Raw genomic sequence first — 144,179 nt, forward strand, 5'->3', positions numbered from 1 at the left:
ACATGAGTTCAGCGATAAGACATGGCACCATGTAACGCCATCTTTCATAGTCATGATGAGTTAAGTGCACGTGTTTGCACATGCGCAAGATCTGTTTTTATCTGGCCTCCAGGCTGTCAAAACTGTCTATGGTAAGTGCGAATTATGCAGTTGTGAGAGTTTCCACTTGCTGCTGCCTAAGGGTTATGTAGAGTCTTGCACACTAAATCAGAATCACTCGCTCCCACAACCTGTTACGCTTTATGGCAGATTGAGACACGTGACAGCTGTAATTAGATGCTTCTGTGAAAAATATTTATGGTTTTGAAACGTTCATCCATCCTTAATTATAACTGACCACATGTTTTACAAATATATGTTGTCGTTTTTAACACGATGACGTGTGCTAAATGTGTGCATCGATATCTGCCAGAAAGAAAACATTTTGTGTGGAATTGGGGCTGCATTCGGGAAAAGAGCTGTTTAATATTTAAATGTGTTTTTTTTTTCACTACAGAAATGAGGCTAGGAACGTGTATTGGTTGTTGATTATTATTCTTTTAATAATAAAACATTGCTATAGAAGACTGTAGGGACATATATTTTGTGTAACATGTTGTATGTTGGTGGAAGTGATGACAGAAACCTATTATTATTGCCACCTATTTTCTTTAAATGTTTATTGTTTAACGCTTTACTCTAGAGAAGGTAATCCAGTGGTCAACATCATGAACATCGATTTAGGCAAATAGTATACGATGACACCTGATCATCCGACCTGTAAACCGCATAATACGACAAAATTGTATTGCTAAAGACCAACTCTAACCCGGACCTTCACTTGTTACAAATTTGTGTACGGAACACATTGTAACTGGCATCAACTGGATCTCGCTGAAACCGTAAACAATAACAGTCATTGAGAAGAAATGTATGAGGATCCTTTTATCCCTGAGCTACGCATCCGTGAATGCGAGAAACATCACCCCTATGTAAACAGCTCTGTCAAAAAGATATGAACTTCTTATCGTCAAACCACTCTCTGGTTCTGTTATGTTAACAGATAGATATTCCATTTATAAACCGATTTGATAAAATCACATTTTGACGGTTTCAGTTAAGTTTTAAACACACACAAGTGTGTTTTCTTATCATTTATTCGAAACGATTTCATTAGGTTCGTATCACACTGCTGCATTCAGACCAACGGAATCTGATGTGTAAATAGTTTCAATTTCCGAGTTAACACCAAAATTGGACTTAGTTCAGGCATAAGCTTTTGTTTGAACAGTTTCAGTGTACAGACACGATGTGCAGATAGTTTTCCAGAAATATCGTATGCTTGTTGGAGGGAGAGGAACCATTTCGATGAGGACATCTTTATTCGATGATTCATCGGAAGAGACTTCGGGTTCTTGTAGCACATTTCTTCGTTTCTACTGTTGGTGCATCAGCCAACGAGGGCATGTCCTAGAAACAACTGCAATGTTTCAGTAGGGCACGGATCATGTAACTGTTCTCTAAATTGTTTAAATGGTAACCCCAAACGAATGCCCATTCGTTATTGACACAGATTCTGCATGATTTAGGAGTGTCTGCGCTTTTCAAACACGATGCACAATTGTCTTGTCAACACCGATTAGGCCACAATAGCAGGACAACCGAAACGGTTACAGCCATGTCAGCCACGTGACATCCATACTGGTCCCTTATCGTACAGTCTCCTCATTGTTACTACAGTTAGAATTTGAGTACATCTCGGGGACTGGGTTCTTATTATATTAGTTTCCTTATTGACCGTTTTAACGACAGTTGAAATTTGAGTGCATCTTGAGTACTGGGCCTTTATCATTTGTTTTCCTTATTGAGCGTGTTAACAACATTTTAAATGTAAGTGCTTCTGGAGTATATAGCCTGTATTGTTTCTGTTTGTTCCCTACTAAATGAAAGTTACGTATGTTGGTACATGAGTGACTGACTTTAGGTTTACGCCGCACTCAGCAATATTACAGCTATACTGAATATTAAATATCAAGGCTGCACCAGACAATCCAGTGATCAACAGCATGAGCATCGATATAGCATGGGATGTGTCAGTGGGCCTGATTCCGTTAGTCGTCTCTTACGACAAGCCTGGGTTACTGGAGATAATTTCTAGCATGGATCTTCACGGGTCGTTACGTATGTTGAAACAACATAAAGTCTACACTTTGTGCGGGTATAGCAAACTACAAACTTTCATGGCATGTTATAGTTTTCCCTAAACATTGCATAGCGTGTGATATCTGCTTTTACAACAATACCTGCCCTCTTATCAATGTTAATTCTGTTCCAGCTCTTCTCCCATGCGAAATCAGCACTGGGTATTATAATGTGACATCACGTCGCATGCCAGATGCATGATAGCTGTATGTTAAATGCATTATCTCCTTTTCCTGCGGACAGTCGATATGAGTAATGTGCAAATACACACGCTCAGAATCAATGCGTATGTGTCAAATTAACGCTAAATAAATCGGACGGCAAAACCTGTCAAACTAGGGTATTGAACAAGCGGCAAGGTCGTTCTATCATTAAGCACAACCGAATATGTTGGGATGAAGGCTATTTCTCGAATTTGGCAACGAACAGATTTGTTGACTTGACGGTGTTTAGCACCATACATTTGGGGTAGCAATTCATTTCCACAAAAAGAGAGAGAAATAATTGCACATGTATGCAAGTGGAATTGCAACAGCTCGAAACGGATTGTAGGGGCCCTTAACATATTTCGAAAAGTTCCGTTTTTGTTTGTTTGTTTGTTTGTTTGTTTGTTTAACTCCACACTCAGCAATGTTATGGTGGCGGTCTGTGAATAATCGAGCCTGGACCAGACAATTCAATGATCCACAGCATGAGATGACATCATGTGGCAAGCATGTCAGCGAGCCTGAACCCTCAAACCCGTTAGTCTCCTCTTACGACAAAAATGGGTGGGACAGGATACGCTCACCTTTCCGCGAATACCTGGTGTCGTCACTATTCCGTGGCTATTCATAAACCCATGCTCTGTCATTATATTGCATCGTGACAATCACTTGATTATTTGGTCCAGATTAGGCTTTTTTCCATCGTTCCACTGTACCACTGCTGAAACAAATATATGCTCACAATTGTAAACGCGACGCTACTTTTAGCAGAGATTTGTTATGGATGTGAAAAAGGTTTTGTGGCTTCTATTTGCTTAAGGAAACCAATTCTAAACCGAATCTTTGTTATTTCACTTATTTTCAACTTTGCTTATAAGTATTTTTGTATAGTTTTCTTCTCAAATTCTGGTACTTGTTTTAGGTGGAGTTCACAAAGGAAACGAACGTTAATTCCCTATGTCGTTTATAACCTTCGATTGTGTTAAAACAAACAATGATGCTAGCGACTGACAGAAAATGTTCACCATTGCTCGCGAACACCTGGTGCTGCCACAGATTGCGGGATCCCATGTAGTAAATTTTCACCGCCTTTACGCACAAAGGAATCTCTAACGGCAAATAATCGATATTCAATGTCTGGCGTTAACGCCTTATTTAATGAATCCGAAACTAACTGTAATAATTGCAAAATAACTTTAACTAGATGTTGTACATCTGCGTTTGATATTGATACTGTCTTTGCAATTTGAACCAATTACAAGCTTAGATCTCGTTAAGCTTCAAAGGTAGACCAGGGAATATAATCTACGACGCAACGTATGTAATGAGATTTCCTTGAAGATTTACTCTATTTTGAGTGGGCTTTCCTTCGAGGGATATGCTAAGAAAATTATGTATACTATTGATTTGTAAGTAATGTTAACACAACGCTGTAAATCAGTCGTGTCAGTGATATTCCTCACCGGATATCCATTATATATCATGTTTGTTGACGATTATCACATTCGGATAACATACCAGACAGTCAGAATGGCAATTAGTTCAAAATCACGATGTGAATATGTGTCAAAACCCGAAACAAATATCAGAACACACATTCATGTGATTACTTTTCAAGTATTTCTGATTGAATTTGCTTTGAAATTTGACATTCACAAAAGCACGACGAAACACGATTTCAAACTTATCACCTTCATGCTTTGGAATACAACACGCTCAGCATAGCATTATGTTTTCTGAACTATCTTACGAATAAGATCTTTGTCTTCTTTGGATGTGGATGGATTAAATTTTCTTCGGTATTCACGTTTTTCCACTTGAAAAGCGAATTTCGATTAAGGAATTCGTCAGTAAAGGAAATAGATCAAGATATTCCATAAAACCATTCTGAAATTGCAATTATCGTCTCTCACAAACCAGTCGCTCAAACCGTGTCGCGACTTATAGAGATTGATGCCATGTCTTGCATGCTGAACTTGGCCAATTCTGCTGTCACGCACTCAACCTATCATTTTCACATTTGGTTAACCTTCTTATTTTCAGTGTCTGAATAGATACTAATGGTGCTCATTATAGCGATGTCAGTATCCTATACTGCAAGATAGAAACTGAGCAATCGAACTCCATGTCAAATTATGTTTGATATGTACTTTTTTATACCTTAGGGTGAACTTTCGCGTCATGATACCATGTACAACACAAAAAACCACAAATATGTTCAGCAACGTTGACTACAGCCCAGAGTAGCGGATCGGACTGTTTTCGGATATAAAATCACCTCTGGAATCTGTACAGTATACTTTTTAACCTTCGAGTACTGTTTATGGCCTGATCCAATGAACACATCCGCACCCTAGGCACATGACGTAGTTAGAAACATGCGTCTGTGAATGGGTACCCTGAAATATGAGATAATTATGTGACTGATAACCTTCAAAGCGCCTCTCAGGCAGTTTGTATTGTATATTCCCAGGGCAAGTGAGAGTGAAAATTCAGTTCACACTTGGGGGAGGTAGGAGTGGTCTATGTTGTAATATTAATACCGTGTTATGACCGTTTATGTATTGTAAAATTAATATATTTATCATTATCAATAATATCTCAATGATTATTACTATTTATATATTAACTCGTTTCTTGTATAGGGAACAAAATGGAAGAAGTATTTTTTTCTGAATTGAAAATTATACAGGTCACTTGGAATGTCAAGTGCGACCAAATAACGTAAGTACTTCTGTTTTTGATCGATCCCTGTTCCCTGTAGACTTGCCCTGGGTCAGTGTTTTATATGATTGTTTTATTGATATTTGACTTCAATAGACTGACTCGGTGCCTTGCGTGTACTAAAGTTTATGTCCATGTCCCTGCTTACGTCATAATGCTTTGGGATGTGTTGAGTTCCACTAACGCCGGTAACCACAGTCTTCATTCACCAATCCTTCTGTGTAACTTTCTAATCTGCACGTTCACCTTGCGAAACACTGCCCCAGTAGTCTTCCTTTCTTACTGGAGGCTAGGGATATGTCTGTCAGAGAAACGCAGCTGTCTGTTAGCATAAACAATTGATATTGCAGCGCCCAAGGTGCTTTCACATGAGATTTATAACGAATCTCACTTCAAATATGTACTTGTTGATGCTTTCAATATAAAAAATATGAGTGATTTGAAAACAATTTTGTGAATAAGCTGCACGAAGATTCGATCCAATCTGGAGTCACATTAAGGTGAAAAATCGAACTATCGCCCTACAACGAAAGAGTGCATTATGTCCTATTTTGAACAGTGTCACAGTCTGTGTTGATAGACAGTACTAAACTCATACTAAGTATCTCTCCTATAGACGGACAGGAAAATTCATAGAAAAACACAAGGATTTACAAGACTGATAAAGTACAAATGATGAAACCAAGGAATAAACAGGTGATGAAGAGAAGTTAAATGTGACAATACATTCCCTCCGTTGGAAATGTTTCATGTATATATTAGCTTCTGTAATATGCATTAGCTTTGGCTAGTGGTATGCTCGAAAATGAAATATCACCTACCTTTTTTGTAATGGTATAGGTTACTAACAAAACGAGCTTCACTTGAGATCCTCAAGTCTCATATATTTCAGGTAATATTAAGAACTTGAAAAAAAAACGCTCACGCTCAAAACCCCCAGAGCTCATCAATGAAACTATCGGTATTATTATCTCTTCCTTGACTTAGAAATGTGTGCTACCTCAACATTCGACGAACAAAATACAAAATGTCGAGCAATTACCATGCGCAAATACTTATGACATATTTATCAGTACGATAAAAGAAGCCCTTGCGGATGGCGCTTGGTGTCAGGGTATTAAACCGTGCCGGACTGGAGTCAGTATTTGTCCGATTTCATGTGTAATCAATTACAGTCTATAAAACTCAAAAGTATTCTACAGGACACACACACCAATCCCATCCGCAGTACACACACACACACACACACACACACACACACACACACACACACACACACACACACACACACACACACACACACACACACACACACATACACTCTCGCTCACGCATACACCTACGCACGAACGCATGCACATATTCCTTTTAATCCATATGGCATATATATCTACTCATGTATTTCAATCAACACTTTGGCTCAAATTTCAAACAATAATCACAAATATATAGAATAATGAACGTAAAATCCAACTATTGTGTGCATCAAATACCATGGGAGTATTCATGCTGACCACAACGAAAGGACACTTACAGCTGGAAGTGACAAGTCCTAGAAAACAGACATTAATGTTATATTGTTATGGTACCGTGACAAAAAGATCAGCACACACTTGAGGACATTACGTCCAGACAAATCTTAGTCGTTAAATGTCAGCATTTCATCTCCACAGTGATGACGTTCTTGAGAGCTATTTGTTGCTGCTGGCGCATGCGCTGTCGTGACAGTGTCTCATAGCAAGCTAATTTGCCCGTGGGAATACTATTTTAAGGTTTAATTTCCTTTATAAACAGATTAAAATCTTGGGCAGACAGTCCCACCTTCTGAGGCGCTCTATTGTGATTTAATATGACAGGGGGTTGCATGTTGTTGACACGTTATGTCACAGTCGCAGTTTTATTACGATTAAAGTAAAGTACAGATATAATACCCCACATACGGGGCAGCATTAGGATGAACAATGAACAATAACAGTTTCTGCATGCTTCGTCCGAACCTGCAATAATTGTTCATTTTTAATGATATATAATTTCAATAGATACAACGGCATAGGGTTCAGCCTCTAAAACATGGGCGATAGACTCTCTCTCTCTCTCTCTCTCTCTCTCTCTCTCTCTCTCTATATATATATATATATATATATATATATATATATATAATATCATATATATATGCACACACAGACATACATGTGTGTGCGTGTGTGTATGTAAAAATGTGTGTGCGCACACACACACACACATATATATATAATATATGTATATATATAATGAAATGGCAACGTAACTAGTCATCTCTATAGTTCCCTGATTGACCAATAGCGCCAGAAGGCTGTTTTGGGATTTGAGGCGTTTTTTTAACAGTGCATAGACATATTCAACGGCACGTCAAATGTTCGTCTGTACAAACATAGAATCCTAAATGATCATTTTATCCTAGATGATCAACATCTGATAAAAGATAAATCTGATGACATGTGAATAATCTTTCACTGCCAAAAAGTAAACAAGTAGGAGAATGGACTTGAAAACAAATTAAAATTAAGGTTTTTTTCTCGTTTTACACTGTGGAATTTGGATCGTCAGTAAATCGATTACCATGAAACGTTTGAGACTCCGCCTGTGTCAAACACAATATATTTGTCTCCCTGTATAATGAAACATTCTGAAACGTATTGCAAACGAAGACATGTCCGTTTGTTTAAACCATATACATGTCTGGTAGGTATCAATATCTCGTATAATGCATGCAGCTATAGTCCTATATGTCTTTGAACTATTTCGAACTCTCTAATTCTGTATGCTCAGGCTATCACCTGCAATGCTATAATATGTAAACACACATTTAAACTCGAATATGTGCGTGAATCTGCATGAACTAATTGACAGAAATGAACTGATAACAATGTGCAACCATGAGAAGGTTGTCTTCACAAAATACAAGACAAACACTTGTACAATAGGAAGTAAAGTAATATCGCTGACGCTTTTATCTGCATTGTGTTGAATTGAATTTTTCATGATATCAGATTATGAGTAGTAACAGTCATTTGGCAAATTAGTGAAAGTTAAGTGATATATTTACAAGTTAATAACCGTCATTTTTCTGATTAACTACACTATATAGGTATGCATAGTCTATCTCACTGTCGATGCACTGTATTATTTTCTCTTCTACCCAGCCATTTCTGTAATACTAAAGCCTAAATGAGGCAAGTCAAGATTTCAATAGGTACAGGAATCTCCGATCACCTTTTCAATTTAGTTGGATGTCTTTGTTTCTATCAAAAGTATAGATATTCAGAGCATCAGCGTTAGTCTGAGGCATGCACTGCCGTATTTCATGCCGTGTAGGAAGACCAATCATCTCGATGACGTTCATTCTGTGAAACAAGAGTAGTTATGGAATAGCAGCGGTTTCTCCAGCATTCGTACCTTTCTTAAGCAGTGCATGAGGGTAAATGGTACTTTCAATAATACAGTTTCCTTTAAACAGACAACTTTAAGGATGTTCACTATAATCTAACTGCCACTGATGATTGCGACCATGGTTGTGTAATGCTCGACAACCGAGGAAGTGTTACAGATTTACAAGGAATGATTTCTGAATGATCCAGAAGACCAACATCCCTGAAGGTTCGCTTGGATGAAGTCGACTGGCCTGAAACGTGAAAAAAAAGGTTTTCGTTAGATGCCCAGGAGCAATCACTTCCATTTAAGACAGAGGAACACAAACTTTTGCCATTTATGTGAAGGTATTTTTGGTAAAAATATTATTATAATCATCATTATATTACTCAAGTGTTCCTCCCTCATCGCCTTTTAAGACTTACTTGATATTTGTTCAGTCATTCAAATAGTTTGGAGTGATTTCTCTCACTAAAGTTCCATTGAAACGTCACTGCCAAAGAACACCCAGTTTAGACTATCATCAGAAACTGAACCCAACCGATGAAAGGGCTAAACGGTTTTGAAAACAATATTAAGAGACTACGTTTGCGAAAGGTGCATACATGGTCTGCCCCAACCAGCAGTGGACACCGTCATTCGCACAATTTACCTTACAAAGTACATAGTGGGACAGTTATGGATGGTCAAAATTTGAGTAACAACCAGTAGTTGTATTTGTTGCAAATACACTTGGCCTGTGGTTTCGTGGCTCAAAATCACCATGAAGGTTTAATCTTGACGACTGTTCGATACACTGTTCTGTTGTGATAATCCAGAATCCACTGAAATGAACAGAGATTTTTGTACCAAATGGAAATACGTATCCATTTAAGATTCCAGAATGGAATCATTTATTGTGCGTTTAATGTGATTTTAGTACATTTAGTTCATACCAATTGAGTACACTTTGTGCAAACAGTTTAAGTACATGATAGTGTTTATTGTCAAAATATAGCATGTAGCGGCCATTCATTGCCATTCTTAACTGAGGTTTGCAATTTACATATTAAGTTGTAAGGATCTTAAAATGATGACATTCATTCCCATATCTGCAGAGGTATGCATTTTATGTGAAGATGAGTCATGCGTCAGTCAAGCATTTTACCTCTGCCTTACCCTCTGCTCTGACAACCTGTCTTAATAGCAGGGTATTCATGGCAAATGTTAAATTCCTTTTTGACATCCAGTGCTTATCTTTATTAGACAATGCAGCCATTGTCACATCCAAAGAAAGTAATTAGACCTCACTTATCTGCTTCATGAAATTAGGGAGTGTTTTGGCGTTAGCTTTATGCAAAAAATGGATTCCAGTCTTCATTCTAAGAGGGGTGACGTAACATCATCTTCTCTCGTATTTGTTTTGCTGTTTTTTTATTAAGATCATTTACAAGTGAGAATGAGACTGTGGTTGTAAGTTCTTGCAGACAGTGCCTTATTTGTTTCATATCTTTGACCTGGGAGATACACTTGTCGAGTATGTCTTTGAAAGCGTATACTGTAATCTGAAGCAGGGTATGCACTAAATTGGCACTTGAGATAGTTCCCTGTTTTTAGGTTAGGGTATACACTAAGATGGTGCTTGCATGTGTATTACCTTTCAGATCAAGGATGGACCAGACATCTATGGCTTCATTTGGGTACGCCAAATCCCAATGTCTAGATTAACGCTTAGTCTCTGAATATACATAACTTTGATAAGAGCAAACAAACCCATTTAAATTGAAATTGGGAAGTAGGGACAATAAAGTGGTTCATTGACTGTGAGGCAAACTGTTGTGATTGAGTGCTTCTATGTACGTGGCAGCACGTGTCGGTTTTACCAATGTGCTATACGTCTGAAACCTGCACAGCGTTGAGTTTTCCTGACATACTATGCTGACATGTGGTTATAAAACTGCAGTGCTGTTGAATCAGGATTAAACATAAAATGCACTCGCTTGTCAGAGGGGTAACACAATGTTTGCCCTTGCACGTCTTTCGTAGTCCTTGTATGTCTGCGTTGGTATGTGCATGTGTGTGAGTGAATGAGTTTAGTTTAAAGCCGCTTTAGCAATATTCAAGCAATATCTCGGAAAATGGGCTTCACACAGTGTATTTCTTGGACATGTTGATTCAGTGGTGTATGTAATTCTCCAATCATTTGTCTTTGCTCGCGACGCCACTGAACGCGCGTCGCGTTAAAGGGTATGCGCACGCTTGTAGTTTCAATCCTCACGATGCACACCACCTCGTGAGTGAGTGAATTGGTATTGTGTATCTAAGCACTGCAGTTACGGTTTGTTAGTCTGAACGTGTAAGCAAAACACACGGTGTGAGCCCCACTTTAGATATATATGGTCAGTGGGTGAGTGAGTGAGAGTTTGAAGAATTGTTGTTGTTTAACGCCGCGCTCAGCCTGTAAACATTCGAGTGAGTGAGTGAAAGCCGATTATACTAGTGGCATGAGGGCGCTATTTCCACGGAGAGTTGGAAGGCACAAGGTGACGAAATTATACAACGTCGGATGCGATCTTATTTGACTCATCTCACTGACACTCGGACCTATGGTGAACTTATATGACATTCCACAATACTGCTTATCGCAATGTTCACAGATATACCACGCAAACACAACTTTGTGAAAGAATGAAAGAATGCAAAAATAGATCAATATAAATATACTATAATTTCTGTGCAATCACAATTCTGTTCTCACAAACAGTAATAAAAGACGTTAATTATTGCATGAAAATTTATGTTGCCATCGAAAATTCTAGATCTGATGGCTATAATTTTTCATCATAGCCATTAATGATCCTTCATGCAAAAAAAAATATTTAACAAAACACATTTTGTGGGGTTTGTTTTAACATCCCCTGACGAACGTACATCGGCCATTACCTTTTGTGAACTCCTTTTGAGTGATAGGATTTTTTTGCTGAAACATTGATCGAATTTAAAATGGATTCTCAAACTATACAGATCGCAGGCAAAAGGATAATGTTTCATACCATCAAAGTAGACACTTTTATCTATAGGATGGTATTAAGAAGCATATATTTTCTGAATAGGATAATGTTTCTAAAGTTTTCACTTATATCGGTCCATTGTAGTCAAGGCATTTTGTACGTTATGATTTCCCTACACCATGGCTATTGTGATTTCTTTCATTTTACTGGAGTAACGGCTTTGTATTACTTGTACATATAGTTAAGTCTTTGTTATTACTGGAGTAATGATTTTATCATGCATATAATGATGCCTTTGTCATTACTGGAGGAATGACTCTATTCTACATGTAATGATGCCTATGTCTTTACTGGAGGAATGACTCTATCTTACATGTAATGATGTCTTTGTCATTACTGGAGGAATGACTCTATTCTACATGTAATGATGCCTATGTCTTTACTGGAGGAATGACTCTATCTTACATATAATGATGTCTTTGTCATTACTGGAGGAATGACTCTATCTTACATATAATGATGTCTTTGCCATTACTGGAGGAATGACTCTATTCTACATGTAATGATGCCTATGTCTTTACTGGAGGAATGACTCTATCTTACATATAATGATGTCTTTGTCATTACTGGAGGAGTGACTCTATTCTACATGTAATGATGCCTATGTCTTTACTGGAGGAATGACTCTATCTTACATATAATGATGTCTTTGTCATTACTGGAGGAGTGACTCTATTCTACATGTAATGATGCCTATGTCTTTACTGGAGGAATGACTCTATCTTACATATAATGATGTCTTTGTCATTACTGGAGAAATGACTCTATTCTACATGTAATGATGCCTATGTCTTTACTGGAGGAATGACTCTATCTTACATATAATGATGTCTTTGTCATTACTGGAGGAATGACTCTATTCTACATGTAATGATGCCTATGTCTTTACTGGAGGAATGACTCTATCTTACATATAATGATGTCTTTGTCATTACTGGAGGAATGACTCTATTCTACATGTAATGATGCCTATGTCTTTACTGGAGGAATGACTCTATCTTACATATAATGATGTCTTTGTCATTACTGGAGGAATGACTCTATCTTACATATAATGATGTCTTTGTCATTACTGGAGGAATGACGTCATCTCACATATGCATGTAATGATGCCTATGCCTTTACTGGAGTAATGACTTCATCTAAAATGTAATGATGTCTTTGTCACTGAACATTGAACAGTAATAGTAAATTCATCGGCTCATATATACGCCTCCGTATTAAGTTGATTCAAGCTGTAATATCTCTGTTTTATTCAGATGCGCATTTTAGGCCTAACGGGTGTACATTCTGACATGATTTGTACTCAATCGCGACACAACGTCTCCGATTACAACGCACTACATGCAATAGCGAATATCAATCACAAAACTACACACTTTCCTTGCAATACGATATACATTATAGTTGCAACATAGCGGGTTTACTTTTTAAACATTTCAACTTTTGTTTATTACAAACGAAAGGAATTACAAAGTACGTCAAACACAAGCTGTAATGCAGAACCTTTGAACGCCTACAGAAACACATTGTTCTGCCTGCACCATGATGACGAACAGGGGGCTTTGTGCAAATATAGAAGAATTTACCTGTTTCTTGACAGGCGTATTCGCGTTTCTGACGTGAGCTACTATCCCGCTTGATGTATATATAAATGGACAGTGGCGTGTGACACAGGGACTCCAGTAGGCGTATGATTGATATACTTGTCTGCGGAAGTATTGAGAGTGAAATTTACAAGCTGACATTTGTTAGAGTAGTTCTCTAAGATCGTGAACAAAATAGGAATGATCTGAAGTCATTTCTTTCGTGGACATTTTCTTTGAATTATTATCATGCTATTAATTATTAATTGTATTTCTGAAGCAAATGTTTAACATTTCAGAGTCTAAACAGTCTCCATCCTCACTGTAATGTCACCCACATCATTCGGAAGCTACTTATTCAATATTGCAAAGTGTATGGTCTCGGTAGAAATCCGATTCATTTCGTTTGTAAGGTGAAAGATACATGTTTGTGACAGCAGCTATGGAACAGGATCTGCTCACCTTCACACGAACACCCGGTGTTATCACTATTTGATAGTGTTTCATCACCATATGCTTATGATTTACCCATAATCAAATAATGGGCGTTTCTGGAGATTTCAAATCATTATGGAATTCCAACGTACTTTGTACAAATTTGCCTTTGTGATCAGAACGACACGTGCATCTTCAAAAATTAAAGTGAAAACACTAATTCAATTCAATCAATTCAATTCAATTCACTATTCAATGTGAAATAGTTAGTCATTTTGCACTGACAACATTTAGTTTATGTGAAGACGTATTCGCGAGCTTGCATGTGGGCTGCCATATCAATTCCAATATACGCAAGACGACATCTCAAGGGCAGTTCCACTTTCGCCACTCATTCCATTACGATACACTCTATCTGGCGATTGTCAATCTGGAAACCGTGCAATCTGATCCCCCTGTTCACTTGCCCCTATCACCCCCAGGCAGTACCATTCACCACTGACATCGATCCTGCAACGGAAAACTGACTAAGTGTTCTAGTGAAGACATCATTAATTGATATCCGAATTAGTAGTGAAACCATTTCCACTGATTTGAATGCTACGATAGGCGTTAGTTATAATTCTGAAGCAACTGCTTGACAATTGTATAGAGAAAGCCATTTGCTTGACAGCATGGAGTGTTAAAGTGCTTGTCCACTAACAACAGGATCGCGACTAGACGAAGCGTTGGCGAGGATTGACCGTTACCTGGTGGCTCGCAAGGGTAAGAGGGTTCAAAAGATACATGAGCTGGCCACGTAGACTATTGAATGAAGAACAGAAATATGTTAGATTGAAAGCAATGTTTACATGGAACACACAAGTCTTAGATATCTTGTCATTTGGTCATAAAATGAAGCTCAATTCTTAACCCCGTTGTTATAGATACTCATTTTTGAACGTATATGCAGACAGACCTGATTCATCAAAATTGTCTCTGAAAATTCATTTTAAGCGCTGCGTATTCACAAATCCAGATTTACATAATAATCACAGCATATGTCTTATATGGTATGCAATAGATCCTTGTAATATGAAAGTAATTATTCCTGACTATTACAAACAACGATATCGATTCCTACCGTCTGGGTTTGTTCAAGTTGCTTTCACGGTGTCAAAGCAACGTTTATATAATAAGGATTTTAAAATGTCTTCTCAAGACCTTGGAAGGACCATGCACATTTTTTTCTGAACTGATATTTTGTGTTATCCATTTGAATCATCCAAAACATATGTTTTCAAACATTCATTTCAATAATTCAAGATTGTTTTAAGAAATGCGTGTCATTGTCATATTATCACTGCTCATGTTTATGCAAAAAGGAGATTCAAAAAGACACATTTATTCATCATAATTGGAAATTAGATGAAAAATGTATGACATACATGTCTCCGCATCAGACACTATGCTATGCAATATTAATCCAATAAAAAGGAAACAAGAAGCGAGGCCACAGTGAGACGTGATACCAATCAAAATTCGAACAGCTGATGGCCAGATATGTGTCATTTTTATCATCTATATTAACAAATTTTACTTATACTACAACGGGTAAAGCAAGAAGTGTATATCGTGCGTTAACGTCTATGAATATATCCATACCTGTATCATAGGTATGATGAAAACGTACAATATAGATTTGTAGTGAAAAGTATTCATAGTAATGTTTTATACATGAAGGAAACGAAGTCCGCTTTTATTCAGATGTGCCATCAATCTCGACCAGGTCTTATATATTCACTTCACAGGCAATAGGATGTTTGTAACTCTTCTTGGACAGCATCTGGTCGCTTTCGGGGAACTTTAGTTTTGAGCTGTAGTCTACAGCATGTACACCATGTGTCAGGCGCTGCAGGCATATTGCACACGGGACTGCAATCAACGTGCCAGAGTAACGCTTACACTCTACATGTGTGCGTGACCTATCTGCGTACGCATGAACGATGACGTCACTTATAATATGAATAATCTTCTCCAGCTTCGAAGCATCATGTATCATGCTAAACAAATACAATCAGATAAGGACCAGTGCATGTTCGTTTTGAAAGTGTGAAGCAAGATGTGATAACGACATATTCATTAAAGCTTTCAAGTCAATCATACAATAATGACGTATCAATTCACGACCTCACATGCAGTTTCCATGTTGCAAATTATCACCAAATCAGCTATAACAGCTTGTTTATGTCTCCATGCAAAGTGTGGAAAATAATTAAGGAAGCGTGTTGCAGAATGTAGAATCTGTCTATAATCAGATGAAACCAGGCTTAGAAATGGGGCGCATAAAAATATGGGCATAAAATCAGGAAAACAAATCAGCTGACTTCATAGGGTTTTTATCATAAGGTTGAACATTCCACTTACAGCTGACACACGGGATTGTACTTAACCTGTAAGGAGCAAGGAGGCGTATGATTGTACAGATTCATTCCTCTGAGCGTACAACATGCTGTTGTAACTCATTCCTGATTGTGTAACACGTGTAACATAATATTGTAACTATCTTTGGTCCAATTGCCAGTTTCTACTGGAATATAATCATGTTTAATGCAAACGAAGTATGTGTCCTTTACAATCTGGTCATAAATCCTTATAATAAATCTCGTGTATGTGTGCGATCTTAAAAAGGATAGTAGAAATGAATCAAAGAGATACTGAACGTGCATACAAACCAGTTGAAGTCGTAATTAACATTTTTAAAAAGTTCTTTAATTTACTCTATACAAATAAATAAAAAAGTCTAATATACTTTCCGTATTTTTCAGAAAATGCAGTAATCTAGACATTACAGATGTGCATGAAATATATTGAAAAAACATTCATGTATGACCACACAAATACGTGCCAGCGTGTTTCAAGAACCCCATGAAGACGTAGGCCTTCCCCCCCCCCTCCCATGTCCTGAAATAACTACATTTAAAGCCACGTTAACGCGTACAAAAATGCGTAAAGTGCGTTTCTAGATGATCGCGTATTATCTCTCAAAACTCCATGTTGCATCCAACCTCGTTACACATCTGCACATTTGGTTAACCCAGTGGAATGCAGCAGCCAGATTTATTACCATAGCATGTTCCGAACAGCTAATGTTCACGTGTAACCTTCCTCACCATCGCTGTGACTCGCGGAATATATTGATTAGAGTGAGCACGTTTCCGTGGCATATTGCAGATAGATTTGAGGGTATCCAAATGAATTAATTTGTTTAATCATTGATTAGAAACCTAATGAGGCCTTTCAGATTGGCAGTTAGTTTAATTATGCTGGAGTATGATGAAACACGAATATCAGCAAGTATTTCGAGATAAGATGTTGTCACTGACACCTATTGGCCTTGAATACAGTTTTTTCGGCTTACGAAATCATAATTGAATGTTCATCAAATGAGATAATAAATATGAGGTTATCCATACTTAAATTGAATGTAGCATTCATATCTTAAAAAGTTGAAAAGTACTATGTCTTCGTGCGTCACAACGTAGATTCTCCACACGAAAATGTAAAACGTAAAGACATTTGTTATCGGTAAATAAGAATTAGAAATATTTGCTGCAACATTTGTATATTTAAGATGTGTAACTACGCTAAATGTATGGATAATCTATTCTACTGCCAAAAGGTCAATCAAATCTTTATACAACCCGTTTTTTGCAAATGGGCAATGATCATATTTTTTCCTTAAGAGTATATCAATCACCTTGAGTGCCAGGTCTTGTCTGGAGTTGCTCTTCTTCTTGAGTAACACTCATGAACATTTTTCCCTTTTCCCTTTCTGATATCATGAGTGTCATTACAACACGTTGCAAAAGTAGTTGCCAACTGTAATTGGTCATTATCATATCAAAATACAGTAATATTGGACCACTACGAGATATTTTTGTCTCACCTTTATGGTAAAATATACACTCCTTACTACACCGATGTCTCTCCTTTTCGTTAAGTCTTTAAACCAATACCATGTGTAAGCATCGCATGCATGATTACTGCACTTATACTGATGTGTATGCTCGAGCTCGTGTCTATGTGTGTGCACATTGTTGCATGTTTTTTGTCTTGACTAATGGTTTCCTTATGCTAGCGCTGATTCTGTTGACACAAGTCATCGTATTCAAATTGCGTGGATCGATGCTCATGCTGTTGGTTATTGGTCTAGACTCGATTAGTGACAGACCGCCGCCATATAGTTGGAATACTGCTGAGTGCAGCGTGAAAACTCACTCACTCTCTCACTCACTCACTCACTCACTCACTCACTCACAGTGTTAGTCCATCGTCACTGGTCAACCCATGTACCTTAGTTGTACGTTTCATGCACGTCGAGCCTCAGGCAGGACAGCAACAAATAACACTTTTTAACGCCAGGGGTTGACCTTTCGCTTCAGACGTAAGCTCTACACGTTAGATCACTTAGGCGGTCGATATCGCTATTAGGAACAACGCATTGTCCATGAACAAATGAAAGCAATATTACATTTCAATTTGCAGCAATGGCTTATCACGTTTTGTCGACTATATGTGGCAGTTTAATATCTTATAACATAATTAATGTAATTGGATATAAAGAAGGAAAATAATAAACTGTATATATATGACCAAAGAGATGCTATTTCTGCTTCACAAAACGCACTTATTTTGAAAATATGTCCATCCAGTGCAAATGGGACATGCTTAAGTACTCAGCAAGGACATAGCGTTGTAGAAATGAAATCTCAAAGCCCATAACGTATTCCTTAACGTTGACTAGTTCGTTGTAAATTCGCAAAGCGTAGCCGCAGATATGAAGTTTAAATTGTTGTAACATTCCACGTCCTTTGCACTTAGTGGTCAGACTGAACGATCAAATAAAATAAACTTTGCACAGTGTCAGATAATTGGGTTATTTGTCACGTTAGATTGTGATGTATCCTCTAATTGTTTCTTGTGGATATTGGTAATCCAAACTGGTTCCAATGCGATCAATGACGCATTATGGCCTATAACGGCAGGGATAAGTGTCTTGCTTGCCACTCCGCTTCTAAAGTCTTTACTTATAAATGTAGGTATACTACCACGGACAGGTCAAACGCAACCTGGTTTATTTCATGTCAGCAAACGGTGCCACAAAGCATCCAGATCATCTGCAGAGAAAATGAGCCGTGATGTCGAAGATAGGCCATATATAAGTATTCCATAGAGCTATTGTCAGTCACATCCGCCTGAACACAAGACCTTTGTGTTATTGTGTTATTTGTGTGGTGAGGTGCTTTCAGTCACCTCTTAGGTCCACTTTGGCCGAAGATGACGGAATGTCTGCAAAAGGTATGAAAAGCCCTCAATAACCGAAAGGCCGTCATCGTCTTCAAGAGGAAATGTACGTGACTGTGCAGCATAATGAAAGGGGTCATGTTCATTGGGTTCAAATACATTGTCACCTCTTCCAGTCATGACGGGAACGGACAGGTGCACACGTGCATTGTCCAGGTGGAAACACACGCCTTTAGCGAGTTCAACGGGACGTTTAGTCTCGATAATGTCAAGAGATCGAAGTGGCATGTGGTTTGAACGGACTTTGCACCTTTTGTTATAGATCATGTTAGAGTAAGTCAGTGAGTGTGGTTGTACGGCGCTTTTAGCAACATACCAATAATATTACAACGGGGCCACCAGAAATGGTCTTCACACATTAAGCCCATGTGGGGAGTCGAACTCAGGCGTGACGAGCCAGCGCTTTAGCCACTGCGCTACCCGATCGCCCTTAGACCACGTTAGATATCTCCACAAACTGGTATTGGTGAACCCACACCACCTCCGTGCTACAGTTCGAACAGAAAAAATCTGTTTTCTTCAATACGATGTAAGTTGGTGATAACTTAGATTGATTCAGGTTAGGCTTGAGAACTCCTATAACCTTTAAAAAAAGACAATTCGACCTGTTCATTGCTCTGAATGCCATCCCTGGGCAACTTCACCCAGGATAAGGCTTCCATTTAACTCCACAAGAGAGGGTCAGAGTTATTTATAAACAAAGTCCTACAAATAGACCTGAAATCCAAATTTTAGTTCAGAATAGGGCTTAATCTCAGGATCTTCCAAATCATCCCCGACTTTCACTTATTATCTAATTATTCTCAAGGGTCTGGTCCATTTTGATTGAGCGAACATATCTAGTCAGCTTGCTGCTTTGAGAAGTTGTCTGGTTGTGTTTTGGTTTCGAGTGCAGCTTGTCTTCATGGAAAGTGTACGTATTGGACTGCACATACTTCGCAGTTACTTGGAACATTCAGCCAGGCCTTACGAACTCATGGAATGGAGCAATAAACATGTTATCGTACTTAACATATGCTTGTAATTAAAAATGTTAAGAAAATCAGACCCAAAACTTATGGTTCTAAATGTGCATATTCAATGTGCTTCTATGTTTTGGAATTATTGCTTTCGCAATGGACTTCGTTTTGGTGTGGGCGGAGGGGTAGCTTAGAGCTTAGCGCGTTCGCTTGTGAAATCGATTCTGGTTCGATTCCTGACATGAGTATCTAATTTGGTCACGCTCCTGCAATGGTGCTAAACGCTATGAAAAAAGTAAAGTCCCACAACCCTTTTGGTTAATGTAAAGACCGCATCGACGTCGGATGAGAGGTTGTACCTAGACTGGAGTGGTGGAATAGGGAGAGGACCTTGTTTTATGCCGCAATGTTTCCACATATACAAAATTTGGTGACCCTTTCAAGAGACATACTGTGCTCTTTCTCTCCCTCCCCCTTCTTTCTCTCTCCTACTATTTACAAACTATTTCAATGTCTCAAGTACTGGGATTAAGGGAAGGAAAATTTAGACGTCAATTACTCCTTGTGGAAGCTGCAGTGGCGAGTCAGTCTTTCCTTGAGAAGGATTTCCCTCTAACCTTTCAACTTCATGATTTATGTGCTGCATTGCCATAAGCATTCACTTTGACCATAACATAGGTATTACATAAAACATAACATAAAAGTTACATAAACGTTTAAAGTACACGTATGAATACAATGACTCAAGCAGAGTCTCATCTTTCAAAGGTGTCAGGACCCATTAATCTCAAAGGACAGAAATATTCAGACCAATATTCACGTTCGCCCCCTACGACCTATAACATTACAAAACACCTACATTTCCCTTTGCGTGTCAGCAGTCGCCACGAACAAATGTGAAGTGACAAATCCCCCAAAGACCAAGTAAGCAGAAGTTGTGATATTGGGCCATTGATCGTGTAATCCTTCATAAGGGATTGAAACCATTGTTCTCAACAAATGAAGCGAAAACACATGTGCAGGTTATTCCACTTTATCAGGAATATTGACTTGACATTTGTAGATATAGTTATATATGTCTTGGTTACGTAAAGGCGGTAAGACATCCGTATAGACTTCTGAAAGCGGCTGACAAGTTCATTTATACACTGTTTCTTTGTCTGTCTTACTATCCTTTCCCCGGCGAGGTTTAATGTATCTTGTGTCAGTCGATGAAAATAGTAACACACATTCGAGTGATCTGTGACGTCTTGTTTCTAGACTGCCAAGTTTCGATGACGTCTCGAGTATGACTTTAGAGAACATATGGCATCCAAAGTCTTTTATCTGCTGGTTCATTCGTTGATATGTGAAGAGTGTGCCGAAAGCTGTTTCCGACTGATTGCTGATAGAACTAATGATTCAGATCCATAGGTCACTTTAACCTTTATGCATACATGTATGCTACGTGACTGTTTGTAGGGATCCCGACGTATGTCACAATAATACAAAGGCACTTGTCCGGGGTTAATGAGGTGGGTTTGCGATTATATGAACGACATTTCACTGGTTGTCTGCGTGATGTGGGATGAAGACTCGAAATGATTCGTGAACTGAAGATCTCAGTGTTATAGATGCGCCAATAACTGTGCTCAGCGAATTGCGGCGCCTTAGAAGCCGAGACCGACCGCGTCATTGATCTGCTTTGAATGATATTATACGTGAGACATCTCGAAGGGACACTTATTACCATCCCTGTTACAAAGAGTGCGACTATCAACTGACCTATCAACACGACGATGATGATGATGATTATGAAGATACCATCGCTGCCGCCTACGACAACGATGACGTCAATGATGATGATGATTATTATGACGGCGACGGCGTTGCCATCTCAGCTGCATACAAAGACGTTGATACAAATGATCACAATGGTGATGATGACAATTATGATGATGGTTTATATCACCAGGTATCAATATATCCGCAGCAACAACATATGCATGGTAGTTTTTCTAATGGTTCCCTGTCGGTAATTAGAAGTTAGGACTCCACTTGTCCCTTAACAAAAGATGAAGCAAAGATCAAAACCGGTCCGAAACTACTCATTACATTTGAAAATGCACGTTTGTCTAGTTGCTGTAATATGTATGCAGTGGTCGATGGTACAGAAAGACAGGCGGTAATGGGTTTGCACATTATCCGTGTTTGTCCGAGCCATGGAGAGTGTCTAGCGCTGGTGCAACATGCACTCTAAATAGTCACAGCCACCTACATCAGAGGTTCCAACGTCTAGAGTTTCCCTGCTACATCCTGCAGAGACAGGCTTTAATCAGGATCAACTCTTAAACTGGTAACAGATAGCCTCCAAATGCGGTAAAACTATGCAAATCTACTAAAGTACGGAAACTAACATAAACATTGCTGCTATATGGAATCTACGAGAATGTTTGTTATGACTGAGGTTTGGTGTACGCCAGCAAGAAGAGTAAGGCTGGGAGTTGGAGTACCGAATTTCTTATAACCATGTCATAACTAAGTGAATATCAAATTCGCTGTGAATAAAAAGACATGTTGTGTCTGGAATTCCTCGCTGACAACTTTTATTTAACATTCGGGGGTAAAACGCTCAGAGAGGAAGTAGGCATCGTATTGGGCACAGTTTGTGTTCCCGTCCTTGCGGATCTGTTTGTTTCATGTCTGTGAATTAGAATGTTTGCTCTGGTTGGCAACATCGAGCAAAGCTTGAGGTATATCGATGATTAATATTGTTGCATTGATTTTTTCCGTTGAATTTGAAATAAAGGTCACAGATTAAATTGACAGTGCTGCTGTAATAGTTTCAGTCAAGGTATAGGAACTTTATTGGACCTTCTTGTATTATTGGACCCGGTTATTGGACTTAATTGTATTATTGGACCTGTTGGTATTATTATTTTCTGCACATGTGATGTCCTGCACTGTTACAGTCAGGTTTTAATGAAATGATGTTCGCGAGAGCTCATTCTCTGATCTCTAACCAATATGTCTGTTAACATTACACAAAGGGACACAATTCTGTATCAGTGCCTCATCTCTCCGGGTTTCGCACAAGACCATATGTCATTTCTCCATGTCCCTTAGTGAAGACATGCTAACGACCCTGTCCTCATATACAAACTACATACATCAACACCATTCGAGTGTTATAGCAGCTTCACATGCACACCCCATCACTGAGTGCACATATTTCCGGTTGGAGTGAAAGTTATGTCTTATCAAATTGAAGTAAACAACACCTTGGAACTGCACTGAGGCAACTTAAACAAGCCACGATGTTCTTGCCTCCCAAGATGGTATCCGCTTCCGAACACGAAGCTGCCATAGTTACTTCAGCGCTCTGCGATTCTGTCCATCATCTCCGTTTAAAGAAACGGATTTAAGAAGACCACAGATTGATCATCTCATAAGTGTGATACATCAGTGGCATTGGAACGTTATGAACAGCTAAGGAGTCATTTTCATGAAATAATCTCAGTGTTTCACGTGTTATCAGTGGAAAGTAGAAAAACTGTACATAGCTTTTTGGGGTGTTTCCTGTTTGTTTGTTTGCTACGATCATTTATTACCTACCCTTCAAGCGATCACCTGTTTGATACTTATTAGCAACTTCCGTTATTAAATAATGTTAAATGATAACACGTGATTACGAGACTGTCTTAGGTATCAGCCGCAGCTGTTGATTTGAATCGTCACATCATTGTGATCGTGTATTCTTCAGCGTCTACTCTACTCCTGACGGAGAATTTACACTTGATAGACATATCTGTTTTTGAGAACGCACCATGACATAATCATGTGACTTCAGCATGTCAAATCCGTGACTTTGTGTAGTTCAAATGATTCATCGCAGGCCTCGCTAAGAAACACGGTGGAAATAACATTTATAGAAAAGAAATTTCCACTTTTGGAGTTATATTGTTGTTGTACATACTGACACAATGAAAGCTAACACCAATCCCACTAAACAAACATTATTCCAAAGGCCATAGCAAGATTCACCACCGCGTGGTTTTACAACCTTGAACTTAGTATCGTAAATCAGAGTAGCGCCCCTTGACCAAGTTTACAAGAAGCGTCAGCTTGTGCCAACCTGTGCAAGTGGTGTCGTGAATCGTAACTTGCTCCGTAACTGAACATACAGTGTATTAGCTTCACGGTAGTTTCGACAAATTTTATAACATAAACTTTAACTGGTTCGTATGAAATACCACAGAGACAATATAACGCTGTGCAGTGAGTCAAAACTAACTACATGACGGGTCCTAGGCAACTATTCTAAACTAAATTTTGTAAGTATTCCTTACTGTTTATATAGGTGTTGTTTACACATGAACTGATGTATTGTAAAACATATTCGTAACGTTAAAAAGGCCATGGCAATGAGTTCAACACATTTAAATTTTTCGAATTGTTAACAAAACGTTTCACAAAAACGCAGCTGTTCACGTGTAAGGAAGGTAGTAAATATAAACTACTTATGTTTTGGTTGGCTATCACATTCAAACTTTTCTTTCGATGAAACGTGTTGAGCATAGAACCATGTGCGCTGATAAGGCCCAGTGCTCAACAGTGCTGCCATTCATTGTACTCTTGCGTTCCTTATCCGTTAATCGAATTCAGGGTTCGTTCAGGTTTTCGTCCATGTTTTGTTAGCAATGAAGAAGTCTTCAATTGATTTACTGCAATTAATGACGTTTACTGCACATGTTTCCATGGACTTTCTTTACTGCTACCAACAATACCTTCTTTCATGGGAACGCCCACCCTTTTCGGAAACACCTGGTGTTATCAATGACATTCACTGATCCTCTGATACTAATGCTTTTTTCACCGATCTTGACGTTTTGCTCCAAATACATTCTGTATGACTGTAGCTGTAAGCCGGTTGTTTGTTAGTGATTCACATTCCTTCTCCATATAGTCAGCTAACATGCCCTTTACATGTCAATGCATAAACACACGCGCACACACAGTGGCATATATATATATGCCACTGTGTGTGCGCGTGTGTTTATGCATATATATATTCGTACATTATGCTATGGGAGACGTCTTCAGTCAAAACCAGGAAGGCGTCTTCTTATTAGATCACAATCTCTTGCCTCGAGGGTCGAAGGTAAAAGAACTACCGACCTAAATGTGAAATACCTATATAGGATATGTTTCTACACATCCCTTCATATCATGATGATAAATCTGTCATCATAAATTAATTAGACGGTAGATAATGAAATAAGCAACTTGAAGCTCCCGACGTAAATGAGTTATGCCATCAGTTACATGGTTCGGATACAAAGGAATCAAGCAAGCCTCTGTTTATAATCCGTTTATATTCTCATTTAGCTCTACTTGATATGAACAGTTTACAGCGTGTTATCCAAACCGACACGGACATGTTGATTAAACGCGCACGTGTAATAACATATATACGCGTGGGTTCCCCTCATCATTCACACAATTTGTTTGAGATAAAACACCAGTATCGGCGTTTCATTCCAGATGTGTCACTCTTAATACCGGCGTCCATTACTTTAACGAGCGGTTAAATTCTTGTTATATCTGAAGTAAACACAATCATAAGCATTATTCCGGAGGGCATATAGGCGTGGAAATCTATCCAAGATAAGCATGCCGTTTGCAAGTATAAGTAACGAGGGCAATGGGGTTTTCACACATTTTGACTTCATCTCTTGTATCATCGTTTAAGCCTTACAGATTAGAACAGCGTTTTGCTTTTCCCTGACACATCCTCATGCTGTTTATATCACGAGGGACGAATGTCCCCAGCACGCCTTCCCGTGTAAACGAGGGAGTTAGATTACATCAGAGTTTCAATGACAGGCATTGACCTACAGTTCCTGCGCGAGTTTTTAGGTTCCTCTAACATGGCTGGTAGGCATTAAGCTGGATATTAGTGTCCAACTTGAACGATTATCTCGCTTACACATTCAAAACGTGACTAGTCTTCTTCTGTGGTTCAATGTTTCTGATGTAAATTGAATTTCTATGAATATGCATTTCAACAGCTGTAACGACTGTAACAGAATGATGTTATTATTCTCTGTGATAATTGTATATGTGAAGGATGAACACTTTAAATAATTTACTTGGTGTTTTTGTGTGTTTGTAGCAGCAATAGCCCAGTCACATGATCAAACGCCTTGTATCATCACTGTTTGCAAGACATTCATTTGCACAATGTAAAACGGTATGGTTTGAATCGCACTTGGTCTCTTCTATTATGAGACGTGGAATTTGAAATGGCTTTTACACCCGTAACTTTGATTTTACGCAATGTCTGACAGTTATGTTACATCACAGCGTATCTGCATAACTTGGATACAATGTTAGTCTCATACGATTAACAATTTATTAAACCCCAAGAGCACAGTTATCGTACAGAAGCTGGCACTATAATCCAGTTGAACATGGATTCGAACACACGGGCAAAAAATTGTTACGTGCCGAGGGAACACAAGTCAGCAGATCGAATTGCTTTACGATTGGATATGTACACGTTTACAATCATGTATTTTTGTTACATATTCATTGGACCTGTGACCTTTCAAATTCGTGAATAAAACACACTTCGCAAGGATTGGCTAAAGGTGCCCTGAAATATGTTTTATACGGAGGTCTCTTGCTGTGCGAACACTATTATAATTAATATTGTGTTGTTGTTGTTTATTTGTTTATGTTTTATTTGTAAAATTGTTTCACTGAGCATTTTGTGGCCATTCCGTTATGTTTTCTTTTTGTTTTTTGTTTTTCATTCTGTTTCCACTAGCATTAAAGCAACATAACGAGAGTAACATTCCAACACGCAGACACTGTTTGCTATGTCAGTATGCATGAAGATATATTTTTCAACAGATGTTTATGCTGTGTACACACTGTCAATAATTGAACCGGGAAGCAGAAAGTCCACTACAGCGACACTCCTTGTATTTCAATATACCGGTGACACTATAAGCGAGGGTGTGTATACAAATCCTTACAGATATATTAGCGATATAATACAGGTTCAAAACTCCTCAGCACAAAAGGTCTCTCTTTGTGATGAAATAACAAGATTGAGTTAGTAGAAGCTGTACGTCACGACACGATCGCCGAGCTGTTGTCAGGATTACTGAAAAGCATTGCTTAGATATCGGAAAGTCTGCCTGCGTGCAGTGGTTGGGTCTCCTAAGCGACTGTCATGATTGTAAAGACTTTGTCCTGTATTTAGTGATTATGTTTGTAGCAGTTGTATTTCGTTTGGTCTGGTGTAGCCTGTCATTTTGACCCTGAAACAGATGTCTCCAAGAAAGCCCATGCAAGTCAAGAATATTTGTGACAAGTCTAGATTTCCCCAGTTTCAGGAAATGAAGGAATTCTCTGGGTTTCTTTTCATTGTATTTTATTATTATTTTTAAGATATTTTATTCTGGAAATTATGCTGATTTAAGGTACTAGATATAAGTGTAAGTCTGGCTGTGTAATGCTTAAAATGGCCTTGTCCTGCTTGTATCTGCCATTTCATTCTTTAAGAGGCTTTGAGTTCCTGGTATCCATTGTCAGATATGTTGCTATGCCCCCTTAGTAGCGGCTATGTCCCCTTAGTAGCGGCTATGCCCCCTTAGTAGCGGCTATGCCCCCTTAGTAGCGGCTATGTCCTCTTGTAGCTGTTATGTTCGGCTTGCAGGTAATGTAGCATCTGTCGTACTTGTACTTGTAGGAGATATGTTCTGCTTGTATAACAATAATTTGCTTATAGAGCCCACGGTCCTCTAGTTATATACTAGTACATTGCCTGCTTATAATGGCAACATTTTGTTTCCAGTACCCATTGTCCTCTAGCTGTATATATGACATGCTTGTAGTACCATCACCCTCTAGCTGTGTATATGACATGCTTGTCTTGCTTGTAGTTTATATATCCTGCTCGTAGTCATATTATCCTTACCGCAGTGACTATGATGCTCTCCTGTGGATATGTATTACAGAAGACACTCATTACAAACAGGACGTATCTGCTACAAGTAAGACATGGTCAAGATGACCATATTCTCTGTAAACAGAACATATTGTCACTACAAGCAGGTCACGGTACTTACTAGCTTGTCACTACAAGCTTACGATATTCGCCACTCCATAATTGTTGCGACAAGCAAGGCAATACAATGGCAGTGTTCTGTGAAGTGCCGGTTGGGAGTGACTATATGTTCCTCTTGGTGTTGGTACACATGTCTTACCTGAAGCGACTATACTCTGCTTCAAGTTACTGTGTCGTTTTTGCAGTTATTATGTCCTGTTTGTAGGGACTATGATGTCTTTGTAGTGACCATGTCCTGTCTGTAAGTGACCATGTCCTGTTTGTAGGGACTATGACGTCTTTGTAGTGACCATGTCCTGTTTGTAAGTGACCATGTCCTGTTTGTAGGGACTATGACATCTTTGTAGTGACCATGTCCTGTTTGTAGTGACCATGTCCTGTTTTTAGTGACCATGTCCTGTTTGTAGGGACTATGACGACTTTGTAGTGACCATGTCCTGTTTGTAGTGACCATGTCCTGTTTGTAAGTGACCATGTCCTGAATGTATTCCGACTTTATCATCTTTGTAGTGATTATATCATCTTTGTAGGGAATATGTCATCTTTGTATGGATCATGTCATCTTTGTAGTGACCATGTACTGATTGTAGTGACTATGTCATCTGTGTTATGTCTTTGTACTCTTTGTAGTGGCCATGTCCTGTTTGTAGTGACTGTCGTCTTTGCAGTGGCCATGTCCTGTTTGTAGTGACTATGTCCTGATTGTAGTGAGTATATAATCTTTGTAGTGACTATGTCATCTTTGCAGTGACAATATACTGATTGTAGTGACTATGTCATCTTTGTACTAACTATGACATGTCTGTAGTGACCATGTCCTGTTTGTAGTGACTATGTCACCTTTGTACTAACTATGTCATGTCTGTAGTGACAATGTTCTGATTGTAGTGACTATGTCACATTTGTAGTGGTCATGTCCTGTTTGTGGTGACTGTCGTCTTTGTAGTGATCATGTCCTGTTTGTAGCGACTGTCGTCTTTGCAGTGGCCATGTCCTGTTTGTAGTGACTATGTCCTGATTGTAGTGAGTATATAATCTTTGTAGTGACTATGTCATCTTTGCAGTGACAATTTACTGATTGTAGTGACTATGTCATCTTTGTAGTAACAATGTACTGATTGAAGTGGCTATGTCATGCTTGTATTGACCACATCCTGTTTGGAGTAACTGTGTGGATATCATGTCTTTCTTGAAGGCAATACAGTTTGCTTGTAGCTGTTTAGGCTAACAGCTAGTCGCTGAAATGATCACATTTTGCAGAAAACAAAATTTTTACATTACAATGAAATACAACCAAAAAAGGAAAGGAGCCTAGGGGCCTTCTTCCTTTCAAACTGTGGTAATCTGGAATTGCCTCACATGCTAGACTTGCTGGAGCTACAAAAGTGATCTATTTGTTTTAGGGTCTGTATCACGAGCCTTGTCTGTTGTGTTAAAGTCGTAAATGAAGCAAGTCATTCCCTCCGGTTCTGAATCTCTGGTCTCCCTAGATCTTCTTTTCAATTAAAATGGGTTTGTTTGTTACTATCAAAATTATATATATTCAGACACTAAGCCTTAGTCTAGACAGACTAATAGTTGCCATGTCCTTCTTGTCATGATCATGACTTGAATATGATGACTATTCCCTATTTGTATTGAGTTTGTTCTACTTGTAATTACTATGTCATACATGTTGTCTGTCCTGCTTGGTGTCCTATTTGTGTTGAGTGTGTTCCACTCGCAATCATTGTGTCTTACATGTTGCCTGTCATGCTTGGTGTCCTATTTGTGTTGAGTGTATTCCACTCGCAATCACTATGTCTTACATGTTGCCTGTCCTGCTTGGTGTGACCATATGGCATAGCTGTTATGAACATCTGACCATGACCGAATGCTATGTCATGCTTAACAACGTGACCTTGTCTTGCATCACCATTACAGCTGTGCCCAGTCTGGTGCAGCTGAATTTGTGTCTGTATCAGGAAACAACTAATAAATTCTACACAGATCATATAAGCACATCAAGCGGTCCGGTTACAACAGTTCTTACATAAATGGAACACGAAAACATTTGCAAAATATTACAGCGTCATAGCTCGCGGTTGTCGTATAAATTGTGAGAGTAGAAGAGTCCGATATTAAATTCCAAATTCAATTTTCAAATGTGAACGTGATCTGTGTACGTGGTGTAAATTGCTGTAGGTGATGGAGGGGAATGGATGTTTTGAAATGTGTCTTTATCACTGAAACACATGGCATATTAGCAATAAATATCTGTTAAACACGTCAGTCACACTTTTGCAAAGTGCTCATTAGTGCTCAATGTCAGTCGCTCATAGCTAGTCACACAGCTAGTGGATAGTCCCCCTGATGTTAGGAGACATGTGTCACTTGCTAGTTTTCATTGAAACCTCTTGAGGAGGAAGATGGGGAGACGTCGGATTAGCTTCATTTTGAAATGCCCCCTTGACACAAATATCATTAAAAGTGGGGTGGTCTCATGATGTTGCAGTTGCTTTCCCTGCTTACTACACCCATGGCTGATTCATGCAGCTGAAATATGTATACGTTAGGCTTTAGAAAGGTCTCCATTTCGTCACAGAACGACTGCACTGGGTAATACTGATAGGGTTTCAGTTTAGAGAAGACTAGTATAATTCCATGAAACTGTTCTTGACATAATCCCCAAACACATTGCGAGGACGGTTGGTGATGTAATGTGCAAGAGGCGCTGTCAAGGGCTTTTGACCACAGCTGGCGACTCGATGGACATCCTGTTGACCCACATCACTTTGGACACTGGGTGAAGTAATAGCCGTATCGTCGAGTAGGACCTTTAGCTTGGAGGAGGAAAGGATGCGATCTGTCAAAACATTCCGCAATTTCCACCGGTGTTAGTACACTAATTAGTAAATTGGGAGTTTGACGCCTGTGTTGATTTATCATGAGACTGTGATTAAAGTATATTGTTCCTCCTCGTAACTATCGAAGTATGTTTACAAACGCGCGTTAGTTTCACGGCGGTCATTTCACGTGCAGATTCCGAGACTTCCGACATGACTAGTCTTTCAGCAAGAAATGTCACCAAGCATACTGACATGTGACATAACATTACATCATATCCTGTTGACAAATTAACACACCTTGAAATGTAGACAATTCAACTTTATAGTCTTATATTCATTACTTTGTTGTCATACCATTCAGCTTTAAGATGGTCCCATGTTGCAGTTTTATCCATGTCATCATCTCATCATCACCATCATCATCATCATCGTCGTCGTCTCGTCGTCAACATATTTTTCCAATTTGAAATGGTGACAGTTTAACTTCACAGTCTTTTATTGTTGTCATCATTATCATTCTACTTTGAAACGGTGACGGTTCAAATTTATAGTCGTATCTTTGTCTGTGGGATCATCATCATCGTCAACGTCATTAGTGGTCATCACATTGTTAATAACGAGGTAACGCTTTCCCCTCCTTCGGGTTTCTACTGACGTTTTTCTTGCATGTTAATGAAGTGTTGATGTTGAGAGGCTGAAAGATATGGGTAGTTGTGTTGAGAAGCGATTGGAGAAGGTGTACACGTGAAAATGATAAAAGGCGTTGTTAGTGTTTATATTTACAAGAGATCAGGAAGATGCCAAGCACCTAGTGGTAATGTTCACTCTATACAATCATACATTGAGTTGTCAGCCACGCCAGGACCGCACATTCCAGAGTTAACGCGTTAAATGTTTTCGTAACATGTTGAAAAATAAATCTTGCAATCAAATTCACTCCACCCCAAGAATAGAACTGTTTGGGTAAATGTGCAACCGTTTTTGACAGAAGAGTTTCAGCATCTGTTGAAAGATAAACCTGCAATTCTGCAAGTGTAAGGTTTCGATTTCTTCTGTTCAGGAATGTGCTTGCCTTGGGATGTTTTGAGGACGATGTAAGGTATATGGCATGCGTGCCGAAGTGTTTATATGGCATTTGTATGTCTGTAGTACCGCATTTCAACAATTTTGAAACACCCCTCGGCTAGGAGCTTTCTAAATCCCAACAAAAGAAAAGTGCTGTTTTCTTAGTGTTATATAATCTTCCTGAACAGCGGGTAATCGTTTCAAGGACAAAAACTGTTAGGATCTCGATTAAACATATGGTGGTTTTAGGCGTTTCGTTTGTAAAGAAACTGACTTCAAACCTTGCCTGAACAAAATAATATCATAATCTAATTTTCCTTTGTCTTTATGAACTTTCATCTTGCTTTGACTTAAATGGCAGAAAGATTTTAAGCTGTGTAAATCCTATCGCCAAATCGCCAAGAACAATTTGGTTTGACCCACATGGACGGAGGAACTATGTAACCCAGTTGTTGGTGGCACTTCAACCACGTCTTGAAATGTCAGAATGCGTTGATGATTTCTTTGTTTGAAAACAGTCACTAAATTATTAAGAAATCTGCTTACGCTTCGATAAAACCGGTGACCAGTGTGTTCAAAGTGAAACATTTTTCTTGCAAGAGTGTTCAAGACAAGCGTACAGTGAAAGAGAGATAGAGAGAGATAGAGAGAGAGAGACAGTCTGACCAAGTATTGCTCTGTCACTGACACAAGGAGGCATGCAAAGTGTAAGAATTCCTTAATTTGCCATTCTCGTGTTAGCGAACAATGATAAATTTCTAGAGAGAGAAAGTGAGAGAGAGAGAGAGAGAGAGAGAGAGAGAGAGAGAGAGAGAGGAGAGTGAGTGAGTGAGTTTGGTTTTACGCCGCTAGTAGCAATATTCCAGCGATTTCACGGCAGGGGACACCAGAAAATGGGCCTCACACATTGTACCTATGCTACCTCAACGCCCAGAGAGAGAGAGAGAGGGGGGGTGAGGTGGGGGGGTGGGGGGGATGGGGGAGGGATGGAGAGAGAGTCTATCGCCTATGTTTTAGAGGCTAAACCCTATGCCCTTGTATCTATTGAAATTATATAGTATTAAAAATGAACAATTATTGCAGGTTCCGACGAAGCATGCAGAAACTGTTATTGTTCATTGTTCATTCTAATGCTGCCCGGTATGTGGGGTATTATATCTGTACTTTACTTTAATCGAAATAAAACTGCGACTGTGACATAACGTGTCAACAACATGCAACTCCCTGTCATATTAAATCACAATAGAGCGCCTCAAAAGGTGGGACTGTCTGCCCAAGATTTTAATCTGTTTATAAAGGAAATTAAACCTTTAAAATAGTATTCCCACGGGCAAATTAGCTCGCTATGAGACACTGTCACGACAGCGCATGCGCCAGTAGCAACAAATAGCTCTCAAGAACGTCATCACTGTGGAGATGAAATGCTGACATTTAACGACTAAGGTTTGTCTGGACGTAATGTCCTCAAGTGTGTGCTGATCTTTCTCTCACGGTACCATAACAATATAACATTAATGTCTGTTTTCTAGGACTTGGTGTGTGTGTGTGCGTGAGTGTTTTTTTTCAAGTTCTTAATATTACCTGAAATACATGAGGTTTGAGGTACTCAAGTGAAGCTCGTTTTGTTAGTAACATATACCATTACAAAAATGGTATTGCTCCGTCACTGACACAAGGAGACATGCAATGTGTAAGAAATCCTTAATTTGCCATTCTCGTGTTAGCGAACAACGATAGATTTCTAGAGAGAGAAAGTGAGAGAGAGAGAGAGAGGGGGGGGGGGGGGGAGAGAAAGAGTGAGAGAGATACAAAGATAGAGGGAGGATTATTTTATTCGAAATGGTAATCTCTTCGAATCTGGGTAAGATAGGCGAACGAAGATGATCGATACGTGAGTCAACGAGAAATTGACAATGACCGTACATTATCTTTATGTGATTGTGTAACAGTTTAAACTTTCCCACTTTCCTAATAGTTCTTTGAGTGCATCCTGCACATGTCCCAAAAATGAATATGCATATGTGGGTGATCTACAACCCGTCTCGTGCATATTGCAATGATGCATATTCCTCTCCGGCATGTGTAGCTGTCAGCGCTACTGTTTCTGTGCAGGTGTCTCTCTTACACGTGTTCTTTTGCTTCTAATACTGTCGTCCTTTGAAAGTGTTCTTCTCGTCCTGTGCATGTGTTGATCTTCAGATTCTCGTCTCGTGAGTGTGAAGCAATTCTACACTACATCTAGCACATGGACTTCCACTACACTTATATGGGTGGATGTTCCTCCTCTGGTGTCACCACACGACCTGAGTGAAAGCTATGGATAAGTATTACCGGGTACTTCCAAATGAAGTCAAAGTCAAGGAAACAAACTATTGTCTGATCTATAGATGAGTGAGAAACACACTTATTTTGATAGGTAGGTATGTAGGTAGGTAGGTATGTAGGTAGGTATGTATGTATGTATGTATGTAGGTAGGTAGGTATGTATGTATGTATGTATGTATGTATGTATGTAGGTAGGTAGGTAGGTAGGTAGGTAGGTAGGTAGGTAGGTAGGTAGGTAGGTAGGTAGGATAGATCGATACGGATGTGGGTGGATTGGGGGAGGGGTAATGTAATGCCATAAAGACGTTTAATCAAGCAGTGATAGTGCAAACATGTATTCGTTAATGGTGGAATATTAAAGCAAAATGGTTCCAGTTAAAGAATACACCAATCTTTCCCAATCCGTTAGTACAACCTGGTCATAGTAATGCGCAAAGGCTCTCAAGATCTATGCTTTGGTCTGTAATATAACCGCTTTACAGTCGTTTCAAGTTGCGTAAATCACCGTGTATATTTACATCCATTCTTTATTGGTTCGAATCCCAGCTTCGTCTTGATAATGTTCTGTGGTATACCAGCATCATCTCATGAGATAACTTCGGCAGGTTCGCCCACATTTCGCAGATACGGTTGAAACACTCTCTCACTCACGGAGCTGAACTTAACACACGTATAAATCATTGTTGAGATTCGTGTTTGTTTTGGTGCCCAGTAAACTATTTTGGGCATAAGAGGCGACTGACGAGATCCGATCGCTGACTTGAGTGATGCATCCATCTGTTTTGACGGAGTGGATTGTTGTTCACATTATCAATCACTAGTTGTCTGGCTCAAACTCCATATTACCGCTGGGATGTTACTTAGTGCAGCGTTAGAAAATAAACATGCATACAATCCATCATGACAAATATTTCAAGCCAGTCAAACTTTGTCATTATGCTAACGAATGATTCATCTCCATTAGTGTTATGTTTTATTTTCAGAATCAGTAAATTTTACTGGGTGAGAATGAGTACAGCTTTCGGGTTTGCCTCACCAGGAAAGGACTTCACACATTTCACCTATCTAAGAACCGTTCCCACGGTGAACCAACGCACTGACCACGAGCAAACCCGATTCCTAGTAATATCCTTACGCGTGAATTGTCTTTTACGCCGCTTTAATGTGCATTCGTACCACATGCGGGACCACATTCACTCTTCACAACATTATGGAATTTTAAAAGCCATTTGTACATTTTCTAAGACAGGTGCTATTGCTGTTCTGTTTGTATTCCATGTGTATCATGTTCTAAGAAACTTGGAGAACATGAAAAACTAGATAATATAATTGTACTGTATACTTGAAGACAAGTCGTACTGTGTAGCTCCATTGCATTGGATGTACTTATTGTATATACGGAAACTAATGAACACTTACGTTAAAAGGGTATAGGAGGATTTTGCAACATCTAGTTTTGGATATATGTGTACTAGTTATAGTGCGGTGGGATAGCCTAGTGGTTAAAGCGTTCGCTCGCCAAACCGATGACACGGGTTCGATTCCCCACGTGGGTGCATGCATTATTGCTAAAAGCGGCGTAAAAACATCCTCACTCTCTCACAAATTTACATAACACAACGTTACAAAACGGCTACATCATAGTTTAAAAAGATGACATGACACCTGTGGAAAATGAGAAAATTATAAAAGACGGTTAGGTGTTTATATATTTACAAGAGAACTTTGGTATGTCAGCCACCAAGTGGTAATGTCCACCGTATACAACCATATAATGAGTTGTCAGCCACACCTGGACACTGTTTCACAACTTTCGTAAGCCTAAGAATGTTATACCTCGTAGCATTCACACCTGTAACGTAGGAGGTACGAATGGTACAAGAAAAGTTACGAGATCTTGGTCTCACGAGAGGTTTGTGAAACGGGGCCCAGAACGGCACATTCCAGAGTAAACGTGTTAAATGTTTTCAAAATGTTGAAAAATAAATCTTGCACTCATATTCACTCCACCCCAATTAATTCACTTTTGATGGATAGCGCTGCATACTCGGCGTGATTTTAAGTTCTGTTGATCCCCTTAAAGGTGACAGTCGCAGTGGGTCAGTGAACGCGAAACATGCCAACATCCCCCAAAGCCTTTCATGTATTCGTCCTCTTAAATCCGAACGAAACGGCAGGGGGACATTCATGGAAATCTCCACGTACTAACCTATTGTTAACGTGCGGTGGTGTCAACAGGTGTTCGCATTAAGGAAGCATCTCCCGTCTTATTGGTTATACCTGCCGTGAATGGAGGTCAAGGTCAGTATACAGTTGGCAATTTGAACAGTATGGTAGATTATTCTATGTTTTCACATGTCATTCTGTGATGGTTCTGTGACGTACAATAGAAAAACATCTCGGGGTCGTGGGTTCGAACCCTACGATTGGGCGGTAACTATTTTGCTTTTTTTATACTTTGCGTGAGCCTCAGTGAAATGTCGACAAGCTGCTACATTTGCATTTTGCACACCATTTGTTAATCAGTGATATTTGCTTATTTATATAAAGGATGGAGAACGTCCTCAGTGGAATTGTCACAATCTTAAAGACAATTGGTTGGCTCAAATGAACGCTGTAATCTCAGACTATATTATAATAAAACGTACATAAGCTGTGTGTGGTGTTGTCAGGGATTGCCCTAGTTGGTAAAGTTAAAACGCCTGGGGATTATGTGGTCTCTCAGACTCTCTGTCACTCAGACAAATGTCACTTACGCATTAACTCACTCACTCTCTCATTCACCCCCTCACAACAATGTAACTCACCTCCTCATTTCAATGACGTATAGGAATGTCACTAATTCATTCACTCAAAAGAATGTCACTCACAGCATGAAACCCCAAAACGAGTTACACAACACATTTCATCAGACACGAAGTCACAGTAAAATGAATGAGTGTTAGGCCGCACGCAGCCCAATTCCAGCTATTTGGCGGGGGTCTGTAAAACAGGTCGAATCTGAACCAGACAGCCCAGTGATCAACAGCATGAGCATCGATTTGCGCAGTTTGGAAACGATGACGTGTCAATCGAGTCAGGGAGCCTCAACACCCAATCCCGTCAATCGTCTCTTACGACAGGCATAGTCGCCTTTCATGGTGAGCATGGGTTGCACCCTCACGGGCCATATTAAATGAGACGATCCACACCACCATGGTAAATATTATTTTATACAGGGCTAATAGACATAAATTGTTATTCTTTGTCGACAGCAATGTCACAATATCGCCATTACTTGTGTCACTGGTTCCAACATCAGGCTTAAAGTCTGTCAAGGAAAACTGTCCACGGCAAGTTAGATATATGAGTCTCCAGCTCTAGCAATGACATGCACAGACAATAAGTATCACAACTTTCTTAATAATCTTAAGTGTTGCCATTTCTGATGAGACATAAAAGCACGACGATTGCGAAATTGCAATGGAAGTGTTATTAACATTGTCTGGAACTGCCAAATGAAATCAGCGCCAAATATAAAAAAATATACATATGAAAGACCCCAATGTATTCTAACCAAGATTATGGACATGTTCAAACATCGTCGGTAATATCTTATGTGATCGGCACTTAAGCATCAGCTTCATCATTTTTCACAGCAGTATTTCAAATACTAGTGTTAGATGCAATGTACAAATATAATCTTCATAATTCTCCATAAACAACATGAACCGGTGTCGGCATATCAACATATTGAAACTTAGACAAGGAAGGAGACGAAAAGGTCATTCAGTTATACAGAACTCTTAACACCCCTATGTGTCAGACCAATACAGTAAAATAGTGAGTGCGTTAAAATTTACAGTCACATTGGCAACTTTTCAGCCATATCGTGATCCACTTAGTAAAATAGTATCATGAATATTTTAAAATGTATTTTACCCTCTAATAACCCTTTGTGTAATTTAACAGAACAGTTTGGACTTTTGTTAGTGATAACTTTGCATTGGCAACAATATGTATACTTCAGACCAATGTATTATTCTACCACTGGCGTCACTGACGTCACTGACGTTAGAAGGAATTAAATGCTTTACATGCCAAGTACAAGAATTCCTTACTTTGCCATTCTCATGTTAGCGAACATTAATAGATTTCTTCAAGACAGATTCATCAGAACAACGACTTACTCGATTAAAGGCATGGAATCAGGTCTAAGATTATTACGCATTTAAACCTCTACACAATCACCCACGCAAATTCGTAGTGAGATATACCATTAAGTGTTTATCATTTGTGCGAATGTCACGCAGTTTTGCTGACACGATCTTTATAACACACGATGTGATTGTTTACCGACATATGTAATGTCCTGTGGAAATAACTTGAAATATGCAACCATTCTCTTGGAGACATAAATCCTGAAGAACATGTCTGAAGACAAGGAATTGGTTTCCAGTATGACAATCTTAAGATTGGGGGAAATACAATACTGACAAACTGAGGTGATAACAGCTTCTCTCATAATAATTTAATGAAGGAACTTGTCATCCTTATAATTTGTCAATATTTCGGGAACTAAAGTTCACTGTTGCTGTACCGGTTGTTGTCACTGTGGGTGAGTGAGCTTAGTTTTATGCCGCTTTTAGCAATATTCCAGTAATACCGCGGTGGGTGACACCAGAAACAATTTTAACACTCTGTGTCCATATGGGGAATCGAACCCGGGTCTTCGGCGGGACGAGATCACGCTTTATTCACAACGCTAGACGATCGCCCTAACACCACGTTAGATGTTTCCACAAACTGGTATTGGTGAACCATCCGTGGTTACACATCGCTCAGAAAAAAAATTTGTCCCCTTCAATATGACGATAGCAGGGTATAACTTAGATTGTTTCTAACCCGAGCCTTCGAATTGACGATGGATTCCCGTTACTCAAATATTGCTGTCAAACATGCCGTATTCAACACTGATGTATCGATCATGAGAAGATTTACAATATCCATTTTGCTTCTTCACGCACGGAAGAGTGAGTGAGTTGTGGTTTATTTTGCTTTTAGCAATATTCCAGCAATATAACCCCAGGAGACATTAGAAATGGGCTTCACATATTGTTCTCTTGTGGGGAATCAAACCCGGGTCTTCAAGCTGACGAGTAAACACTTTAACCACTAGACTTTCTCGCCGCCACCCTGAGTGTAGATTATTATGTATCAGATTTACGATTCCTCCAATATAGGTCTTGTATGTTAAGCTCGGTATCCCTCCGCTGTGGTCTTTCTGGAATAGAACTAGAAGTGGCGTGGAGCGACTCACTCACTCCAACAAATATCTATCCTGTGTGGTAGTCTCTCTGCAATGCTATAGTCTTAAATGTCCAGATTTTCTTAGGTTTAGGTTCAGCCCCAATGCAGATGTTATTAGTCTCTGAATCCCTGGTCTCCTTGGGCGCCCTTTCGATATATATGGGTTAGCTTGTTAGTACCAAAATTATATAAATTATATTCAGAGGCTAAGCATTATAGTCAGTCTCTGTTGATGTTCATGGAAAATGCATCAAATGTACGTAAAATGTAGGTGGTCTGGGTCGTTTTTCAGTCTGTGTTTCAGATATTCACATTTGGCTGTATACAGGTGTTGAAAGACAACACTCACTCACTCACCCACCCACCCACCCAACCAACCAGCCACTCACTCACTCACTCACTCAGTCACTTACTCTTAGCCAGCCCTGCACATGATGATTCTGGGTACAGCATGACAGCAACCGACAAGTGTAAGAGGCAGCAAAACGAGTCGGTTTTCACTCGGCGACTTGCTTACCTAGAAATTACCCAATGACTCATGTTTTCCGATTCTGGATTGCCCTGGGCAAAACTCTATTATTTAGAACTGCCGTCATGTAAAGTTGCTATTCGAATTGTGTGTCTTACTCCTAATAGTTACCTGTACTCAAAGCTAACATTTTGGCATTGTTCTGGGTTACATTTGTAGTTTGTTTTATATTTGTACGTACAGATCCAAAATACAAGATATGTATTACGTTCCTGGTAGAATGAAATTAGTGTTGATGTTCCTTAAACTACAAGGTATAGACCTTTAAGTAAGAATATCAGGCGCCTGAAACTTGGATTTTAGATAAATAAGGATTGCTGCAAAGTTTATTTCAAACTGACTTTGCTTGACCCACCCAAAACTCCTCTCAACCCGTACCCCCCACCCCCACCCCACCTCCCCCCATCCCATCTGCAAGTGGAAATACTTCCTTAACAAAACTGATATCCACGTTGAGAATATGTACACACTCAGCGCGATCGCAAATAGACAGCTCGCGTATGTTTAATGTTAATGTAGGTTATGTCCCGTGAAATAATAGTGGGTGAGTAAATTCGCCTTCCGCAGGCTAAACAATGTTTCCGTGGCGATAAAACAAGCCGACAGCATTGTTCACTTTACAATTTGTTGGTTGTCGACAATGAGAAATATTGTTGCCGGAAGGATGCATTATTTTAGAAAACAGGTTGTTGGGAATATTATCACAATTATTTCGCGAAAAGCTGAAGGCAGTACAAAACGTCCCACCCAATGCTGCAACATACCAGCTGCAGCTGGCGACGTCGGAGTTAACGACATCTGTTGCGCGTCAGCTGTTTTCATTTCCCAGTTTCAATCACTTTATATAACATGAATGGGATGCTCAGATTCTTCACTCGAGGTATATTTGTGATACATAACCAAATTTATACAGATTACGTTTATTAAACGCATAGAGAATAAAACTAATATTTTCTCCTAGGCTCCCGGCCTTCACAATGAATAGAAACTGAGTGAACAACCCCGACCAGCTCGACTGTCATTCAAACTCCTGCCACAGAGTATACAACGAGCGCTTCAGGAATACAGCGTTCACAAGTCCTGACAGCCCAATTTGAGAATTTCAGTTTTTCTGAACGGTGTCGTTCACTGGAGCTTTCGGAGGCCGGAGGAGTGAACATATGCCCGCTTGTCTACTGCCTACCAAGAACGGGCGCATGCGCTGCCAGGAGCTTGTACAGTGAGTATGAGCGTTAGAGAGCCGAGTGTCTCGGTGTGGCCGACCTGTCGATATCTAAAGTAGTAGCTAACGCTCACGCTTCTTGGCTGTCTATACAAGCAAGGAGTACTACCTATGTGGATACTATTGAGTGGACGCTGAAGCTGGAGAGATGCCTCAAGTATAACGGTGAGTAGTCGTGTTTGTCAAGTGTTTTAAACATCGCTGACTCTCAGTACCCAGTTGGGGGTCGAGTGAAGGGACAATTATCTCACTTTCTATAACTTGTAAATTACTTCGATAATTGTTATGCGGTGATATGAGACGCGAGTCTCCAAAGGAGATTTGTTATAACACTCATGCTGTCATCAGACTATGCGAAGAATAAATGTTTCGCTTCAAGTGAATTATTACTGTCAGTTTCAAATAATTACTAACTGGCCATTCATTCACAGAGCCTGTTGTAATACTAATGACAGTATACACAGATCGTGTGGTGAAGTGTTTTACGACATTCCTCTGTGATAAAGACGTAAACATGTCGTAAGCGATTCTTTCCAAGTCGAAGTCTATACACCGTTTAATGTTGACACGGTTGAAAGGTCAATGATTTGTTTCCGCAATAAACTATCTGTGTCCAGATAACCCGTCCCAACATTTCTCAAGCTGGCATTACCTTGGACGAGAAAAGCAAAAGTCCCAATTTGATTATTTATTTTCTTGGTATTGATAATAGCTATGTATTGCTCACGACATTCAGACAAGCAGACTTAGAAAAAAAGGTTTCGCTCCCTAAATCAAAGCGTGGTATGATACATAACCATTGACCATATCGGTGTATGGTATTTATATATGGGCTCTGTATATGGTTTACAGCAATAGCAGATGTCGTTTCCTTTTGACATAATGTTGTAGAAAGTGATCAGAGGGTGTAGTTTATGAGTTGGTGACAGGGGACGACTGCAGCATAGCAGCCTGAGGGTAATTGGGCGACGTTTATAGCCTTCAACTCTATATTGGCAAGACATGGCGGGTATTTTTAGAAATTTGTACATTTTGTGCCTTTGGTGTCAGTGACACCCTTAGGCGTCGATTGATTGTCTCGGCATTGTTGCGGAACCCACTGTAGCACAGAGGCAGTGTAGGATGAAATCTCCGATCACTATACACCTCGCGTCGCTGGGATGCTTATCTTGGATGAAATTCATCTTCTATTCATGCGGCGCTCCGACGAAAAGAATCGTTTGTCTTTGATACTGTCAGTTGAACCGCCCTAACCCCCGCATGGTCACGGGTCATGGTACCTCTGGCCTGTACCGCATACGGTGAAATCATCATCCGATGATTTACTGTTAGAACATCTTGTATGTTCACACAGAGACCGCATAACGTCTCGTGTATACAACCATTCATTGAATACCCTGTCTTATACAACCTGTCACTAATGTCATATAAATATATATCAGATAAAGTTTGCGGCATTGTGTACATTGCCCTTTTGAAGCTAACTAGATTAAAGGTATTCCAGAGGAAAATGTTTGAACAAGATGGGGTTGTGCTGTGAGCGCTGTAAAGAGTGTGTGATGTAGAAATAGCGTCATTTCCATGATGTGTAGGTTTTTAGAAGTTAACCTTTTAATTAGAACATTTCATCAACGCGTTTGACAGTGTCTTGTAGTTACCAAGCACAATGGACCTTTACACTGGCCTTTTACAACAAAGCTTGAATGAAGAGAAACCCAGGTGAGAAGGTCGGCAAACATGAGTCAACATTGACATAGACCGATATCTGTCGAGCATCGCTTGGATGATGTAGCGAGCCATCAATTAGCCATGCCGGTTGCTTCTAACAGTCAGTTAGCTGACACATGTAGGCAATTAGTATTGCTGAATACTTCGAGGCGAGACTTGACCAGTATATTTCATTAGTTAAACCTGTGGTTGGGTTGTACCAGACACCAATGTTCCGTGGAAGCTAGACACCAATGTTCCAGCGAAATTAGGGACCAATGTTCCAGGGAAGGTAGGCACGACCGATGTTCCAGGAAACTTAGATACCAGTTATTCAGAGAATGTATGCTTCAATGTTCCAGGGAACGTTGGATCCAATTATCCAGGGAAGGTATTCACCAATATCTTAGGGACGTTAGGCACTTCCAGTGGTCCAGGGAAGTTAAAGCACCAATGTTCCAGGGAAGCTAGGCACTTATTATCAAGGGAAAGTGTACATCAATATTCCAGGAAAGCTAGGCATCAATGTTCAAGGAAAGTTAAAACACCAGTGTTCCAGGAAAAAACAATTCACCAATGTTCCATTGAAGTTATAGCACCAATGTTCCATGGAAGTTAGGAATCCGATGAAAGTGTCTAATTATATTTAATTATCCGAATTAATGCACTAATTACCAAATATTTCAGGGAACCTAGGCACCACTGTTCCATGGAAGTTAAAGCACCAATGTTGTAGGGAAGCCGAAGCAACTAGTTTTGACAAACTGCAGTACATGAACTACTTTATTCGCCATTAATCCCATGTTCACAAGAATAGGATTCAATCCGCAAAATACTCTGTGGTGCTGAATGCCTGTGGACTGCAACTGGCATTCAAACTTTCTGGGAAAACTGGAATACAAATTGCAAATATTTCACCGATCATGGGTGCATGATACAGTCCAATCAAGTCTGATTCAGGTGACCGATTGCCGTTATGTTTACTTTAACTTTACTGCATCTTTTGATCTATACCTAAGACGTAGACCATAGAGGGAAAGCACAATGTTACACGTGGTGCAGATTGTAAGATCTAGACCTTGATTTGGAATGTGCATCAGACCGTAGAGGACAGCTCTCTCCTTCTCAGGGGAGAGATGTTATAAGGAACGCCGAAATCTTGCTGTGATGAGGTCGTATAACAGCGTTGGATGATTGCATTGCCAAATGTATCGAGCTATCCATGCGTGTTTGGCTTACGCCATGGAACCTCGCGAGCCCTTGCACCTTGAATTCTGCTGGGTAACATTTTCACTTGTCGACTCGAGCTCGAAATCCGTCGACTTCCATTCAACCTCTAAGCTGCTATTTTCTTAACATTCTTCTGACTATATAACATATACAGTCCATATTGTATCTTGAGTTTCATTGGAAAATACTGAAATCTAGACTTACAAAACTGTTTTAGACGTGCATGTGAAATGCAAATAAGGGTCAGGATTTTTGCCATGTGATGTACCTATGTGACGTCCAGACGCCGCCCAATTGTCTCATATTGTAAAAGCAGTGTTAGGGTTGTATGCATGCATTTATTGACCATATATGTCAAGATAACTGTCCTGTGTAAATGCCATCAATTCTTTCAGACTGTTATTGTTTTCTTTACATTCGATACTGGAGACAGAACTGAAGCATAATAGCTATCAAGACACTGAAGATCTGGAATTTATTTGTTTAAATTCTTCTGTGGATAGAAGAATACGGATTTACTGATAATTTATATGGAGTAGACGGTTGAATTGAATCTTGTGCAAATATTCATCAGTTATCATTAAGAACAAAGGATCCAGACCAGGATCGGCCTTGGATCGTCCATGCACTATCAATTATCCTTAACTGGTATAGATGGGCCTGAAGATAGGAATTTGCTAACACAAACATATTTCAGAGAGATTTCGGTACCTTAGATCACGGGGTGAGACAGAGGGCGGGGGATCGGAGAGGGCAGGGAGGGGATGAGGTGTAGACGGACACTGGAAGAGAAAGGGGAACGCAGAAAGATAATGAGCAAGATAACTTCTCTCATTTCTCTACATTCCCCGACAGGAAGGTTGGGAGGAATGTGGCGAAGACAAGCACCTGCTTTAGCTTTCACACTCACATTAAGTGTACATTAATCTGGCACTTATATTACCAAAATAATTTATTTCAACGTTATTAATGTTCATTTCACCGTTATTTTAGGAAAGGACTCTACTTCGTGTGAATTTATAACCTTATAACGTGCTACAGGGAAATTGACAAGGCATGTGTTGATGTTCCGTGAGAAATACTCTACCGGACAAAAAAAATGTACCAATGAAACCTAGATGTGACCAAAAGATTACGGACACCGAAACGGCAAAACGTCAAGACCAAATTACAAGTTCAGTGTACAATGCCTTTGCTTGTGCATGCATCAAATACACCATCTTTGATTCACCATTTCTTGTTTGTGATATTACATACATGCATACTCTCTTTTGCTCGTCACTTTAGTAATTCAACCTAAAAAATGACCTCAACGAGAACTGCATTATGAACTCAGTGTCCGTAGTAAGTATGAAATATGCTGTTGAAGTATTAAAATTAAACTATGTTTTGTTTGAAAAGGACCTTCAACTTGTTATACCGGGATACGAGATAGCCAATTCATAATCTTCTGATAACAAGCGCGAGTCTTTAACAAATACAAGAGCATTGTAACCAGACAACCCAGGGTCGTGCAGAGTGCAACAAAACAAAGTAGAGTAACTGGGTTAGAGCTGGAAAGGGAGGGAGGGGCGAGTCTCCACTGGCCTTGTGGGATGGGAAGGTTTGCAAGAGAAGTGGGGGCGCGTAATGGCCCCGAATGTGGAACTGAGGCACAAGCTGCCTCCAGATGGCTCTGGATGAGATCAAAGCCTCGGAATGGGAACAGTCTGGTAGCTCTCCTGCGTCTTCAGATTTGGGAGGTGGGTCAGTTACCACGGACTCAGGAACACATCACACGGGGGAGCATGTTAATTATCCGACCCACTGGGACTATAATGGCTACTCCAACCGATCGCTTCTCATCTGACATTCTTTAGATTGTACACTCACATAAATGTAGATAGTAACAAAATGAACTCCGTAGATATTGCCGTTAGACCACATCGGTGTAATAAGGCGTAAGGATGTCACAGGCGTCTGTTTTGTTTCGTTCAAGGATATTTTAGTTATCTTTCTGCAGTTAACCGCGGATGTGTATAATGGGTAATATAAACACACGATGAATGTATAACGGTGTTGATAAAGCTTATCATTTGGGCCATTACACGTTTGATCACACCAACGCAAGCATGAGACACTGTGGTTCGTAAGGGGCGGCGGGACAGCTCAGTGGTTAAAGCGTTCATCCGTCACGCCGAAGTCCCATGTTCGATTCCCCACATGGGTACTTCGTGTGAAGCCCATTTCTTGAGTCCCTCGCCGTGATATTGCTGGATTATTGCTAAAAGCGGCATAAAGCCCAACTCACTAACATCATAGCACTAAAAGTATGAGATCTGAATTGGCTGTCAGTATTTATATTCCCCCTGAAACTTATATTGACACTTGCGTATTTCTAAACAGAGTAAAATACCGTTGTGTCGATGTTACAGGGACTAACGCGGGGATGACGCTTTTACTTCGAGACAAGCATTCGACACATCAGATTTCGATACAACGGTCTAAACGTTAGTTCATTTTTATGACGTTTTTTTTTAATTGTTTTAGAGAAACTAATCAATGATAATTGTGTGGCTTTTGATACATATGTGATCAGTTACACTACTGATCTATCAGTAAAACTAACACATGGTCAAATTTATATTATCTGTCATCATCAATAAAATATCAGTACATTTACATAATGACAATACGTTACGTTTGTATTTAGTATGTATATACACTGGCCCAAAAAGAAACGCATAACCAAACTATCAGTTTACCATGACGTGTTTTATATAATCGGATTACACAATGGATAAAAAAACAAGAACCAAATTGTACACAGGGTTAGGCACATGTTTCCTCCAGTACACACAGACTGCTCATGGGGACATCTGTGTCTGTGACGCATTGTGACAAAGTCTGTACCTGGTGTGACCACCACGAGCATCGATCACTGCTTTGCACCACCTGGGTGTAGACTGATTGAGTCGTCGAATCTGGCGTTTTGGAATCCTTCTCCACTCATCCTGTAAACCATGGCTCAGCTGTTGTAGCGTATGTGGTTGAGGCTGTCGGCGTCGCACACGTAGAGCAGTTAAATTTCCCCGTACGTGCACCGGATATGTCCTACCATTCAAGGATATGTATGTCCACATCATGACACTTCCAACTTCTCGAAGACAGTGTCGAGTGTAGCGTGTATGTCTCCGTGGACACGTATCCTACTATCATGGCAAGGCAACAAGAGCCAAAATCAGATCCCCCTCCAGTGCACTAGGGTCCATGGTCCAACATGTTTGCACCATTGCAGACATGCACGACGATGATGATAACGCAGAAGAGGTGCTGTATATGGTCGCATTGGTCATATCCAATGCTGTCGCAGGCAATGTCTGATGCTTTGCGCTGATACGACGTCCAGGAACATTGTTTGCTGTTCATGTTTGATTGTCTGGTTGCGCAGATGCAATGCCCGGATGAAGCGGTCCTGCGCCGGAGTTGTGACCCTTGGCCTACCAGTTCTCAGTCGATCTCTTGTAAAGTTGTGGAGTCTGTAGCGCTGCCACAGACGGGAGATAGTACTCTGCCGCACCTTGAAGTGCGTGGTTACTGATGACTGACTTTCCCAAGCTTTCAGACGTCCAATGGCTTTCTTTCTACACTCTTCATTCAGTCTTGGCATTTTGAGGGTCGCAAATATAGTACCAGCTTAGAGTGATTCGCAACGGGACTGTCACATTTTTATGCCCATCGATATGGAGCTTTAGTACCCGTATTTGCTCGTGCAACATACTCACAACTTTTTCTCCATGCAATTTCTCCAAATTTTAATTCAAGGTGCTGTATTCTGGCGACAGTTCCCCTAATGTTGCATGTGCAATGAATTAGTGTACGAGTTGTATTCACAGTTAGCAATGACATTTATATTGATTTCAAGGATTTTAAAAAAAAAAAAATTCTACTTTGAAAAACAGATTTTAGTTATGCGTTTCTTTTCTTGCCCAGCATATGTATGTATTTGGCCACGCCTTTTGAGCTTCACTCATTCCTTACGATACGTTCCTTTGTAATATAAGGATATTTGCGTGATGCCAACATATATAGGAATTCAGACAGTGAGTAGTAGAGATACCGTCACACGATGCTAAGATTAAGCTGCATCAAGCCTTGTAGTAGTACAGATTAACATGATATGATAATGGCAGAATCCTGATGGGCGGTATCGGAAACGCGGCGTTTAGTTGCAGTCATCAACAGATTCCAGACGGTGTCGCGTTGCGTTAAAACTAGTTATTCAGGACCATTTTGGAAACTAATCCGCGATATTGTCAACAGCTCTCACATATTCTACATTTACAGCTTTATAAAAATCCTAGTTTCATGCAAACACTTCAATATTGTTCGTTCGTCCAGCTTAGGAATATGGAATTGTTAGCGAGGGGCATTATCATGGTGGTCTAATGTATCCGGGTTGTAGGACAGACTAACGTCACACTGGCTTGGCGAGCTTGATGTTAAGCCTCCTTTACGAGGAGCATCATCTAAAGATCATGATGTATTGAATCAACGATCGTGATGGGAGAGCCCCCACGTTATGTGACGACACTGAATGGGCAGAATAGCATGTCGAACTGACGTGTATTGCCAGAGAAAGTGATATTTCATAAATTGATAACAAATACTGTTTTCAATATAACATATTACGACATGTGATATAATTGCATTCTTTTCTGTTTGGTACATCGATCATCATCGATTTGGTTTTAATAATGATAAAAGGATTTTAACGCGTATACTCTTGGCGATTTCGGGGTAGAAGTGTTAAAGTTATTTGATGAAATGCTATCGTATGAACTGACTTTAGGATGTCTGGGTGTCATCGTGACCTAATAGCTTGGATCGTTGTACAGACTTTCAGTCCTTTGTTTTCCTACTTGACTATGTACAGGTTGTCATGATTTAGAATCATTTTGCAATTTAATAAAATATACCACATGAAGATCCGGGTTAGAACTGAATCTCAGTAACCATGGTTCTCTTAGAAGGCGACTAACACTATCGGGTGGCCAGGCTCGCTGACCTGGTTGGCACATATCATCTTATCCCAGCTCCGTACATTAATGCTTATGTTGTTGGTCACTGGATTATCTGGTCTAGACTCGATTATTCACAGACCGCTGCCGTATAGCTGGAATATTGCTATGTGCGGTGTACAACTAAATTCACTCACTCACCCCTTAACAACATTTGTATTCACTCGCAGTATGCATTGATAACTGATATTCGATACATATGGATGTCATCCAAGCTTTGTATCATCCTTAATGGTTTATGGGCTATGACATATTCCCCTTGGATTGTATAGAATTTAATAGACTTGCTGCAAGGAAAAGCGAATAAATACATTTTATGATCTTATTTGTGTTGTGGCAATGCTCATTTGTAATTCAATAATTGCATTTTGATGAATCTCTATCGCGATAATATGTTATTGCAGGTGTATAAGAATATCATTACTGCGCCTGAACTACCTGTTAAGTGACACATGCATTCATATTATCTTGTTATTCATTTCACGGTTTGCACAAAATCATTTTCATCAAAATATGTGTCTTGAGTTCACAAGAAAACGTGTCATTCACAGCACTCTTCTTGCTCCTGATGCTCGGAGTCGTAGAATCGACTCTGCTTCCCACTTAGATTTCGTATCATTTCGTATCATTCGTATGGTTATAGGAAAGAGTTATGTCGCGTTTATTTACATGAGATCTCTATTCATGACAAGGGCTTGGTGAAATTCCTTGAACTGTTCCTGGCGCTGTGATGCCAATCATGTTCTATGTATTGGTGTGTTTAAACAGAGGGCCTTGCTGTTCGCTCGAAAGGTCCCGAGACAGATTATCAGCAAAGCTAAATATTGGTATCGATGAGCTTCCGAATGCCTTGTCACACCTTCTATGATATATTAATTGACCGATGCTGCTGAACTGCCCTGATCTTTAGTTAACTCCCGCTGTCTGTGGATAATCTGTCCAAATATAGTCTTAGAATTTGAGCGCAGTGAGAAATGACTAGGGAGATATTAATAGAGGTATTAAACCAGTAGAGGCGTCACCTTAACGGCCTCATTATTTAGGATAGTGCTCAGAGCGCTGGTAGAAATCCCAGTCGCAACTACCATCTTCATATCGCTGTTCTCTCTGGCTGAACATTGACGGCCATTCGGTAAATAAACACTTCATAATTTTGGTTAATGTTAGTTGTAGGGGTATATTCTTAGAATGAACTCGCTTGCTCATTTTCTGTTATGGCAGACGTTTTTACTGGGTAATTTTCTAAGAATTATTGATAACTGGAAAATGTCGGTTTAATGCGTATGCACGTGTATAAGTATTCTTGGTCATTGAGTGATAAAGGTACTTGGAAGATAATGTGCTCAACGTTTGTTGTTCTTTAAATATCGTTCTCGGAGGTAACGGGACAAGGGGGTCCAGTCATATAGACTTTACATTTTGAGAAGTATTGGACGCTGATCTGAACATTATTTCAAAGATGGCATGTCGACTTGATGTATAAGGAACGCCAAATATGAAGTTACCACACGTGGGAAACAAGACATTCGAACAGCAGATCTTGTCATGGCTAAGGGGCGCAACTTTTCAAAGAACATTAAGGCACGTAGTACTCTTACCCTAAACAGACATGGGTACTTTTAAGGGAGCAAGATACATACGTATATCAGTATGTTTCAGTCAGTATATTAATCTATTATTTTTATTGCCACTCTAAATCAGAATGCCCATAGTGACTCAATGTTTCCATCATTCCATGCAGTAATGGCCTCTCGTAGTCTACAGGTCAATACAGTGCATGAACTATGTTTTGTCTGAAGCGATGTTTCAGAAACGAATTGTTAGTATAGTCTTATTGTAAATCAATAAATAGCCCGATAAAACATATTACTGTAAGTCCTCGTGTTTTTGTGATACCTTCTGACCGATATAAAGGGAACACATTAGCTGATAATGTTCCTCACAACATGAAGGACTGTGAAAAAAAATAGATTAAAGAAGAGCGAGCAGGATTGTTTAAGCAAGGATAATTTTCTTTCAATATGGATACAGCACAGAGAAGGGATATGAATCATACTTTAGACCGAATGTAAGTGATTGCATCTCTTTGATATCATTCAGCTGTTGACAGCGGTCCTATATCTCATCGCGACTAAGTTTTTGGGTTTATTCAAAGTAGAAAACTATTTGTTTTAATGTATTAATCAGGCCCGAAATGCGAGAGGGCAAACCTTATTGTGTAATAGGAGATTTGTACATTACACTGTATGTTTTCCCAATGTATGAATTACAGTTTCAAAATACATTGTAGGACGTTTTGTACAACATATATCTAGCATGTTGTGCAATATATTTGTCACTTATAAAACTGTATACATGTATGTTCTTCTGCCAGGAAGTCCTGCATATTGATGAAGCTGGTCCATGTTTATATGTTTACATGTTTTTACTTTGCATAGAACATCGCTGTTAGGAAACCGACCGAAAATTTTAGAGGGTCATTTTAGGGTTCTTTTCTGTCTCGGCACATGCGCGTGCGTGCATGTGTGTGTATATGTCTGTCCGTCTGTCTGCCTACCATATATGGATATTCCTTCTGTCTCTCTGTCTTTCTGTCTGTCTCTTTCTCTCTCTCACACACACACACACTCACAGACACACACACATTTTGATTAATTTAGTTTAAAACATGAAAGAAATACCTTTGTCGTTGTTAAAGACAATGTTTCGTTAGAGACAGGGCGTATTTTACAATATTGAATCCATAAATCAGGTTTTCCACTGGAAAGCAAGATTAAACGGTATCAAAATACAATAATAACGGTTCCAAACAGCTGCGGGGAAGGAATAAATATGGCGCTCATAAGATTTACGACCTATGGAGCTGGTTGTGTGACGACTTTTATAGGCGTTAGACACAGCTTAGGCATCCAGGATACTCCTATCTGTTCCTTCATTGTCAGAGAACAAACACTTACCCATTGAAAAGTAAACAATGCATAGCCATAACATGACACTGATTGATTTGTTTGTATTTGTAATATATGTGATTGGTTTCTAGTGGATGTTGTCTCTAAAGTAAACTTTTATGAGCCGGGGTTCGAGTCCTGTTAGACTCTAAGTAGAATGGCAAACACGTGTAAGAAGGTTATCTGTGGGACAGATTAGTGGTTGAACGGGTCCGTTCGTAGCTCAAACAAAACGGGTTCGACTCCATGTACGTGTAATACATCTGTTATTAGTGTTTGAATAATGTTTTAACGTTCTCGATATCAGGTTGTGACCGATTAGGCGACTAGCCCATTCTTTACCCCTATGAAGTGAGTGAATTTAGTTTTACGCCGCTTTTAACAGTATTCCTGAGAACACCAGGAATGGGTTCAAACATTGTACTCATAAGGGGAATCGAACCATGGTCTAGGCCACTCAGCTGCCCCTAAATAGCTAAAACAATAAATAAAAATATACGAATGAGTGAGTGAATTTTGTTTTAAGCCATATGTAGCAATATCAAAGCAATACCACAGCGGGGAGACCAGAAATTGGCTTCACCCATTGTACCCATGTGGGGAGTCAAACCCGGGTCTTCATCGTGACGAGCGAAAGCTTTGAGCAATAAGCTACCATACCTTCCCGCCCAACGAACCCACGGTAGTGCTGCCAGCTAGTCTTGTGGTGAAATAGTTCACCAGTACCGTCGGAAATACTGGATCGATTCAGATGTGCGTCCGTTCCCAGCGTGAACTTATTGTATCACGCACATAAATCTACCTGTGGTGATTGTATCATGTTCTTGGTTTTAGACGATTCTCATTGTTCCATGTTCATTAAATACTTCTAGTATTTATTAATGGTTAAAGACTTCTTCACCCACCTTGATTCTTTCAAATCAGGGTTAGAATCAATCTTTAGGAACCCATGCATATTGTAAAAGACGGAAGACCTGATTGACACTTGTCATTGCATCCCACTTGCTTAGATCTATGCTCATGCTGTTGATCACCGGGTTGTCAGGTTCAGACTTACTTTCAGACCTCTGTCATGTACGGACCGGAGTATTACTGAGTGCGGCGGTAAACATCAAACGAACAAACAACCAAACGATAATCCAAAACAACATGGGGAAACCATTTTTGCCGTCATTTTGCACGATCCTAAGGTAAAATGACCAAAAGGGTTATTGTTTGAATGCAGTAAGATCAAAGGATGGCTGAAAGACTTGTCCAATTTAAGTCCATTCAATCACTTCCTTGTTGTTTTGTCGAAGTATTTTGTATGGTCTTCAGCTTATGTTTGACAAGGGGCGATTGGGTAGCCCAGTGGTTAAAGCGTTCGCTCGTCACGCCGAAGACCCGCGTTCGATTCCTCACATGGGTACAATGTGTGAAGCCCATTTTCTGGTGTCCTCCGCCGTGATATTGCTGGAATATTGCTAAAAGTGGCGTAAAACTAAACTCACTCACTCACTCACTCACTATGTTTGACAAATCAAATATTGATAAAAAACACCGTAATTCATCAAACATATTCCGCGTGTATCGACACCACTTGTGCCAAGTTTGTAATCCCTTTCCCGGTCAATCTGATTGTGTTTTTAGAGATTGCTATAAATTATCCACTTCTTCGATAATTGACAACGTCGGCGTTGTTCTGGTGGAAACTCATGCAGCTTATGCGCGCTTGTAAAGTGGTATCGAATATGTCTCCATGATATTATATTTAGCAAGTATTCCCAATATAAGATTTTGACGGGATTAATCCTTTATGGTTGCCATGGTGACCGTCTCGGAAAGATGTGTTGAAATGTGTGGAGTCACGATATTCACATCGGGCGCATGACAGCAACGTAATATGTCTTACTCTCTTCCCTTGCTTTCCCCCCAAAAGCTGTATAAAAATCCCCCATAAACAACTTCAAAGTATTGTTTTTGTGTTTGTCAGACGTCAAATGTAATTTTAAAAATATGTTTTACGGTTTATCTGCATACTGTTTTACAATAAAATGTCTTTCGTTGTGTATACAGTTCCCACGGAAAATCTGAATGCACCTTGGCAGGTGTACCCAGCAACTACATGCGGCGTGCACCACAGAAAAAGATCAAAGGAGAAATGATTGTATACGAGACTGGCTATATGTTGATTATCTAAATTCGTGTGTGTTGATTTACTTGTATCACCTATCATGATACGAACATTTATATGTTCTGTAAGAAACCAACATGTTGGGAGGTCCTAATGCTCAGAATAACAAACCCTCTCATGGAATCGATATGGTTGAAGTGGGTTTTAATATCCTCTTTCTTAAGGCGTGATCTCTGGTCCTCTTACTTATACATGAGTCTTAGAATGCCTTACTTGTGGACGTAACGGCTTTTCAGTTTTCACTAAACTGACGCTGTTTCATCTGTAGACTTTTACTTTTGCATTGTTACTGTGATGTGAAGGTAATTCGCCTTTTGGGCTGGTGCATGCATATAACTGCATGTTGAAATGATTCTAACCATATTCACGCTTTAGCTCATGCAGTTGTTGGTGTACATTGATGTTAAGATAATTCACCGTTTGGCTCACGTGGTTGTGTGTGTACGGTGATTTTAAAATCATTCACCTTTTAGCTCACGCAGTTTTTTGTGTGCAATGATGTTAAGATCATTCACCTTTTAACTCACGCAGTTGTTTGTGAGCAGTGATGTTAAGATAATTCACCGTTTGGCTCACGTGGTTGTGTGTGTACAGTGATGTTAAGACCATTCACCTTTTAGCTCACGCAGTTGTTTGTGTGCAATGATGTTAAGATCATTCACCTTTTAGCTCACGCAGTTGTTTGTGTGCAGTGATGTTAAGATCATTCACCTTTTAGCTCACGCAGTTGTTTGTGTGCAGTGATGTTAAGATCACTCACCTTTTAGCTCACGCAGTTGTTTGTGTGCAATGATGTTAAGATCATTCACCTTTTAGCTCACGCAGTTGTTTGTGTGCAGTGATGTTAAGATCATTCATCCCCCTGTTCATGCAGTTGCAGATGTTCAGAGATGTTAATTTCACTGTCTCTCGACGGATGTAGATGTAGGTGTACAAAATCGAGATAATTCGCGTCATGGCAGCTATGTACTTACAGATGTGCGGAGATTTAAAGGTATGGAACAGATGTCACAACCAAGTCTGCACAGACCGGTCTATTTCATGCCCTTTTGCAAATGATATAAATGAGGAACCGCCAGATCAAGTAGTTCAGTTACATCACAGCGTGTCTCTTTTAAGTTGGAGTGAAACCCGAGGTGATGCACATCTAATATTCACTGTCTAGATAATTAAAACGTTTACATTTATGTTTTGGATCTTCCTGCAGCTTCAAAGCTAATGCTGGCACCATGATCAAATCGACTGTTTTGGACGGCTAATCTAAATCTTAACCTTATCTTAGTAGTTAAGGCGCATCTTGTCATTATGGAATAAGGTCACCACTTCTTTACAAATACATTTCATATATTTCACAGCACCGACATTTCACACGATTGTTGCCAAACTATCACAATGTTTGGCTAAACCGTTTCGAGTTCTGGTATACTAGTTGGGTTTCAATGGCAACCACACTGAAATAGTTATTCATGCCCACTGGTCTGGCACTAAGAAGGTAATTGGGTGGCATTTGCCGTTTTGCTTATGAGCAGAAGACTCCTCTGTTCAGTTCTTTTATGTTAGTGCCAGTTCTACAGCATTCTGACTTCTGACAAGATGTTGTATTTTCAAAATCTCCTTAAAACTCAGAAAATAATTGCAACACATTTGTTTTATTGGTGGTTCCCCTCTTGTTCAAGATCATGTCTCTTCTCAATCGGATTGTTTTATTTCATGGCAACCATATAAGATGGGAGTCTTAAACTGATTGTGATCTTTCGTTTTCGGAGTATATACCTGAGAAGGGGGAAGACTTTCCAAGTCATTTTCGTATCCGGTGTCTGGCCCACCTAACTAAATCTCTAACTTCAATATCGCGAAGTAGAATTTAATATATTACGTAAAGCTATTTTTAAACATTATTTTCAACTACAGTCATTGGTTTAAGGGAACATGCTGCCGTACTCACCATCTGTAAACAATGAGCGATATAAATGGAAATGCAGGTCAAATGTAAACACTTATCCAGAATTGTACAGCGAACATACACAATATGTCCCTTTCAGAGCCAAGGCCTAACATTCGCATAAACAATCCCTGCACCACTGTCAACAAGTCTTGTAGGATAATGACTGGCAGATGAGACAATGCATTTCCCTGTTAGTCAAAATTCATACAGGACTATATGAACGGATGACAGTGTAAGGCATCCCAGTCTTAAACTATCAGCCGAGATCAGTAGAGATCATGTGTTCTATTGCCCATTTGTATAGCATTCTCTATAGTCTAATGTCCATGGTGGGATGTGAAGAAGGGCTAGGGTCAAAGTTATCAGTGGTCAGGGATAACAGGATGCATATATATGTAGAGGGGGTTAGGATCAGAGTTGTGGATGGTCTGGAATAAGGGGATGTTTCAGGGGTTAGGGTCACTGCTGTGGGGTCACTGGTATATGGGGCTGTCATAAAGAGTTTGAATCAGTGTTGTGGGGGTTGGGATAAAGGGTGTCAGAGAGGGTTTGGGTCAGGGTGATCTGGGATAAGAGGATGTCACAGACATTTAGGGTTAGGGTTGTGGGGGATCCGGGATATGGGGATGTGGCAGAGCGGTTGAGTCCGGGAGAGGGTGGAAACGGATAACAGGATGTCAAAGGGGGTTTTGCGTCAGGATGAGGGTGGTACTGGATAAATTCATGTCAAGGAGGGGTTGAGTCGCAGTTGTGACGGTATGTGATAACGGAATGGGATAACGGAATGTCAAGGAGGGTTTGGATCAGGGGTGGAGTGGTGTATGGTCAAGTACTTACGGATGACCTATTGACCAGGGATTTACTGACTGCAATGGGAATGGCTCCTTCTATTGACCAGGAAAGGCTACATGTTTGAACGTCCCCATTATGTTGTCTAATAGGTTGGTATACCATTCACACTTGTATTGGTGCTGTTGATCATTAAGTGTGTATGTTGAGACAGGGTTCAAGGAGGCTGTCCGTTATCAACAGATAGGAAATGTGGAGGGGTTCGTGGAACAGCAAAACTTGGAGGTCAGCCAAGTTCGTTTTTTCTTATTTAAAATTGCTAAAATGATCTTAAGTTAATTTATATTGCATGTGGATGTGCATGTATATTCTTTACAACAACACGTAATAGAATTTCAGTTTAAGGTGCAATCGATGCAGCATGTACAATCGACATGCATAGTCAATGCATGTAAACATGTTTGTACATAATAGTATAGACAATAGTGGTTTGGGGTTCTCGTCCTACCCTACTACGTATATGTTAATGTGATACTATTGTTTCTTGTGTGTGGTATTGTGTTTCACTTAGGGAATTTTTCTTTATGTTTTATTTCCCCATAAGAGAGTTGTACAGTTTGGAATACATCACATGGCATAGTAATGTATATTAGGAGATTAACGTGGCAAACAGCTAAAATTTCACCAAGAATAATGTTTTTATACCTTCCTAGGTTAGTTCCAAGTTGTGTTATGATCCACATTTGCACTCTCTCACAGTGTTATATTTTAACACTTATGAAACGTTATATGTGTACGATACGTCATATGGTTTGCGAGTGAAATATAATTTTAATCAGGATTAAATAATGAAGCCCCACGGGAATATGAGCCCACTCTACCATCCACTGCAATACTGTGTTCAAATAGCCCACTATATATATGACAGCATGTCAGTTTCAATTACAACGGCTGTTTCATATAACTTACATATCTGGCTTTCCTTAGTCCTTATGGTGCCAAATGTCTGTGCCAAGCATCAGTCAAATCTTTCAGGTGTAATCATAGTCCAGACTTCGTCTGTGGAATTTGAATATATAAGGACCGCTTGTCATCTTGAAATATCAACCTTCGTCTAAGCTGATGGAACCGCTGAAACCAGGGCAGATGGTATATGTAACAGTTTACAAGCATTTGTTTGGTTCTTTGGCGAAGTAGTCAGCAAATTACGTGCAAGATGACGGCGGATTGTTTGTGTCTGAACGAGACAAACCCTTATTGATAGAATGAGCAAGAATATACACATTCGGAGTTCATTAATAAGCAGTTACCAAACCCACCAAGCCTTGTTACTCAATCAAATTAGTCGCCACGTTCGAGAAGTGTATATTCCTTGGGAACTCTCTTAGCTCTGAATCCTTTCCGTTTTCAAGACGTATCATAGTTCTTATTTTTGAATGAAATGGTTGAAAATGATTACATTTTGCATAAGCAAGCTATGTTGCTCAGTATGTCATGACCCTGTGTTTGTGTTTATGAATAAATGTACGCAATTTCTTTCTCAATATCTTCTGTTTCAATGTCATTGCGCATATATGTTCAATAATCGAAACATGATTCTGCTTGTCAATGTGAGATAAGAAATATTGAGTTGTGTCAAACTTTTTCCCGGAAAAGGGATTCAAATCCTACGCTCTCAAGAGCACTTTTTGCAGGCATTTCCTGTGTAAAGTGACATTGTGTAAAAACAAAAACATCGTTAACATGATTTACGCAATACGGTTGCCCTGTCTACTGGCAACATAGTAAAGAAAACTCCATCGATTGACACTCCAAATAATACGGAGTTGAAGTAAGGTTCTAACCTGTACATCGGGTGCAAAGTATCAGGTGATACACAAAGAGATTTCACTGTCACCTGTCAAACACAATATCCGATAGTCATATGGGTTTGTTTAATGTGAACCTGCTGAAAGTTTTGTGGTATATTACGTTATTTATTACCAAATATATAGGAATGGCAAGATGTCTGTCAACGGCATTTCTACCATAGTCTTGGAACCGTGAAGATCCATGTTAGAATTGATCTTCATCATCCCATGTGTGTCGTATGAGGCGAGTAATGAGATCGGGTGGTCAGACTGGCTGACTTAGTTGCGTATCCCAGGTGCGTAGGTCGATGCTCATGCTGTTGATCACTGGATTGTCTGGTCCAGACTCGACTATTTTCTAACCGCCGTCATATAGCTGGAAATTTTGATGAGTGCGGCGTTAGACAAGAAACTAACTAACCAACCAACCAACCTTACAGTTTTGTAATTTGCTTTCATTTTATTCAATGTTGTCTTGTAGCTGAGTGCGGTGTAAAACTAAACTCTATCAATATCGACTACGGTATGAGGTCCTCATACACCAGATCATGGCATTTCATGCACGCATTACAATTAAAAAAGAGTCCTAAAGTGCTTAACTAAAATAGTAAATTGAACTGCGCATGAAATACCAGATGCTATAAATTTACCCTTCTACGCAGTTCGATTTCGTTATTTTCAAAACGCCCATGCACGTTTCAGTTACAGTATCGGAGTGATACAAATATTAGCACATCAACCCGAAGGTCCAGGTTCGATTCTCAGTCTCAGGCCAGATGTGTGAGGCCATTTCTGGTGTCCCTCAGCCGTGATATGGCTGGAGGGAATAGTTACGAACACTCCGTCAGCGTTATTCCCGTTAGAAGTTTTTGAAGTCAGGGTATCAGAGTACCATAAACATCATTAGCCACTTGTAAGTTCTTTCAAGGTGTGTTATACCTTCAAATGAGTTAATACATCACACGTGTCTCCCTGTGGTAGTTAAGCACATAGTTCAAGCCATGGCACGTGCCAGCAATTCAGGAATCCACGTGTCCCCCATTTGTTATGGAGAAAAACGACAAACGAGGAACCAAATCAAGATTGACAGATAATATCTACGTTTTACTTATCGATAGAAATCTTCCTCTGCACATAAATACATTTCACCCTCTTCATCTTCTTCGCGGGCACTGCAGATATAAGCCACGCGGAAGATATAAGGTTTTGGAGAAAAGGTCATCATAGATATTCTTTTTCCGTGTGATCTGGGATGAATGGCATTTTGTCAGAAACACCAGTTCTTCGTTGAAACACTAAGGTCTTCGTAATTCAGTTCTTGATTGAGGATGTTTATGTGTGAGTTCCCGGCTTCAAGCACCTACAATGTAATACTATCACACGCTTTCTTGAAGTACGTTACTGACGTGTAGAATGGATATCTTCAGTCCATTACTGCAATGGAAAGAAAACATATTTGCTTGTACTGGGGTCTGGTAATTCAGTTAGTTATTTGCAAACGTGAATGTGTGCTAGTACAACTGTAAAAGCTCAGTCAATACTCACGGCTCTTCGCAGCGCAGAGACAACTGGTAAGGACATTATCTGGTTGTTCACATGCTTTTAAGCGGAGTTGCAGCAGTCTCGAAAGTAATATACCATTAAGAAAAAGTAGGGTATACTGGATTTACAAGATTGGTAAAATACAAATGATTAAACCAAGGAGGAAACAGCTGAAGAGAAAATAAGGGAAAGGGTAACAATTTATTCCATTCCTTTGGAAATTTAAAAAAAAGAAATAAATATCGCTTTAACAGACAAATGCCCTTAGACTCTAGATTCAGGCTGTCTTCTTATCTAGAATGCCTCTTTATAGGGTAGAAGTACTATACATCTAGAGGGTATTATTCAGTACAGTATCTGTGCAAGTCTAGCTTTTAAGGTGCAGCGGATCATTTAAGGTACAGTCAAGAAATTCAGTGATCGTTCTTTGGACATGTTGACAGCTATCACACGAATCTTGTTCTACAGGTGATGTTATATAACATTCAAGGCTAAGTAAAGCCCTCACAAAGCATTATTCCCAATGTTTTTATACTATATTTCCCGAGGTTTTCACTGTACAGTTGTCATGCATTGGAATGTATTAGCAACACTCATTTTAGTGTTAAAATCATACACTAGACGTTTAAGTAATTTCTCATAGATATTGAAAGGTTTTCCCTTCTGTTTACATTTGTTTTTGAAAGTCTTTATTTACTTCAAGAGAAGCTGTTAGCCCAGTCCTGTCTTGGTTAGTCTTCTGTAAATATTGATAGAAGAAAAGCGGGTCAACTGCAGGAATATCTTGATAACATTTTGCACCCGCAGTGCATATTTACTTTTTTCATGTTTTCAAAATAACTAGTCAGGTATGTGAATTAAATTATGTTGGGTATTTGCCTGACATGTCTCATGTTTTAACAGGTCCGTTCACAAAACTACGAAAGGGCTCTCTTAACTGAATGACAAAGTAATTGCGATATATACATGTACCTGCCGCCCTCACTTTTTTGGTACATCATGAGTTACCGTTGATTTAGACAAACTGCATGGGTAATGGTGTCGTATGGGTGTCTTTGAGCCTACTTACCTAATACTAGAATTCCAAATAGGAAATGGTTAAGGAAGCTGACGGTTACAGCAATTGTGTGTTATTTCCGGACAGTAATGAAAACGCTGAAGCATTAGAAGAGCCTAGCAGTTGAAGCATTCTCTTGCCATACCGTATTTTCAGGTTCGATTCCCAGTATAGCTGCATGACCATTTCTGGCGTCCGCCGCCGTGAAACTGGAATAGAGCTGGAATGTTTCTGACACATTCTGAAACTTCTTGAGATCCACAATATTACAATGACAGATGCAGTTTTCATGGGGTACGAATTGGCTTGGGTGTATAATATCTTTTGTCTTAGCTTATATGTGTTACGTTTAGGAAAAGTGGGAAGTCCTACAAACTACCGCAGCATGATTAAAAAGGTCAGGGGCCCGTTTCACAAAACTCTCGTAAGCCTAAGATCTCGTAACTTTTCTCGTAGCATTTGCACCTCCTATGTTACAGTATGCCAGGTACATGAGCTACGAGAAAAGTTAACAGATCTTAGGCTTGCGAGAGTTTTGTGAAACTGGTCCCAGGCCGATAAAACAAAAGCGATACAGAAAACGTGCCATTGCTTGGGCGTCATATTGTCAACTTCAGCCAGAACTCCACGTTCGTAAGCAGTGCATTTGTATAACGTACTCAGTAATATACTGTTGTGAATACAAGTCTCATACAGTCCCTGATTGGATAACCACTTGGCTAATGACAACTGACAACAGATTACAAATTATTGTCAGAAAAAAATATTGGTCTTACATTAAGTTCGAGTTAACATCGTATGTTAAATGGATTATACTGAATACAGTAAACAATAGCAATTGGGTGTGCTACCTTATAATACTGACCGCCCGGTCGCAAAAGAGACTGTCCTGCACTTTTGGAAATTCACAACACTGGATATTCAGTTTGGAACCAGCGTCACTGCGCATCTACCAAAAAACACTTCATTAAATTTTCGAAACAAGTAGAATCTTCTTTTATGCAGTTGAAGCTTAAGATAGTAACCCTGTGAGGTCTATTCAGTTGCTGCAGCAGAAAGTGTTATCTTTAGTGGAAAACATCTGTTTTGGCAATATCATGTTATTGAATTTTCGTTTTGTTCTTCATACCCTTCAGAACAAAACGAAAACTGAAATTGAAATGACAGAGCCTCAAAGTAGATTGTGAACAGTCCTGAAGTACTCGGTAAGCGCTTTCAATGAATATCCTCGGGGGGTAATAAGTCAGATTAAAGTCAGAAAAGTTCCTATGACAAGAATAGACTGTAGGACCATGGCAGCAAAATGGGATATGATGCATTTCCAGGCTCACAATTCGTTAGGAGTTTAACTGAGACAATATCTTCCGTTGAAGTCAAATGGGTTCCTTTATCAATAGTGGAACGGCATTTTCATTTCAGTTTCACAAAACATTGATTTCTCTTGTTTGGTGTCATGTGCCGATGCTTAATGGAAATAACTTGGGAAGTGTATGACGGCGTATTTTAGAGCTTCGTGAAATGTAATCGAAATATTCAAAAGACCATTTTTTCAGCTCGATGATAACGAATGTCCAAATATTCCAGATTATTTTATGGTTCCAGAACGTGCTCTTTCAGCCTTGACGTTCAATCTAATTTCCCCTGTCTGTGTAAGCTCATTCAGCGACGTGTCTTCGGCAATAAACTACAAAATGTATGAAAAGACATTCATAGCACAACGAAAGTGTAAACGAGGTAAATAAAGAAGGGCCTTTTGTTGTGAAGATTCTAGTGACATGAATCAAGGGATTTAATGGAATGTGCATCATGTTGTACAAAACCATGAAACCAGTCTGTAGAGTGTCTGACATATTAGATGTGGGCAATAAAAGTGTGAAATATGCGGTATGGCTTAAGCTAGAATGTGTTCAAATAACTTTCATTACATTCTGGGCCAACGCTTGACAGTTTTCTAAGAGACTGGCAATTTATGTAAATCCTTCGCTTTTACAAACTAAAGCCGTGTGAATTATGCTTCTATAGCTATAAAAGTAATTCAAGTCTACTTCAAAATGTTATAACCCGGATCCCGTAATTCTCATCAGCTTTATGGACCTGGATAGATACTGTCTTGAACATAAATACCCGCTTCTCAAAGCTGACATCAATCAGGTGAGGAACGCTAATAGCCGTTTGCGACGTAGTGGGTTTAGTTTTAAGTTGGTTTAGCAATATTCCAGCAATATCACGGCAGGGGACACACGAAATGGGCTTCACATATTGTATCTATGTGGGGAATCGAACCTGGGTCTTCGGCGTGATGATCGAACGATATAGCCACTAGGCTATTCCACTGCAAAATTGCTACTATTGCTGGAGATTACAAATTACAATGTTTGTTTCCAAACGTATCTACCAAAATTAATGTTACGTTTGAGTATCGATCTACCGCTAAGAGTGAGTCTCTCCCGAATTTGAATATTTGATTACATATTTTAGATATTAGTCTCAGTAGCTGGTATGCAAAACAAAGTGGGCACGGTGGGGTTGCTCAATAGGTCTGAAATGAAAACGGAAAGCAGTGTCCATCGTTACCACCGACTATATATTGTGTGTATTATAAGTTTCACCCTATTATGTAGAGTGCACAGCATGAACTCTCGTGGTTTGGTAAACTTACAGGAAAGGTGTATCCCAATGCGGTAAACGTTAAACGATTGGATCCAAGTCCGTCACACATGGGCAACGCGGGAATATTGAAAGCTGACCATATATCCAGAACACTGTCGTGGTGAATAAACAGCCGTAAGAAGTAAATTTGAAGATCTACTTGCCTAGTAAAACATGTGATGAAACTAAAATGTGTGTCATTATTATAGCTCACTCACCCTTGGAAATAACAACAGAAATCTGTTACAGTCTGGAATGTGTGTCAGTGCTATAGCTTGTATTCACATTAAGAGCGTTGATTGCAACACAACTCTCTTACAAGACTGAAATGTATGTCATTGCTGCAGTTTGTTTTGAGAAATCTTTGGCTTCTGGGTGATTTGGTTGTGATGAAACCAAGTCTTCGCGAAAGTGCCAAGCATTCCTACCCTCCCGCTAGCACTACCTTCGTCTGTCTCTAGCAGTAACCCACCTTCTCTGACACCCCTAAAATGCTACATATGACTCGTCTCTAAGGATTCACACTCGCAAATACGCACTGTCATACGTGCGGTACGTTAAATGAAGCTACAAGAAAAGGCTTGTCACGAGATTTCTCGCCAACATATATTGTAGATCGTGTATTTGCTCAGAAGCGCATTAAGTAAATACAATGGATATGGTTGTTATTGATTATCAAAAGTACATACCGCCGCATCCAGGTGATCCAACAAGGAACACACCGCATTCCCCCTCACGTTATTTTGTTGATGGAACACATACTCTCTTTTCTTGTGAAAAAGAGGAACATAATCCTCGGAGTGTTCATTCAGGTCATTCGATAAGGCAGACTAGCATCTAGTCTCTAAAATGAACATATTTTACAGAAAACAAAACGGTTCCTAAATTATGATTATGAAATATATGTATATAATAAATGACTTTCTTCATTTTCCTGAAACTGTTGTAATCTAGACTTGCCACATATTCTAGACTTTCTTTCTAGGTTTTTGTGGATCTATTTGTATCAGTGTCTGTATAACAAATTACTAGATTATGAATAATGCTGAATTGGGGTAGAATACTCATTAAAGTTGTAAATATGCATTTGAACACTAACAGTTGTTGGAACACCTGTCCAAAACATAACTTTGATACTGAATATAGCTTTGATATCGATATAATACATTAAGTAATAATCGTTTGGGTTTTTTCATTTTTAATCGCCACTATGTGCATGTTTCCACGTTGTTACCGGTGTTTGTAAAATGAATCATCAAGACTGTTCTGGTTTCTGAATCGATTCTAATCGTGTAATATACATAACTGCAATTGCTTCATTGCATCTAGATACTATCTATTAAGTATATCACACAGTAATGACACATCCCCTTGCATACAGTGCTTTTTGTTATGCCTGTATCTGCAACATGTTGCACAGTAGTTGCACTGTTAAACGATTGAAGTCCAATTTGATTAGAAGAATGAAAGCAGTATATAGTATAAATTCTGATGACGTTTTATATGTATTAAAGCAGATTCTGAAGACTCACCGTGGGCCTAAGACGGTCAACACATTTGTGATATCATATGAGATTACAGATGTCTAATATCATCTTGCATATATGTGTTCATAACACCCAGCTGTTAGTTCATCAAATTAGAGATTATTCACATATTGAAACCAGCTTGCCTCTGAAGAAAATTGAGAAAGCAATTTAAGATTTTGTTACGTTTATATAATAACGAGGCGTTGAAAACACTCCGTTGTTATCTTTATTGCTATAAACATATTAATGGAAAATTTCCAAAAACCTGTAATAATCGTATCCGAAATAACTTATACATGATGCTGTAAGATTGTTCTGCTCGGCTCAGGTTTTTAGCAATTTTGTTTACATGCATTGGTAACTGCTTATGCTAAGGGGCGATGAAGTTATTTATTCTCTTTCGAAAAGGGAAATTGTGCTGCAGCGAAGTCGGTCGATTCTGTTTTATTCATAGTGAAAGCTTTGAATCCGGACCTGAAGAATCCACACGCTTCTTATGTCGGCGTTTTAAGTAAACAAAACTACGGTTTGTAACGAACACACTCCTGTAACGAACTGTCAGATGGAACAAGCTGTTTCCTGTCAAACCCGCTGCTTGTGGAAGTGACCACAACGAACTATAGTTCAACCGAACTACAATTTATGCCCCCCCCCCCCCTCGGAATCTTCAAAACCCTAGTTCTCATTATTGGGATTTCACACACCTGTTTGAAGCACCATTATATTCATAATAGAATGGGGAGGTTGGGTAGCCTAGTGGTTAGAGCGATCGGTCGTCACGTTCAAATCCCCAGATGCGTACCATATGTGAAGTCCACACCTGGCGTCCACCGTTCTGATATTGCTGGTATATTACTGAAGGCGGAGAAATACTAAACTCACTCACTCACTCACTCACTCACTCACTCACTCACTCATAAGGGCGTGGTGCATCTGCTGTCTTAATGCACAAGTTTAATGCACAAGTCATGTCGAATTATGTAAATAGGAGATAAAGTACTTCGTGTTTCAAGTGTTAAGGGAGTGGTGTGTCCTGGTCGTTGGCTACAGTGAACGGCTGGCACACACATACCAGATGAAAGTATTAACGTATGTTTGCTGTCACGCTGAAATCAATTTCACTTTTGAATTAGTATGAATCATTCAAAACATATGTCGCAAACGGTGAGGCTACATATATCGGACAACAATTCAGTCCGCGAGATCCGGTCATGCTTGATTTCCTTGAACAGTTTTGTTTTTCTGTTGTGCAACAGGAACTAACAGGATGCGAGAGGTGACGACATAATGGAATAGCGTGATGGGCGGTTCAGAGACTTGTGACCACACGCTGACTATGGATGCTTAAACTCGTTGAGTGCCAGACAGGAGGAAGCAGAGACTGAAGGTAGATGGCAATTTCATTTTCCTCTCAGGTAGTTTTTTTCATTTTATTCATTATCATATCCTATCATAACCATTTCCAGGAAAACATATTAACAATAATGTTTTTTTTTGGGGGGGGGGGGTTTCTTTTAACTTTTGACATGTTGTCTTTGTCAGGATCTAGCTGGAGTTAATTCCTTGATTTTACTGATTGCGTTGCCTTTAGCTCTGTTCTTTATTCTCTGCGTTTTACAATGTCCTGTCTTAACTATTCTTCAATAACCCATAACTAACGGAATCGGGTGGTCAGACTCGGTGGCTTGGTTAACACGCGCCATCATATGGCAGTTGCGTTGACCGATTCTCATGCTGTTGATAACTGGATTGTCTGGTCCAGACTCGATTACTTACAGATCGCCGCTATAAAGCTTGACTAACGCTGAGTGTGGCGTAAACCTGAACTCACTCTGTGTGTTAAGTATTTTCTGAATATCAGCTTCGAAGTATCGAGATAAGGTAGCCGAATGGTTAAGGTGTTGGCCATCACACATGATCCCGCTTTGATCATGGATTATAATTCCGGTTCCAAGGTTGTTTTTTCTAGTTAGCAGGCATCATGTACCCTTGTCAGATTCTTCAAAGTGTAAATGCTAAAACCTGCGTCAGTTCGGGCTTTCCCAGCAGCACATATCCGACACCCCTTGATAGGAATGTTCAAACACTCATTCCTTCTATACGTTTACGTCCAGATTTGTTTGTGTTTCAAGTTATATCTTCTCTTGCCATACTGAATTTCACATCAAAGCATGTAATACCAGGTCCATCCATCATGTTCACAGTGCTATTGGGTATGCCTATGCGATTTGTTTAGCGTATCAATGGTATTTGAGTTTTATCTCCCAAAGCTGGCTTCCAAAGGAGATATCGCTAAGCTCATACTACTTTCTCGCGATGTATTATGGTTGTTTCAATTCAGTTGCATCACAATACTTTAATGATCATGGTGACGTCATCGGTTACTCATTGTGACGTCATCAGTTACTCTGACAGCCAATAAAAGCACATCCCGATCTTTCTGGCACTGGAACTGGTCACCAGAACTATTGTACTCTTAAGACATTGAATATTATTGTTTGTTAAATGGGGGAAATGTCATAAAATCAACACTCGTTCTCAAAAGTTAAAATTTACGGCAAACCTCGGAGTTGATATATTGATTCAGTTAGGACTACATTTGATGTCAAGTAGCACATTCTGAGAATATTCATATTCCATAGTTCGTTGTCAGAGGGTGATGGAGGTAGCCTGTTAAGCAAAGCATTCGCTCTATTCCACACAAGGATGCAATGTTACATCACATCCGGACTTGGTTTATCCGGATTTTATCCACCAATACTAATGTTCCTGATACATAAAGTTTCCATATACATAATCCATCATCTCTTTAAAGCTCCGTTATATAGGGGTAGATTAGTGGTCGAGAGCCCTTATTCGATTCCCCACACGGATGCAGTGTGTGAAGTCCAGTTTTGGTATTCCCCACCGTGGTAGTGCTGGAATAGTGCTAAACGCGGCGTAAAACACAACTCACTGATTCGTTGTAGGAGGAATGACCGAAGTGTGATACAGGTCTTAGATATTGCCACTGTGGTGAAACCCACTGGTACTAGCATCATGTCGATGCACCCTGAGACCACATCAGAGCAGTCTTACGGCTGGACCTGCTGCGTCCTAGGTGCTCCAGATATTAGACATCACATTCATTAACCACCTTCCCTAAAATATTAGGGACATTTTGTGAAAATATAGCGGTTTGATACCTCAGCTTAGATTTTATCTCACATGTTATGTTATATACCTCAGCTTATGCTCCCTATCGTTCAGTTGGCACAGCTACAGTTGAACACCTTTCGCCCTATTCACTATGAGGTTAATCCGTTACATTTTCCGCTTCCATGCAGGATCACAATATAATGGCAGAAACGTCAAACATTACCACGAAATATCCATAATTGTTCGTCAAACCGTGTTGAAACTGACATTATAGTCGATAGTTATGTAGTATGTAGATCATCACGATTCATCGTCAAGTTGGTGGAAAGAGACATTTGTCAAATTTATGAATGTGGGTTTATTCATATAAATTGAAAAGAGAATTCATACTTAATGTGGTCGTGTATAGATTTCCAGTAAATGTCGCGTTTAGCTAACTTGACGAAATTCACTACTCGCTTAGACGGAAACGATGATTTAATTATCCCTATTTGCTCGGAAGAGTCTACTTCGTGAGTTATATCTAATCTAAGGTACATCTTATTACAACGTTCTATCCGTCTTCTGACTATGACTGACTGGGTTTATCCAACGTATTCCTATATCTTACATCATTCTACTAAAGTTTTGGCTCAAACGAAAAATGTTCTTTCTAATACCTAAATGCATCTAGTATCTAACGTTGCACCAGCCAACTTTTGACAATGTCTAAAATCTTACCATCTTCTGGCTATGACCGATTGGGTTTTTTCCAACTTACTGCTATGTCTGACATTGTTCCTTTTCTTTTCTATATTTAAAAGTGTTCTTTTCTATATTTAAAAGTGTTCCAGAGTCTGAAATCGGTCCGTCTGTATCTAACATTGCATTAGCCAAATTTAGGCAATATCGGACATTGTTCTAACCAACGTTATATCTGTCATATTTGCATCTAACTTCTGGCTATAGCCGATTGGATTTTGTGCAATGTGTTTCTATATCTGACATCTTTCATTTTAGCTTTTGGGGCTGCTTAAAAGTGTTCTCTCCAAAATTAGTGTTTATCTGAGATCGTATTAAGCATTTGGCAATATCGAACATCGTTCTAACCAACTTACAGCTATATCTAACATGGGTCTGTCCAACTTCTGGCTATGGCTTATTGGTTTTTATCCATTTTGTTACTATATCTGACATCGTTCTGTCCAGCTTTTGTTTTCTGTTTAAGAATGTTCTTTCCATCCCTCTAAGCAAATTCTGGCAACTTTTGACATCGTTCAAACCAAGTTCTGAACAACAACACTACTATATATTTAAAAAAGGTGTATTCATTCTATGAGTCATGTTAGTTGTAACCATTCACTACTAATTCTATTATGTTGTCATAGTATTCCTGTTAGCTACTGGTATCATGTTGACATAGCATTGTGACGTCATAAGCATTGTGAGGTCATGGGCAGAGTTAACAGTTAAGCCTTACTGTTCAGTTCAGCTCAGCCTGATGAGGGGGCTAGGATAAGCCCCGAAACGTCTTGACAATAAACTCAAGAAGTTGCTATCCATAAACAAATGTCCAGTATAACCTCTATCTGTCAGGCATCGTTCTAATCAACTTTCTTTTTCTCATATCTTTGAAGTTTTCTCCATATTCTAGCTTTATCCGACATTACTTTAACAAACTTCTTGAAGAAGAGCCCTTTTTCCTTTTTATATCATCATCTTTCAATTTTAAAGGCCCATCTTGCACTTTATTGATCCACAATCAATTGCAATTTCATTTCAATGATCAACAATCAGTTCGGAATATGACATTATTATTTTTAGTTCTATTGCTGTTTCCATTTCGATTCATAAGATCCACACAGGAGACATCATAATGTCCATGCAAATAGGAAGTTAAGGAACAAGTATTGTGTACTCATCAAAAAAGCATGCATTGACATTTTGGACAATAGGTGTTAAGGAAACGTCGTTGCGTACGCCTAAACTGTAGCAACCGTAACTGGCCAAATATTTACTTTGATATACATTGCCATTTTTTCCTTCAAAACTTCCTTCTTTACTTCTTTGCCCAAGTGAATTATCTGATTTTACTGATGTAAGATCGCCAGTAGTTGAATGGGACGCAAGCTACATCTATTTCTGTCAGTTCTATTTTCAGATTCTTTTAAGTTAACCTGCATCTTCACAGAACCATTGATTTCACACACGAATGTCGATTCTTCTGTTTAATGTCATTAGACGGCAGGATTGTCTTGGCGTTATAATTACAGCCGTCGACGTTTTGGGATGTCTAGTTCCGACTGGACATGTTTATAATGAACTCATTATGTTTACGTCACTTTAGAAAGGCATAAAAACATAACTAGATAATTATATGTTTGATGGATCGCCGCTTCATGACAATGTCCTTTTGATTGTCGCTTTCCTCAGGATAGGTTAGACACCTATAAATATGTCGTTGTTTTGGAAGTCCATTTGTTCATTACAGGTCGGAGTTTCATCTGCCAGTTAGTGTTAGTGAGAACTGTAATCTTTTTAAGAGGATTCTAAGAGCCCATGACGAAAATATGGGGGCGTGTAACATAACCCAATCATGATTAGAATCTCAAGAATCTAATCTTCGTTTGATGAATCACGAAGTTAATGGGAATGTGTCGGCCGCTCATAAATTTTAGTGTAATATGTTTTATGTCATATTCCGTGTCTTCTCTTTACTTTTTGGAAATAAAGCATAAGCAGCCACTCCACTGATCTTAAACCAGCAATACTTTAATATTGCTATCTTGGCGATAACATCAATATTAAGCAGTTCGTTTATATCAATTTCCATTTTCATCCAAACTTCAGATCTGCCATTAGGCTCCGAGAAACATTAAGCTATACTTGGATCTGATGGGTGAAGACCTAGACTATAATAACGTCCCAGAGCATGCATAGTTATCCACAATATCATTAGACACTTATTAGATTAAGAGGTTTAATCTACATTTACATCAAGGTTTATAGGTTTTAGACGGTATCATAGTATAAGCATTAAACCTGAGATTTCATAGATTAGTCATCTTTTTTGATGTATTGCCGAGCATGTTCTAAAAACGAAGATTTCAAACAAAGATCTAAATTCGTAAGGTTCTTCTCAAGTCCGCTAATTTTGTTTGTTACAGGTACTGTTATATTAAAACATCAGTAGTGACCTGACGTACTCGTATTTTTGAGTTTATTGATAAAAACTGTTTTCTGGAAAGACAAGGTCCACCAATCCTATGCTCAATTAAGGTAGGAAATTAAAGTATTTTGCATAATGTGTTTAAATAAGCGGTTTATGAATAACCTTTGTTGGCAATTGTCTGCCAGAACAGACAATTGGTCGGGTCTTGTTTTCATAGCTAAAAATGTAAACATGCTCTGCACTTAAATAACGTCATATATTGTTTGCCAAGTGTCTCCAGTCGAGGAATAGACAGCCTTATTTCAACCACCTTACTTGCATAAAGAACTGAATAAGCTTCCACGAGGAACTGTTGTTTAGAAAGTTCAACTGCAGGACGCCAGATAAAGTATTTGCACGGATAGGTTACCAGCTCATGTTATAATAGATCGAAACCCATTGAAGATTTGTCCAAATTGAAGTATATCTCGATTGCCTGCCCTCCCCAAACTGTTATTCGATTCCTCGGAATCAATATAAATAAATATGGTTGGCATCAAGTCTTTGTTTATACGCGCTTTACCTTGACATTTTCGAGTGGGCTGGTGTGTGCGTCCCTTGTTAGGTGGGGCGGTTGGGGGAAAATAGGATGCGGAGGAGTGGGAGAGCATCTTGACGGAAGTGGCTCAGGTTCCCCTCCACCAACAGCAACTGGCGAGTCATCACGAAACAACCGGGAAGGGTTCGCCCTTGCTAGGTATCGAGTGTTCTTGATGCTTTCTTTGGTGATACAAATTCCAAATAGATACCCACCTGTAGAATCAAGTTTGTATAACTAATAGTGTGCAATTGTACGAGAGCGGCGTGAAGGAGCTAAAATTTGTGGGATGAAAATGTGTTTCGTTTCACTTTCCCATTGTTAAAGTTACGGAAAACAGCCTGTCAGTGAATAACCTGACAATGTGCCTGACAATGACTGTTTACCACTGGATAATGGTTACATCGCGAGACTGAATAGAAAAACGTCCAGATTCGGGTTAAAACACCATTCCTATAACGGATCGACGGCTAGTCGCGGGAACCTTTTTGGAAACAATACATGTGTGAAAGGTTTATTGAAATCTGTTGTTAATATGAATTCAACAGTATCACTAATATGAACCCAAACCACCACGTGTGTCAGCAATATAAGTGTTCACCAAAAAATCTAAACATCTTTCGCTTCTGGTATTCTGGCAAATCATGTAGACTTACATAAACTGCGTTTATATCGAGCACACTGGCCTGACAAACCATGCAGACTTTTTGTAAACTATGTTTGTAACGAACACATTGGCCTCTCAAACCAGGTACACTTATGTAAACTATGTTTGTAACGACCACAAAGCAAACACGTATAACGAACACATAAGCATCTGAAGTCCTCTATATAAGAAACTTATTTGAAGGTTCCTGAATTTACCATTTTTTCAGTCGCAATGCATATGACGGACTACGGCTATATGAACTAAAATTAGTTGTAGCCTTGAGTTTATTATAACAGTAATTTACTTCAGATGAAATAATGGTCAAAACGGCGTTAAACTCCATTCACTCACTCACACACCCTTGCCCACTCACTGTGTTAAGCAGTGTTAGCTTTTCTTCACTCCATTTGACCCCAGTGACCGATATTCTAAAATGATGATGTGATTACATCTGTCATTCAATGTACACCCCAACAAAACTGTTAGTGAAAGGAAGATTAACCATAATCACTGATGTCGTGAGATTTCAATGAACTCGTGACGGTTTCAATAGACTGTAAAACAAGTGATCGATTATGTTCATTGCTGACAGACAGAATCAATTACAGTAGGTAGTTTGTGAGTGATTTTAGTGACAAAAGTATAGATCTTCAAAAGCAATGTACTTGAACTATTAACGTTCGTAAAGTGTTGTCACATATGATTTAGATTCATATATCTTCTACATAACAATCACTAGTGTCGCTGGTATTCTAATATTCTACCTCACAGTCCTTGAACCACATTCTTTTCCCACTGCCTAGCCCTCTCTGCAATGTAGTCTGTCTGACAGTCCGTGAAGCACATTATTTTCCCCACTGCCTAGCCTCTCTGCAATGCAACAGCCCTAACTAAAGTAAATCTGGCTTCCACCAGGCTCTGAATTTCCCATCTGACTTGGGCTCCTTTTCAATTTAAATTATACGTAACCTGGATGTTGTTGTTGTTTGTTTGTTGTTGTTTGAGTGGTCTTTTAAGCTGCGCGTAAGCGTGGCGAATGCGAGGTTGTGGATTGGATGACCAGCCTCGGTGACCCCCCCCCCCCCCCCTCCATTAGTTGCATATCCACTGGAATGAAAACATGAAAACGGAGATGAGTTTTGAAGTTGTTGTTTTATGTCGTACTCTGATATCCGGTTTGAATGCTAATAACAGTTTGCCACTGGATATAGTTGTGGGCTTGTGGGTTTTGTACATACATGTAGATACCTTAAATGAAACGTTGCAATCAGTGTCATCAATGCTTGAACATGAACATTCGTTATAATATCATTTCACTCACGTGACATTAAATTATAACTCACTCTCATAACCTACTTGTTTATGAAACAGTTATGGTGCATTTCGTGTACTGATTGATTCTTTGCCAGGAATTTATTGGCCTTTATAAACAATTTGTAATCAAGTAGAACTGGAGGTCATTTTGCAGACCTACCAAGGAATTTATCATGAAACGTATTTTCAATTGGGGAAGTCACTCGAATTCCGGAAGTGGATTTAGCTTTTCCTCATGATTCCTCCATTACTAGCACACGCAGGAGATAAAGCTATTATGTTTTGAAAATTTGATGTGGTCAAGGAGATAAAAAAAACTCCCTTTTTTGGTCGGACCGATCGCATTAACGAGACGCAAGTATCATGTGCACTTCCGTTCTACTATGTAGAAAAAAGGCTCTTGGAAAATGTCTCCTTCTTTTAACACGTACTTTCACGAAGGAAAATGGACGCTGTCCGAGGTAGGAACAAGCAAATAATATATATTTTCCAAGTTCAGTATCAGTATCTTATATATTATTGATGTGTGAAACATATTCCTACAAATATGTTGTATTGAAAAACAAATTGATATGTCAACATTTCCATGATGTCAAATTAATATTACCTATATTCGAGTAATTATCCCCCTCGACGCGTTTTGTGGGAGGTATTAAATAAGGACTCCGTCCGTGGGTCCATGAACGTGTGTCTTTTCCGGTGCATAACTTTTAAACAGATTAATATTTCTTATACACTTAGCATATATTTGGCGGTGTATTAGAACCTTTTGGTAGTTTTGGAATACGGAACTGAATAAAATATGTTTGCGTTTCCGTGACAGCAAATTTGACTTGATTGAATTTGGTGAGTGTGATCTTTGCCGGACCAGAACATCAAAACCGTTCACTGTTTCTAAACCAAACTGACAGATAGATAGATAGATTTTGGAAGTAGTTTTGGAATTCTGAATTAAAATGTTTCCAATACTCTCCTTCCACTTTGTCAAAACATTTGACATCATCGTAAGTAGTTGACATATTCCTGAAGAATACTTTGAAATTGCGGCGATATTGATGACTTTGTCTTGTCACCATTTAGCAGAGATTTCTATGACCTTGTGCTGCCATACCTGTCTTTCTGTTACCAAAAGCATATTGATCTTGAATTAGTCAGTCTCACATTCCAGTTATTATAACGCGTTCCCAACTGCCCAGTCATCTCATGCAATGCTAAATGAGGTCCTAAATGAAGCAAGTCTAGCCTGGATCTCCTTTTCAGTTAAAATAGGTTTATTTGTGAATATCAAGATCAAATATGTTCAGAGACGAAGCGTTAGTCGACTCATGAAGTACCTTGGAGTTATGGGGTCGGTGGGGTAACCTAGTCGTTAAAGCGCCGAAGACCCGGGTTCGATTCTCAACATTAGTACAATATGTGAAGCCCATTTCTGTTGTTCCACGCCTTGCTGAAAGCGGCATAAACCAAACTCATAAACAAGATACATCTGTATAGCCAAGTCTAAAAGTACATATATGTAAACTCTTTCATACCCAGGGGCATATATTTTGTATTTTGTTCTGATCTCCTTATTCAACCAACCCATAATTATATATTCCCGATAATATTATACACAGAACTGTATTTAGAGAAAACACACAGTGTACTTGTGCTAGAGACCCTCAACTCTATTTGTCATTAAGGAACAATTAGCAGAAAGTATGTTCTTTTGAAAACAAACTATATTTATGGATCAGTGTTCTATTCATACCTATCGCCATTTTGGGGCTTTCAACCACCAAGGAAATGTGCAAGTGTTAACTCAAAACCGTTACATTTGATGAACACCGAAGGTCGACAAGCTGATCAGAATAATTCGCAGGAGTATGGATGTCAAAGGAATTATCCTATGGACTGAGTCCGAGGAAGGCGGCATGTAGGGGGTGAGAGGGTCGGTGTGACCAGCTGACCAGGATCCTGTGCTCGATACTTTGAATCCCCCTTCTCGCCGGTTACATTTAAAAGATGTATGATCATTCTATATTATAACCTGCCTTTCGGAATCCATATATTCCATGATAGGTGGTCCGAATCATTCAGGTATGCTAGCGATGTTGCCATTTTCGTAGTCTCTGAAAATGAAGAAAATCTCAGGGCTCCTATTCATTTCATTTCAGTTTCTTTCACTGTGAACTTTTTTCAGTACAATATGTGTATTGCAGAGACTAGTTGTTATACTACCATTCTCATAACATAGAGTCTATCGTCCACTAATAAGATAGCAGGGCCTAAGGAACCTACGCGTGTAAGAGGAGACTAAATGTATCGTATTTCAGGTCTCATTTAACTCGTACACGCCATGTAATATTCTATGTGCATGGAACAATACTCATGTCATCACTCATCCGATTTTCTTATCCAAACCTAATTTTTTAACTATACTTGTCATTGAGGGGATATTGCCGAGTACAAACATGAAAGATAAAAACGATAAAAAAATAATAAAATAAAATAAAAAAAACCAAACAACCAAACAACAACAAAAAAAGAACTTCTGTCAGCATTACTGACAATGCAATATTCACGGCGGGGACACCAGAAATGGGCTTCACACATTGCGCCCATGTGGGGAATTGAACCCGTGTCTTCAGCGTGACGAGCGAACGCTCTAGCCTGTAGGCCCCATCGCCTCCAGCATCACTGACACATCACGATAATATTGGAATGATGTAGAGTTTCACTCTACTTGCTAACTGGTCTGAACGTCGTGGATAACGCAGGTCTCAGCCGGAGAATTAGACTAACAACTAGTCTCTGAAATGAAGATATTTTACTGAAAAAATATGTTCATCGTTAAAAATAATAAATTAAATATATAATGAAATGGAGCCTTGAAACTTACTTCATTTTCAGATCCTGAAGCTAAGGAAATCTACACTTGCCACATTTTCTAGACTTTCGTGGTCTTTCTTGGATATATATCCTTCAGGGTCTGTACGACAGACTACTGGAGAATCGCCATTGCACTCCCTCGAACCACCTCGTCTCACAGTATCTTCACAGCGGTTGTCAGTGTAATCTGTAAACATCCTGCCTCTACTTGCTGCACAAGGGGAACATCTCGCCATTTAGCTCTCTAACCCACATAATGAATAATGGTGTTCGTTTACCCCAAGGTTTTAGAGAGGCTGATTACTTTATCAGTTGTGTATCTTAAAGGCTGCATTAATTAGTTATGCATTTTCTCAATTACAGTAAGCGTGAACGAGATGTATTGGGAAAATGTGTTTTCGAATTCACGTAATGCAAGCTTACAGCCATGTGGACAAGTGGCTTGTGGTCCTGCTGTTAACACATTCAGTTGTTAGAGAAGTGCGTCAGTGGGGTCATTCGGCTAATGCTTCAGTGTTAGTGAGTGAGTTCAGTTTTACACCGTACCCAGCAATATTCGGGCTGCATAGCGGCGGTCTGTAAATAATCGAATCTAGACAAAACTTTCCAGTGATCAACAGTATGAGCGTCGGTTTACGCAATTAGGAACCGATGACATGTGTCAACCATGTCAGCGAGCATGACCACCCAATCCCGTTAGTCGCCTGTTACGACAAGCATGGGTTGCCGAATACCAATTCTAACCCGGATCTTCACGGGTCCCAGTGCTTCAGGAACAAGACACATTATTTCATCAGTGTTACGGAATGATTAAGCCTCTTGAGATATGTTCCAAACAGTTTATCATGCATGCTTCGACATGTCTCAGTCGTGTCATATTTCAAAGAAAATAAATTTTTCGAATAATCTGAAAAATAAATCCAAATATTGGATTTAATTTGTTTGATTGATTGGACTCACATTTTCGAGTTCACGTATCTGTTCCTTGATCGCATCAACTTATCATACTTGCACAGCCCAGCGATCAAATCAATTTGCAATGGAGATGGTGCACTGAAACTGGGTTCTGTGAAGTTGACTGGTGATCGGCCCAACTGTTGATATTCTGATTTTCCATTTCCACCATGCTCTCGTCACGAAGGACATGCCAGCTGTGATGTGTCGTTTGTCAGGCTATAATATGCTGGCAGGTTTCCGAAAGCCGCGCAAACACGGGGAGGAAAATCATCATAAATCCGTCGGGGGACGTACGATTTCAGTTATTTCAAAACCATATTGTTATCAGTAACAAATAAGGTTTTCGAGAACAGATGAGCGTATAATGTGTCATGCCTGTATTTCTCATTCCAAAATTTCAAACCATAATCACACACCCATTCACTTCTGTCAGTGATTCCTGTCTCTGGATTGTATTTTGAACAGATGATGAATGTGTAGATAATCCTATCATTATATCTGAATACAAACGGGTGAAACGAGTATTCCTTTATACATAATAACAAGAAAAGATAAAAACATTACTTGATACATCCGTACCTTCCCTGATCCCTTCCACTAAAATAACAGAATCACATACCGACCCCAGACACTCTTAAACTGGAAAACAAACCGATTCATTCAAAAATCCAGGTGACCTGTACCGTGTCGACCTTGCAAAAGTCATTGTGTCAACTACTTGGCGAAACCCCCTGGAACAGATAGTGTCTGACAAGATTTTATCACTATTTATTTTGGTGACAAAACAATTTCAACCTTTGCAGGAGGCTGAACGTTTCACAGACTATACAATGTCACCTTATCGACATGTTTCCCCTGCATTTCGAAAGATCCTGAACTTAAGACCCAAGCTCAGCGGGTTGCTTTAAAACGTGACACGCCACTCATTGCGAAAGCAAGATCTTTATGCAAGTCACAGTCGGGATCAGGTGGGCTGGTTTGGGAAAATATGTCTGACCCACATCTTGATGGTCATGGGTAGACTATCGGGTCTATTCTATAACACCAAGTAGGAGATGTCATTTATTGACACAATGCTGACCCCTGCCTTTCTGGTGGTTCTATTAAAAGCACAGCCGATCACAAGGAAGCACTTACGTCTAATTGGCTCCTATTATAGACATTCAAAAGTTGTGTGTACGTTCAGTCAATCATGAACTCAACACCTCCATTGAGATCGCACATTCGACGGGCGAAGGTTTCTTTAACATCTTTTAATACATTGTGTGTGATGGTGGTTTCATGTGCCCACGGAGTTGAGAAGTAAATCGTAGGTTAGTTGTGATTCACCTGAACGGATGACAAATGTAATGAAAGCTGTAAGTTGAGATTGAAAAGTCTCAACCAAACAGTCTAGGTCAGGCATACAAGATCACGCCAGTCCCTCCATAATAGCGCGACCAGATTCATAGGATATATCAATACATTTACAGTTACATTGTACACGTGCATCTGAATAAGATTAGACTGATTTTATATCTGTTTTATGTTTCTTTCAGCCTTATGCACATAAGCAGCTGCAATAAACTGCTTGTCGATATGTTCTGAATGTGCCGCGGGAATGTCGTAAAACGATGTGTGTAGTTCACAATAATTTCTATTGAATATATGACATAGAAATTCTTTGCGTGTGACCCAGCCTCTTGCCACGGGCAATAGTTCACTGTCGTAAAAGGGACATAAACTAGCGTTGCTAGGCAGTACCTGTCGAAAATATGCTATATTGCGACTGAAATCCCCAAACAATCATTCGATGGGTACTCGAATGTACACAACAGACTCTTATTGGTCGTGTTCTTGTAACACGTTTTTGTTGACAAAGAACAGATAAATTGAACTCTCTCTTCGGTCTAATTCCTGAGTTCCAATTGGCTATAAAACTGAAATAAAATTTGCGCTTGCCTTCCGAGTCGGCTTGGATCTAACGCATAAGCACAATGCTTATTTACCGTTACTCGTGTTTGGATTCGCATAAAGTCAGCGTCAGGATTAGGGAACCGTGAATCCGCGCCGAGCTGGCTCCCTAGTCACGTCACAGGGCATTTACCGTTAGGTCTTCCATGTATTTAGTACTTCATTAGTGAAGAATGACGTGCACTACAGTCAACCCTAATATTACGAAGTCGTGTTCCACGTTAGGTCTACGTGAGTGAGTTTAGTTTTACACCGCTCTCAGCAATATTCAGCTATATGGTAGCTGTCTGTAAATAATCGAGTCTGGACCAGACAATTCAGTGATCAAAAACATAAACACCGGTCTAAGCAACTGGGATACGATGACATGTGTAACCAAGTCATCGAGCCTGACCACTCTACGTACCATGTAAACATTTTGTAAATACTAGCACATTATTTTGTCTTGAGAGACATTCAGGATGCTATCGAGACTGCCTTAGTTAAAAATGTGTTTATCTAACCACGAGCAGATCTCAGATTCAACATTTTTACCATTTGCCAATGCATCAGGGTAGCTATATGTTCAGCTTAGTCATTAAGTAAAAACAACTTAGCTTTACGTAAACACCATTTTGTCAGGTGCAGTGGAATGCTTTGCTATCACAACGCAAAGCAAATGGCACTTGAGACCGTCTATGTATGCGCGAATGGGTTTGTAATGTTTAGAAATGATCCCATATGTGATGGCATGCGATGTACAGAATACACTGGGAATGAAATGTTTGAAGCATGTTCCGATATGTGATACCATGCAAAGTCTGAAGTTGTTAACGTTTGAAGTTGTTAACGTCTGAACTAGTTAACGTCTGAAGTAGTTAACGTCTGAAACTTTCATCACTTTTGGTTTTCGTCACTTCGAAGTAAAGAGTTTTGCTGAAAAGAGAATTTGTTCAGGTTCAAGTTGCATAAAACGATTCTCTATTCTTCATACACATACAGTCGAGCACTGTTGTCTCGATATTCATGACCAAGAAAGAATATCGCGTTATCCGAATTTCGAGACATTAGACCAGATCATATCATCGCATACAAAAATGTATCAATGAACAAGCGAAACGAAAAGTAACTTTAATGTATATTGATTGGTCTGTACATTTTCACTCATAATGTTTGCAGTTACACTCGATACATCTCCTGTTACAGTGTCCATCTTAAATGTTACAAAAGTTGGATTTATTCAACAAACGTAACGAAGAATTATGAAACTTTAGGTAGACGGCATTTTGTGGTGTACTTACTGATCATTTGGAAATGAAGTATGAGGCTTATAGAATACATTTCCACTCAGAAAACAGGCGTATTAACGCTTTTATTTTGGATGTCAACGTGCTATCAACGTGTCCTCACCTTGAGGAGTCAATGTTAAATCCGATTTCCAGTTACGGATTTGAATCTTGTGAGGTCACGTATTGGATCAGATGGTCAGGGTGACTTTCGTCATAGCTAGCTTTAATGCTGCTGAGTGCAACAAACATGTCTCCAAGACTATGTAGAATATATTACAGAAGATCCCTTTACGGGAGTCTAAAATTGATTGAAATCTAGATGGAGGAAAGGTAGCCCAGTGGTAATGCTGCTCATCACGTCCACATGAGTGCATTGTCTGAAGTCATTTTCTGGTGTACCCCGCCGCGATATAACTAAAGTCGGCGTAAAGCTAAACTCACCCTAAAACATATTGTTCCATTTGGATATGCTTTGTAATTCTGTTTTGATATTTTAAGATATGATGACTTTTTTCTTGGGATTGAAATATGTCAATCTGGCCAAATTGGTACAGTTGAGTTTGGGATGAGAATATGTGAGCCAACGTTTATTGTTAACGCTGGTTATAAACTTCACCAATAAACCTTATTGTTGTCATAAGTTCTCTGTGATTCATCACCCAATCCATTAGTGAAGGTCCGGATCAGAATTGATCTTCGCAAGTCCAATGGTATGCTTGTTGTAAAAGAGGACTAAAAGGATCGGGTGGTCAGACTCGCTGACTTGGTTGACACATGTCATCGTATTCCATTGATGCTCATGCTTTTGATCACTGGATTGTCTGGTCCAAACTCGATTATTTACAGACCGCCCCCATATAGCTGGGACATTGCTGAGCGCAGCGTAAAACAAAACGCACTTATTCATCAGGCCTGTGTCGCGAAAACAAAAGAATGTTCTCACGCAGTCACTTCAAATGCCCTCATGAAAATCGTTACTTGCGTCTTGCACAAATACAGCTGTGAAGCTAACATTGAACACATGCTATTCATGGCCAGTGCTGAAAAAACAAAATAGCCTTCACTTAGAACGTATACGAGTATTTTTGGACAATTCAACAATGAAATTAATTAGTGAAATTTGGAGAACATGACTCGGTAAGAAACCGAGATCTTTGACATTTGTCATTCGAACCTGCGTTGGCGGAGTCGATGCAATAGCCGTCAGTATCAACCTGTCTGTCAAAATTACTGCCGCAATGGTTTGCAGATTCAGTGCCCTTTTATCTCTCTGTTACTTCATGCTTTAAACATACTGCGCATTTTACCGGCGACACTAGTAGCAACTACTTCTTTCTCTACACCGACACCACTGCGGAAAAGTACAGTGTGACTCCAGCTATGGGACGCTCTCGATTATCAACTGGTCCATTGAGAGGCTATGTTGACACACAAGCACATAAGACATTTGCACGTCATGAAAGGTTAATACCTTTGCTCGAGACTACATTGTTGTCTTCTCAGCCGTGCCGCCGCAGACATGGTAAATAAACCCTTCAAGTTCTATGGTTCTTATTTTCCTGGTGGCTTCCCATAGTCGAGTCAGTCCATATGTTTTAGGCCATAAATTCGTCCTTTACGAATAACCTTTTCATAACCACATTGATTTTTGAATTCCCAGTCTTTATTTAATAACGTGCCTGGTTGGAATATTAGCACAAAAGTAAACACTTTTGATGCCATTTCAGTCCTGTACTCATTGCCCGTTGATGTTATTTTCATAGTGTATAAGCACCACACTTGAATAAACAGTGGTTAAACCACTCAAGGTTTCATGCACATCTGTAAAATAGCCTGGTTCTGTGTTCTTCATTGTGAAGCCGGTGTGAGGCTGGATAGACGTGTTACACTGTGCTTGATTCTCAAAGGGTTTCACAGGACACACACGCCAAATGCAGGACAGAGAATAGTTGGGGTTGTTGGATTTCTGTTTGAGACATGAAAATATTTTGGGCACTTCTCCATAACCTCTATTTTGAAAGGGGGAACCGTGTAATACCTTTCCCATTACATGCCGACGAACTGTTTCTGTCAGTCTGAGGTACGAGTATAATTATGTTTTTCTTGTAATTTAGATTTCCGAACTTATGTTCATTTTATTGTCGGCCAACGGCGATTGTTCGACTGAATGTCCAGACCAGCTAACATGTTTTACAGAAGATATTGTCTGTCTCGAAAACAGGAAGGAACTAGTGGTCCATGCCAAACGTTTTAAGGATATTCTGACACTTTTATTGGTCGAAGTTCTCAGAACGTGTACATATGAGAATCACGCGCTTACTTGAAGTAGAAAATCTCAAAACAAACTCCAGAAGCTTATTTCCTTTAAACCTCAATATATCTGTCTTTACATGAAACAAGGTTAGCTAGTGACCGTGGAAATCATGCAAGTTCTGATATGCCACTGCTCTATTCCTTCTAAAGGTAATTTGATTGATCTATTGCTTTCATCGGCCCAAGTGCATATCTGCAGGTAATTGATGTACATGTAAAGAACAATTCTCGACTGGTGTCAGTCCATGGGGATTTAAGGGAAGACATCCTCTGAAACCAAAGCTTGTCCTTGACAGGCGATCGAGGTGCAAACTAGCCAAACTCTAGTTTCAGTAACATGTACCAACGTGCTACAGTGGTGTATATTTGTGCAAGTGTTTGGTAATCCTGTCTTCACAGGACTATTTACAGGTTATTTTGTTATAGTTAGTTAAACAATATTTATATATGTGTTCGGGTATGGTTTTACATCGCTTTTAGCAATATTCCAGCAATAGTACGAGAGGACACCAGAAACAGACTTTACACATTGCACCAATGTGGGGACTCGAACTCGGTTCTTCAGCGTGACGAGCGAACACTTTAATCTCTTGGTTACCCTACGCCTCTATTCATGTACGTGGCTGTTGTATCCAGTGTACATGTTGAATCTTTCAAGACAGTGAGTACGGCCGTCACAAAGCAACAATATCCTGTTCTTGAAAAGTCTCATTACGTAGTTGCTTTCGTCACAAGTGATGGTAAGATAAACAACATTCTTTACTCATTTATTTAATTTGTTATTTGTGCTGAACGATTAAAGCTGTTTTGCCATTCACAGTTTATGTCAGAGTGTCTCAGATCATTTACGTCATGTATGTTAAATGATGCCCATGCAAAGTTATGGAACAGTTCAAATGGGCTGTCTCCCTTGGTGTTGCATCCACAGTCGTAGGTCAAGTTCCCGATAATTCACACATGCGATATTATGCTTCATGATAAACTTAAAATGAAATTAACCATACTCACCAAGTTCCATGCACTAACTATGTATAAATATATGTTGCTACTGCCTTCCCCAGACCAAAGGAATATATGGAAAATTTTGTAGAAAATATAGCAGTACTACGGCGTAATTGTAAATAGCCTTCAAATTTATAAAATTGTGAAAGGAAGCCTTATACAACACATTTCAAAGTGAATGTATTAATGAATGCGTAAGGTCACAGTACAAGCACAAAACTCCAGACGTGGCCATGTTCATAAATGACAGTTTACAATGGATATCGTTGTAATTTCGATGCCACTAACCCGGGTATTAACAGACTCAGTTCTTCCAACCTGTACCAGGCCCAGAACCCACTCCATCATAGCAACAATTTCAAGATAACATCCAATATGGGTTATGTGGTTATCACAAGCAAAGGTCTTCTGAAGCGGGATAGAGTTCCTCCAACCCATACTACTGTAGAGAAACGATAAAACTCACAGCGCATGGATCTCGCTGCCGCGTGCTTTCTGATTGACAAAGACTTTCGGGGCTTGCTTTGATTCTCAGTAAGTTAACATAAGACACCTTGCTGAGATGAACACGTGACTCATGGTTTAGGTATGTTTTCTAGTTACCGGGAGTCACCTGCTCAATTGCAACATTCACCACAGGTTCGGCACCGTGTCTCTCTACGCAGACCAGCAGACATTGACTATACTTTATGGCTATTACGAATAAATAAAACTCATTTATTGCCTCGGTAATGCAATTAAAAGCTCACATGTGGTGTGTTTTACATTAACCGTCTGTAGTGGTAGCAGTTTCAGAACCTTTTCCAGGCCTTTATGTCATGGTTTGGCTCTGATATGATAGTTAACTTTAAACATAGACTTTTAATCATTTGATTTTGAAACTAGAAATGTTGAATACGAGACCCTTCGCCTATAAAAATATACTACTCAAAAAAGGATACGCATAGCTGAAAATTGTTATCGATTTATACACTTAAGGTTCAGAAATACAGGGCAGTCATGAGGAAAACCTGAATGAACATTAACTTTCCAATACTGCAAGAGACTGTACGCCACAAATGACAAGTGTTCCAAGGTCAAGGTCGCAGAGCAGACAGTATCTGGTGTGGCCACCATTAGCATTAATGGTTGCTTGGCATCGGTGTCCCATCGACTGGACCAAATTCCGGGTGAAGTGCCTGGGAATGAGTTGGCACTCTTCCCTCAAGGCCACAAACAGAGCAGGTAACGTCTGTGGTTGAGGGTCACACTGTCGCACACGACAATCCAATTAGTCCCACAAATGTTCAGTTGGGTTAAGATCAGGTGATATTGAGGGTCAATAAAGAATCTGAACGTTGTTCTGGGCAAGGCAATCCATGGTTATTCTTGCTGTATGCGACCGAGCGTTATCATGCTGAAAAACGACTTTTTGGCAGTTCATGATAGGAAGGACTTCAGCCCTGATGATTTCCTCACGGTAACCTGGACCTGAATGAGATCTGTCCTGCCACTGTATGAGATGGCAGTCCAAACCATGGCACTTTCACCACCAAATCTGTCCACTTCCTGTACACAATTTGCAGCGTAGCGTTCGTTACGACGTCGATATACTCGTGCTCTTCCGTCGGGAAGTCGCAGCATGTAACGTGTCTCATCACTGAAGATAACAGTTCTCCACCTTTGCCATGGGAGATGTTGGCGACACCACTGTCTGTGTTGTTGGCGACGTTGACGTGTAAGGATAGGTCCTCGCAAAGGTCTTCTGGAACGAATATCAGCCTCACGTAAGCGGTTCCTCACAATCTCATCAGAGTACTGGCACTACCGATGTTGTGGAGGATGCTGTGGTGAACCTGTTCGCAAATGTCGAAGCCGAATAAACCTGTCCTGAGCGGGCGTGGTCACACGGGGTAGGTCGACCTGACCTGGGGCGATCACGTGTTGACCCTTGCTGCTGGTAGCGATGCCAAAGTCTTGCTATGGTACTCTGTGACACATTCAGTTGCCGTGCAACTGCAGACTGAGACTGAGACTCCCCAGCTTCCAAATGATAAATCGCATTATTGCGCTGAGCCTCGGTAAGTCTAGGCGTGACTTTAACACCAAATTTAAGATTGTCAGCTGTCACAAGAGCATTGAAACCTTCCTACTTTTATTGGAAATGATGCATGGAATGTGCATGCAAAAGGAACCGCATGAATGTCTTCCCGTTCACAATTTATTGCATTTACTAAGGAAAACAGATTTTGGTGCGTTCTGGCGAGTTGTCCTCAATGACAATGGATTGAAACTCGGCAATGTTTGCAGGCAGTGTTCACCATAGATATACAGATTACATACTTAGACATCAGTGATTCAAATTCGAAAAGTTACATGGAAAAATACTACCTATGCGTTTATCATTGGTAAGTGAAACATCGAATTGTAAATTGCATGTATGACATGTGACATGCAAGATAGATGGGGGGTGGGGGGGGGGGGAGAATAATAGGTATAATTATTGAGGGTTCGTGAGTAATAGCCTCTTTGTCGTATCACTTTATTTTGATTCCGAAGAGAACTTTGAAAACTGCACATGAATACAACATCTGAATAAACAGTAGCTGTCGAATTTATGATACAGCGCAAGGTGATTTTCATCCTCAACACTAGAGGCAATATAGAGAAGATTCTGTCTGAGCGTGTTAGAAACATCATGGATATATGGGGTGTGTTTGCTTCACATCGGTGGAGCTTATTTAAAGCATTTACATCTACATGTATTCATTTGTATATCTGTCAGACCATGTTGTCAGTTTTTGTTGGAATGATCTCACACATAACACATCCGGGGCGTTGGGTAGCTTAGTGGTTAACGCCTTCGCTCGTCACGCCGACCTGGGTTTCGTATATGGGTACAATGCGTGAAGTCCATTTCTGGTGTCCCCCCGTCATGATATTGCCGGCATATTGCTAAAAGTGGCGTAAAGCCTACTCACTCAATCGTATTGAATAACAAGCGTGTGATATGACCCCGAGGAATGTCTAAGGTATATGTTGTATATTTCTTTTTTTCTTTTTTTAAATGTACATTTAGGGTCAGGGACTGCTAACGGTTGCGTCTTCTGGTCGTCTTAGAAACAAGTGAGTTCGGATCCTGTTTCCCTTTTATTACAATATGTTTCCATGATTTGGATAGGACCCGGACCCGGGGAATCAGAAAATGTAAAAACGTCCAAGACCTGCATCAGAGTTTAATCCTTCGTTACACGTCAAAATGCCAAGCCTCCATTTACGTGGAGCACTGTTCAAAACGGTGTCAGCGAAAGACAACCACTACAGTGGCATTTGAAGTCCTACATACAGCGTAGTTAGGGGTATTGATGTGTCAGTACAACAACTGCATTTACAACATGCTAAGAGAACTGCGTCCTGAGTGTCCCTCGGATTCTTCCATTCCTGGAATATTTTTTAAATCAGCGCACCTACGCAGTCACTCATTGAATTTTGAAGGTAATGTAGTTGACGCTGATCATCTGATCATCAAAGAAAGAAGGAAAGATAAGGAAATTCGACATGTTCCCATAAACACGTTGCTTGTAAAGAGAAACAATTGCGATGAGTTAGGGAGACATGTTCCCCATTGTCAAGAGAAAAGGTTGTTCCCGATTATCAAAACAAACGATGTTCCACAATATCAAGGAACGTCTTGTTCTCCATTATGAGAGCACACGTTGTTCCCCAGTTTCAAGAAACAGATTGTGCCTAATTATCAAGAAACAGGTTCTTCCCCAGTTTCAAGAGACTTATTGTACCCTGTTGTCAAGCTGCAGGTTCTTCTCCATTTTCAAGAGACTGACTGTACCCAGTTATCAAGCTGCAGGTTCTTCTCTATTTTCAAGAGCCTGATTCTACCTAATTGTTAAGAAACAGGTTCTTCCCTTTTTTCAAAAGGCTGATTGTACCTAATTATCAAGAAACAGGTTGTTACCCATTAACAAGACATGGGTTGTTCCGCTTTATTAAAAGACACGATGTTTGCCATTATCAAAGGACACGTTGTTATCATCGTACTAAACACCAACTGACTAGGCTGATACGCACGTCTAGATAACAAATGTGCAAATACAGAATATGGTTTCAGTTAGGCAGCACAAATAGACCGCTGGTACCTACATGTACGTAATCTACTCGAAGCAGGCGGTCGCGAATACAGCTCATGCTTGGAGTGTGTTAGGCAGACGAAGCAGTGAGAAGTTACTGTTCTTCTAAGTAGTCAGGTAATGCAGGCGTGGGGCTGAAGCACTCCCGACCGAGTTTCCAGGGATTTCGTATCCTGGATACTTAAGGAGTCCTAGGAACTCGTGGAGCTGCGCAGGTTTCAGACATTAGAATAACACGCATGTTGCTATTATGACGACATTGACTGGTGTTAGCATGAGTATGTATTGATTGTGCATCATTACCGTGTGGACAATGTGTCAGATCGTTACCCATGGACTTTAAATACAGATACGTTGGACGATTATGTGTCTTGACGCTGTTCAGTCTGCGAAAGCGTGGATATTCTTCTTTTCTAAAATGTACGTTTGTCCAGCTATAACTCTACACAGTCGTTTTCTTTGTGATAATGTTTCCCGTCCGTAACCCGGCAGCTGTACAAATTATTGTACGGTATTAACCGTACAATAATTTTCTCTGTTCGGCTTCTCCGTATCTCAATATCAGTTCCTCTGTAACTCCTACACACCAAGTCGGTAGCTTAGAAGAAGGAACCTCGTCCTAATCATGTGACTTCACAGAAGGTACGTTAATTTGAATCTCTTTGATTATCCTCCGATATCATGGTCGGCAGGACTTGAAGGCAAAAGATAAATCCATAGATATTCTTGCATAGAACAATTACGCTGATCCTCTCTGATCATGAATACCACTTCATAAAACATGTATATCATCAACAAACGAATCGGTGAACTGCAAATATTATAGTGACAAAACTCCTAAACATATCTAGCGTTTACCAAAGTCCCCGCTGTACTACAGTCGGGATCAACGTCGAGATACCTTTGATGGAAATTGCCCTGTATACTTCTTATGGTGTCGGATATACTATTACTTCAGGTACGTCTCTGTTCATAGTAGACATAGGATGTCATTACTTGCAGTATATCCGTTAAGCGAAACTAAGTGGGGTTACTGATGTTTTTGACATACATAACGTTTTGTATATCTACATTAATATCACAGTGCTAATCATAAGTAACAGTGAATTTACAACAGTGAAAATCGTTTATGTTTCCGTAAAACATGAACAGTTGAGTAAAATGCGTTCATCGTGTATTGTAATGCCTGTGCCTTATGTTCAGACACGTGAAGATCCAAGTCAGAATTGATCTTCAGTTAACCCATGCTTGTAACAAGCGACTAACGGGATCGGGTGGTCATGCTAGACGTAGACTGATGCTCATATGCATGATCACTGGATTGTCTAGTCCAGACTCGGTTATTTACACACCGCCGCCATACAACTGTAATTCTGTTGATTTCGGTGTTAAACTAAACTCTCTCTCTCCCTTGCTATCATGCTCAGCCACATTTACGTCGGTCATTTTACCCTGTGATCTCGCTTGTCCAGTGACAGGACACCTAGAGTTCCTACATGTTGCTATTGCTTTTCCCCTGTTCATGTATATAAGTCTGTTCTGTGCTGTATTACTCCACTCTTGCTTGACAATGGTATACGGATCCGTACCGAAACGTCGCATCATATGTAATAAAGAAGTTGTTATCCATAAAGAATCTTACCCTCTCAAATGATACTTGCACTGAAAATGTTGCACTGAAACATAAGCAGTGCTGAAAAGCCAGTAATCTGAACTCACTAGGAAATATAAACATAGACTATGTGTTTACAGAAAGTACATCACATGCTTTTTGCCCAAAGCTTAACATTTACTTGACGTGTAATTCTCTATCGTATTACTGTAGAACTCAATATAAATATGTGTATTGCATTATGTCACTGTTTCTTGTCATCCAACCCACACACTGAAACTAAAATGCCAAAAATGCTCGTAGAAATAAAAACAACTCTCATGTTTATAAGAAAGATAAAAGGGGGAATTTTTCATAAATTATTTTTCTTTGCAAAGAAGCACACTAGCATGTCACCCATTTGATACACTGTTATCTGCAGTCATTATCGTATGATCGAAGCTGCAACTAATTAATACCAGTCCTTTTCTCTGTATGTGCAAAACAGTTTTTAGAAAAAGAAGTTGTATGTCACGTTTATTGATGGTTTTAGTCCTTCGGTGGATCTGGATTCCAAACTACATGTTTATGAATAATGATACACATATCTCTTACTGTTAAGGTCGTTTAGGGCAGCATGCTCGTGTAAGACGGCGAATGCAACTCCCAAGTGAGCTGTGCTGAAATAGGTGATACAATCTGGGTGGTTTAGAACAACTAACTATTTGTCATCACACCAAGCTGGTAGTTTGTCTTCGCCGAATGAATGTATATTGCTTTGGTCATTTGAACCTAGATGCTAATCGATACGATGGTTGGTCTCTATAATATTTCTAATGGACTTCCGGGTTGACAAGGTGCGATCATCTACCAAGAAATGTCTTGAGTGGCAAACATTCGAATACCTTGTGTTATGAACTCGCGTTAAACTTAAAGCATCAAAATATATTCTACCTTCAATATTTGCGTGCCGTTTTAACTCTTCAAACCTCGCAGTATGGTACATTCTTAGATGTCATAATGCTACTTGACATAAAACTAGTTTTCTTTACCTCCAAAGAACATAACAATGGCTTATAAAAATATACTTAAGTAAATCAATATCGCGATCTGAAGAAAAAATCCTGATCGAAATGATCCAAAAAATATAAGATCAGTTCTGACACTTTCAGCGATCATTCAAGCATCAGAAGAAAGGATATGAATGTTCGATGTTTCTGCTTCGTGCACGATGATTTCACTGGAATGTTGGTTGTCAGGAAGCAAAGCTTCGCCTTCAAGTTCGATTCCAGATGCTTGTACATAGAACTTGTAGAAAGAAAAGCCAATCGTTAGATTACGTTCCTCATCACCAGGTTCATTTCCTCAGGTATATAAATTTACTGGCTGATTTTGAATCACAGCATACATATCCTACATGTAATACAGTCTGGTTCATCGATCAGTGTTTCAAGCAGTATATCCGTATATTATTTGTTCTGTTAATGTTTGGTAGGAATTTACGTCAGCCAACTTCTGGGTAGTGATTCCAAGTGATTCCTCATACACGTGTGTAAATGAATCTTCTGTTCTTTCAGAAGGAAGATGAAGATAAGACTAGGATAACAGCACATTTCCATTACCAGTTTCTGGTTTTAGTTTGTAGTTGACATTCCTGCCTGACACAGAACCCCGTAAAATGTTATGAAATTCAACATTTGTTATCACTTGGAGAACATTAAAGTACAGATTCTTGTCCTTTTTTGGGGTCAGTTCCATCCGGGTTTCGAACATACACTCTCGACGTCAGGCACCTAATCACCAGCAAAGTCAATTAGAACATGTTACATCTGACCACTTTCTAAATGACATTGTTAAGTCATTATAAAATGCAGTACAATATGGATCAACATGCCAGCAAGGTCTGGGTTAAGGGAACGCGTCGTTCGAGCATGGAGTTTCGTATGAATGGTTTTGTTAAATCTTTAAAATTTTAGAGAAAAGGATTACTTCAATCGCACTTCGTATTACAACTTAGAGCAACATTTTTTATTCATAATAACCCTGTTTCATCAGTATTGCCTTGGAATTGTGAGTTGCCATCCAGTCCAAACATTGTTATGTATGTTGACCATCTTCTGTCGTAATGAACATTTCTGCCAAAAAGCCAAATGCACTGACAGTCCACAGTCAGTGAGTTCTGTAATCAGGTTATTAGCATTAAATTTGTGTCACATTTTAAAACAGCAAAACCTCCCGTGCATTCATTGTATTGGACTAACCATGCTTTGACAACGTGAAGCAGGACCTTCTGTTATATCCAACGCGATTCATATCGACATTCATGTTGTAATAAAACTGATTGTTTTTATTTGTAGATGCTCCTGCAGTAAAATACTGAGATGCTTTTTCCGAAGATTCAATTGCAAATAGAGCAGTTTAACCTCTGACTCAAGAGTCACTGGTTGTCAAATATAATTATCGCTAATCGACAGTAAAACGGATTTACCATGACAAATGGACAACGTTTGTATGCGAATCCTCCTAACAATGCAAGATGCATTATGCTACAGTAAAAAAGACCTGTTTGCTAGCTGTTCAATGAGCATTACATACAGATCAGACTTTACGCTTCTTCCGTTGCCTTGGAGATTATTTGTATTGATTTACATAACCTTGCTTAATTTTCATTAAAACGCGAGGCAAGTAATTCATGTGTGGCTTGAATGGACATTTCTTTGTCTGTTCAAATTATGCTTCTTGTTACCCGTCTTTATACGGCATTGTGAATGGCGCGATCGACTGACAACCGAACAAAGGTCTATGGGTGATTACATGAGGTGAATCCTTTCTGAGGTAATTACACACCTCGCATGGTCGCAAATGGCGCCCAAGATCCTTGAGTATTATACCTCATTTACATTCCCGTAAGATGACATTCCAAGACACTTTCAAGAAGCGTTTTTTTTACTTTGTGTGTTTCTTTGCAAGTTAATTATGGACATAAATACAACAACGATTATCATTGCTTGTGCAGATGTCATAACCAATTTGATTACTTGTATTCCTCCTGTGCACTTATATACAAGGGTGTTGGAAAAGAGGGATACATCTCGTAGGTAATATGTACAGTATTAACCCTTGGTGGACCTTTTTGTACTGTAAATACCCTTTCATCGTGATGCTTGATGTATAATTGAGAAACTCTAGACAGTTGATTACAAATCTTAATGAAAATAACACGCATGCCTGCTCCCATTTTACGTCATTTCTGGAATGACGAATCTGTAGTAATCTCCTTTTTCCTTCCTTTTTCGAAATACTGATTCTTTTTATCGATGGTTGTGGAACGAAGAGACTGACATTGAGCTAAGACCAAACAGTGTATTGATTAGTCCAGAAACAGAATGTCGTTTGCATGGCTGTGATGGCTTCTTGGCACCAAACGGCCATTACATACGATTCTTGAAGCAGTGATTTACAGATGGGCGTTAGGTTGAACGTCAATTGCTGAGAATCAGATCATACCAGGTGATAGATAATGTCAAATGCAGAGACAGGATTCCATCCTAAGTCAAGGTTATGGTAAGTTAATTTTTGTAGTGAAGATAGAATTTACTTGTCGATTAGGACGATTTAGACACTATACTGCTCCTAATTTCGTTTTCTTAAAAAGACGGATATCTGTTTCTGATAACAAATTGAAACATTTTATCAGAAAACAGATAGTTTCTGGGTTCTTTGTTCAAAGAATGCTGAAGCACCAGGACAACTTATGATTACAATATAATCTGGTGAATGTCTTCGATTTTATTTCCAAAGCCTATTGTTATGATCTATAGATATCGTAATGTGTTTTTATGGCCACTTCAAACATTTTCAGTGAGTGTATTCTGTCAAGTAAAATAAATGAAAGTGGATTTTCCCACCAACTGCTGACACTGTCCAGTGAACAAATTGAATGGATGCAATCATGAATGATATGAAAGATTTCAAACGTCATCATAAAATATGCTTTTGTTTAGGGTAAAACTACTTTTGGGAGGCATATATTTTTCACGGAGATCATACAAATGCATAAATCAATCACCGTTTTTTGTAATTTCATGTGAAATAAATATTACGACTACACACAAAATATCTCTGTAAAGTTCCTGGCAAGTGTTTCTCTGGTTTATTTTAAATAAGTTGAACTTGTCAACATTATCTTCTGTGTCCTTGGCAAAATTATATATATGTCAGCCTCTCAGGAATCTCTCAGGGTGCCTGGCCTTGACATTTAAACGAGAAGATGTTTTATTTATCAGATGTATACATGCTACATAAAATCAATTACAAAGTCTACCAGTGCGTGAAAATAGTCTCTGTGTCTGTGTACGCCATCAACTGATATGTCATTGACTATTCAAGTATAGACTTCCCACGTAATAATATTAGAAGATATATGAGAAAGGTCATTCATTTATTTCTTACTCTCAGTGTTTCTTGATAGATATCCGGCTGTTAGAACATGTACGACCATATTTATGAATGAATGATTAATGTGGTGAGTAAATGTATTTGAAGTGTATTTTCCCTACATTTCAAATGCACGTGTCATGACAACATCAAATTTGTTAATTTTAATTGCCATTTTTCAGATAAAGTTTATGTCAGCAAACTTTTTAAAGTGTGCATTACATCAGCGTTATACCGACAAATGAACAAACAGTGGTAATTTCTGTAATAACCTCAAGTTTAAGTCAAATGAGACATTCTGTGCTAGCCAAAGTCGTAAACATGCCATTACGGGTCAGACATACAGACTTCATCCCGCACTGGCAATCACGCAAGGAGAATCTTGCCCGTCTCTTTGATGTTTGGTCGTTATTCGATTGGACAACTTAATTTTTCATCTAATCCGCAAATGGCCTCTGTTATACGAAGTTTAATCGCGGGGGTAATAGGGAGTTTACGTAAAATTGAAACTGCGTGAAATTCCCTCCTAGTTGATACAATTAAACCTCCAATCAGCTGAATAGGTAAAGGGGGTTCTGTCAACAGTCGCTGAGTAATAGGATCACATTAAGAAATCTATAACTTCTTTCAAGGGTGATCATATTTGTAGTTGCCATCTTTGGCTGGTTAAATAGTTCAGAGCTCAGTGCGCGTCGTTTATGGCTATTGGTATTGATTGGCGTGACGATGAAACAATATTTACAGAAAGAGATCAGGCATTCAGAAATTGCAGTCTGCCCACACGCACCTTTCTTTCCTTCTGAAGTAGTTGCTGAACTCGAGGATGAAACAGGAAAGAACACTTTAAGTGTACTGAAAGTGTGCTGAGCGTCGCATGTAGGATGCGGGTAAATTAGGTTTGTTTTAAGTGTGAAAACGATGTTTTTGCTTAGCGTCACTGGATCTTCGATAAACGTTTTAAGTGATGAAGGTGGAGAAGTAGATATGTGATACCCTGAACTTTCTCCTTATTGTTTTGATCAATATATCAATTTTCATCTGCTTAGAAGTCAAGAGGTTCGTGGCGACAACGAATAGTGGATGGCTTATCTATTATGCCTATTTCTTGGAAGTGAAGGGGACGGTTCGGAAGTCTAGTGGTTTAAAGCGAAGCGAAGACCCGGGTTCGATTTCCCACATGGGTGCAATGTGTGAAGCTCATCCGGGTGTACCCCGTCGTGGTATTGCTGTAATATTACTAAAAGCAACGTAAACTCACTCACTCACTCACCCACCCACCCGGGTTAGAGTAGGTGTTCAGTAACCCAAGTTTGTCGTAAATGGCGACTATAGAGATCGTAGGGTCAGGCTCACTTACTTGTTGACTCATATCCCAATCGTTGCTCATGCTGTTGATCACTGGATTTCTGTTCCATGCTCAATTATTTACACAGCTATATCATTGCCGAATGCGGTTTTAGCTAAGAAACCAACCAACCAATATTGTGCACTGCGCAGCAATGTAGAATATGTTCCAAACGTGGAAGTTAACAATATTCACTTGACACATGTCTAAATGATGTCATACCGAGCCATACAGACACCCTGCTGTAAAAAGTGCGAAAACCCTCTTAGAACAAATTGAGCTTACTTATTTTTGGAAAACCGATAAAAGACTAACAAGTACCGTGATGAATTGCACATTTGGATGATGCTGCATCTCTCTGACATACAGAGAACCTCAGCCACTTCTGACATAGGTGACATTTGCTGAGAAAGTACATTTCATCGCTTGCGTATGCAGTTCTGTAATTGTGCAGATTCACTTGCGTACTGAGAACACGCTGCAAACTCTTGTTGTCTATAGATGTAATTAATAACACAATATTATCATGAAACCAACATGAGAAACTTTTAACTTTTCATGTTGAATACATGCTAGGCGCATACATTCGATTGTTCGATTCCAATTGTATCAGGATATTTTTATTAATCACTATCTAAAAGAACCCATGAAGATTCGGGCTGGATATGATCTTCAATAACCCATGCTAGTAGTAAAAGCCGACTGACGGGGTAGGGTAAGAGGCTACTAACGGGATCGGGTGCACGTGGTCAGGCTCGTTGTCTTGGTTGACTCTTGTCATTGTATCACAATTACGTAGATCGATGGACATGCTGTTGATCACTGGATTGTCTGTTCCAGACTTGATCCTTCACAGACAGCCGCCATATAGTTGCAATATTGCCAAGTGCGGCGTAAAACTTAACTTACTCACCCACTCTCTAATAGGATGGATACCATAAAAAAGCGGTGATAAGTATACTACTAGATCACTCACAGTAACTGATGAAACGTGGTCACTAAAATATGTCCCTTTTGGGATTTCGGCGCAGAATGGGTCATGGGTACCAATGCCGATTGTAATAGCCAGTCAAAGATTTAACAGTTACAATGATATTTACGATATGTGCTATCGTACCTTGAGAAATATTTGTCGATAACTCAAACAGCTACCTTTCCCTGAATCGCATGTCTAGAGACAACCGTTACATAACGGAAATGTCTCTCACTGCAGCGTCGACCTCCACTCCCTCACTAACTCTGAGGGTCTTGTCTTGTGGAGCGCAACAGGTCGTTGTGCAGAGCTTGCTACCAAATTTGTAGCAATTTCCTGGTTACATCACTTCTGGCGTTCTATAAGCGTTCTATACCAAGATCAAAGAGGCGTCAAACCAAATGTAATTTTGTTCTCACTCTGAAATATCTTATCTATTATATTCAATCTACTATGTGGCAATATAGCAAATACAGTGTACATTGTGCATACTGTTAATTGTCTCTCTTAAAGCTGTTACACGTTTTCTCTACCATCAACAAATGTACCAAAGATCTGGTACTTGTTTTCCGTTCTACAGAACTTGCCAGGCTCAGCGTGTTAGGACACATTATCAATCTAGCAGGTATTTCAACGTTATGAACACATTTGTGTTGAGTTACAATAATAATGAAGATGCATTATGAATTATGACATCGTTGTGCCAAACTCTACCAGCGTGCTGCGATTCTCCCATTTGGGCCACAGACAGATTCCCCCGAAATGCAGTCAGTAGGCTACAACAACGGCATGTGGAGAGAAGTACCGTTGATGCCAAAGCTTCCAGCGCCTCAATAGCGCAACTCGGCCCTCAAGTGGGCCACCCGTTCCCCGTTGTGTTATGATTGATTGGATAGCCGCGGAGAATGGCACAGGTAGTGTAAACTTTGCTGGCCAGTCATAATAGCTTCGTGGTGTTAGTTTACAAGACCATGATGAGCCGACACAAGATCACCATCTGGCCACATCAGGCCTTGGTGCCAGAAATACTTCGGTTGATACAGAAATACAACAGATAGCATGACGACAATGTTATTCTGTCCTGTGAAGAAGCAACTGAGTTTGTTATCACTGTCTGATAAATCCCTACCCTGGTTACCAAGTTATTGTCTGTTGGCATAGTGCAGTGGTTACGGCTTTGTTTCGTGACACCGAGGTCCAGGTTCGACTGATCACTTGAGTGTTTAGTGTAAAATTCAATATACGTACCACAGCGTGCAGTTGTTGTTCCATTAGGCATTGTTAGTTAAGAAGCAGCAATAACAGGTCCGTTAGTAATGCTCCATCAAACTATTACCCGCACTCAACGTTGCTTAACTGTCTGTCCACAAGACCACATACCATAATTACTGATTCGTCTCGGTGTTGAACACCCGTCGGGCATTTTGTAATAGAAATGTTAAATGTTTAGGAATAATTGGGGCTAGTCCGGATAATTACCCATTTTAGTTAGTTATCAAATTAATGTCGTTGCACATTGTGTTGTTTCTCAATTTCCCGGAAAGGTTACTTCAGCAATGACGATACTCTGCCGTTTTTACTTCCTGAAATGGTAGAATTTCGTGCATGATTTGTGGGTTGAGATTTGTAAGATAGAATTAGCTAGCATTGAAATGATCTGCCTTTCTCTCACATTAGCTTGTGGCGGTTTACAAATGTCTCAGTTAAGATCGCATGCTCATCATTATAATGTAACTGAGACTTTTCGGATGCTCACTGAATGATAATAAAGAAAATCATTTGCTTATTTTAATATGCTATCTCTGTTGACAATTTAATTCGATTTTTAAAGAAAATTAGAATTTAACACACACACATACACATCCACATACATTCACACTAGCATATGCGTTCTTACTCGCATATACACACACACTCTCATACTTCATCTTATAGGGAACAGTTAGTCTATATTTGCTGTTAAGCAGTTATGAAACATTATCTTAAACTGATTCGAGCACCAGCAAATTGACGATGCGGTGACATGCGAAGTAATCGTTGTGTAGGCTTGTAATGTAACGTAATGGACGCACAACATGAAACAATTTAGAGATTCGATTGTTCTTTGTTTGAAGGAACAAAACGAGTAGAAAAACCCATTTGCATCTGTTTGTATTGTACATGGCAATGTAAGAGTATTTTCATAACGAGCTACATTTGGCTCTGTTTCACTGTTATACACTGCTATGGGTTTGTAGGTCTTCACTTCACTTGAAGACGTTCAAGTTTGTAGTGAGAGCTAAATATGGACTAGTGTGTCATTATTGAGAGTATATTTGTTCAACAGATTCCTTAACAGTACATACAAACGTACCATTGTTAAAGGCAGGTCAGAGTCCTCTTTGCAAAAAAAGTACAAAACAAAAGAAACAAAACAACAAAGAAAAACAAACTACTACATCGGCATCTGGAGTCTTCAGTTATCTCGTGAGTTGTTCCGATATATTAGAGTGATTTATCTTTTGTTCGCACTCCGTATATGGGAGGAGCTTTATCTCTGAGGTATAACGTTCAAGTCAGTCACTTACAACCCGCACTCCGTATATGGGAGATGCACTCCGTTATATGGGAGATGCTTTATCTTTGGGGTATACCGTTCAAGTCATTAGTTACAACCCGCACTCCGTATATGGGAGATGCTTTATCTTTGGGGTATACCGTTCAAGTCATTAGTTACAACCCGCACTCCGTATATGAGAGATGCTTTATCTTTGGGGTATAAAGTTCAAGTCAGTCAGTTACAACTCGCACTCCGTATATGGGAGATGCTTTATTTCTGGGGTATACCGTTCAAGTCATTAGTTACAACCCGCACTCCGTATATGAGAGATGCTTTATCTTTGGGGTATAAAGTTCAAGTCAGTCAGTTACAACTCGCACTCCGTATATGGGAGATGCTTTATTTCTGGGGTATAACGTTCAAGTCAGTCAGTTACAGCTCGCACTCCGTATATGGGAGATGCTTTATTTCTGGGATATAACGCTCAAGTCAGTCAGTTACAACTCGCACTCCGTATATGGGAGATGCTTTATCTCTGGGGTATAACGTTTAAGTCAGCCAGTTACAACTCCTCGTGTGTTGGCGTCTCACTGCACAGCTCAGCTCTAACGAAGTAAATCGCAAATTATGACGTTGTGAAACTCTGCCACAGAATGCCCAACGGCATACTGGAACTATAATGCGTAATAAACACCGAAAACACCACTGAAAGATGTCACTTACATGTCCACGTTTTCACGTTAGTTTTAGAAGGTACACGATAGAGGGTTTTTTACATCATTTTCTGATTTCACATTTAAACCTAGGATCATTTTTACATTAGATTTCGCCTTTAAACTCTCTTAAAGTCTTGTTGTCTACATTAGATTTCGCCTTTAAACTCTCTTAAAGTCTTGTTGTCTACATTTGATTTAAACTAAGAGTCTGTGTTACAGCAGAGTTTGTATTTACACTAAAAGGACTGTTTGTGCAACAAGTATACAACGAAAGGTTTTGCAATTTTGCAATCGGATGGTCACGTCACGTCACGTTTGCACAATGTTTGCACGTCATGTAGAAGACCTAGGTTCGCGACCTTACATGAGTACAATGCGTGAAGCCTTTTGCTGGTGCCTCCAGTCGTGCATTTGCTGGAATATTGTTAACAGAGGCGTAAAACCACATCACTCTCTCACATTTTTCAAAGCACCAGTCTCATCAAGGGATTGGAAACCTAAAACGTTTATACGTTGTACCCATGTGAGGAACAGAACCCTGAATTTCGATCATGAAAAAACAACATTAATAACCACGGGGCCACCCTACTCTCTGAAGCATCTAGTTATGTCCATAGCAACAACAGAGTCAATTTTCAGGTCATATAACATCACTACAACGTGCTAAATGAGAATCTAATCACCGACTTATGTTCGATTTGACACTCTACGACAGTATATTAGTCTTCAGACTCGACACGTGACGAGCAATAATGTAACTATTTATCGCCCGAGTGAATAAGAAATACTGATAATAAAGACAATTTCATATTATTGATAGCAGGGAAATTATTTTACAGCCACGTTGTAAATGGAATGGGAGTAATGATTTATGACGTTGTTATATACAATCTGAATGACAGCAACCCATTCTTCTAGTATCAGTATCGGATCACCTGTCATTTTAACGTACACGCCATGAGGTTCGTGTGACAGGTTGATAGTAAAGGTACACTCCCTCTAGTCGAAAGCACCTACACAGCGTTCACCATGACTCATGCTCTTTTCGTCGCGTATGGCGTTACAGGTAGAAATAGTGCGATAATAATAAGACGTAAAAACACGTGATAGGTCGACGCTAACAAGGAAAATGATATGATTTCTCCATCCAGCCGTCTCTTAATTCAAGTCAAAATCCCTCAGCCGCTAACCCTGTCCTTTCCTTCAAGTTTAATTGGCTCATTAAAATCAAGTGGGCATGCTTGGAGCTTCTATACCTATAGAAGGTTGCACACAACAGCCCGTGTTAACGTTCGTGGCTATTCTTGACACTCAAACATAGTCTTTATATCAAGGCTTCGCTGAAGCAGTTTGACAAGCCTTACTGTTACTTCTGCACGGATAAACTCGAATTATATCATGTCGATTCAGTATACAGGTAAGGTACACGGAAGGTCCTCACTGTGACCTCTGATGCTTACTCGTGGAGTTTCTCATTCACGAAGCGATGCCCTATACAGGTTGCAGCACTAGTGTACGCTTGTTTTAATTAGGGAACATCTTTTTCCAGGCATAGAAGACGCTCTGACGATGGAGAAAATGCCAGCTTGTGAGATCCTATAAGATCATCCAAATAGGTGTCTCGCTGGGAAACGGAACACATCCACAGTAAGTGACGTAAACGTATCACAATTCTTGTATATGACGGCATGATTCAATGGTTGTATTGAGTGCTGTGCAGATATTTACTTGTAAAGTCTTGGCAAGTGTCAAATTAGTTGTTTTTGTGAGTATTCATAATGCATAAAAATTATGCTTATATCAAGGACAACAATTGCGTTCATTTTGTTCAAAACGTGTATTTATGACTTAATTGAAACAAATCGACCAGTTTGAATGTGGTATGTTTGTGGTTGAGAAGGTTGATGGGAATAGCACAACCTTTCAGCAAGCGTGTCTGTTGTCACCTCATTCTATCATTAATTCATTAATACGTGCTTATGGTAGTGGGACCGGTACAGTCATGTATACATAAATAATTATGATTATGGAAATGGTTCTGACAATTTATTGTAAAATGTTACAGATATATTTACTATAATATCGTTAGCATATTCATATGTCGTCTATCAAGTATATTTGATAGGCAACATTGACAGATGTGGCACTATATCAGGTTAGGCATACTCTACCTTTTCGCACAGTTAACCGAGTGTCCTTTAGAAGATGCTTGTCCATTCGCCTCCACACCATATCAATGGCTCTTAATGTTCCTGAAACTATGATCGAGAAGCTGAAGGTTCTTTAACGTGTGTGCTGATAGAGCTCTCGAGTATAACAGAGCCGTTCCCCATGTCACAGCCACATGCCACAACGCCAGAGCTATTCACGTGGATCCTTTCCTTATCCATCACTGATGAAGTGAGTGGGTTGGTACTGCGCGTTAAAGATGCTTGCTCTACTGCAGTCGTGCATCTTTCACGGTGCCCCTCGATCCCGGTAGATCATCAACTGTAATCTGTAACCGGGAAAGAAGTACTTTCTCAAGCAAACTGATATAGTACTAAATGTATTGGATCTTGTATATCAGCTTACTTCTCTGCAAGGCGAATAAGCGGGATTCGACATTCGACAGATCAAACCTGTTGTATTGATTATGTTCAAGCGATTTGGCTTACGTTTCCAAATTGGAAGATGCATTGATGAATTAACCAAAGATCCCTAATTTAAAGATCCCTAATGCACTTTTGATGATTTATTCAGTGAGTGAGTGAGTCCTGGTTTACTCAGTTTTAGCAGAAGTACAACATAAATTAGCCTTACACATAGTATCCACTTGGGAAATCGAACCGAGTCTTTAACCACGTGGGTCCACCGCCCAAATATATTTAATGTATGTCCAATTTCATTGTGTCCCTGTCATGATTTGATGATATCGGTATGATTAGTTTCTATCCGTGTTGTTATTATGCTATATATGAATTCAACTTCATAATGTCCATCAGTGAGAAATGCATTCATGTATATTTCAAACAGTCATAAATGAGCTTTGCGCATTTACACGCAATAACAGTTTACTGACTGTTATGAATTACATGTGAATACTAGATATACAGTGTCAGTAACGTGTAGTTTATAATAAGAAAATATATTTTCCACTGACGTTGAACCATCTATACCAGACCCTGTCAATAAGCAATTGTGACGTGCAGAGATAAATAGAATTTGTGTTCCTTAAATAAGCACCCTCATATCAGAGAAGCCATACCACCCTTTAGGGATCACTTTGCGGTCCTTTTACGGTTCAGATCGATAGTTTTTCTTGGCTGTTGATGTCAATTACAGCCCTGGAGTGTCACGATTGCCATTTGCAGTTGGTTCTGTTGGCACGGATATTGACAGCTTACCTAAGATGAATTACGATGTAAGGTTTTACAGATTGCCTGGAACCCATTAAACACTGGAGTAGTTTGCATGATGGGATTCTGTATTCCTTCTTAGTATGTCACCAAAAACACCCGCAGTCTATTGAGGATGAATAATATGGGTTTCAAGAGCAAAGGAAGATCTCTTCAGGTCCAGCAGGAGCATGTTCGTCATGGTCAGAATGCACGTGCCACTGTTATGCGAGACACACATTCAACAGAAGGTTAAGATTTGTTTCATCTAACGCCACAGTCAGCGATAATTTAGATATAGGACGGTGGCTCTTAGATTAGCAAGTCTTCACCGGACAATATAGACCGATAAATATTTATGTGATCCCGCCCCTAATTACTACTGAGTTCACTTAGCTGATTTTTATTTAAGGTTCTTGGATCAATACCACCTGAAATCCCAACCGCTGTAACAGATTTGCATCCTTTACCCCCACGATACGACGAAACATGTCACGTATTTCAGTAAACAAACATCACATTGATGTCCTATATGAGGTTAGGTTTACAGTTTAAAGACGAGTGCGTGAGTCCTTTGTTTAACGTCACTTTAATCATTATTCTGTATATATGGTTGGAGCTATGTGGCGGCGGTCTGTCAATAATAGAGTCTGGACCAGACAATCCAGTGATCAACATCATGAGCATCAATATATGCAATTGGAATACAATAGCATGTGTCCGAAGTGATCTAACGGACAGAGACGTTAGCTAATTTGATTTAGCTGGACTCACTTAATATCTCAGATTTCAAGGGCGCTAGGGTAGACAAGTGGTTTAAACGTTCGCTCGTCATGCCCAGGACCCAGGTTCGATTCCCCATATGGTTGCAGTGTTTAAAGATTTCTGGTCTGCCTCGATATGGTGGTACAGCAATATTTCTAAAAGCAGCGTAAAACCAACTCACTCACAGATTTCATGTCACACACTGAACGCATTTTCAAATATTTTCCAGTTTGCTCTTAAAATAAAACCATTTAACCTCGCGTCTTGGAACTACCATTCCTGAAAGTGAAAAATGAAGCATTTATGCATGTGGCGGCATCCGTTAGGGTTATTAATATATCACTTCACTTTGCATCGAAGATTAAAGTACTGTGGATATCATCATACTTAAGTAAAGAAAGCTTTTTTTTATTTTCTCGTACCTCCACGCATTAATGTCGAGAGTGTATTTCAGTTTTTAGCCACCAGACCCCCCTGCATTTCTCAATCGGTATTCTCGTAGACCAAGAATTTAACTAATGGACTTGGTTCCAAGCCAAAATTATTAGCAACTAAAAGGGGAAATGGGAGAACGGTCATAATTTTTAGATAAACGTGGCTTGTCTTAGTTAATTTTCGTCAGTGCTTCTGAAGACAAACTGAAGATTTAAAGCATAATAATGTTATGTCCTGGTTATTTAAGCCAACGTTTTTGTACTTAAAATTTTTAATTATCTCAACAGCTCGATGGCATTAACCCGTTCTTGGAGCGATGTTTAGTGTTACGCAGAAAACCGATAGTTGTGTTCCTAGCTGTCTCTGCATTATTGGCGTGAAACTGGAAACAAAGAACTACTTCAGTCAGTTTTTGTTATTACGTCATGCCTTGACCAAGTCATGTCATCTGTGAAGAATAGGTCTTCACTAACCCATGCTGGTCGTAAAAAGCGACTAACGGGATCGGGTGGCCAGGCTCGCTGACGTTGTTGACACGTCATCGTATCCCAGTTGCGTAGATCGATGCTTATGCTGTTGATCACAGGGTTATCTGGTCAGGACTGAATTATTTACATGCTGGAATACTACTGATTTCGGCGTAAACCTAACTTACTCAAATGGCATTTCTTTGTATGGCAGCGATAAGTGAATCTCGGACCCATAAATACGAGATATTTTTCTCTCGTTCATGGATGTGTCTAATTAGCAATGGTATTACCTGCAGATGTGGACGTGATGGTTCTATTCTTACCTTCATCCTCAAACACACTCGGTGAACCTTACGTGCAAACAACAGCCTAAAGGCTGCAACAGACGTGCGTCATTCATGAAATTTAAAAAATCGAAACAGTTATTTCTTTTTAATTTAAGATGTCAGTCAACACTCAGCATGTTATGTATCATAGTCATTGAAATTCTTGTTAAGTGCACAACAAGCATGTGTTGCCAACGCTCGATCAGAGGAACTAACAGCAGGTAATATATTTCACTTTTAGTGTAATTCTTGCTGCTATAAGTTTACAAACTGACAGGAACAGATATGTTTATTGTATTCATATTTTATGAGTGAGTGACTCTGGTTTCACGTCACTGTTAACAATCTTCCGGCAATACCACGGCTGAAAACACCAGAAGTGGGCTTCACATGTTGTACCCACATGGGATTAGAACCTGGTATTAAGACATTAAGGGTCTCCGCTCCCAAATGACAAGACAAATGAACACTTTAACAGAAAGATAACCCGCAGTCAGTTCAGCACTTTGTATAAAAAATTAACAACCTCGTAGGTACTCAATATGTGTGTGGTTTGAATTTGGTAGTGTTTCCAGTAATGCGTTGGTTATCTATCAAAAATCCTTGGATATCCTGCATTTCCTGACATTATGTTTTGACGAATGCTTGCCGTTGAGTGCCAACGCTAAGGCCTCCATCTTGCCCATGCCGTTTCCTAGCTAGCGATTGAATATTTAAGAGCAAACGTGTGATGAGATACCATCATGTTCACATTAATCTCACAACAGCCGGTGTTTCCGAGTTTTAATTTCATTTAATAGTCTCTACATAGCCACCGTATCAACTGAAAACTGAATCTTTAGGTATTGTCATACCATGCATGTCAGCTGTGTAAGTAATAACTTGATATCATTGATGAACGAAACGTTTCTCGGCATATATGCCAGGTTTAAGTGAACCAGGCTTTAATAAATAATATTAAATAAATTTATTAAATTGTTAATATATATTGCATATATTTATGCATAAATTTTCATTGCTTTACAATGTCTGGGAAGATTCTAGTTTCCTCTGTTGGAAATGTGATTGAATAATACTGGAAGCGCCCTGAAACCATACTCACAAGATTAAATTACCAGATGGATCAATTGTGTCTTTAAAACCAAACATTTAATTGGGAATCTTACGCTAATCCCGATATATACTACTCCTTTCCAATTTTGAAAGGCTTAACTGTATGCAGTTGATCTACTTGGGTCCCTACTTCCTCAATGGGATGTTCGATATTTGATATCATGCCACGTAGCTTTGCTCCCCGAAGTAAACCAGGGCAGATCTTATCTGCAGCACCGTGCCCATGCTCGAAATATGTGACAATTTTAACCCATCCCTCTTTTCCCGAAAAAAGATGGCTCCAGGCCTCCGTATCTACTGGCTTGTCGTACCTTGGTAATCCCAGCTACAGGGCATAAGGGCGACCTCAGTAGTATGACGTGAATCAACGACTGTTAGGAATCAACGTCCAAGCAGCGAAGTAGAAAAACTGTCGTTAAGATGAGAGAGTACGTTTAAACATGCCAGAAACGACATCCCTTGGGATTGACATTGACTAACGCCGACTGAGGTACGCCCAAAGAACGAACAAATAGATAAACAGATAATTGAATATTGATATGAGTGAACGGTTTTGGTTTACATAACAAATAGATTAAAAACGAATGTATGCAGGGGACCTGCTTCTTCGCTGCGAGCGAATTTGAGTCCTCATTATATAAATGCTATAGATTTAGATCAGAAGTTAACAGACAGACAGTTAGACATGAAGCAAAACAATCTTCAAAGCGAACATAATGTGATGGTGTAATAAACAGTATATTTGCACTGGATAGATGATATGGATTGCAGTTCACCGCGAAGCCTTGTTAAATGGGATAGATCTAGTTTTGATCAAATGGGTGAGACCTTTAGGGCTAGTGTCAGTTCTGACAGTATTCTAGTTATCATAATCCCAGATTATTTGTAGGCACGGAACCAGTAGGTTTCACAAGATTCAAGATCTACGATGTGCTATTTCATAAGGCTGATACATAACACGTACTTGTATACTCAACAGCAAAAGAAACGCAACTCTGTTTTTTGTGACGTTCATAAATGGGAACGTATACTTTTATGAGATTTCATTTTTTCGAAACCTGCGTATCTTTTGCTGTTCAGTATACATCTGATGTTGGTACTGAAATACTGTTCTAAGATGCGTTAAGCCATGCCATTTTCCTGGCTGTTCATATCAGCCACATAATTGGAGAACATTTTAGGAGGTTTAAGTATATATAATGATATCTGCAACTTCTTCTTGCAGATGAACACGACCGTGGACAGCGTGGTCACGACCAGCGTGTACAACAACATGACGCTCAATGAGACTCGGCTAAGTGACCTCGGGCTGACCAGTGACCTTGATTTCGACGAGAGGTTTTCTCCAGAGAAGGTGTGGGTGGACCGATATGTAACGCCCGTTATATATGCAATAGGCTTTCCGGGAAACATGCTTTCATTCATCGTTTGGATCCAGAAGAGAATGCGTCATTCGTCGGGGTGCTATTTGGCGGCTCTTGCACTGGATGATCTTATTTTTTTGTGTCTTCATGTCATGTTCGAGTTGCATACAGTATGGCGGGTACATGCTCTGGATTTTCCAGGTGTCTGTGAGATCTACCCAATCTTTTATATCGCATGTCAGTACCTCTCCCCACTGCTGGTGCTTGGATTTACAGTGGAGAGGTACATATCCATTTGTCATCCATTCAAAAGGGAAAAGTTCTGCACTACGAAAAGAGCCAAAATTGTGATAGCTTGTTTAACTATATTATCACTGTCTATGAGTGGTATTCAAGGTTACATCTACTCCTACGACGGCAATGCGACCGACTGCGGCCCAAGAGATGAACTTGTAAAAGCGCAACCTATCAACTTTCTCATTGTTTGGAACATGAGTATTGAGATGTTTGTCTTCCTTCTTGTGCCTCTGAGTGTTCTGTTTCTGAACATACTAGTGATTCGGGAACTCAAAAGATTGTCCAGAGTGGAAACTCAGCAACTTCACGGACGCGGTCAGAAGACATCTGCAACAACGGTGATGCTGTTGGCTGTGTCTTTCTATCAGATTATCACCACCCTCCCTGTCACAATCGTCTACGCTTTGTATTTCGAGTTCCCAATCGGGAGCTCCGATATCCCAGTTTCCCAGGTGCTAGAGGATCCTCAATGGAATCGCTTTTTCACATACTATTTGATTCAAACTATCATTAAGGAATACGGCACTACCCACTATGCATTTAATATATTCATATACATGATAACTGGGAAGATGTTTAGAAAGGAAGTCACCAAGTTGCTGTGTATGTCTAAATTGTGTGCGTTTCAGTTCAAAGTACCCGTTACGGAATATTCAAGCCTTCGCAGCACTGCTCGGACGTCGCTAAGACTTCCCAATCTTTGGGTGTCTGTGAACGGACACGTGGAGAAGGAAAAGGACGAAACCAAAGTGTGACTAAGGAATTGAAACTTACGGTGAAGAAGTCGATTTTGAATCGCCAGCTTCAGCATCCCTATGAATCAAAGGAGATGCAGTTTACACCGCTTGTTAAAGTTGGTGATGTCAAGTGACCGAGAACGCAGACTGGTGTCTGGTGTCTCTCTGAGTGCGAAAGAGGATTACAATAAGTGCAGTCTCAAGAGTTCAAACACTGACCGACAGCAGAGGCCGGGGCAAGGTTACCGTGTCACGGGCTTGATGCATTACACCGAGTTCTCTCATCATAGATTTACCATCAGTAACGGTCCGACTGGAGGGCAAAGTGTTATTTTGACTGTAAATAAGTCCGTATATGTGCTCTAACACTGAAAAACACATTAAGTATTGTGTAAGCATATTTGTTGAAAATGACAATATGTTGGTTGTGTTTCTGTTTAAATCCACTGAAAAGACAAACGTGTATTCTTACTGGCCTTACACCACACGCATCATGAACAAGAAGGGATTTTGAATTGTTTCATTCGTTTCGTAATTGTTAAAAACTAACATAAAGTGCCCGATATGCTACTGCATCTGTTTAGGTACGTACAAGGACGCATGAAATATATACCTACACAAATGTGATCTAATCATTGCTTGTTTGTAGACATTATTAACAGTTATTGGAGTTTTTATTTTCAAACATCTATGTCCATGATTCAATTGTAAAATTGTATTGCTATGAATGTGCTGTTTTATGTAATATACGCTACACGTGCGACAAATTCCTCGTGGGGAGAATGTGATATGATTATGCTCTGTGATTTTTGTACTTAGAACTCGTTTTCACTGTGCATGTTCTTTCTAAGTAAACAATATTAATGTTATAATATCATTGTTTTACCTGACACCATTGGGCATATTTGAAGATTGCTTGGTATTACGAATTAGTATTGAATTCGTCAATACTAACAAAGGATTGAAAACGCTGATTTTTATCCCTGATGTTGTTTATATTTCAAGGTCGTTGACAGAAAGTTGTGTGACGAGATGTCAGGGCTTCTCAATCTGTAGTCCGTAGTCTAAGGAAACCGTTGTACCATGATGCTTCAACACATATAAGTTGAAACGGTTCTGATCCGAATTTAACATAGTGGAAATATATACAGAGGGATCTTAGTTCAAAATGATGTGAAGGTTTGGAAAGTATGTCCACTGAGACGTGCCTGTGACTCACAAATACCCATGTTTATTTCCATGTAAAGAGCAACGTAACATTTGGTCTTTTGTTTTCTGAGCATACTGTCATAACAAATTGTACTTATGCCATTTGTCTCATGAGTCTTTTGACAAATCTTCACAACTGACGTCGTCCAAATAGACTGAGCTGTATTTTAACGTGTCCGCATCGTCTCATGATAGTGAGTGCGTGAGTCTAGTGTTACGCCGCTTTTAGCAATGATCCAGCATTATCATGACGTGGACACCAGGAATGGGCTTCAAACATTGTGCCCAAGTGGCGAATCGAACCCGGGTCTTCGGCTTGGGAAGCGAACGCATTATCCGATATCGTTGCTTCATGTGAAACTGCCAGTTCGTTGTCAGATTTAAACACCAAAGATTTTGATACTTGCAGTATACATTTGACCAAGCCATCTGTAGGCACCAGAGTGACCAGATATTTGTTGTTGGTGATAGTGTCGAAATATGACAGCAACCACATTGGGTTTAAGTGTTGGTGCCCATCCAACAGTCATCCATGCCGATATGATATTCTCCTTCCTTCCTGAGTTCAGGGAAGAAGATCTAAGATGACCCAATTTCAGGGAGATCTTCAATAGCTACCTCTAAATCTAAGCCTTTGCTTTAAAGTTTGTATTTGTCTATGATTCATCAACGATACACATCACATAGTCAATGAAGTAGGCATCAATGACAATATTTTCAAAACTGAACTGAAGGTATGCTGGTTCACCATCTCTCGTGGGAATTTAATTCATTTGAAAGTACCAAGCTGTTTTTTTCCAGACTTGCTACGATGGTTGTTCGAGTGAGTTCACCACTATCGGCCAGAAACCGGACAAGAGTCTCCATGGATGCAGTGACCGGCGACTGTCCCTGTTTTTCTGGAATTTGAAAAGAGTCATACTGGTAGACTTCAAACGGAAAGAAGATAATTCTTGTTTAAATCAAATCTAAACGTCAAGGAAAACTCACTATATTATATGATGTCCATGCAGGATGTGCGCCCGGTGTCGCATTGGGCCGATCCACCACTGATTGCCCATATTAATCTGATGTGGCACAGTCAGATATCTGTCTCTTTCCAAACTTCAAGACAAGTTATTACATCTGAATACAAACCGCGAGTCTGAAGTCGAATGTGTATTCTCATATTAAAAATGATGATGCCTTTTAAGCAGTGAATCGTTTTACATCACCTGGGAGTGCGGCTACTTCACCAGCGGATGAAGCATTCAACATCGTTTGCAGACCTTCGTGGATATCATGCTGAAAAATTGTCAGCAATCAACTCCATCAACTTCTTTGAGACGCATTTATCCTTCCACCAACTGAGTTCGTCACAGCCCACACCAGTTCAACCTTCCCTTGCCCCCAAGTTCCTTTGTAAATCAGCAACATGTACAAGAAACAGAATCAACCATCACATGTACGTAACACCATGGTTTGAGGTTATTATTCTACCCCAAACGCTACTATATTTATCTGGGCCTGTTTCTAAAGAAAGGTTTCGAGTTACTGTGGATTATCCATCACTGCCTAAAATATACTGGATTTGTTGGTTCCACAGACACGCTAATATTTTTTTATGTATGTCTACTGTATGTTTTAGAAGAGTTTAGTTTAGTCTAAATGGTTACATTCACACTAGTTAGTCTACACTTTTGATGGGTAGGATATATATGGCTACTTTCGGAAACAAATCGGATTTCGTAAACGTTCTAACATCCTTCAGCTTTGAAAGCGTGTGAGATAGTGTTAATGAAATGTTAGAACAAAAATCAGACATGGATATTTGTGATCATTACCTTCAGTGACTAAACTAACATGTAAACTTAAAACGAAACATGGTGGATACATAATACACTGCCGAATATTTAAACCTTTAGTGAGTCTACACTTTTGATGGGTAGGATATATATGGCTACCGATGTTGCCATAAATGATCATCAAATGGAATGATATGCTTTGCCATTTTATTTTTGTTTTTTTTATACTGAAAAGTATTTCTTTAAGAAAATTTTATTGCTACCCATCCACTTGGAGTGAATCACCAATCACGATTGTCGCTGCACAGATTATTTAAACCATGAGCTCCGAGGAAGAATATCTAGGTTCCTAATCTGGAATGTATTTAAGTAGAATGCTTCCTTTCTGTCTATGCCCAGTGAAAGCTTTATGAGGCGTAAGACGTATTTCTTTCACGATCAATTTCGATGAGGATATTTTCTCAATGGTCCAGTTGTTTAACTATGCATAACGTTGAAGAATGCAGGCTAAGGGATGTTTTGATAGTGATTTTGTTTTCATATATTAACTAAAACCGAAATAAAACTGACATACATTGCACCTCTAATCCTTGCAACATTATGTTCGATCCTCGTCGGAATTATTTCTGTAGGAAATGGGACTCCAGTCTGTCTACATCGATTCTCGTGTCCTGGTAAACCTTACAAACTACAGTGTGCATAAGGAATATGTCGTCTGGTATTCCTATATAATCTGCAAATATTAACTTTTACACTTTGTCATGACTCAGCAGACACATCTCTGACCATATGTAGCTCACCTGAAACACTGGCAAGAGCTTGAGTATTGTCAATCACAATGGACCTCAACGATGCTGCATACAAGACTAAGCTCTTTCGGAAACAAATCGGACTTCGTAAACGTTCTAACATCCTTCAGCTTTGAAAGCGTGTGAGATAGTGTTAATGAAATGTTAGAACAAAAATCAGACATGGATATTTGTGATCATTACCTTCAGTGACTAAACTAATATGTAAACTTAAAACGAAACATGGTGGATACATAATACACTGCCGAATATTTAAACCTTTGCATAACTGTTGAAGGCCTTCGAGGTTCAAAGCCTTACTGACGAAATGAACTTCCCCTCAAAGAAGTTGATAACGTGTCCCAACAACAGGACCATTTTACCAGAATAAGACTACACTCTCCTAAGGTGATGCATCGAAGGGTGTAAGTAAAACTGTAAACATCACCGCCAGTCCAAAATGATTGCCTGTGAAGAGGTGCCTGGGAAGATTATACAATGTCAAGGACATTGTATTACCTCGACTATTCCAATTCATTTTTGTACTAATCTCTTCGGGCCACATGCCTTCACTTCAACGAAAGAACTTATTTTGTAGAATACAAACCTAGATATTTTAGTGGAATCCGGATTGTATACTAATAGTTGCATGATTTATCATGAACTCTGAAAAAGGAATATATTAAAACTCTCAAACAAATTTGCAAAACAAGAGATAAGTATTATTAATTTTCAAATGTACACATTCCAAAGGAAGTATATATAGGACATATATAGATAAGAGACGATTACGGAAATACAAAGGGACACTGAGCAGTGTAAATGGACAAATATCAAAGATGAAGTACATGTTACAATCCTCAGAACACATTAAAGGTCACATGCAACCAAAAAATCAAACATAATTAAAACACATTTATCACTTATTCATGACATATAACATACATTGCTGCTTTTTAAAAAACAAATAAACACAATTATAAGCGTACAATCGCGATTCAAAAGTGCAATATTTTGTACTTGGGCTTACTTCCCCCAAAACGAAGCCCTCGGGGGACCGAACCCAGTCATAGCGGGTGGATATGCACTCAATTGTAACGACGGCTTCCGATTGGCCGTTTCATTTGCTGATATGCTGAGGGTTCATTGTGTGTAGAGAAAGATGATCTGTTTGATGGGCATTTTAGAAGTATAGCCAGTCACAAGAAAGTAAGATTCTTTATGGATAACAACTTCTTTTTGTGTACTTGATGCGTCGTTCAGTATGGATTCATATACTGTTGTCAAACAAAATCATATACATTAAAAGAAGTCGTTATCCATGAAGAATGCATATAGAGATGTTGGGTTTGGAAAATACATGTTCTCTAAATTTGCGCTCGATCCAATCAAAAACAATGTCAGTAGAGATGGTAAACTACTGCGTGGCTGGAATCTGTCATTCGTCCAAGTACGAAGCAGGACTTGAAACTGACAAGAGTTTGCACCAGTTTCCGTCAGATCCAGTCATCCGAAAAAAATGAATGTAGTTTGTTTGCAACCCACAGACATAAAAACATGTCATGTGTATCACACGTGCCTAATTACATAATGTGGCAGACACGGGACTCGGGTGCACGAGTCATAAATCAACTTATTTTCTTTATGTCGTATGGTCTGATAGGTGTTAAGTTCAAATTGCACTTGGTCAATGATTGAAGCTGTGTATTGCATGTTGTCTTTAGCAGACAGGCAGACATATAGGTGTGAATAAACCAGACACTCAGCTTTCTCTGTGACAGTACACAACCAAGATTAGACTACTGCTCACGACCTCAGACGCTGGGCATGCATACTGTTTCAAGCTCCGCCAACCTATTCACTGCGCATGCGTTATGGACGCAGCGCAGCACAGCTGTTGAAACCAGTTTCCCCCCCAGCGCTGGGAGGGGGGGGGGGGGGGGGGGGGATTTAGTGAAACATTTGAACTCCGATTTCGCGGGCTTTTTCTTCATCGCGTTTTTTTCAACTTTATAGATTCAATTGGCATTTTTTATGATTTGTTTCGGTAAGTGCATACTGAAAGGTACCAGAATCTGCAAAGTTGTGTTTTACGTTGCATGTGACCCTTAAGTGTTCATTGGAAAAGTAAAACAACTACGAAAGGGGCGCGGAACAGAAGAAAAGGAACGTTTGAGATGGTTTGATCAATAATTGGCCATGATCCCACGATTAGACAAACATTTGTTTATTCGGTATGGCATGGTTCGAATCAATCTCCCACGGGTAATCTAGTGGCGTCTTGTCTTACTACTATTTTAGCAGTGCCTGACTCAGTTCGGCAATGGTGGTCTTTGACGTCGGAGTACACGTTTCACCGTCATTTCCCAGCCGTGTTCGATGGCCAAAAGGTCAAGATTCATGGCTAGTCGGTTAACTCTGGTGATGGTTTGCGGCTGAAGATGCGTGATAGGCGGGGACAAGTGTTTCCATCGTGAAAGGAAAAGTGTGGACAAAGATAGCGCGTCGGTGAACTGTTGGCGACAGTGCTCTAGTGGTACTGTTCAGGGATGCATCTATGTACAGAATGCAGTGGCGGTCATGAAGATCAGAGGGGTCATTACAGACCCACCATAAGTATATCATGGTGCCTTACGGTGAAATTTGCACGATGTTCGTTAGGACGCCTTTAGACACGTCAAAACGTCCTATCGATTCAGGATGAATATTCTCACTGTTACCTGTGATTATCCACGTTAGAATCAGCCTTCAGCTACCTAAGCTTGCACTAAGAAGCGACTAACGGGAGGGGTTGGTGAGACTCACTGACTTGGGGGACAAATATCACCGTGTCACTGTTGCATAGGTCCATGTTTATGTTGTTGATCTCTGGATTGTCTGGATTTACAGATCGACGCCATGTAGCTGAGATATTGCAGAATGCAGACAATACACAAATCCCCTAGTTACTACGTTCTGAAGACAACGTCGTCTAGAACGTGTCGATTTGTTAACAGAGGTGCAACAAGTGTTCGCGACACATTCATATCGTAGCTTCTCCTCTGGTCTGTTTCTACTGATTTTAACAATCGTGGACTTATATTGCTGACCAGGGGCGATCGGGGAAGACTATTACGTTTTAGCGTTTGTCAGATCCCATTTCTGAAACTCATATACCAGTACTCTGTACCAGTTCTAACCATGACAATATTCCTCAGACTAAAACATCTGCTTTAAAACAAAAGTTGAGAGTCATGGCTGTCATATTTCGATCCCGTTTGGGGGGTGACAATCGATTGTAACATTCATATCCAATAACAGCAGTTTTCGGAGAGTACATATTACAGGCAATTTCACCTAAAGTCATTCAATTTTACATATTCTATAATTTCAGAAAGTATTTGTCCAGAAAATCAACTATGAGACGTAACGTCGAACTGTCTAAGCCAGAGAATATTCGGTCAACATATTCTCCAGATTCAGATTCCATTGGACGAACAACAGGAACAATTTGATCACTGAAGAATCGTGTCACCAGCGAAAATGGCAAATCTGATTTGCTCTGTCGGGAGCACCAACCACGCTCTGAAAACGTAAGCATCGGTTTGTTGCCTAACGCCGTTTTCGGACATATGAACTCCTGAAAATGATCGTGTCTAGCCGATATCAGTGACAGTGGACCAAACAGTCCAGTGACATTAACCCACGTGTAATGAGTTCTTGAAACCAAAAACGATGTTTGAATAACACTGACTGCTTATGAGTACAAATTGTCTCTATAGATCCCTTTGCTCAAAAACTATGTGTTCTGATATGGGTTCATCAGAGCATAGTAATGGACATCCGAATTACAAAATTAAAACAAGTAAATGTTGGTAATGCCAGCCAACTGTTTGTCAGCTCCTGATTCCCTTACAGATCAGGCTAGCTACTGTCGAAACGTTCGTGGCCCTACAAATTTTTTAGTCCACTCTTAATACACTGGCTACGATTAAATTTAAGAATTCATAGGACTACGAACGTTTCGAGAATAAGGGCCCTGGCTTCCATTTTGTTGGAATCCTGTCAAACATGGAATTTATTTAAACAATCCAACAAGCAAACATACAAGCAATTACATAGACGAGTGTCTGCTGTGTTCAGAATAAATATAACATGACTATATGAATTATTTACGCTGTGCGACAAAAGGCTGTTGAGGGCAATTTTCCTTTTCTCTTTAAAAAGAAAAAGTGCAAAACAAACAAGTGTCTAATTCCAATTCTCAACACCGATCTGTCTCGAACACAAATTCTGGTAATGAGGTCGTTGACATCAACTACTATGGTGAGCTTTAGATGACGGCGAAAGGAAAGGCGACCAAAATTATAAGACGGATGGAGTTTAATTTATTCAAAAACTTTGGACCCGTTTTTAAAAAAATGTGTAAGGAATCACAGTTAGAATTAAGTGGGATAGCATAGTGGTTAAAGCACTCGCTATTCCTCGTGTGCAGGTGCCCGCATGGTTACAAATATATGTATGAAGCCCATTTCTTGTGTTCACACTGACTCACTCTGTGGTGACAGAGATGAAGGGAACGTGAGATGTCTTGGTTGGAATGGGATGTGGGATAGATGTACTGACAAACGATGTCTTTATGGACTGTTTCTAGAATGGTATTCTTTGACAGTAACAGAATGAAACATGAACCAACGTTTCCAGATTGAATATGTGAAAAAGGGATCCTATCAAATGAGTTTTAGTTCTACTATGGTGTTTGTCATCAATAGTTTATATGGCGCGGTGGGGTAGCCAAGTGGTTAAAGTCTTCGCTTTTCACGTCCAAGAACCGCATTCCTCACCTCAAGTGGTTACTTAGATTAAACCCCATTTCTGTCCTCATACAGGTTGGATCTTGCTAGAAATAGCGTAAAACGGTACTCACTCATTCAATAGCTTGTATGTGGATACACAGAGGATACTAAACGACATTCCGTGTAATACCATTTTTACTAAACGAGTGAATGATTTGGTATCAAACGAGCCAAAGTGAGTTTCATACTAAATCTTTCACGAGTTTCATGCAAATGGTATTTCACGGAAGCGAGTTTAGTATTCTCTTTATTACTTCCAACACAAATGGATAGAAATTGTGGCTACCGTGTGAAAACTCCCAGTTTTCCTCGAGTCAAACAAGGCCCAGTACCACTGCGACAACGGCATGAACAATTATGACGTCAAACGTGCATCTAGCGGTATTCCACTGGCGAGTTATAAAATCACTCCTTATCACTAAACAAATGTATCATACAAAGGTGTTTCGATTCTGCAACATTCCATCTAAACAACTCAAGTGTCAGATCACGAGACGACTAACAGAATCGGCTGGTCCCATGTTTATATCGATGCACAAGATGCCAATCATTTGATCGGCCAGTCTAAAACCGAGTATTTAAACACAGCCGTCATACAAATAATATTGCTAAATTTTCTCTTGAAAATTCGGTTGTGCCAGCAGGGATAGTTTTTAACTGCCTGTATGCAATGCACTATTGAAGCTTCACGGAAAAAGTCAGCTTCTACTTCTCTTATCGTTTTTTTTTTTATCTTTACACTTCATCTGGTGGGTTGATTCTGAACAGAAGCGTTGTTCAAATGACATGACATAAATAATAATAACAATCCATTTATCATGCGCATTACTCCATGCACAATGCATGCTCGAAGCTCCCAATCAAATCTGATTATTATTACCCCGATTTAACCCCAGCAGCCTGTTAGGCGCTAGAAGGTTAGTGGTTACATGACTTTTTCCGTCGGGTACCCATTTTCTGCTGGGTGATCAGGGGCAATCTTGTACAAACTCACTAGCCTAATGTGAGACCACATGTGTTATGTGCTTCGTTGTGGGGCAGGACAGAAGTCCCAGAAACTCTCAGGAGTCAAGCTGCCACACACGGTCACCCATCCAAGGACTGTACGAGCTCTATGGTGCTTAAGTTCAACTGATTCGTTACCGGAGCTTTGAACACAGGACCACACCACACCTCACGCCATCCATAAAGAAACCATTTTAAGAAATATATAACCACCTCAAGTCCCCAATTAAAACATAAAATTGGATGTATGTTTTCATCTATTTTTAACATAGCACTTCCGTTGAGAGGACACTCGTACGAAGAACATAATCCACTGGCCTCTCCATCGGAATATCACATACATGAACATCTAGCACCGTCTTTGCTGAAGGAGTGAAACCTCTTGCTGTTTAACTGAAGTGAGCATTATTTCACCGATATCAAGGTAGGCTAAAATAAGGATTTGAATTAAACATTCATCTGCCAAAACACAAATTGTTTCAGATTGTACATTTGAACTGACAGTGGTCATCATACCCGGTGCATCTAAGAGGCGAACAGCTTCCTTAATTCAGTGACATATCTAATAGATAATGAAAATACCCTCTTTGTAACCTTTTGTAGAAGACTTTCCCCAACCGTAAATATGCCGTCTTCCATCTCGCCGATGAAGATGAAAACGAGATTCATCAGTGAACCAGACTCGCCTCCAGTTTCTAGGGTTCCAGTTCCGGAATCTACGACACCACCGCAAGCGACTGAGATAAAGGAAGCAATTGTGTCTCTCAAAATAGGGGCGACACCTGGCCTTCTTAGTCGAATCCCCATTTCCCGTTTGCTGACAGTTAGGTCAGAAATTCTTCTCAAAACAGGGATGCGTTCTGCAATCTCCATAGATATGGCAAGACGATGGCACAAGTAAGCAACCCGGATGTAGCGGTCCTGGACTTGGGAGGCAATTCTTGGACGGCTGCTTCTCGGGTGATCTTGAATTGGTCTGCAGGAAGAGGCGAGATAGGATGCTCTGACGAACGTTTAAATGTCACTCAACTGCAGACTCGCCAGCTTCAAGGCGGCCTATGGCGATGTTTCCACAAGCGTCTTTCAGTCGTGGCATAATGATTTTCTCTTTACCAGGCAAAATGAACAGCAAACATAACGTTTGCCTTTTTATTATAATAGTTACTGCATACCTTTTCGCTTCGTTGTACGTGCATTTTCTTCGTGACGTTTTGGCTAACATTTCTTCAAAAGCTTCGAAAACAAGTGGGAAAGTTGAAAATGCGACGTTTTGGCGCGGAAACTGTTTACAATCAAACAAAGATGATGTTTTGGAACGAAATAGTATATTTTGCATTGTACATGGTGCCAATATTCTCAAAATGACATGCGTTTCTTTTCGGAAGATTGTACACTCATGTGCCAAAATTCTATCCATTTTCAACATGGCCGACATTTGGGTATGTAAAATATGGAAAGTGTTGCTTACCTTATCGATGTCCTGTTGCTTTAATAGTTTGTTGTGCGTCACTTTGAGATAAGTGCCTGTAAAACTTAAGATAGCGACCCATACAGTCTCTGAATGTAAACAAGAGGCTGATCATCTCAAGCCGATTGGAGACACTTCCTCAAGTCTCCCAATCTCCTCACCGTAGAAATGTGTTTTTGTTTCTTCATATTGTTTTTCAGGACAAGCCAAATATTTTCGATTGGGTTCAAATCTGGACTCAGCGCTGGCCATGGAAGCTTAAGAATGTCATTCCTGCGTTTCCATGTTTCCGTCTCACGGGACGGATGCATCGGTGCATTATCATCTTGAAACAGCCAAGGTTTGCCTAAGAAATGCTTTACAACAACAAGCCTTAAAAACTTGTCAAGTGTATCGATATACTTGGCACTGTTCATATTTCTTTTTGACGAGCACCATACACCACACACGGGAAAACGTAATGCATCCCCGCATCATTGGCTTCACAGACCGTCAATCTGACCGGAGTGAAATATCCGAGACACTCACTCCTCCTTCTTTCTGATTGATTTTGCCACGCTTTGTTCCATCAGGTTTCATAACAACGGTAATTTCATCAGTAAAGATGACCTTTTTCCAGTTACTATTAAACGAATATTCCTCTACATCATGTCCTTTCTTGTTGACCCCACGTAATCCGAGCTTATTGCAAAACGGTCTGTGAACGTACATTTCTTTGAACAGCAGGTTGAGGCACCGACTGATTAGAAATGTTAGTTATATCCTGCAAAGATTTCCGGCGATTAACTTTAACGATCCTCGAAAGTTGATTACTGCCCCGTGCTGTGATTTTTGCAGGTCTACCAGAATGACGTCTGTTTTCGTTATTTTCCTTTTTTCTCCAAAACAGTAGAAGGATGGATGCCTAATACTCTTGAAACCTCGTCTCATCTATAGCCATCGCATATCATAGTGATAATGACCTGTTTTGTGACATTACTCATCTCCTTCCCGTGTCCGGACACGTTTGGCTCACAGCGAAGCAGACAACAAATAAACTTCCGGGATCGCGTACAAAAGAGTGGATTGTGGGAAGTGATAACAGCTATAAATGACGGGAAAAAACTGACGCTACTAAGAGACGAGACGCGAATTAAACCGTCTTCAAATTCATCGCATTGAACTGATCGGTAAAAACTGAAACAATTGGGGCACATGGGTGTACATATTTGATATAATCATAGAAACATATTCTATGTGATCCACCAAATTTCTGATTCTAAATATTTTATATAAACAGTATAAAGCATTTTGCCCCCCAAAACCTATTAACCTTTGAAAAAGCACCTTGTATAATACAGATAGAGAGATCAATTCCTTTTGGAATATTCTCCCCGAAATAAGCGAAAACTATCTTACCAAATGCCTTAAATAGCACTGACATAAAACAAATCACAAGAAACAGAATTTTATACATTAAAAGCTTTGCCACTACGTTGATGTAAAAACTGAATTTTTTTACTCGCACTGACGGATTACTGGTCCTATTTTAGAAACCAAAATGTCGGTTTTCATAAGTCCACGTCAATAATTACGTCCTTCTTTTTCTCATAATCCTCGAAAAACTAAGTTCCTACATATCATGGCTTTGCGATTTATATCAAGAGATGGGAAACAGATGCTTGTCTGGGAACAGATGCCAACTGTCGTTAAAATGTAAACTATTATAAATTACATAAATTCACTAAGGGCTGATAAAGAAATCTATGATGTTATCCTAAGGATGTGTATACAACTGACAATATTTATCACTGGAGGCATAAATCGGTGACATCCACGTCAGTTTGCAAACTGAATAAACACACGACTCGCATTTGATTAATACGTTTCCGGTGAATGTTTTCATAGACCAAAATGAGCCACGCCTTTTAAGTACAGAATTAATAATTCTTCACCTATAGTTGTCGAACTGTATACGGGGCGAATACAGTGCGTGTAAATATGCAACAAACAGCACCTACGGTGGCATGTGGAGAGCGCCGGAGGACTTGTGCGATTAAATCCCTGTATGATGAATATCGATGTTAACGAAGTAAGATTTTATTGCTACACATGAAGAGCCTAAGTATGGATTTCCTTTGCGGATTGTGATTCTGACGAACATAATTGTTTCAGCAGTCTTGAGGTTGACTTGCTCTTGTGTTTATCGGCGTTTTGGAATGTGTTCCGTCTCTTGTCAAGTTAAAAGATGCATTCAACAGAGCTGGTATAGAGGGTGTATAAAACGGTTGATATTTTCTTGTGGCATAATGATTTGTTTGTTTGTTGTTTGCCGTCGCACTCAACACCAGAACAGCTATATGGCATCGCTCTGTAAACAGTCGAGTCTGGTCGTCAGTGACCAACATGTTGGGTACCGATCTACGCAACTGGGATACAAGTACATCTGTCAACCAAGTATAAGTAGGCTAACCTAAGTTAGTCGCCTCTTACAACACTCATGGGTTACTGAAGAAATTTCTAACCCGCATCTTCACGTGATGTGTCAGTTGTATGCATATGTGTAATTTAGCTTTTACTGGTTTAAGGTTTTCACTCGTTTAACGTAGGTTTCCTTGAAACACGTATGGCAAATTGTTGTTTCACTTTAGACAAGTAACTGCGTCTGTGTTCACCCAGCTGTAGAAATGGGTACCCGGTAGGAGGAGATGGTAATGTGGCTGTTAACCGTCCAGTACATGTGAGTTAGTGAGTGATCTCATGATATAAGATTTATTGTCACACCGGAAATATCGCAGCCATATCGTTAGGAAAGCAAGTAATGATTATATGGAATATCAAGAAAATTAGAAACTAAAACCCAGTTGAACAGTAACACCACTAGTATATCACTGATGTCCATTTTTTGAAAATCTAAAATCTAAAACAGTTTAACTATAGAGGATAATAAAATATAAACTGGGCTATAGATTGCCAACATCTGAAGGTAGATCACCGTACGATGGGGACCATGGGGACTTACAGTGCATTTGCTTCCTGCATGGACCTTAGCTGGATTTACATCACTCTTTCAGTCGAAAGCAATTTAGACATATCTTGCCATGAAACTTAAACTTGTACTGCGATTTAAATTGGTGGAAAGTTTTAATGTACCTTGAATGTGTTGGGACTTACGTACCCTCTCAGGAGGAACCCAATACTTGTGAGAGAATCGAATGCACATTGAATGACTGGCATGGGTAAAAATCAGTCAAATGTAAGAACATAAGTTACATAACAAAATGTATCACTGTCGCAATATGCAGCAATTCGTGGGGACTCTAGATCTTTGAACATTATTTCAGAATATCAATGTGCGTTAGCTTTATTTGGATAGGAAATTTAAATTTTGGACATTTTCCACATTTTGGCTTTAAAAAAACCGATGGGAAAGGTGTTAGGGATTGAAACATGCTATGACTCATCGTTGCGAACAAATCTCTGTCTTTGAGTTATGCTTTAGTTATATCTCATCGATCGTTCCGAGGAACGACATGCTTTGATAAGCATAACATCCTACATATATCTTCTAAGCCATGACTTCCTTTCGTGTTACTGTTTAAACTCTCAAAGCCCTGCTCAAAAGTTATTGCCAAAAAACGTTTTCTCTGTTGTCATGTATCTGTTTCAAATGGTTAAACACCTATGTAACAAGAATTGTTGATTAGTCATAACACATTCCGCATCCAGTGTGTTCCTGAGACGAAGATCCTCCCCTCTCTCCTACTGTTTAGAAGATGGAGAATATCATCACTAGTCAGCATTGCAGCATATATCATTCAATGACTCAAAAGCTTTCGTTTCCCATGCTATGTTTGCTAGACATAACTAGGAGTAAGTCTGATGTACGTGCCCTAAGATCAAGCTAAGAGCAAAGTTGGTCTTGAAATAGATCCAGCGTTCTTTTCCATCTATAAATATAAGCTCATTACTATTTTGAAGGATGCCAGTTTAAACGGTAAGGCGAAGTTAAATGGGTTTTCTGACAGACACTGCGATCTGGCTCCTGTAGAAGGTTCCCAACATTCATTTAAAAAACATTCCGAATTCTGGGACATCCCTCAGAGGAAGATAGATAACGGTGTTTATAAATATTTCTCACTGAACATAACAAGATACAGACTAGCTAGTGGTGTATATAACATTCATAAACAAAGTCAGCTATTATTTATAAGCGACTTTTTGTTTTTTCTGCTAGTTCGAACCCTTCATTCTTTCACCTCTAGACGTTGTATTTATTTTAGTAATATTTTACAGTATTCAGTGTAAAAATGAAGAAATCCACGTGTAGGTTTACTTTATAATCAAATTGACAACAAATTGACTGAATTAACTGCATCAACAGATGTGTTTTAGTTCAATGGGCACCTTAATGACACAAACTGAAGAAAACGTACATCTCCTTAGAATAAATGTACATGTTCTTTGTCATACCTAGCATCACAAATTGGTATCCACTGTCATAGTGGTTTGGATGGGTTGATATTTGCACATGCATAAACAGATTCTAAAGCGACACAGTTTGATTCGCGCAAATGGTCTTGAGAAATATCACAGTACTTCGGTGCGCATTGCCAGGGGCAGTAAAGCGCATGTATGGCAAGTCGTTTCACATTTAATAAGAAATTACAGATATTGTCATTTTTAAAAAAAATATCGTTATTCTATTCAAATGTATCATTACTTTTTAAAGATATCGGTACATACGTTATGATGTCTTACATTAACTTCTGATATACAATGTAGAATTCTTGATACCATAAATTGTTACTGAGATATCTAGCATTTATTTGGTAATAACTCTAAATGTGTTAATTTTAAGATTTCGGTAAAACTATTATGATCACAGTGATTATATGTATTAGAAACTAATCCACGACAACTTAATCAATTGAAGATAACAGGATAAACGACCCACCTCACCTCACCAAACGTCACCTCACCTCACCTCTATCTTTAATTCATTCAGGATATGTTCAATACAGTTCAAAATATTATAGATATCATCAAAATAACTAAACACATCACAGTATATCTAATAACTGTGAACAGGAATTGCCACATGGACGCTTCAACCACTCCGTCAGCCCAAAGTTCCCGTTCAGTATTCTGAAGGTAACATTTCTTCAGTATAGGATTTATCAATATTCCATCAATATTATCCTGCAGGACACAAAATTGTCTTTACGTAGTGTACGCTTGTCGGGAATCGAACGGCGGATTTTAGGGGCAACATTCAAAGCATCAGACGACCTACCGTCTTTTGGCTTTGCAAGTACTGATGGATGATAGGATGATGCAAATGTCACAGGTTCAAACCCCAATCTCCGTCTTACCAGTAAAACATTAACCCATGGTGCTTTTTGATCTGAGCAACACGATGTAACTATTGTATTTATTCTGCGTACTCACGCGTGCATACATCTCGCTTCATAAGTGAAACAATGTGAAACACGACGCTAAACCTACCTGACCCCATTTTATCGGTCATTTTTCAGCCAGTATGAATGAATTCCACAGAAACTGCCGAATGTGATTTGTAATCGAAAACGTAGCCCAAACTGAAAATACATCAATGTAATCTGGCTTCCTAAATGTGTTGCTTATTGGTAGGTTTCAACTATCCAAATTACCTGAAAATGTCGAAGCATGAAATGAAAACACCGGAGTATATCACAATTCAGAAAATTGATATGATTTCCTTAAATATCAAACAGATGTTACATATGTAATGCCTCGCCCAATAATTGTCTGTTAATCCAACATGAAACCGTGTAGGGCATCTAAGGACGTCATGACTAATAATATCCCAGCTATAAAATAGTTAGATTTCGAAAATTTGCAAATTCGATCTGATATAGTTTAGTCATAAAATCCTAACTGATATATTTATCTTTAGTAAGCAGTTCAAGAGTACTGATTCCAAGCTTCTGTTTCACGTGATTCCACTTTCCTCATTATGTACAGTTTGCCTCATTGGCTCTGCTGGATAGCCGTACACTGTGTCTATAAGCCGTGACAGTTTTTTTTTGTGACTGAATACTTGGGTCTTGCTCGGTTAGGTATGTTACTTTTCCGTTTTCTATGACGTGAAAAGGGAGAAAACTCCAGTTTTGTGGTGAATTGTGAGTTTGGCGCCATGTAACAGTCACTACGAATAAAGAAGAATGTTTATGTCCCCCAAATGGGCTGAGGTTTATCTTTTCAAAAAAGTATGAAGGACATCCATTCCTTCTGTTTACATGAGTAAACTCTCCTTGCCTTGCGTCTCTTTGTTTGTCTCCATTTGCCCAACCATGCCGCCCAGGAAATCTAAGCATCAAGAAATTAGTGATGATGACATTGAAACTATGAAACAAACTAAACCATGTTCTGGTGTAGGCAGTGAGAAACCTGTTTCTTATTTACCGATCATATGGCAGAAGACCACGAACTCTGGTTAGAGAAAATCGAAGCGTGATGCCAATTGTCCCGCTTACCTGATAGTGATACACCAAATGTGTTTCGTCTCATGCTGGATGGAAGGGCGATCCAGTGGTTCAAAACTCTGTGACAGGTCAAAACTGGCCAGGCCATGGTCTCGTCCCTATTATATCATAGAGGAACTTTGAGACATTCATGTTGGTGTACGTCGCAAATGTGATGGGAAATTTATCAGAAATAGACTGCATGTGGATCGTATGAGGAAATCAACGATTCGTCCAGACGAACCAGAAGGCCATGGTCTTCCAGGTAATTCAGACCAGGTGCCACCTGCTATCTTGCCTGGTGACGAGATCCCGCCCCGTGATCTCCAAACAGACGAGGATAGACAAACTGTATGTGGTACTTCACAAACAATCAAGAGTGCCCAGGACACTATATATATATATATATAAAAGAATTAGAAACGTGAAGAATTATTTTTCCGTTACTGAAACACAAAGCTAATGAATGGTATTTTGAATATGTTTAACCATTTCTTTCAAAGATCTCTGACTTTAAGACAAATATGATGGTACAACCAAATACCAAAATCTGCATGGTATTTCGTTTCATTGGACCACAGGGACTGATCGTGAACATACTGAAACCTTGCGAAAAACTGCAGCTGTGATTAATTTTGAATAATATTTTATCATGATATACTCACCTATGCATTTGTCACGATTCTGGTTACTTATACTGTGTATGTTCTACATTTTGATCTATTAGTTTTCAAATCAATTTGATTCCTTTGAAACAAAACCCTATCTCAGGAATGTAATACATGGTAGTACTCCGTTACATAGTATTATTATTCAGTATTATTATTTGATATTGAATATTACGTACTTTGACATTGCATTTGTATGCGTACTTGCAGTTTTATTTCAACCATATAGTTTAGTTTATTACATATATCACATTAGTCTTAGTAAAGGAAATTCACATATATATTACATTCAGTCAGACAACATTTCATCGGTGATTCAGCATGTTTGATCCTTGAGGTTTTATTTTATCCTACTGATCTCACATTGGTGCAAGTGCCCTGCACTGCTGTTAGACTGTTATCATACTTCCGAGTTATTATCAACATTTTTCTTACTCACCAAACCTTTCTTTACGGTGAGGGTGATGTGACGTATATGTCAGCCCGCCATGTATGTTTCTTGAATACTCAGGTCTTGGTTAAGTATGTTACTTTTCCGTTTTTAATGATGTGAAAAGGGAGAAAACTCGAGTCTTATGGTGAAATGTGAGTTTGGCGCATATGGGTTGACGTTTATGTGTTCACGAATATTACAGCAACACAGCTGTCACATATAATTTAATGAGCCTAAGCATATAAAAGTGCATTCTAATGAAAGTCTGGCAGCTGTAATGTAATGTAAATACAAACACGTATGCTGATTATACCACTTTGCCTGTGATTTCATAGGAGGCACTGACTAGTAGCTCTGCATAATTCTGGATCTATTCCTGTCATTACATGGAATATAATTATCAAGATCTGTGAAAAGATATGTGTCTGCCTCAGGATTGTGGCTCCCTATTCGGATACAGCGTTTTCATCCTTGTTTTCATCGTATTGAATCAAGAAAAAAGTTTTGCCATGTGGTAAGGCACTACAGAGGCCAAGATGGCCGACTTGGAGGGAACACTCCTCAGTGACCTGATTTTAACCCCCAACGTTGTGACATGTGAAACAAGAGATTTTACACTCAACAGAAAATAGGCCCTTAACAAGAAAAGAAAGAATCAAACTGACCCATCAACCAGACAGTCTCTGCGGGAGGTCACATGGAAGAATACAGGGAAGTGCTGTAATGTTATTCTCAAAACTGATATTTTTGAAATTTACAGACAAGCCATTTTCCACCTATACTGGATTACAAGTGAAAGTGATACATCAATAAATACAGTGTGGAAGGAACAAAGGGATGAAACTGGAGCAATATTGAAGATAAAATCACAATCTCCTTCTATGACTGCTCCATTGATACCTTCAGGAAGTATGGTACCTTGCATATTTACAGGACATCAAACAGGTTGCAGTTTCAAGGGGCTGGTGTCAAAGAATGGTATGACCAGGAAGTGCCAAAGATATTGTCTGTGATAGAGGATATCCAGTCAGGTATAATTACAAACCTCCCTACCATGATGGCCGAAGAGGATGAAAGAATGGCATCCCACTACAAAGAAATCAACATCCTTACCACACCAAAATCATCCAAAATAACCAAAACAACCAGCCAACAGAGATGCACAAGCAAAGGGAAGTCAAGTTTTACTTTCCAGCATTCAGTAAATGCTTTGAGAGAATCATTCATGGACCAAAAAACACGACTTGAAGAGCACATGATCTCTACTGAACAATTAATAAAGGACAACACCACCCAATCTAACAATATATTAAAAGCAATTCAAGGAGACTGTGCAGGCAAAATTGAAGGTCACTTCTTTAAATTTGTTTCATTTGAAAAGGAATTAGAAAAAATCAGACAAAATTACTGTGTAGAAATAAAGAAAATGAAGTCTATTCAAGATTCAGTCTCAAAACTAAATCGCAGAGTTACAACCCTGGAAGAAACATGTAGCATCAACACCCCACAGATTGCTGAGCTGGAGATTGTTGATTTAGTTACACAACTGGAATCACGTGTTACACTTTTGGAGGAAGCACCACCCTTACAGCAAATCTCTCCTCCTGGAACTGGTACCACTGCAGGTAAAGATCAAAACTCTAACCTGCTCCCCCAAAAGGCAAACAGTAACTCCCAAGATAAAGACCTGGAATACAGCTATATTAAAACTGTATTCATAGGTGACTCAGTCTTAAGATTTATACGTCCACACCTGCCCGACACCCATCATTCTGCTGTCTTCAGTTTCCCTGGAATAACCACCGAACAACTAAGTCATGAACTTAGTAAGTTCAAAGTTAACCATACTGTTGAATCTGTGATTCTTTATGTTGGGGTGAATGGCTGCTGACTTCCACCAAGTTTCTCACTTGATCAAGGTAAATATGAAGAACTGACCAAGAAATGCCAAAGTGTCTTTCCTAAGGCAATCATACATCTGTCACTGATGGTTCCAAGCTCTACCCGTGGATTGTTGTTCCAGTCCATTGCAAAAGGCAACGACACAATAAGAACCATTGGCCAGAAGTACAAATGCAATATAATTACTGAAGACAGACTATTTATTACTGCCTCAGAAGCTCCCCCCCCAAAAATATGTATCATGACAAGATTCATCCAAGCAAGCACAAAATTCATCTTTTTGTCAACTCCCTCATGAACAACACGTTACCAGTACAACTTATGCAGCCTGACTATGCTGACTTTCCACCATTGCCATCACAACCTAGACCAAATACCAGTCATCATGTACTACCAACCAATGACAACAAAACTATCTTCATCACCAGCCAGTATCTGCGAACTCCCAAGTTCTATGTCAGCAGTCACAGGACATGCAACAACCCTGGCAGAGACATTTGATGCCCCCTCATGCCATGCCGCCCCACACATGGAATGGTCAGCTGAGACCGTCTCCAACTCACCCCTCACCAGATACCACCCCGATGGCCGGTCTCCCTACAGGCAGGATCTAACTCTCAAATAAACTCTTCCATTGACCCTATGTGGTGGTCACCCTCTCCACTGCATAGTGACCCAGCGCAAGATATGGTCAACAAACTCCGTATGTGCTTGTCTGGAATCTTATAAAACAGGTGACATAATGTAGATGTTCCATATATTCTATATACCGTCCATGTTCTAAGAACGTTTTCAAGTATTACATGATACTACTACAATGGAAACTCAAGGTCGACTCTCCCTCTGGTCTATCTTGGCAAATCAGCAGAGTGTGTTTTATTTGTGTTTTATTTCACCAACATTATGCTTCTTAACAGTGATGTCAACATTTCTTTCTGGAATATCCAGAGAATGAAGGATGAGAAAATGGATGACTTGTGTAAATGTGTACACCAGTATGACTTTATTGGTTTAACTGAAACATGGGAGGTAACCACTCCAATAAGGATTCCAGGGTTTTTTTACCATCAGCAGACCTAGAATGAATGCCATGAACTGTGACAGAGGAGGAATAGCCTTCCTCTGTAAGGACAGACTTAGACATTTTGTTAGACTAGAGTCAAGTTGTGTTTTTCCTTATGGATAAGAATTGATAGGCAGTTGTTTAATTCTAAAAGTGATATCTATATGGGCATTATTTTTATCCCTTCAGAGGGATCATCCTTTTGGAATAAATACAAAAATGACCCTTTTGAACGTATTCTAACAGAAATTACAAAATACTCTAACCTAGGTCATCTAATGATAGGTGGTGACTTTAATGCCCACACAGGATGTACAGATGAATGTGTAGATAGTAGTAACCTTGTTCATTTACCTGATTTTCCCACAGATATAGCCTCCAGCGTTCAAATGCCTAGACAATGTAGGGACACAAAGATAAATAATCATGGAAAATGTCTGCTGGACCTAGCTACCTCATGCAAATTAGTCATTTTAAATGGGAGAAGTGTCGGGGATAGGCTTGGAAATTTTACTTGTCACACCTATAATGGCCATAGTGTTGTGGACTTTATACTAGTATCTGATTACATATACGCACAGGTTTCCTACTTCCACATTTAGACCCTTAATTGGATATCAGACCACTGCCAGCTTTCACTTAAACTATACAAGAATAGATCTACACTACCATCACAACCAAGTTCGAACAACAAACAGGAAAACAATAAGATATTCTCTAAGCCTCCTAAAAAAGAAAATGGCATAGTGACAGTGATCAGGTTTTAGCTATGTCCCTATCAAATTCAAATATACAAAACCTCCTTACAGCTTTCATGTCATCACCGCCTCCAACAACACCTCGGGAATGTGATAAACACCTATCTAATTTTTCACACATTTTGAAACTGACAACTACCAACTGTACTAAAGCAGTTAACTACAAACTTCAACCTAAAAATCCCTGGTATGATAAAGAATGAAAAGAAGCTATGGAGAATATGGAGGCATATTATACCACCTTTGCTAAAACCTCCAGTGATCTTGACAAACACTTCGCACTTTCAGCCAAAAACTGCTACAAAAGAACAATCAGGAGAAAACGTCGCAATTACAAAACAGATCAGCTACGCAAACTCGAATCGTTATCGCAGTCAGATCCACTTACATTTTGGAAACATTTAGGTCAATTACATAAGACAAACCCATAAATCTTGACCAGCCAACACCGAATGAAACTCTCAATCATTTCAAATCAATATACAATAGTAAGAAAGTTACCCAGCAAACCAGACTTCACCCTATGAACAATAATGAACAAAGTATCAATCCCCTCCTTAATAATCCCATTTCAGCTGAAGAAGTTATTGCATGTAGCAAACAACTGAGTACAGGTGAAGACAACATTTCTAATGAATTCATTAAGGCTATAGTTCACCCTACCACTGACCACTTAGTAAAGCTCTTCAGTGATCTGCTAAACTGTGGACACTTTCCACAACCTAGGGCGACATCTGTTATTCACCCATTACATAAGAAAGGTAATAGAGCAGACCCCAACAACTATAGAGGTATTGCTATAAGCAGCTGCTTTGGTAAACTTTTCTATAAAATACTTAATGAACGAATAACCAAATATTGTGAAAACAATAAATCTTTGATAAATGTCAAGCAGGATTTAGGAAGGGATGCAGAACATCTGCCAACATCTACACACTAAAGACTATTATTGACAGTTCTAAATCAAAGAAAAAGAAGCTTTATGCTTGCTTTGTTGACTTTAGAAACGCCTTTGACACTGTTGATAGAAGTATACTAACATCAAAACTAAAAGCATTGGGCGTATCTGGTAATATACTTCGTGTTATAACATGTCTATATAACAATGTTCTTTATAAAGTTAAAACAAGCCAGGAAATGTCGAGCCATTTTACATCTGACATAGGGGTAAGGCAAGGATATATACTATCCCCAACATTGTTTAATCTATTTATTAATGATCTTGAATCATATTTTGATAAGGAGAAAAATGGCTTAACACTAGATGGGATCAAGATATGCCACTTACTGTTTGCTGATGATCTGGTCGTTCTGTCTGATTCACCAGATAAACTCCAGGAACTTCTCAATGATCTCTCAAATTACTGTGCTGACAATGAATTAACTATCAACAATGAAAAAACTAATGTAATTATATTTGGCACAAAAACCCACTATCCAACATTTCCATGGTCAGTAACAGCGCAGAATGTTAATGTCTTAGACAGATACAATTACTTAGGTGTTATGTTTCATCAAAATTCTAAATTCAAACATTGTGTGGAATCACTTGTAAAAAATGGTCAAAGAGCATACTATGTTCTCTCTTCTAATTTGTTCGGAGATAATTTAGGTCCATCAGTTTGCTGCAAAATCTTCAAGGCAGTTATTGAACCTGTTATTCTGTATAACAGCGAAGTCTGGGGAATTGACTTTGCTCTGCTGAGACATGTTGATACTTTTTCTCCAGAAAAACTACAAAGTTCTGCAAACGTACTCTGGGTGTTTCTCCGCAAACAAACAACTGGGCATGCAGAACAGGACTTGGTTTGTACCCCCTACTATTCAAAGTAATTAAATCCATTGTTCAATTTTATGGACATATTTTACAATCTCCAAATACCATTTTGAAACATGCTTTCAATGAGTCAATAAAAATTGCCAAACACAAAATTGGATGGTACTTTAAACTTAGTTGCCTCCTAGATAAGTTTAACATCAATGAAAGTAACCTAACCTCTTCATCCGTCCTGAAGGACCTCCAACTGAAATTTACTGACATGTTCCATTCCTCTGTTCAAGACAAACCAAATTCACCACATTCAAGGAACAAACTTAGAACATATAGAAAATTTAAATCAGAAATCAAATTTGAACCATATCTTGAACATTGCAAAATAAAAAACACCGTGTCCACTTTAAAAGACTGAGTGATCATAGGCTACAAATTGAATTAGGTAGGAGAACAAGACCACCAACACCTCTGGAAGACCGTCTCTGTAGTCAATGCTCAGTCCTTGAAGATGAAGAGCACCACTGCATGTATTGCTCGAAATATTCGGATGTAACGTGCTCACTTTCGACTCAAAATAGTAAATTTCAAAGTCTTTCTACAACAGAAAAATTTAACCTCCTGTTTAGAAATGACCAACCTAATAGTATAGAAATAATTTGTTACTATGTATATAATTTCAAACAAATATAGAACACTTCTTGATCACCCTAGGCCATTGTTATATACATTATATCGTATTTGTTTTCTTGTGTCTCACTATGTACCCAACATATGTAGCATATAGCCTCTAACTGGTATGATAAGGATCATCTATGTATATTTATATAACATTGTATCTTTATGTTTATATTTGTAGTGTATAGAATATTGCCACTGATCCTTAATGGAACGTCATGCAATAAAATATCTTATCTTATCTTATCTTATCTTATCTTAAACAGAAAAAAAGTAGAATTCACTAATTCAGCAATATCCCAGAAACCTTCTTCACTCAACCTCAGCTTCAAAGATTTTGTTTCGTTAATACATTAAATTAAACTTGGGCAGATTTGATCTGAGCATACCCAGTATAATTGGAAGAAAAACTGGAACTTCCAATACAGCCACGCCAGTGTTTCAGTGAGCGTCTCAGACAAACCAGTTATCAGGACCTAAAACTGTTCAGGGTACGTTGACACATGCTCAGTTTAGATTAATGTTTGATCGATCCACATTTTAGACAACTCTATAGCGGCTCAAGGGACTTCTTCCGTTGTGAAGTCCCCATAGGCGGGCAATTAATGGTCTCGTAAATATGTGTCATGTCAACTAAGGTGTGTCAGTGGGTAATGGCCATATCTCACTGATATTTTCAATCACACATATTTCGCCTCTCTCGAAAATTGATGTGCAGGTTGAGTTGATGTCCATCAAAACACGGTTCCAGAATGGCAATCATTAATTCCCCTTGGTTCTGATATATAGGTTTATTGGGTTGTGTTATCTGATCAACTGTTATCAGAAATCTGGGAAATCTCATCACACAAAACCTGGGACAGTATAATAAACACTCAGCGTGCAGATAGTCACAATCGTGCACTCGTCCTTCGCCAGAATACGTTTACTTGCGATCACTGTTTAAATTGTAAACATATCTATAAACTATATTGTTCCGGGATGTAAGCTGAAGTCTTCCAACTCCTGATTATGCACGTGATTATCTATACCACTACCCCTCTTTAATGGTCCTTTATGAAGTTCTTTGGAATATTCTCCCTCAAATAGGCGAAAACTATCTTACCAAATGCATGAAATATCACTGAAATGGATATAGCTAACATTAACTAGAATTTTAATATTAAGAACATTGACATGATGTTGATGTAAAAGCTAATGTTTCTTGCTTGCCTAGGGGATTATAGGTTCTATTATAGAAACCATAATGTCGATCTTAATAAGTCCATGTAAATATTTAGGTGCTTCTTTTCTCATAATCCTTGAAAAACTTAGTTTCTACACCCCATCTTCCAGGATTAATTTGAAGAGATGGGAAACAGATGCCCGTCTGTGAACAGATACGTTGAAACGCAAAGGATTGATTAAACATAAAGCCATCTTGGGTTAATACAGAGATCTATGAAGTTATCCTAAAAATGTGTGTACAACTGGGAATATTTATCATTGGTGGCATAAATCGATGTCACCCACGTCAGTTTGCAGTTTAATGTGTTTCCGGTGAATATTTTCATAAAACAATATGAGCACGCCTCTTAAGCACATAACTAACAATTCTCCACATATATTTGTCGAAGTGTATACAGCGCAAATACAGAGCATGCAAATACCCAGCAAACAACCCCTAGGGGGGATGTACAGTTAGCGAAGTAGGAATTTGCTGCTACACATGGTGAGCCTCAGTATGATGTTGTTTGCGGAATGTGATCCTGAGGGACACCAGTGTTTCAGCAGTCTTGACAGAGACCTGTTCTTGTATTTATTGGCGTCTTTGAATGTATTTTGACACTCGCCATTTTAAAAGATACATTCAGCAATCCTGGTATAGTCTGGAAGTCTACAAATCGATCGAGTCTTACTTGTGACATAATGATTTGTTTGTTCGTTGTTTAAACGTCGCACTCAACAATTCACAGCTCTGTGGCGGCGGTAAATTATGGAGTCTGGACCAGACAATCCAGTGATTAACATACTAGTGTCGATCTGCGCAGTTTGGGATACAATTACACCTTTCAACCAAGTAGGCGAGTCTGAGTTAATCGTCTCTTACATCAAGAATGGGTTACTGAAGATCAATTCTAACCCCGACCATCACGTGCTGTGTCATAACGATCTGTATGCTCATTTTGGCTTTTAATGGTTCCATTGACGTAAGTTTCCTTTAAACAAGTATAGCAAATATAGCATCACCTCAGACAGGTAACAGTGTCTGTGTTCACCTTGCATTAAAAATGGGTACCCGGTGGGACGAGATGGTAATGTGGCTGTTGTATGTCCAATACATGTAAGAGAATCGACTGCACATTGAATGACTGGCAGGTTTAAAAATAACAACACCGTCATGCATATGCTTTTTTGCTCATTATGTATTCGTTTACATAACAAAACGTATCCTTGTCGCAGTATGTAGCTATTCGCGGGGACTCTTAGAACATTTTCTCAGAATCAGTGTTTGCTAGCGACACAAACTGAAGAAAACGTACATCTCCTTAGAATAAATGGACATGTTCTTTGTCATACCTAGCATCACAAATTGGTATCCACTGTCGTAGTGGTTTGGATGAGTTGATATTTGCACATGCATAAACAGATTCTAAAGCGACACAGTTTGATTCGTGCAAATGGTCTTGAGAAATATCACAGTACTTCGGTGCGCATTGCCAGGGGCAGTAAAGCGCATGTATGGCAAGCCGTTTCACATTTAATAAGAAATTACAGATATTGTCATTTTTTAAACAAATATCGTTATTCTATTCAAATGTATCATTACTTTTTTAAGATATCGGCACATACGTTATGATGTCTTACATTAATTTCTGATATACAATGTAGAATTCTTGATATCCTAAATTGTTACTGAGATATCTAGCATTTATTTGGTGATAACTCTAAATGTGTTAACTTTAAGATGTCGGTAAAACATTTATGATCACAGTGGTTATATGTATTAGAAATTAATCCACAACATCTTACTCAATTGAAGATAACCAGATAAACGACTCACCTCACCTCACCTCACCTCACCTCACCTCACCTCACCTCACCAAACGTCACCTCACCTCACCTCATCTCACTTCAATCTTTAATTCATTCAGGATATTTTCAATACAGTTCAAAATATTATAGATATCATCAAAATAACTAAACACATCACAGTATATCTAATAACTGTGAACAGGAATTGCCACATGGACGCTTCAACCACTCAGTCAGCCCAAAGTTCCCGTTCAGTATTCTGAAGGTAACATTCCTTCAGTATAGGATTTATCAATATTCCATCAATATCATCCTGCTGGACACAAAATTGTCTTTACGTAGTGTACGCTTGTCGGGAATCGAACGGCGGATTTTAGGGGCAACATTCAAAGCACCTACCGTCTTTTAGCTTTGCAGGTACTGATGGATGATAGGATGATGCAAATGTCACAGGCTCAAACCCCAATCTCCGTCTTACCAGTAAAACATTAACCGATGGTGTGTTTTGATCTGAGCAACTCGGTGTAACTGTTGTCTTTATTCTGAGTACACACGCGTGCATACATCTCGCTTCATAAGTGAAATAATGTGAAACACGACGCTAAACCTACCTGACCCCATTTTATCGGTCATTTTTCAGTCAGTATGAATGAATTCCACAGAAACTGCCGAATGTGATTTGTAATCGAAAAATACATCAATGTAATCTGGCTTCCTAAATGTGTTGCTTATTGGTAGGTTTCAACGATTCAAATTACCTGACAATGTCGAAAAGAAAACACCGGAGTATATCACAATTCAGAAAGTTGATATGATTTCCTTAAATATCAACCTGATGTTACATATGTAATGCCTCGCCCAATAATTGTCTGTTAATCCAACATGAAACCGTGTAGGGCATCTAAGGACGTCATGACTAATAATATCCCAGCTATAAAATAGTTAGATTTCGAAAATTTGCAAATTCGATCTGATATAGTTTAGTAATAAAAACCTAATTGATATATTTATCTTTAGTAAGCAATTCAAGAGTACTGATTCCCAGCTTCTGTTTCACGTGATTCCACTTTCCTCATTATGTACAGTTTGCCTCATTGGCTCTGCTGGATAGCCGTACACTGTGTCTATAAGCCGTGACAGTTTTTTTTGTGACTGAATACTTGGGTCTTGTTCGGTTAGGTATGTTACTTTCCCGTTTTCTATGACGTGAAAAGGGAGAAAACTCCAGTTTTGTGGTGAATTGTTTGGCGCCATGTAACAGTCACTACGAATAAAGAAGAATGTTTATGTCCTCTAAATGGGCTGAGGTTTATCTTTTCAAAAATGATACAGTAACGCAGTAGGTCCATATATGGTGGAGATGCCAACGATCACGATAATTTAAGTATGAAGGACATCCATTCCTTCTGTTTACATGAGTAAACTCTCCTTGCCTTGCGTCTCTTTGTTTGTCTCCATTTGCCCAACCATGCCGCCCAGGAAATCTAAGCATCAAGAAATTAGTGATGATGACATTGAAACTATGAAACAAACTAAACCATTTGTCCCGCTTACCTGATAGTGATACACCAAACGATTTTGTCGAAATCAACGATTCGTCCAGACGAACCAGATGGCCATGGTCTTCCTGGTAATTCAGACCAGGTGCCACCTGCTATCTTGCCTGGTGACGAGATCCCGCCCCGTGATCTCCAAACTGACGAGGGTAGACAAACTATATGTGGCGCTTCACAAACAATCCAGAGTGCCCAGGACACTTCTAACAATCCCAAGTACTATGAGATAGACAAAAAAAAAAAAAAAAACATTTCCAAGAAATGTCAACATTTGTGGAAATCACTTGTAGTGTTACTTTGATACTTTTTACTAGTGTTTCTTCAAAATATTGCGTTATGTTATTCAGTTGTTACAGATTTTCATGCTAATTCTAACTTTGTCATTGTGGTTTTAGTTTGCAAGAAACACTGAAATGTGAATTTAAAAGAATATATATATTCATGTTTAATAATTCTCGTGCTGAAAAAGAACAGACAACAGAATTAGAAACGTGAATAATAATGAAGAATTATTTTTCCGTTACTGACACACAAAGCTAATTATAATGAATGGTATTTTGAATATGTTTAACCATTTCTTTCAAAGATCTCTGACTTTAAGACAAATATGATGGTACAATCAAATACCAAAGTCAGCATGGTATTTCGTTTCATTGGACCACAGGGACTGATCGTGAACATACTGAAACCTTGTGAAAAACTGCAGCTGTGATTAATTTTGAATAATATTTTATCATGATATACTCTGTTAGTCACCTAGGCATTTGTCACGATTCTGGTTACTTATACTGTGTATGTTCTACATTTTGATCTATTAGTTTTCAAATCAATTTGATTCCTTTGAAACAAAACCCTATCTCAGAAATGTAATACATGGTAGTACTCCGTTACATAGTATTATTATTCAGTATTATTATTTAATATTCAGTATTACGTACTTTGACATTGCATTTGTATGGATACTTGCAGTTTTATTTCAACCATATAGTTTAGTTTATTACATATATCACATTAGTCTTAGTAAAGGAAATTCACAGATATATTACATTCAGTCAGACAACATTTCATCGGTAATTCAGCATGTTTGATCCTTGAAGTTTTATTTTATCCTACTGATCTCACATTGGTGCAAGTGCCCTGCACTGCTGTTAGACTGTTATCATACTTCCGAGTTATTATCAACATTTTTCTTACTCACCAAACTTTTCTTTACGGCGAGGGTGATATGACGTATCTGTCAACCTGTCATGTATGTTTCTTACTAGAATACTCGAGTCTTGCTCGGTTAAGTATGTTACTTTTCCGTTTTTAATGATGTGAAAAGGGAGAAAACTCTAGTTTTATGGTGAAATGTGAGTTTGGCGCATATGGGTTGACGTTTATGTGTTCACAAATATTACAGCAACACAGCTGTCACATATAATTTAATGAGCCTAAGCCTGAAAAAAATACATTTAATGACAGTCTGGCAGCTGTAGTGTGCAAATACAAACACGTGTTCCGAAACAGAGAAAAGTAGAATTCACTAATTCAGCAATACCCCAGAATACGCTGAGAAATCGTCTTCATTGAACCTCAGCTTGAAAGATTTTGTTTCGTTAATACATTAAATCAAACGTGGGCAGATGTGATCAGTGTATGAGATTATGAAACATGTGTGCCTTCTGAGCACTTCCAGTATAATTGGAAGAAAAAGTGGAACTCCCAATACAGCCACGCCAGTGTTTCAGTGAGCGTCTCAGACAAACCAGTCATCACGACCTAAACTGTTCAGGGTACGTTGACACATGCCCAGCTTGGATTAATATTTGATCGATCCACATTTTACACAATTCTTTGAGTGAACAGCGGCTCAAGGGACCTCTTCTGTTGTAAAGTCCCCAGAGGGGGTCAATTAATGGTGTCGTAAATATGTGTTATGTCAACCAAGGTGTGTCAGTAGGTAATGGCCATATCTCACTGATATTTTCAATCACACATATTTCACCTCTCTCGAAAATTGATGTACAGGTTGAGTTGATGTCCATCAACACATGGTTCCAGAATGGCAATCATTAATTCCCCTTGGTTCTGATATATAGGTTTATTGGGTTGTGTTATCTGATCAACTGCTATCACAAATCTGGGAAATCTCTTCACACAAAACCTGGGACAGTATAACAAACACCCAGCGTGCAGACAGTCACAATCGTGCACTCGTCCTTCGCCAGAATACGTTTACTTGCGATCACTGTTTAAATTGTAAACATAATCTATGCACTATATGGTTCCAGGATGTAAGCTGAAGTTTTCCAACTCCTGATTATGCACGTGATTATCTACACCACTATCCCTCTTTAATGGTCCTTTTTTATGTTAAAGGGATCAATTTCTTTGGAATATTCTTCCTAAAATACGTGAAACCTATCTTACCAAATGCATGAAATATCATTGAAATGAATATAGCTCACATTAAATAGAATTTTAAATATTTATAACATTGACACCATGTTGATGTAAAATCTAACGTTTTTTTGGCTAGCTGAGGGTTTACTGGTCCTATTTTAGAAACCAAAATGTCGGTCTTAAGTCCATGTAAATATTTAGGTGCTTCTTTTCTCATAATCCACGAAATACTTAGTTCCTGCAGCTCATCTTCAAGGCTTAATTTGAAGAGATGGGAAACAGATGCTCGTCTGTGAGCAGATGCGTTGAAACGCAAAGGACTTATTAAACATAAAGCCATCTTGGTTTAATAGAGAGATCTATGACGTTATCCTAAAAATGTGTGTACAACTGGGAATATTTATCATTGGAGGCATAAATCGATGACATCAATGCCAGGTTACAGTTTTATATGTTTCCGGTGAATATTTTCATAAACAATATGAAACAGGCCTCTTAAGCACAGAATTTACAATCTTTCACATATAGTTGTCGAAATGTATACGGTGCGAATACAGAGCATGTAAACATCCACCAAACAGCACCTAGGCGGGATGTTCTTTCCGGAATGTGATTCTGACGGACACCAGCGTTTTAGCAGTCTTGACAGAGACCTGTTACTGTGTTTATCGGCGTCTTTGAATGTATTTTGACACTCGCCATTTAAAAGATACATTGAGCACTCCTGGTATAATCTGAACGATTATAAATCGGTTGAGTCTTACTTATGGTATAATGATTTGTTTGTTTGTTGTATATTGTCGCACTCAACAATATCACAACTCTATGGCGGCGATATATAATGGAGACTGGACCAGACAATCCAGTGATTAACTTACTAGTGTCGATCTGCGCAGTCTGGGATACAATTACACGTTTCAACCAAGTCTGAGTTAATCGTCTCTTACATCAAGAATGGGTTACTGAAGACCAATTCTAACCCCGACCATCACGTGCTTTGTCATAACAATCTGTATGCTTATTTTGGCTTTTAATGGTTCCATTGACGTAAGTTTCCTTTAAACAAGTATAGCAAATATAGCATCACCTCAAACAGGTAACTGTGTCTGTGTTCACCTTGCATTAAAATGGGAAAAGTAAACTTTGGACATTTTCCGCACTTTGGCCCTGAAGAAACCGATGGAAAATGTGTTAGGGATTAAAACATGACTCATCTCTGCGCGCAAATCTCTGTCTTTGAGTTATGCTTTAATTATCTCTCAGCTATCTTTTTCGAGGAACGACATGCTTTGATAGGCATAACATCCTACATGTATCTTCTAAGCCATGACTTCCTTTCGTGTTATTCCTCAAACTCTCAAGGCCATGCTCAAAAGTATTACTAAAAAACGTTATCTCAGTTCTCATGTATATATTTGAAATGGTTAAACGCCCATGTAATTAATAAGAGTTGTTGATTCGTCATTACATATCCCGGATCCAGTGTGTTCCTCAAATGACGACCCCCCACCCCCCCCCCCCCCTCTCCCAGAAGATGGAGACTCTCATCACTAATCAGCATTGCAGCATACACCATTCAATAATTCAAAACCTTTCGATTCCCATGCTATGTTTGCTAGACATAACTAAAAATAATTCTGATGTACGTGCCCTAAGATCAAGCTAAGAGCAAAGGTGATGTTGACGGTGACCCAGCGTTCCTATCCATCTATAAATATAAGCTCATTACTATTTTGAAGGATGCCAGTTTAAACAGTAAGGCGACGTTAAATGGGTTTCCTGACAGACACTGCGATCTGGCTCCTGTAGAAAATTCCCAACATTCATTTTAAAAAAAACGTTCCGAATTCTGGGACATCCCTCAGAGGAAGATAGATAACGGTGTTTATAAATATTTCTCACTGAACATAACAAGATACAGACAACGTCAGCTGTAATTTATAGGCGACTTTGTTAGTTTTTCTGCCAGTTCCAACCTAGACGTTTTATTTATTTAAGTAATATCTTATAGTATTCAGAGTATACAGGGAGTAAGTCAACATGTAGGTTTACAATCAAACTGTCAACATTATTTAATTGCAGTTCCATGAGGAACTTAATGGCACAAACTGAATGAAACGAGAATCTCGTTAGAGGTAATGCACATGTTCTCGGACATAAGTAAGAACACATAGTGGCATCCACTGTCGTAGTGGTGTGGATGGGTTGAAATTTGCACACACCATAAACAGATTCTAAAGCTTCAGAGTTGAGTCTGACTTGAGCAGTAGGTCCTGAGAAATATCGCTTCGCAGTGATCATAACAGTGTGCATTGACAGCGTCGGTAAAGCGTACGTGTGGCAAGCAGTTTCCACATTTATTAAGAAATCAATGATATTGTCAGTTGCTTTGCAGAGATATATATTTCATTCAGATGTATCAAAAATGTTTTTAATATATCGGTCATACTTAATGACATCTTTCATTAATTTCTGATACACAAAACAGAATTCTTGTTATCACAAATTGTTACTGAGATATCTAGCAGTTATTATGGTGATGTCTATAAATGTGTTTACGGTGACAGTAAAACATTTACGATCACAGTGTACATATTTGTATTAGAAATTAATTCATGACATCTTAATCAATTCATAACAATGTAAACAATTTACCTCACCTCACCTCACGTTCCGTCGTTATGTGAACTTTCTCAGTCAAATTTCATGTCTGTTCTCATTATTCTTTATTGGAGATATGTATAATTCATATAGAATATGTTCAATACAGCTCAAAATATTTTCAATTCAATTCACGACATCTCTATTGTCATCCAAGACATC

The 144,179-nt window shown here is 39.3% G+C and overlaps 1 protein-coding gene across 3 annotated transcripts; it reads left to right on the forward strand.

Moving 5' to 3' along the window:
• Positions 1–40,810: 40,810 nt before the first annotated feature.
• Positions 40,811–110,422, forward strand: LOC137278287 (growth hormone secretagogue receptor type 1-like). 3 transcript variants are annotated; one of them, XM_067810532.1, is made up of 4 exons: positions 40,811–41,437; positions 67,008–67,138; positions 102,219–102,316; positions 108,381–110,422. In XM_067810532.1, exon 4 carries the CDS (start codon positions 108,381–108,383, stop codon positions 109,569–109,571), a length of 1,191 nt encoding a protein of 396 aa, XP_067666633.1. In that variant the 5' UTR covers positions 40,811–41,437; positions 67,008–67,138; positions 102,219–102,316; the 3' UTR covers positions 109,572–110,422. The 3 variants fall into 3 exon arrangements, with proteins under 3 accessions (XP_067666633.1, XP_067666634.1, XP_067666635.1); XM_067810533.1 differs by having other exon boundaries at positions 41,267–41,437; positions 67,008–67,166; XM_067810534.1 differs by lacking the exons at positions 40,811–41,437; positions 67,008–67,138 and adding an exon at positions 89,156–89,710.
• The last annotated feature ends 33,757 nt before the right edge of the window (positions 110,423–144,179 follow it).

This window comes from Haliotis asinina, chromosome 3 (genome assembly GCF_037392515.1).
Source record: "Haliotis asinina isolate JCU_RB_2024 chromosome 3, JCU_Hal_asi_v2, whole genome shotgun sequence".
Lineage (NCBI taxonomy): Eukaryota > Metazoa > Mollusca > Gastropoda > Lepetellida > Haliotidae > Haliotis > Haliotis asinina.

Excerpts from the sequence above, each read along its gene's own strand:
- LOC137278287 (XM_067810532.1), top strand. The coding sequence starts at position 108,381 with ATGAACACGACCGTGGACAGCGTGGTCACGACCAGCGTGTACAACAAC.